The sequence below is a fragment of the Oncorhynchus masou genome, chromosome 9 (assembly GCF_036934945.1).
Source record: "Oncorhynchus masou masou isolate Uvic2021 chromosome 9, UVic_Omas_1.1, whole genome shotgun sequence".
NCBI lineage: Eukaryota > Metazoa > Chordata > Actinopteri > Salmoniformes > Salmonidae > Oncorhynchus > Oncorhynchus masou.
In genome coordinates, this window is record NC_088220.1 from 5,257,184 (window position 1) to 5,401,362 (window position 144,179).

Below are 144,179 nucleotides of genomic sequence, written 5' to 3' on the forward strand. Positions count from 1 at the left end.
TGTGAGTATACACAGGGGTTAAAGGTCACATAAATAAACATGTCCCCCTAGAGTTCTCCCGGCTTTGTGTAGTTGTCTCTGAGGGGCCATCATAACCCGCCCCTGTCCTTGGGAGAATCATCTGATTTGTATAATTTCTCCTGGAGTTTCTCTCTGTCTGTTTGCTTTGTTGCCACAGAGGAATAGCAGTGATCCCCACTACATATGTACAGCTGCTATCCCATACAGCTGTTCAGCCCAAAGCTGTTCAATCCCCTTCAATCACCACTGTTTCATTTATAACTTCCTGGTGTCCTTGAGAGTCGTGTCTGGAACGTTGTCTCTCTTCCCGCTATGAACCTTGAAACTAAAACATTAGTGTCTGGAAGAGTCAACTGCAAGGCAGACTTCTGGGGATTCAAATAGTTGTGAGACAAAACATTAAGCTAGAGATATTAGTCTAGATGGAAAACGGAAGGACGAGGTCTCAATGGTTGGTTGGCTTGTCTTGTTGGGCAGATTGTGGGATTTCATGAGAACCGTGGCATCTTGGGATAATGATTGTCATGTGAACGACCGGGCTGACCGGTGTCATTTGTCAACCATGATTCTAGAACCCTGAGGGAGAATGTGTTCTAATGACAGCATGATCAGATCTGCTCTGTTTCCTCTGCTGTTCTGCCATTTTGCCAAGCAACTGGAATTGTTTTGATGCAATGTCAACTGTATCAGAAGCCTGTCCACACTGATGATGATAAATTAATCCTAGACGGAGTGGAACGTAAGAAACAATAGCCAAAAGATTCTAATCTCCACTGGGCTATTTTGCAGGAACAAGGGAACCCTCCCCCGTCCAACCCCTCCCCTGTCCATCCCCTCCCCTGTCTATACCCTCCCCTGTCCATCCCCTTCCCGGTCTATACTCTCCCCCTGTCTACCACCTCCCCTGTTTATACTCTTCCCTGTCTACCCCCTCCCCTGTCCATCCCATTCCCTGTCTATACTCTCCCTGTCTATACCCCCCATGTCTATACCCTCCCTGTCCATCCCTTCTCTGTCTATACTCTCCCCTGTCTATACTCTCCCCTGTCTATAATCTCCCTGTCTATAATCTCCCTGTCTATACTCTCCCCTGTCTATACCCCCCATGTCTATACCCTCCCTGTCTACCCCCTCCCCTGTCTATACTCTACCTTGTCCATACACTCCACTGTCTACCCCCTCCCCTGTCTATACTCTACCCTGTCCATACCCTCCCCTGTCTACCCCCTCCCCTGTCTATACTCTCCCCTGTCCATACACTCCCCTGTCAAGACTCTCCCCTGTCCATACACTCCCCTGTCAAGACTCTCCCCTGTCCATACACTCCCCTGTCAAGACTCTCCCCTGTCCATCCCCTCCCCTGTCCATCCTTCCCTGTCTATACTCTCTCCTGTCCATCCTTCCCCTGTCTATACCCTCCCCTGTCTATACCCCCCATGTCTATACCCTCCCCTGTCCATCCCCTTCTCTGTCTATACTCTCCCCTGTCTATACTCTCCCCTGTCTATAATCTCCCCTGTCTATAATCTCCCCTGTCTATACTCTCCCCTGTCTATACCCCCCCATGTCTATACCCTCCCTGTCTACCCCCTCCCCTGTCTATACTCTACCTTGTCCTACACCTCCACTGTTTACCCCTCTCCCTGTCTACCTCTCCCCTGTCCATCCCTGTCTCTCCCTGTCTATACTCTCCCCTGTCCATACACTCCCCCTGTCAAGACTCTCCCCTGTCCATACACTCCCCTGTCAAGACTCTCCCCTGTCCATACACTCCCCTGTCAAGACTCTCCCCTGTCCATCCCCCCCTGTCTTTACCCCCTCCCCTGTCTATACTCTCCCCTGTCAATCCTTCCCCTGTCTTTACCCTCCCCTGTCTATCCCTCCCTGTCTATACCCTTCCCTGTCTATCCCCTACTGTGTCTATACCCTCCCTGTCTGAACAATCCCCTGTCGATCCTTCTCCTGTCTATACCCTCCACCGTCTATACCCTCCCCCTGTCCATCCTTCCCCTGTCTACACCCTCCCCTGTCTATACCCTCCCCAGTCTATACCCTCCCCTGTCTTTACCCTCCCCTGTCCTTACCCTCCCCATGTCTATACCATCCCCTGTCTATACCCACCCCTGTCTATACCCTCCCCTGTCTATACCCTCCCATGTCTATACCCTCCACTGCCTATACCCTCCCCTGTCTATACCCTCCCCTGTCTATACCCTCCTCTGTCTATACCCTCCCTGTTTTTACCCTCCCCTGTCTTTCCCTCCCCTGTCTATACAAGCCCTTTCTATACCCTCCCCTGTCTATACCCTCCCCTGTCTTTACCCTCCCTTGTCTTTAACCTCCCCTGTCTATACCCTCCCCTGTATATACCCTCCCCTGTCTTTACCCTCCCCTGTCTATACCCTCCCCTGTCTTTACCCTGCCCTGTCTATACCCTCCCCTGTCTATACCCCCCATGTCTATACCCTCCCCTGTCCATACCCCTCCCCTTTCGAGACTCTCCCATGTCCATACCCTCCCCTGTCTAGACTCTCCGATTTCCATACCCTCCCCTGTCTACCCCTACCCTGTATATACTCTAAACTGTCTAACCCCTCCCCTGTCCATCCCCTCCCCTGTCTATCCCTCCCCTGTCTATTCCCTCCCCTGTACATCCTTCCCCTTTCTATACACACCCCTGTCTATCCCCTCCCCTGTCTATACCCTCCTGTCGATCCACTCCCCTGTCTATACCGTCCCCCTGTCTCTACCCTCCCCTGTCCATCCCCTCCCGTCTATCCCCTCCCCTGTCTATTCCCTCCCCTGTCCATCCTTCCCCTGTCTATACCCTCCCCTGTCTATACCCTCCCCTGTCTATACCCTCCCCTGTAAAAACTCTCTCCTGTCCATCCTTCCCCTGTCTATACCCTCCCATGTCCATCCCCTCCCCTGTCTATACCCTCCCCTGTCGTTACTCTCCCTGTCCATCCATCCCCTGTCTATACCCTCCCCTGCCTATACTCTCCCCTGTCTATACCCTCCCCTGTATTTACTCTCCCCTGTCCATCCCCTCCCCTGTCTACCCCCCTCCACTGTCGACCCCCCTCCCCTGTCTATACTCTCCCCTGTCTACCACCTCCCCTGTTTATACTCTCCCCCTGTCTACCCCCTCCCCTGTACATCCCATTCCCTGTCTATACTCTCCCCTGTCTATCCCCCCATGTCTATACCCTCCCCTGTCCATCCCCTTCCCGGTCTATACCTCCCCTGTCTATACCTCCCCTGTCTATACCCCCCCCATGTCTATACCCTCCCCTGTCTATACCCTCCCCTGTCTATACCCTCCCCTGTCTTTACCCTCCCCTGTCTTTACCCTCCCCCTGTCTATACCCTCCCCTGTCTTTACCATCCCATGTATTTACCCTCCCCTGTCTATACTCTCCCCTGTCGACCCCCTCCCCTGTCCATCCCCTTCCCTGTCTATACGCTCCCCTGTCTATACTCTCCACTGTCTATACCCCCCATGTCTATACCCTCCCCTGTCCATCCCCTCCAATGTCTACACCCTCCCCTGTCTAGACTCTCCCCTGTCCATACACTCCCCTGTCTAGACTCTCCCCTGTCCATCCTTCACCTGTCTATACCCTCCCCTGTCTATACCCTCCCCTGTCTATACCCTCCCTTGTAAATACTTTCTCCTTTCCATCCTTCCCCTGTCTATACCCTCACATCTCCATCCCCTCCCCTGTCTATACCCTCCCCTGTCTATACCCTCCCCTGTCGTTACTCTCCCCTGTCCATCCTTCCCCTGTCTATACAAGCCACTGCCTATACCCTCCCCTGTCTATACCCTCCCCTGTCTATACCCTCCCCTGTAAATACTCTCTCCTGTCCATCCTTCCCCTGTCTATAACCTCGCATCTCCATCCCCTCCCCTGTCTATACCCTCCCCTGTCGTTACTCTCCCCTGTCCATCCATCCCCTGTCTATACCCTCCCCTGCCTATACTCTCCCCTGTCGACCCCCCTCCCCTGTCTATACTCTCCCCTGTCTACCACCTCCCCTGTTTATACTCTCCCCTCTCTACCCCCTCCCCTGTCCATCCCATTCCCTGTCTATACTCTCCCCTGTCTATACCCCCCATGTCTATACCCTCCCCTGTCCATCCCCTTCCCGGTCTATACTCTCCCCTGTCTATACTCTCCCCTGTCTATACCCCCCATGTCTATACCCTCCCCTGTCTATACCCTCCCCTGTCTATACCCTCCCCTGTCTATACCCTCCCCTGTCTTTACCCTCCCCTGTCTTTACCCTCCCCTGTCTATACCCTCCCCTGTCTTTACCATCCCATGTATTTACCCTCCCCTGTCTATACTCTCCCCTGTCGACCCCCTCCCCTGTCCATCCCCTTCCCTGTCTATACGCTCCCCTGTCTATACTCTCCACTGTCTATACCCCCCATGTCTATACCCTCCCCTGTCCATCCCCTCCAATGTCTATACCCTCCCCTGTCTAGACTCTCCCCTGTCCATACACTCCCCTGTCTAGACTCTCCCCTGTCCATCCTTCCCCTGTCTATACCCTCCTCTGTCTATACCCTCCCCTGTCTATACCCTCCCTTGTAAATACTCTCTCCTTTCCATCCTTCCCCTGTCTATACCCTCACATCTCCATCCCCCCCTGTCTATACCCTCCCTGTCTATACCCTCCCCTGTCGTTACTCTCCCCTGTCCATGCTTCCCCTGTCTATACAAGCCACTGTCTATACTCTCCCCTGTCTATACCCTCCCCTGTATATACTCTCCCCTGTCTATCCTCTCCCCTGTCTATACCCTCCCCCTGTCTATCCCCTCCCCTGTCTATCCCCTCCCCTGTCTATACCCTCCCTGTCGATCCACTCCCCTGTCTATACCCTCCCCAGTCTCTACCCTCCCCTGTCCATCCTTCCCCTGTCTTTACCCTCCCTGTCTATACCCTCCCCTGTCTATACCCTCCCCTGTAAATACTCTCTCCTGTCCATCCTTCCCCTGTCTATACCCTCCCATCTCCATCCCCCCCTGTCTATACACTCCCCTGTCATTACTCTCCCCTGTCCATCCTTCCCCTGTCTATACAAGCCCCTGCCTATACTCTCCCCTGTCTATACCCTCCCCTGTATTTAATCTCCCCTGTCTATCCTCTCCCCTGTCTATACCCTCCCCTGTCTATCCCCTCCCCTGTCTATCCCCTCCCCTGTCTATCCCCTCCTCTGTCTATACCCTCCCCTGTCGTTCCACTCCCATGTCTATCCCCTACCCTGTCTATACCCTCCCCTGTCTGTACAATCCCCTGTCCATCCTTCCCCTGTCTATACCCTCCCCTATCTATACCCTTCCCTGACTATACCCTCCCATGTCCATCCTTCCCCTGTCTATAACCTCCCCTGTCTATACCCTCCCCTGTCTATACCCTCCCCTGTCTTTACCCTCCCCTGTCTTTACCCTCCCCTGTCTATACCCTCCCATGTCTTTACCCTCCCATGTATTTACCCTCCCCTGTCTATACTCTCCCCTGTCGACCCCCTCCCCTGTCCATCCCCTTCCCTGTCCATACGCTCCCCTGTCTATACTCTCCACTGTCCATACACTCCCCTGTCTAGACTCTCCCCTGTCCATCCTTCCCCTGTCTATACACTCCCCTGTCTATACCCTCCCCTGTCTATACCCTCCCTTGTAAATACTCTCTCCTGTCCATCCTTCCCCTGTCTATACCCCCCATGTCTATACCCTCCCCTGTCCATCCCCTTCAATGTCTATACCCTCCCCTGTCTAGACTCTCCACTGTCCATACACTCCCCTGTCTAGACTCTCCCCTGTCCATCCTTCCCCTGTCTATACACTCCCCTGTCTATACCCTCCCCTGTCTATACCCTCCCTTGTAAATACTCTCTCCTGTCCATCCTTCCCCTGTCTATACCCCCCATGTCCATCCCCTCCCCTGTCTATACCCTCCCCTGCCTATACCCTCCCCTGTCGTTACTCTCCCCTGTCCATCCTTCCCCTGTCTATACAAGCCACTGTCTATACTCTCCCCTGTCTATACCCTCCCCTGTATATACTCTCCCCTGTCTATCCTCTCCCCTGTCTAAACCCTCCCCTGTCTATCCCCTCCCTTGTCTATCCCCTCCCCTGTCTATACCCTCCCCTGTCGATCCACTCCCCTGTCTATACCCTCCCCAGTCTCTACCCTCCCCTGTCCATCCTTCCCCTGTCTTTACCCTCCCCTGTCTATACCCTCCCCTGTCTATACCCTCCCCTGTAAATACTCTATCCTGTCCATCCTTCCCCTGTCTATACCCTCCCATCTCCATCCCCTCCCCTGTCTATACCCTCCCCTGTCTATACCCTCCCATGTATTTACCCCCCCCCAGTCTATACTATCCCCTGTCTACACCCTCCCCTGTCCATCCCCTCCCATGTCTATACCCTCCCCTGTCTAGACTCTCCCCTGTCCATACACTCCCCTGTCTACACTCTCCCCTCTCCATACCCTCCCCTGTCTACCCCGTCCCCTGTCCTTACCCTCCCCTGTCTATACACTCGCCTGTATATAACCTACCCTGTCTATACCATCCCCTGTCTATACCCTCCCATCTCCATCCACTCCACTGTCAATACCCTCCCCTGTCTATACCCTCCCCTGTCCATGCTTCCCCTGTCTATACCCTCCCCTGTCTATCCCCTCCCCTGTCTATACCCTCCCCTGTCGATCCACTCCCCTATCTCTACCCTCCCCTGTCCATCCATCCCCTCTCTATACCCTCCCCTGTCTATAACCTCCCCTATCTATACCCTCCCCTGTCGATCCACTCCCCTGTCTATACCCTCCCCTGTCTCTACCCTCCCCTGTCTATACCCTCCCCTGTCTATACCCTCCCCTGTCTATACCCTCCCCTGGAAATACTCTCTCATGTCCATCCTTCCCCTGTCTATACCCTCCCATCTCCATCCCTTCCCCTGTCTATACACACCCCTGTCTTTACTCTCCCCTGTCCATCCTTCCCCTGTCTATACAAGCCACTGTCTATACTCTCCCCTGTCTATACCCTTCCCTGTATACACTCTCCCCTGTCCATCCTTCCCCTGTCTATACAAGCCACGGTCTATACTCTCCCCTGTCTATACCCTCCCCTGTATATACTCTCCCCTGTCTATCCTCTCCCCTGTCTATACCCTCCCCTGTCTATCCCCTCCCCTGTCTATTCCCTCCCCTGTCTATACCCTCCCCTGTCGATCCACTCCCCTGTCTATACCCTCCCCTGTCTCTACCCTCCCCTGTCCATCCTTCCCCTGTCTTTACCCCCCACTGTCTATACCCTCCCCTGTCTATACCCTCCCCTGTAGTTACTCTCCCCTGTCCATCCTTCCCCTGTCTATATCCTCCCCTGTCTATATTCTCCCCTGTCTATACCATCCCCTGTCTATACTCTCCCCTGTCTATCCTCTCCCCTGTCTATACCCTCCCCTGTCTATCCCCCCCTTGTCTATACCCTCCCCTGTCTGTACAATCCCCTGTCCATCCTTCCCCTGTCTATACCCTCCCATCTCCATCCCCTCCCCTGTCTATACCCTCCCCTGTCTATACCCTCCCCTGTCGTTACTCTCCCCTGTCCATCCTTCCCCTGTCTATACAAGCCCCCTGTCTATACTCTCCCCTGTCTATCCTCTCCCTTGTCTATACTCTCCCGTGTCTATCCCCTCCCCTGTCTATCCCCTCCACTGTCTATACCCTCCACTGTCCATCCTTCCCCTGTCTTTACCCTCCCATGTCTATACCCTCCCCTGTCTATACCCTCCCCTGTAAATACTCTCTCCTGTCCATTCTTCCCCTGTCCCTACCCTCCCATCTCCATCCCCTCCTTTGTCTATACCCTCCCCTGTCTATACCCTCCCCTGTCGTTACTCTCCACTGTCCATCCTTCCCCTGTCTATATCCTCCCCTGTCTATACCCTCCCCTGTCTATACTCTCCCCTGTCTATCCTCTCCCCTTTCTATACCCTCCCCTGTCTATACCCTCCCCTGTCGATCCACAACCCTGTCTATACCCTCCCTGTCTCTACCCTCCCTGTCCATCCTTCCCCTGTCTATACCCACCCCTGTCTATACCCTCCCCTGTCTATACCCTCCCCTGTCGATCCACAACCCTGTCTATACCCTCCCCTGTCTCTACCCTCCCTGTCCATCCTTCCCCTGTCTATACCCACCCCTGTCTATACCCTCCCCTGTCTATACCCTCCCTGTCTATTCCCTCCCCTGGAAATACTCTATCCTGTCCATCCTTCCCCTGTCTATACCCTCCCCTGTCTATACTCTCCCCTGTCTATCCTCTCCCCTGTCTATACCCTCCCTGTCTATCCCCTCCCTGTCTATCCCCTCCCTGTCTATACCCTCCCTGTCGATCCACTCCCCTGTCTATACCCTCCCCTGTCTCTACCCTCCCCTGTCCATCCTTCCCCTGTCTTTACCCTCCACTGTCTATACCCTCCCCTGTCTATACCCTCCCCTGTAAATACTCTCTCCTGTCCATCCTTCCCCTGTCTATACCCTCCCATCTACATCCCCTCCCCTGTCTATACCCTCCCCTGTGTATACCCTCCCCTGTAGTTACTCTCCTCTGTCCATCCTTCCCCTGTCTATATCCTCCCCTGTCTATATTCTCCCCTGTCTATACCTTCCCCTGTCTATACTCTCCCCTGTCTATCCTCTCCCCTGTCTATACCCTCCCCTGTCTATCCCCCCCTTGTCTATACCCTCCCCTGTCTGTACAATCCCCTGTCCATCCTTCCCCTGTCTATACCCACCCATCTCCATCCCCTCCCCTGTCTATACCCTCCCCTGTCTATACCCTCCCCTGTCGTTACTCTCCCCTGTCCATCCTTCCCCTGTCTATACAAGCCCCTGTCTATACTCTCCCCTGTCTATCCTCTCCCTTGTCTATACTCTCCCGTGTCTATCCCCTCCCCTGTCTATCCCCTCCACTGTCTATACCCTCCACTGTCCATCCTTCCCCTGTCTTTACCCTCCCATGTCTATACCCTCCCCTGTATATACCCTCCCCTGTAAATACTCTCTCCTGTCCATTCTTCCCCTGTCCCTACCCTCCCATCTCCATCCCCTCCTTTGTCTATACCCTCCCCTGTCTATACCCTCCCCTGTCGTTACTCTCCACTGTCCATCCTTCCCCTGTCTATATCCTCCCCTGTCTATACTCTCCCCTGTCTATACCCTCCCCTGTCTATACTCTCCCCTTTCTATCCTCTCCCCTTTCTATACCCTCCCCTGTCTCTACCCTCCCCTGTCCATCCTTCCCCTGTCTATACCCTCCCCTGTCTATACCCTCCCCTGTCTATACCCTCCCCTGTCTATTCCCTCCCCTGGAAATACTCTATCCTGTCCATCCTTCCCTGTCTATATCCTCCCCTGTCTATACCCTCCCCTGTCTATACCCTCCCCTGTCTATACCCTCCCTTGTAAATACTCTCTCCTTTCCATCCTTCCCCTGTCTATACCCTCACATCTCCATCCCCTCCCCTGTCTATACCCTCCCCTGTCTATACCCTCCCCTGTCGTTACTCTCCCCTGTCCATCCTTCCCCTGTCTATACAAGCCACTGTCTATACTCTCCCCTCTCTATACCCTCCCCTGTATATACTCTCCCCTGTCTATCCTCTCCCCTGTCTATACCCTCCCTGTCTATCCCCTCCCCTGTCTATCCCCTCCCCTGTCTATACCCTCCCCTGTCGATCCACTCCCCTGTCTATACCCTCCCCAGTCTCTACCCTCCCCTGTCCATCCTTCCACTGTCTTTACCCTCCCCTGTCTATACCCTCCCCTGTCTATACCCTCCCCTGTAAATACTCTCTCCTGTCCATCCTTCCCCTGTCTATACCCTCCCATCTCCATCCCCTCCTTTGTCTATACCCTCCCCTGTCTATACCCTCCCCTGTCGTTACTCTCCACTGTCCATCCTTCCCCTGTCTATACTCTCCCCTGTCTATACCCTCCCCTGTCTATACTCTCCCCTATCTATCCTCTCCCCTGTCTATACCCTCCCCTGTCTATACCCTCCCCTGTCTATACCCTCCCCTGTCTATACCCTCCCTTGTAAATACTCTCTCCTTTCCATCCTTCCCCTGTCTATACCCTCACATCTCCATCCCCTCCCCTGTCTATACCCTCCCCTGTCTATACCCTCCCCTGTTGTTACTCTCCCCTGTCCATCCTTCCCCTGTCTATACAAGCCACTGTCTATACTCTCCCCTCTCTATACCCTCCCCTGTATATACTCTCCCCTGTCTCTCCTCTCCACTGTCTATACCCTCCCCTGTCTATCCCTCCCCTGTCTATCCCCTCCCCTGTCTATACCCTCCCCTGTCGATCCACTCCCTGTCTATACCCTCCCCAGTCTCTACCCTCCCCTGTCCATCCTTCCACTGTCTTTACCCTCCCCTGTCTATACCCTCCCTGTCTATACCCTCCCCTGTAAATACTCTCTCCTGTCCATCCTTCCCCTGTCTATACCCTCCCATCTCCATCCCCTCCCCTGTCTATACCCTCCCATGTCATTACTCTCCCCTGTCCATCCTTCCCCTGTCTATACAAGCCCCTGCCTATACTCACCCCTGTCTATACCCTCCCCTGTATATACCCTCCCCTGTAAATACTCTCTCCTGTCCATTCTTCCCCTGTCCCTACCCTCCCATCTCCATCCCCTCCTTTGTCTATACCCTCCCCTGTCTATACCCTCCCCTGTCGTTACTCTCCACTGTCCATACTTCCCCTGTCTATATCCTCCCCTGTCTATACTCTCCCCTGTCTATACCCTCCCCTGTCTATACTCTCCCCTTTCTATCCTCTCCCCTTTCTATACCCTCCCCTGTCTCTACCCTCCCCTGTCCATCCTTCCCCTGTCTATACCCTCCCCTGTCTATACCCTCCCCTGTCTATACCCTCCCCTGTCTATTCCCTCCCCTGGAAATACTCTATCCTGTCCATCCTTCCCCTGTCTATATCCTCCCCTGTCTATACCCTCCCCTGTCTATACCCTCCCTTGTAAATACTCTCTCCTTTCCATCCTTCCCCTGTCTATACCCTCACATCTCCATCCCCTCCCCTGTCTATACCCTCCCCTGTCTATACCCTCCCCTGTCGTTACTCTCCCCTGTCCATCCTTCCCCTGTCTATACAAGCCACTGTCTATACTCTCCCCTCTCTATACCCTCCCCTGCATATACTCTCCCCTGTTTTTCCTCTCCCCTGTCTATACCCTCCCCTGTCTATCCCCTCCCCTGTCTATCCCCTCCCCTGTCTATACCCTCCCCTGTCGATCCACTCCCCTGTCTATACCCTCCCCAGTCTCTACCCTCCCCTGTCCATCCTTCCACTGTCTTTACCCTCCCCTGTCTATACCCTCCCCTGTCTATACCCTCCCCTGTAAATACTCTCTCCTGTCCATCCTTCCCCTGTCTATACCCTCCCATCTCCATCCCCTCCTTTGTCTATACCCTCCCTGTCTGTCGTTACTCTCCACTTTCCATCCTTCCCCTGTCTATACTCTCCCCTGTCTATACCCTCCCCTGTCTATACTCTCCCCTATCTATCCTCTCCCCTGTCTATACCCTCCCCTGTCTATACCCTCCCCTGTCTATACCCTCCCTTGTAAATACTCTCTCCTTTCCATCCTTCCCCTGTCTATACCCTCACATCTCCATACCCTCCCCTGTCTATACCCTCCCTGTCTATACCCTCCCCTGTTGTTACTCTCCCCTGTCCATCCTTCCCCTGTCTATACAAGCCACTGTCTATACTCTCCCCTCTCTATACCCTCCCCTGTATATACTCTCCCCTGTCTCTCCTCTCCACTGTCTATACCCTCCCCTGTCTATCCCCTCCCCTGTCTATCCCCTCCCCTGTCTATACCCTCCCCTGTCGATCCACTCCCCTGTCTATACCCTCCCCAGTCTCTACCCTCCCCTGTCCATCCTTCCACTGTCTTTACCCTCCCCTGTCTATACCCTCCCCTGTCTATACCCTCCCCTGTAAATACTCTCTCCTGTCCATCCTTCCCCTGTCTATACCCTCCCATCTCCATCCCCTCCCCTGTCTATACCCTCCCATGTCATTACTCTCCCCTGTCCATCCTTCCCCTGTCTATACAAGCCCCTGCCTATACTCTCCCCTGTCTATACCCTCCCCTGTATTTACTCTCCCCTGTCTATCCTCTCCCCTGTCTATACCCTCCCCTGTCTATCCCCTCCCTTGTCTATCCCCTCCTCTGTCTATACCCTCCCCTGTCGTTCCACTCCCATGTCTATCCCCTACCCTGTCTATACCCTCCCCTGTCTGTACAATCCCCTGTCCATCCTTCCCCTGTCTATACCCTCCCCTATCTATACCCTTCCCTGACTATACCCTCCCATGTCCATCCTTCCCCTGTCTATACCCTCCCCTGTCTATACCCTCCCCTGTCTATACCCTCCCCTGTCTATACCCTCCCCTGTCTTTACCCTCCCCTGTCTTTACCCTCCCCTGTCTATACCCTCCCCTGTCTTTACCCTCCCATGTATTTACCCTCCCCTGTCTATACTCTCCCCTGTCGACCCCCTCCCCTGTCCATCCCCTTCCCTGTCTATACGCTCCCCTGTCTATACTCTCCACTGTCTATACCCCCCCCATGTCTATACCCTCCCTGTCCATCCCCTCCAATGTCTATACCCTCCCCTGTCTAGACTCTCCCCTGTCCATACACTCCCTGTCTAGACTCTCCCCTGTCCATCCTTCCCTGTCTATACCCTCCCTTGTAAATACTCTCTCCTGTCCATCCTTCCCCTGTCTATACCCTCACATCTCCATCCCCTCCCCTGTCTATACCCTCCCCTGTCTATACCCTAGCCTGTCATTACTCTCCCCTGTCCATCCTTCCCCTGTCTATACAAGCCACTGTCTATACTCTCCCCTGTCTATACCCTCCCCTGTCTATCTCCTCCCCTGTCGATCCACTCCCCTGTCTATACCCTCCCCAGTCTCTACCCTCCCCTGTCCATCCTTCCCCTGTCTTTACCCTCCCCTGTCTATACCCTCCCCTGTCTATACCCTCCCCTGTAAATACTCTATCCTGTCCATCCTTCCCCTGTCTATACCCTCCCATCTCCATCCCCTCCCCTGTCTATACCCTCCCATGTATTTACCCTCCCCTGTCTATACTCTCCCCTGTCTACAACCTCCCCTGTCCATCCCCTCCCATGTCTATACCCTCCCCTGTCTAGACTCTCCCCTGTCCATACACTCCCCTGTCTACACTCTCCCCCGTCCATACCCTCCCCTGTCTACCCCCTCCCCTGTCTATACCCTCCCCTGTCTATCCCCTCCCTTGTCTATACCCTCCCCTGTCGATCCACTCCCCTATCTCTACCCTCCCCTGTCCATCCATCCCCTGTCTATACCCTCCCCTGTCTATACCCTCCCCTGTCTATACCCTCCCCTGTCTCTACCCTCCCCTGTCTTGCTAAGTAAGCTTAACTTTCTGAACATTCGAGACGTGTAGTCCACTTGTCATTCCAATCTCCTTTGCATTAGCGTAGCCTCTTCTGTAGCCTGTCAACTATGTGTCTATCTATCCCTGTTCTCTCCTCTCTGCACAGACCAACGCTCCACACCGCGTGGCCGCGGCCACCCTAATCTGGTGGTCCCAGCGCGCACGACCCACGTGGAGTTCCAGGTCTCCGGTAGCCTCTGGAACTGCCGATCTGCGGCCAACAAGGCAGAGTTCATCTCAGCCTATGCCTCCTCCAGTCCCTCGACTTCTTGGCACTGACGGAAACATGGATCACCACAGATAACACTGCTACTCCTACTGCTCTCTCTTCGTCCGCCCACGTGTTCTCGCACACCCGAGAGCTTCTGGTCAGCGGGGTGGTGGCACCCGGGATCCTCATCTCTCCCAAGTGGTCATTCTCTCTTTCTCCCCTTACCCATCTGTCTATCGCCTCCTTTGAATTCCATGCTGTCACAGTTACCAGCCCTTTCAAGCTTAACATCCTTATCATTAATCGCCCTCCAGGTTCCCTCGGAGAGTTCATCAATGAGCTTGATGCCTTGATAAGCTCCTTTCCTGAGGATGGCTCACCTCTCACAGTCCTGGGCGACTTTAACCTCCCCACGTCTACCTTTGACTCATTCCTCTCTGCCTCCTTCTTTCCACTCCTCTCCTCTTTTGACCTCACCCTCTCACCTTCCCCCCCTACTCACAAGGCAGGCAATACGCTCGACCTCATCTTTACTAGATGCTGTTCTTCCACTAACCTCATTGCAACTCCCCTCCAAGTCTCCGACCACTACCTTGTATCCTTTTCCCTCTCGCTCTCATCCAACACTTCCCACACTGCCCCTACTCGGATGGTATCGCGCCGTCCCAACCTTCGCTCTCTCTCCCCCGCTACTCTCTCCTCTTCCATCCTATCATCTCTTCCCTCTGCTCATACCTTCTCCAACCTATCTCCTGATTCTGCCTCCTCAACCCTCCTCTCTTCCCTTTCTGCATCCTTTGACTCTCTATGTCCCCTATCCTCCAGGCCGGCTCGGTCCTCCCCTCCCGCTCCGTGGCTCGACGACTCATTGCGAGCTCACAGAACAGAGCTCCGGGCAGCCGAGCGGAAATGGAGGAAAACTCGCCTCCTGCGGACCTGGCATCCTTTCACTCCCTCCTCTCTACATTTTCCTCCTCTGTCTCTGCTGCTAAAGCCACTTTCTACCACTCTAAATTCCAAGCATCTGCCTCTAACCCTAGGAAGCTCTTTGCCACCTTCTCCTCCCTCCTGAATCCTCCTCCCCCCTCCTCCCTCTCTGCAGATGACTTCGTCAACCATTTTGAAAAGAAGGTCGACGACATCCGATCCTCGTTTGCTAAGTCAAACGACACTGCTGGTTCTGCTCACACTGCCCTACCCTGTGCTCTGACCTCTTTCTCCCCTCTCTCTCCAGATTAAATCTCGCTTCTTGTGACGGCCGGCCGCCCAACAACCTGCCCGCTTGACCCTATCCCCTCTTCTCTTCTCCAGACCATTTCCGGAGACCTTCTCCCTTACCTCACCTCGCTCATCAACTCATCCCTGACCGCTGGCTACGTCCCTTCCGTCTTCAAGAGAGCGAGAGTTGCACCCCTTCTGAAAAAACCTACACTCGATCCCTCCGATGTCAACAACTACAGACCAGTATCCCTTCTTTCTTTTCTCTCCAAAACTCTTGAACGTGCCGTCCTTGGCCAGCTCTCCCGCTATCTCTCTCAGAATGACCTTCTTGATCCAAATCAGTCAGGTTTCAAGACTAGTCATTCAACTGAGACTGCTCTTCTCTGTATCACGGAGGCGCTCCGCACTGCTAAAGCTAACTCTCTCTCCTCTGCTCTCATCCTTCTAGACCTATCGGCTGCCTTCGATACTGTGAACCATCAGATCCTCCTCTCCACCCTCTCCGAGTTGGGCATCTCCGGTGCGGCCCACGCTTGGATTGCGTCCTACCTGACAGGTCGCTCCTACCAGGTGGCGTGGCAAGAATCTGTCTCCTCGCCACGCGCTCTCACCACTGGTGTCCCCAGGGCTCTGTTCTAGGCCCTCTCCTATTCTCGCTATACACCAAGTCACTTGGCTCTGTCATAACCTCACATGGTCTCTCCTATCATTGCTATGCAGACGACACACAATTAATCTTCTCCTTTCCCCCTTCTGATGACCAGGTGGCGAATCGCATCTCTGCATGTCTGGCAGACATATCAGTGTGGATGACGGATCACCACCTCAAGCTGAACCTCGGCAAGACGGAGCTGCTCTTCCTCCCGGGGAAGGACTGCCCGTTCCATGATCTCGCCATCACTCCTCCCAGAGCGCTAAGAACCTTGGCGTGATCCTGGACAACACCCTGTCGTTCTCAACCAACATCATGGCGGTGGCCCGTTCCTGTAGGTTCATGCTCTACAACATCCGCAGAGTACGACCCTGCCTCACACAGGAAGCGGCGCAGGTCCTAATCCAGGCACTTGTCATCTCCCGTCTGGATTACTGCAACTCGCTGTTGGCTGGGCTCCCTGCCTGTGCCATTAAACCACTACAACTCATCCAGAACGCCGCAGCCCGTCTGGTGTTCAACCTTCCCAAGTTCTCTCACGTCACCCCGCTCCTCCGCTCTCTCCACTGGCTCCCAGTTGAAGCTTGCATCCGCTACAAGACCATGGTGCTTGCCTACGGAGCTGTGAGGGGAACGGCACCGCAGTACCTCCAGGCTCTGATCAGGCCCTACACCCAAACAAGGGCACTGCGTTCATCCACCTCTGGCCTGCTCGCCTCCCTACCACTGAGGAAGTACAGTTCCCGCTCAGCCCAGTCAAAACTGTTCACTGCTCTGGCCCCCCAATGGTGGAACAAACTCCCTCACGACGCCAGGACAGCGGAGTCAATCACCACCTTCCGGAGACACCTGAAACCCCACCTCTTCAAGGAATACCTAGGATAGGATAAGTAATCCTTCTCACATCCCCCCCCTTTAATGATTTAGATGCACTATTGTAAAGTGGCTGTTCCACTGGATGTCAGAAGGTGAATTCACCAATTTGTAAGTCGCTCTGGATAAGAGCGTCTGCTAAATGACTTAAATGTAATGTAAATGTCAATCCTTCCCCTGTCTTTACCCTCCCATGTCTTTACCCTCCCCTGTCTATACCATCCCCTGTCTTTACCCTCCCATGTATTTACCCACCCCTGTCTATACTCTCCCCTGTCGACCCCCTCCCCTGTCCATCCCCTTCCCTGTCTATACGCTCCCCTGTCTATACTCTCCACTGTCTATACCCCCCATGTCTATACCCTCCCCTGTCCATCCCCTCCAATGTCTATACCCTCCCCTGTCTAGACTCTCCCCTGTCCATACACTACCCTGTCTAGACTCTCCCCTGTCCATCCTTCCCCTGTCTATACCCTCCCCTGTCTATACCCTCCCCTGTCTATACCCTCCCTTGTAAATACTCTCTCCTGTCCATCCTTCCCCTGTCTATACCCTCCCATGTCCATCCCCTCCCCTGTCTATACCCTCCCCTACCTATACCCTCCCCTGTCGTTACTCTCCCCTGTCCATCCTTCCCCTGTCTATACAAGCCACTGTCTATACTCTCCCCTGTCTACACCCTCCCCTGTATATACTCTCCCCTGTCTATCCTCTCCCCTGTCTAAAACCTCCCCTGTCTATCCCCTCCCCTGCCTATCCCCTCCCCTGTCTATACCCTCCCCTGTCGATCCACTCCCCTGTCTATACCCTCCCCAGTCTCTACCCTCCCCTGTCCATCCTTCCCCTGTCTTTACCCTCCCCTGTCTATACCCTCCCCTGTCTATATCCTCCCCTGTAAATACTCTATCCTGTCCATCCTTCCCCTGTCTATACCCTCCCATCTCCATCCCCTCCCCTGTCTATACCCTCCCCTGTCTATACCCTCCCATGTATTTACCCTCCCCAGTCTATACTCTCCCCTGTCTACACCCTAACCTGTCCATCCCCTCCCATGTCTATACCCTCCCCTGTCTAGACTCTCCCCTGTCCATACATTCCCCTGTCTACACTCTCCCCTGTCCATACCCTCCCCTGTCTACCCCCTCCCCTGTCTATACCCTCCCCTGTCTATACACTCGCCTGTATATACCCTACCCTGTCTATACCATCCCCTGTCTATACCCTCCCCTGTCTATACCCTCCCCTGTCTATACCCTCCCCTGTCGTTACTCTCCACTGTCCATCCTTCCCCTGTCTATATCCTCCCCTGTCTATACTCTCCCCAGTCTATACCCTCCCCTGTCTATACTCTCCCCTGTCTATCCTCTCCCCTGTCTATACCCTCCCCTGTCTATCCCCCACTTGTCTTTACCCTCGCCTGTCTGTACAATCCCCTGTCCATCCTTCCCCTGTCTATACCCTCCCATCTCCATCCCCTCCCCTGTCTATACCTTCCCTGTCTATACCCTCCCCTGTCGTTACTCTCCCCTGTCCATCCTTCCCCTGTCTATACCCTCCCATGTCCATCCCCTCCCCTGTCTATACCCTCCCCTGCCTATACCCTCCCCTGTCGTTACTCTCCCCTGTCCATCATTCCCCTGTCTATACAAGCCACTGTCTATACTCTCCCCTGTCTACACCCTCCCCTGTATATACTCTCCCCTGTCTATCCTCTCCCCTGTCTAAAACCTCCCCTGTCTATCCCCTCCCCTGCCTATCCCCTCCCCTGTTTATACCCTCCCCTGTCGATCCACTCCCCTGTCTATACCCTCCCCAGTCTCTACCCTCCCCTGTCCATCCTTCCCCTGTCTTTACCCTCCCCTGTCTATACCCTCCCCTGTCTATATCCTCCCCTGTAAATACTCTATCCTGTCCATCCTTCCCCTGTCTATACCCTCCCATCTCCATCCCCTCCACTGTCTATACCCTCCCCTGTCTATACCCTCCCATGTATTTACCCTCCCCAGTCTATACTCTCCCCTGTCTACACCCTAACCTGTCCATCCCCTCCCATGTCTATACCCTCCCCTGTCTAGACTCTCCCCTGTCCATACACTCCCCTGTCTACACTCTCCCCTGTCCATACCCTCCCCTGTGTACCCCCTCCCCTGTCTATACCCTCCCCTGTCTATACACTCGCCTGTATATACCCTACCCTGTCTATACCATCCCCTGTCTATACCCTCCCATCTCCATCCCCTCCACTGTCAATACCCTCCCCTGTCTATACCCTCCCCTGTCCATCCTTCCCCTGTCTATACCCTCCCCTGTCTCTCCCCTCCCCTGTCTATACCCTCCCCTGTCCATCCATCCCCTGTCTATACCCTCCCCTGTCTATAACCTCCCCTGTCTATACCCTCCCCTGACTCTACCCTCCCCTGTCAATCCTTCCCGTGTCTATACCCTCCCCTGTCTATACCCTCCCCTGTCTATACCCTCCCCTGGAAATACTCTCTCATGTCCATCCTTCCCCTGTCTATACCCTCCCCTGTCTATCCCCCCCTTGTCTTTACCCTCGCCTGTCTTTACAATCCCCTGTCCATCCTTCCCCTGTCTATACCCTCCCATCTCCATCCCCTCCCCTGTCTATACCTTCCCTGTCTATACCCTCCCCTGTCGTTACTCTCCCCTGTCCATCCTTCCCCTGTCTATACAAGCCCCTGTCTATACTCTCCCCTGTCTATCCTCTCCCCTGTCTATACTCTCCCGTGTCTATCCCCTCCCATGTCTATCCCCTCCCCTGTCTATACCCACCCCTGTCGATCCACTCCCCTGTCTATACCCTCCCTGTCTCTACCCTCCACTGTCCATCCTTCCCCTGTCTTTACCCTCCCATGTCTATACCCTCCCCTGTCTATACCCTCCCCTGTAAATACTCTCTCCTGTCCATTCTTCCCCTGTCTATACCCTCCCATCTCCATCCCCTCCTTTGTCAATACCCTCCCCTGTCTATACCCTCCCCTGTCGTTACTCTCCACTGTCCATCCTTCCCCTGTCTACATCCTCCCCTGTCTATACTCTCCCCTGTCTATACCCTCCCCTGTCTATACTCTCCCCTGTCTATCCTCTCCCCTGTCTATACCCTCCCCTGTCTATACCCTCCCCTGTCGATCCACTCCCCTGTCTATTCCCTCCCCTGGAAATACTCTCTCCTGTCCATCCTTCCCCTGTCTATAACCTCCCATCTCCATCTCCTACCCTGTCTATATCCTCCCCTGTCTATACTCTCCGTTGTCTATACTCTCCCCTGTCTATCCTATCCCTTTTCTATACCCTCCCATGTGTATCCCCTCCCCTGTCTATACCCTCCCCTGTCTGTACAATCCCCTGTCCATCCTTCCCCTGTCTATATCCTCCTCTATCTATACCCTTCCCTGACTATACCCTCCCCTGTCCATCCTCTCCCTGTCTATACCCTCCCCTGTCTATACACTCCCCTGTCTATACCCTCCCCTGTCTATACCCTCCCCTGTCTTTACCCTCCCCTGTCTTTACCCTCCCCTGTCTTTACCCTCCCCTGTCTATACCCTCCCCTGTCTATACCCTCCCATGTATTTACCCTCCCCTGTCTATACTCTCCCCTGTCTACCCCCTCCCCTGTCCATCCCCTTCCCTGTCTATACGCTCCCCTGTCTATACTCTCCCCTGTCTATACCCCCCATGTCTATACCCTCCCCTGTCCATCCACACCCATGTCTTTACCCTCCCCTGTCTAGACTCTCCCCTGTCCATACTCTCCCCCGTCTACCCCCTCCCCTGTCTATACCCTCCCCTGTCTATACTCTCGCCTGTATATACCCTCCCCTGTCTATACCATCCCTGTCTATACCCTCCCATCTCCATCCCATCCACTCTCTATACCCTCCCCTGTCTTTACTCTCCCCTGTACATCCTTCCCCTGTCTATACCCTCCCCTGTCTATACCCTCCCCTGTCGATCAACTCCCCTGTCTATACCCTCCCCTGTCTCTACCCTCCCCTGTCCATCCTTTCCCTGTCTATACCCTCCCATCTCCATCCCCTCCCGTGTCTATACCCTCCCCTGTCTATACCCTCCCCTGTCGTTAGTCTCCCCTGTCCATCCTTCCCCTGTCTATACAAGCCCCTGTCTATACTCTCCCCTGTCTATACCCTCCCCTGTCTATACCCTCCCCTGTCGATCCACTCCCCTGTCTATACCCTCCCCTGTCGATCCACTCCCCTGTCTATACCCTCCCCTGTCTCTACCCTCCCCTGTCCATCCTTCCCCTGTCTATCCCCTCGCCTGTCTATACCCTCCCCTGTCTATATCCTCCCTGTAAATACTCTCTCCTGTCCATCCTTCCTCTGTCTATACCCTCCCATCTACATTCCCTCCCCTGTCTATACCCTTCCCTGTCTATACCCTCCCCTGTCGTTACACTCCATTGTCCATCCTTCCCCTTTCTATTACCTCCCCTGTCTATACTCTCCCCTGTCTATACCCTCCCCTGTCTATACTCTCCACTGTCTATCCTCTCCCCTGTCTATACCCTCCCATCTCCATCCCCTCCCCTGTCCATCCCCTTCCCTGTCTATACTTTCCCCTGTCTATACTCTCCCCTGTCTAGACTCTCCCCTGTCCATACACACCCCTGTCTAGACTCTCCCCTGTCCATACCCTCCCCTGTCTACCCCCTCCCCTGTATATACTCTCCTTGTCCATGCACTCCCCTGTCTAGACTCTCCCCTGTACATACCCACCCCTGTCTACCCCCTCCCCTGTCTATACTCTCTCCTGTCCATCCTTCCCCTGTCCATACCCTCCCCTGTCTATCCCCTCCCCTGTCTATACCCTCCCCTGTCTATCCCCTACCGTGTCTATACCCTCCCCTGTCTGTACAAACCCCTGTCCATCCATATCCTGTCTATACCCTCCCCTGTCTATACCCTCCCCTGTCCATCCTTCCCCTGTCTACACCCTCCCCTGTCTATACCCTCCCATATCTATACCCTCCCCTGCCTATACCCTCCCCTGTCTATACCCTCCCCTGTCTATACCCTCCCTTGTCTATACCCTCCCCTGTCTATTCCCTCCCCTGTCTATACCCTCCCCTGTCTATACCCTCCCCTGCCTATACCCTCCCCTGTCTATACCCACCCGTGTCTATACGCTCCCCTGTCTATACTCTCCCCTGTCTATATCCCCCATGTCTATACCCTCCCCTGTCTATACCCCCCATGTCTATACCCTCCCCTGTCTATACCCCCCATGTCGATACCCTCCCCTGTCCATCCCCTCCCATGTCTATACCCTCACCTGTCTAGACTCTCCCCTGTCCATCCCCTCCCCTGTCTATACTCTCCCCTGTCTACCCCCTCCCGTGTCCATCCCCTTCCCTGTCTATACGCTCCCCTGTCTATACTCTCCCCTGTCTATACCCCCATGTCTATACCCTCCCCTGTCCATCCCCTCCCATGTCTATACCCTCACCTGTCTGGACTCTCCCCTGTCCATACACTCCCCTGTCTAGACTCTCCCCTGTCCATACCCTCCCCTGTCTACCCCCTCCCCTGTCTACACTCTCCCCTGTCCATACACTCCCCTGTCTAGACTCTCCCCTGTACATTCCCACCCCTGTCTACCCCCTCCCCTGTCTATACTCTCTCCTGTCCATCCTTCCCCTGTCTATACCCTCCCCTGTCTACCCCCTCCCCTGTCTATACCCTCCCCTGTCTATCCCCTCCCCTGTCTATACACTCGCCTGTCTGTACAATCGCCTGTCCATCCAAACCCTGTCTATACCCTCCCCTGTCCATCCTTCCCCTGTCTACACCCTCCCCTGTCTACACCCTCCCCACTCTATACCCTCCCCTGTCTTTACCCTCCCCTGTCCTTACCCTCCCCATGTCTATATCATCCCCTGTCTATACCCTCCCCTGTCTATACCCTCCCTTGTCTACACCCTCCCTGTCTATACCCTTCCGTGTCTATACCCTCCCCTGTCTATACCCTCCCTTGTCTATACCCTCCCCTGTCTATACCCTCCCCTGTCTATACTCTCCCTGTCTATACCCCCCATGTCTATAACCTCCCTGTCCATCCCCTCCCATGTCTATACCCTACCCTGTCTAGACTCTCCCCTGTCCATACACTCCCCTGTCTAGACTCTCCCCTGTCCATACCCTCCCTGTCTACCCCCCCCTGTCTATACTCTCCCCTGTCCATACACTCCCCTGTCTAGACTCTCCCCTGTCCATACATTCCCCTGTCAAGACTCTCCCCTGTCCATACCCTCCCCTGTCTACCCCCTCCCCTGTCTATACTCTCTCCTGTCCATCCTTCCCCTGTCCATACCCTCCCCTGTCTATCCCCTCCCCTGTCTATACCCTCCCATGTCCATCCCCTCCCGTGTCTATACCCTCCCCTGTCTATACCCTCCCCTGTCCATCCTTCCCCTGTATACACCCTTCCCTGTCTATACCCTCCCCAGTCTATACCCTCCCCTGTGTTTACCCTCCCCTGTCCTTACCCTCTCCATGTCTATACCATCCCCTGTCTATACCCTCCCCTCTCTATACCGTCCCTTGTCTACACCCTCCCCTGTCTATACCCTCCCATGTCTATACCCTCCCCTGCCTATACCCTCCCCTGTCTATACCCTCCCCTCTCTATACCCTCCCTTGTCTATACCCCCCATGTCTATACCCTCCCCTGTCCATCCCCTCCCCTTTCTAGACTCTCCCATGTCCATACCCTCCCCTGTCTATACCCTCCCCTGTCTTTACCCTCCCCTGTCTATACCCTCCCCTGTCTTTACCCTCAACTGTCTTTACCCTCCCCTGTCTATACCCTCCCCTGTCTATACCCTCCCCTGTCTACCCCCTCCCCTGTCTATACTCTTCACTGTCTATACCCTCCCCTGTCTTTACCCTACCCTGTCTATACCCTCCCCTGTCTATACCCCCCATGTCTATACCCTCCCCTGTCCATCCCCTCCCCTTTCTAGACTCTCCCATGTCCATACCCTCCCCTGTCTATACCCTCCCCTGTCTATACCCTCCCCTGTCTATCCTTCCCCTGTCTACACCCTCCCCTGTCTATACCCTCCCCTGTCATTACCCTCCCCTGTCCTTACCCTCCCCATGTCTCACCATCCCCTGTCTATACCCTCCCCTCTCTATACCCTCCCTTGTCTACACCCTCCCCTGTCTATACCCTCCCATGTCTATACCCTCCCCTGCCTATACCCTCCCCTGTCTATACCCTCCCCTGTCTATACCCTCCCTTGTCTATACCCTTCCCTGTCTATACCCTCCCCTGTCTATACCCTCCCCTGCCTATACCCTCCCCTGCCTATACCCTCCCCTGTCTATACCCACCTGTGTCTATACGCTCCCCTGTCTATACTCTCCCCTGTCTATACCCCCCATGTCTATACCCTCCCCTGTCTATACCCCCCATGTCTATACCCCCCATGTCTATACCCTCCCTGTCTATACCCCCCATGTCTATAACCTCCCCTGTCCATCCCCTCCCATGTCTATACCCTCACCTGTCTAGACTCTCCCCTGTCCATCCCCTCCCCTGTCTATACTCTCCCCTGTCTACCCCCTCCCATGTCCATCCCCTTCCCTGTCTATACGCTCCCCTGTCTATACTCTCCCCTGTCTATACCCCCCATGTCTATACCCTCCCCTGTCCATCCCCTCCCATGTCTATACCCTCACCTGTCTAGACTCTCCCCTGTCCATACACTCCCCTGTCTAGACTCTCACCTGTCCATACCCTCCCCTGTCTATCCCCTCCCTGTCTATACCCTCCCCTGTCTATCCCCTCCCCTGTCTATACACTCCTCTGTCTGTACAATCGCCTGTCCATCCATACCCTGTCTATACCCTCCCCTGTCCATCCTTCCCCTGTCTACACCCTCCCCTGTCTACACCCTCACCACTCTATACCCTCCCCTGTCTTTACCCTCCCCTGTCCTTACCCTCCCCATGTCTATATCATCCTCTGTCTATACCCTCCCCTGTCTATACCCTCCCTTGTCTACACCCTCCCCTGTCTATACCCTCCCCTGTCTATACCCTCCCTTGTCTATACCCTCCCCTGTCTATACCCTTCCCTGTCTATACACTCCCCTGTCTAGACTCTCCCCTGTCCATACCCTCCCCTGTCTACCCCCTCCCCTGTCCATACCCTCCCCTGTCTACCCCCTCCCCTGTCTATACTCTCCCCTGTCCATACACTCCCCTGTCTAGACTCTCCCCTGTACACACCCCCCCTGTCTACCCCCTCCCCTGTGTATACCCTCCCCTGTCTATCCCCTACCGTGTATATACCCTCCCCTGTCTGTACAATCCCCTGTCCATCCATACCCTGTCTATACCCTCCCCTGTCTATACCCTCCCCTGTAAATACTCTCTCCTGTCCATCCTTCCCCTTTCTATACCCTCCCATCTATATTCCCTCCCCTGTCTATACCCTCCCCTGTCTATACCCTCCCCTGTCGTTACTCTCCATTGTCCATCCTTCCCCTGTCTATACTCTCCCCTGTCTATCCTCTCCCCTGTCTATACCCTCCCATCTCCATTCTCTCCCCTGTCCATCCCCTTCCCTGTCTATACGTTCCCCTGTCTAAACTCTCCCCTGTCTATACCCCCCATGTCTATACCATCCCCTGTCCATCCCCTCCCATGTCTATACCCTCCCCTTTCTACACTCTCCCCTGTCCATACACACCCCTGTCTAGACTATCCCCTGTCCATACCCTCCCCTGTCTACCCCCTCCCCTGTCTATACTCTCCCTGTCCATGCACTCCCCTGTCTAGACTCTCCCCTGTACATACCCACCCCTGTCTACCCCCTCCCCTGTCTATACTCTCTCCTGTCCATCCTTCCCCTGTCCATACCCTCCCCTGTCTATCCCCTACCGTGTCTATACCCTCCCCTATCTGTACAATCCCCTGTCCATAAATACCCTTTCTATACCCTCCCTGTCTATACCCTCCCCTGTCCATCCTTCCCCTGTCTACACCCTCCCCTGTCTATACCCTCCCCTGTCATTACCCTCCCCTGTCCTTACCCTCCCCATGTCTATACCATCCCCTGTCTATACCCTCCCGGCTCTATACCCTCCCTTGTCTACACCCTCCCCTGTCTATACCCTCCCATGTCTATACCCTCCCCTGCCTATACCCTCCCCTGTCTATACCCTCCCCTGTCTATACCCTCCCTTATCTATACCCTCCCCTGTCTATACCCTCCCCTGTCTATACCCTCCCCTGCCTATACCCTCCCCTGTCTATACCCACCCGTGTCTATACGCTCCCCTGTCTATACTCTCCCCTGTCTATACCCCCATGTCTATACCCTCCCTGTCTATACCCCCATGTCTATACCCTCCCCTGTCTATATCCCCCATGTCGATACCCTCACCTGTCTAGACTCTCCCCTGTCCATCCCCTCCCCTGTCTATACTCTCCCCTGTCTACCCCCTCCCGTGTCCATCCCCTTCCCTGTCTATACGCTCCCCTGTCTATACTCTCCCCTGTCTATACCCCCATGTCTATACCCTCCCTGTCCATCCCCTCCCATGTCTATACCCTCACCTGTCTGGACTCTCCCCCTGTCCATACACTCCCCTGTCTAGACTCTCCCCTGTCCATACCCTCCCTGTCTACCCCCTCCCCTGTCTACACTCTCCCTGTCCATACACTCCCCTGTCTAGACTCTCCCCTGTACATACCCACCCCTGTCTACCCCCTCCCCTGTCTATACTCTCTCCTGTCCATCCTTCCCCTGTCTACACCCTACCCTGTCTACCCCCTCCCATGTCTATAACCTCCCCTGTCTATCCCCTCCCCTGTCTATACACTCGCCTGTCTGTACAATCGCCTGTCCATCCATACCCTGTCTATACCCTCCCCTGTCCATCCTTCCCCTGTCTACACCCTCCCCTGTCTACACCCTCCCCACTCTATACCCTCCCCTGTCTTTACCCTCCCCTGTCCTTACCCTCCCCATGTCTATATCATCCCCTGTCTATACCCTCCCCTGTCTATACCCTCCATTGTCTACACCCTCCCCTGTCTATACCCTTCCGTGTCTATACCCTCCCCTGTCTATACCCTCCCTTGTCTATACCCTCCCCTGTCTATACCCTTCCCTGTCTATACTCTCCCCTGTCTATACCCCCCATGTCTATAACCTCCCCTGTCCATCCCCTCCCATGTCTATACCCTACCCTGTCTAGACTCTCCCCTGTCCATACACTCCCCTGTCTAGACTCTCCCCTGTCCATACCCTCCCCTGTCTACCCCCTCCCCTGTCTATACTCTCCCCTGTCCATACACTCCCCTGTCTAGACTCTCCCCTGTCCATACACTCCCCTGTCAAGACTCTCCCCTGTCCATACCCTCCCCTGTCTACCCCCTCCCCTGTCTATACTCTCTCCTGTCCATCCTTCCCCTGTCCATACCCTCCCCTGTCTATCCCCTCCCCTGTATATACCCTCCCCTGTCTATCCCCTCCCGTGTCTATACCCTCCCCTGTCTGTACAATCCCCTGTCCATCCTTCCCCTGTCTATACCCTCCCCTGTCTATACCCTTCCCTGTCCATCCTTCCCCTGTATACACCCTTCCCTGTCTATACCCTCCCCAGTCTATACCCTCCCCTGTCTTTACCCTCCCCTGTCCTTACCCTCTCCATGTCTATACCATCCCCTGTCTATACCCTCCCCTGTCTATACGCTCCCCTGTTTATACTCTCCCCTGTCTATACCCCCCATGTCTATACCCTCCCCTGTCCATCCCCTCCCCTGTCTAACCCCCTCCCCTGTCTATACTCTCCCTGTCCATACACTCCCCTGTCTAGACTCTCCCTGTCTATACCCCCATGTCTATACCCTCCCCTGTCCATCCCCTCCCCTGTCTATACTGTCCCCTGTCTACCCCCTCCCCTGTCCATCCCCTTCCCTGTCTATACTCTCCCCTGTCTATACCCCCCATGTCTATACCCTCCCCTGTCCATCCCCTCCCATGTCTATACCCTCACCTGTCTAGACTCTCCCCTGTCCATACACTCCCCTGTCTAGACTCTCCCCTGTCCATACCCTCCCCTGTCTACCCCCTCCCCTGTCAATACCCTCCCCTGTCTACCCCCTCCCCTGTCTATACTCTCCCCTGTCCATACACTCCCCTGTCTAGACTCTCCCCTGTACATACCCACCCCTGTCTACCACCTCCCCTGTATATACTCTCTCCTGTCCATCCTTCCCCTGTCTATACCCTCCCCTGTCTACCCCTCCCCTGTCTATCCCCTACCGTGTATATACCCTCCCCTGTCTGTACAATCCCCTGTCCATCCATACCCTGTCTATACCCTCCCCTGTCCATCCTTCCCCTGTCTACACCCTCCCCTGTCTATACACTCCCCACTCTATACCCTCCCCATGTCTATACCATCCCCTGTCTATACCCTCCCACTCTATACCCTCCCTTGTCTACACCCTCCCCTGTCTATACCCTTCCGTGTCTATACCCTCCCCTGTCTATACCCTTCCGTGTCTATACCCTCCCTGTCTATACCCTCCCTTGTCTATACCCTCCCCTGTCTATACCCTCCCCTGTCTATACTCTCCCTGTCTATACCCCCATGTCTATAACCTCCCTGTCCATCCCCTCCCATGTCTATACCCTACCCTGTCTAGACTCTCCCCTGTCCATACACTCCCCTGTCTAGACTCTCCCCTGTCCATACCCTCCCCTGTCTACCCCCTCCCCTGTCTATACTCTCCCCTGTCCATACACTCCCCTGTCTAGACTCTCCCCTGTCCATACACTCCCCTGTCAAGACTCTCCCCTGTCCATACCCTCCCCTGTCTACCCCCTCCCCTGTCTATACTCTCTCCTGTCCATCCTTCCCCTGTCCATACCCTCCCCTGTCTATCCCCTCCCCTGTATATACCCTCCCCTGTCTATCCCCTCCCGTGTCTATACCCTCCCCTGTCTGTACAATCCCCTGTCCATCCTTCCCCTGTCTATACCCTCCCCTGTCTATACCCTTCCCTGTCCATCCTTCCCCTGTATACACCCTTCCCTGTCTATACCCTCCCCAGTCTATACCCTCCCCTGTCTTTACCCTCCCCTGTCCTTACCCTCTCCATGTCTATACCATCCCCTGTCTATACCCTCCCCTGTCTATACGCTCCCCTGTTTATACTCTCCCCTGTCTATACCCCCCATGTCTATACCCTCCCCTGTCCATCCCCTCCCCTGTCTAACCCCCTCCCCTGTCTATACTCTCCCCTGTCCATACACTCCCCTGTCTAGACTCTCCCCTGTCTATACCCCCATGTCTATACCCTCCCCTGTCCATCCCCTCCCCTGTCTATACTGTCCCCTGTCTACCCCCTCCCCTGTCCATCCCCTTCCCTGTCTATACTCTCCCCTGTCTATACCCCCCATGTCTATACCCTCCCCTGTCCATCCCCTCCCATGTCTATACCCTCACCTGTCTAGACTCTCCCCTGTCCATACACTCCCCTGTCTAGACTCTCCCCTGTCCATACCCTCCCCTGTCTACCCCCTCCCCTGTCCATACCCTCCCCTGTCTACCCCCTCCCCTGTCTATACTCTCCCCTGTCCATACACTCCCCTGTCTAGACTCTCCCCTGTACATACCCACCCCTGTCTACCACCTCCCCTGTATATACTCTCTCCTGTCCATCCTTCCCCTGTCTATACCCTCCCCTGTCTACCCCTCCCTGTCTATCCCCTACCGTGTATATACCCTCCCCTGTCTGTACAATCCCCTGTCCATCCATACCCTGTCTATACCCTCCCCTGTCCATCCTTCCCCTGTCTACACCCTCCCCTGTCTATACACTCCCCACTCTATACCCTCCCCATGTCTATACCATCCCCTGTCTATACCCTCCCCACTCTATACCCTCCCTTGTCTACACCCTCCCCTGTCTATACCCTTCCGTGTCTATACCCTCCCCTGTCTATACCCTCCCCTGCCTATACCCTCCCCTGTCTATACCCTCCCCTGTCTATACCCTCCCTTGTCTATACCCTCCCCTGTCTATACCCTCCCCTGTCTATACTCTCCCCTGTCTATACCCCCCATGTCTATACCCTCTCCTGTCCATCCCCTTCCTGTCTATACTCTCCCCTGTCTCTACTCTCCCCTGTCAATAACCCCCATGTCTATAACCTCCCCTGTCCATCCCCTCCCATGTCTATACCCTACCCTGTCTAGACTCTCCCCTGTCCATACACTCCCCTGTCAAGACTCTCCCCTGTCCATACCCTCCCCTGTCTACCCCCTCCCCTGTCTATACTCTCTCCTGTCCATCCTTCCCCTGTCCATCCTTCTCCTGTATACACCCTTCCCTGTCTATACCCTCCCCAGTCTATACCCTCCCCTGTCTTTACACTCCCCTGTCCGTACCCTCTCCATGTCTATACCCTCCCCTGTCTATACCCCCCCTTGTCTATACCTTCCCCTGTCTATACCCTCCCGTGTCTATACCCTCCCCTGTCTATACCCTCCCATGTCTATACCCTCCCCTGCCTATACCCTCCCCTGTCTATACCCTCCCCTGTCCATACCCTCCTCTGTCTATACCCTCCTCTGTCTGTACCCTCCCCTGTTTTTACCCTCCCCTGTCTTTACCCTCCCCTGTCTTTACCCTCCCCTGTCTATACCCTCCCCTGTCTTTACCCTCCCCTGTCTATACCCTCCCCTGTCTTTACCCTCAACTGTCTTTACCCTACCCTGTCTATACCCTCCCCTGTCTATACCCTCCACTGTCTACCCCCTCCCCTGTCTATACTCTCCCCTGTCTATTCCCTCCCCTGTCTATACCCCCCATGTTTATACCCTCCCCTGTCCATCCCCTCCCCTTTCTAGACTCTCCCATGTCCATACCCTCCCCTGTCTATACCCTCCCCTGTCTATACCCTCCCCTGTCTATCCTTCCCCTGTCTATACCCTCCCCTGTCTTTACCCTCCCCTGTCTATACCCTCCCCTGTCTTTACCCTCAACTTTCTTTACCCTCCCCTGTCTATACCCTCCCCTGTCTATACCCTCCCCTGTCTACCCCCTCCCCTGTCTTAACTCTCCACTGTCTATACCCTCCCCTGTCTTTACCCTACCCTGTCTATACCCTCCCCTGTCCATCCCCTCCCCTTTCTAGACTCTCCCATGTCCATACCCTCCCCTGTCTATACCCTCCCCTGTCTATACACTCCCCTGTCTATACCCTCCTCTGTCTATACCCTCCTCTGTCTGTACCCTCCCCTGTTTTTACCCTCCCCTGTCTTTACCCTCCCCTGTCTATACCCTCCTCTGTCTATACCCTCCTCTGTCTGTACCCTCCCCTGTTTTTACCCTCCCCTGTCTATACTCTCTCCTGTCCATCCTTCCCCTGTCCATCCTTCTCCTGTATACACCCTTCCCTGTCTAAACCCTCCCCAGTCTATACCCTCCCCTGTCTTTACACTCCCCTGTCCGTACCCTCTCCATGTCTATACCATCCCCTGTCTATACCCTCCCCTGTCTATACCCCCCCTTGTATATACCTTCCACTGTCTATACCCTCCCGTGTCTATACCCTCCCCTGTCTATACCCTCCCATGTCTATACCCTCCCCTGACTATACCCTCCCCTGTCTATACCCTCCCCTGTCTATACCCTCCTCTGTCTATACCCTCCTCTGTCTGTACCCTCCCCTGTTTTTACCCTCCCCTGTCTTTACCCTCCCCTGTCTTTACCCTCCCCTGTCTATACCCTCCCCTGTCTTTACCCTCCCCTGTCTATACCCTCCCCTGTCTTTACCCTCAACTGTCTTTACCCTCCCCTGTCTATACCCTCCCCTGTCTATACCCTCCACTGTCTACCCCCTCCCCTGTCTATACTCTCCCTGTCTATACCCTCCCCTGTCTATACCCCCATGTCTATACCCTCCCTGTCCATCCCCTCTAAGGGATTTCACCCCCGTAGTGGACAAAAATGAATGGCAAGTTATTGGCATTGACCGAACCATGCACACATTGGCCAATACCACCCAAAGCGGCGTTGATTCATGCAAAGTTTACTGCTATTGCCATATGGGTATTGCCAGTTGTAACACTTCAAAAATCCAACAGGTGGCGATTGCACTCCACCATGGTTTTTCATATTGGTATTGGACTCCAAGTCAACATCCAAAAGCCAAATTTTGAAAAAACGAATTTTTTGAAAAAAACGTATCACCCCTTAAAAAAGTGCTTTCTGGACCGTTTTTCGAAATTCTTTCGCTTTTTTGACAATTACACATGTATAAGAACTGTATGAAAATACTTTTGTCCAATTTTATTAACATAATTTTTTTAATTTTTTTACTTGCGCATATTGCATATGTTTTGTCCATTTGCAATATGATTTCATAGGAAGTCAGAAGTCAAAAGTCAAAAATTCTTAAATTTCATAAAAAACTTCACACACCCCTAAAAAAGTGCTTTCTGGACCGTTTTTCGAAATTTTTTCGCATTTTGTGTCAGTTACACACGTATAAGAACTGTATCAACATACTTTAGTCATATTTTATTATCATAATTTTTTTTTTTTTTTTACTTGCGCATATTGCATGTGTTTTGTCCATCTGCAATATGATTTCATAGGAAGTCAGAAGTCAAAAGTCAAAAATTATTAAATTTCATAAAAAACTTCACACACCCCTAAAAAAGTGCTTTCTGGACCGTTTTTCGAAATTTTTTCGCATTTTGTGTCAGTTACACACGTATAAGAACTGTATCAACATACTTTAGTCATATTTTATTATTATAATGTTTTTGTTTTTTTTTGCTTGTGCATAAGGCATATGTTTTGTGGGGGCCAAATGTCATAAGAAATTTGACATGCTCAAAAATCCTTCAGAAATGCAAAATTGACTGGCCTGATGAACTCGGGATGGCCGGGCAGTGATTGTTGTTCCTTTCAATCACTCGTGGTGTTGATTTCATCATGTCCATTTGTTTATGTTTTCTCACTTTTGCAAAGTCACTGTGCATTTGCCATATGGTTAACTGGGCATTCACCATCACCAATTTGTCATGCCATAAAAATCATGCAGGAATGCCAAATTGACTGGCCCGATGAACTCGGGATGGCTGGGCAGTGATTCTGGTACCTCTCCATCGCTCGTTTGGGTTGATTTCAGAATGTCGCTTTTGGTGATGGTACCTCACTGTTAAAACATATTGCAAATGTTCCTTACTTTTTCAAAGTCACTGAAAATTTTTGCAGGAATGCCAAATTGACTGGCCCGATGACCTCGGGATGGCTTGGCAGTGATTCTGGTACCTCTCCATCACTCGTTATGGTCGATTCCAGAATGTCCATTTGGTGATTTTTCTCACTCTTTCAAAGTCACTGTGCATTTGCCATATGGTTAACTGGGCAGTCACCATCACCAATTTGTCATGCTATAAAAATCATGCAGGAATGCCAATTGACTGGCCCGATGACCTCGGGATGGCTGGGCAGTGATACTGGTACCTCTTCATGGCTCGTTTGGGCTGATTTCAGAATGTCGCTTTTGGTGATGGTACCTCACCGTTAAACATATTGCAAATGTTCCTTACTTTTGCAAAGTCACAAAAATTCTTGCAGGAATGCCAAATTGACTGGCCCGATGACCTCGGGATGGCTGGGCAGTGATACTGGTACCTCTCCATCGCTCGTTTGGGCTGATTTCAGAATGTCCATTTGGTGATTTTTCTCACTCTTTCAAAGTCACTGTGCATTTGCCATATGGTTAACTGGGCAGTCACCATCACCAATTTGTCATGCTATAAAAATCATGCAGGAATGCCAAATTGACTGGCCCGATGACATAGGGATGTCTGGGCAGTGATACTGGTACCTCTCCATGGCTCGTTTGGGTTGATTTCAGAATGTCGCTTTTGGTGATGGTACCTCACTGTTAAAACATATTGCAAATGTTCCTTACTTTTGCAAAGTCACTGAAAATTTTTGCAGGAATGCCAAATTGACTGGCCCGATGACCTCGGGATGGCTTGGCAGTGATTCTGGTACCTCTCCATGGCTCGTTTGGGTTGATTTCAGAATGTCGCTTTTGGTGATGGTACCTCACTGTTAAAACATATTGCAAATGTTCCTTACTTTTGCAAAGTCACTGAAAATTTTTGCAGGAATGCCAAATTGACTGGCCCGATGACCTCGGGATGGCTGGGCAGTGATCTGGTACCTCTCCATCACTCGTTTGGGTTGATTTCAGAATGTCCATTTGGTCATGTTTTCTCACTTTTGCAAAGTCACTGTGCATTTGCCATATGGTTAACTGGGCAGTCACCATCACCAATTTGTCATGCCATAAAAATCATGCAGGAATGCCAAATTGACTGGCCCGATGACATAGGGATGTCTGGGCAGTGATACTGGTACCTCTCCATGGCTCGTTTGGGTTGATTTCAGAATGTCGCTTTTGGTGATGGTACCTCACTGTTAAAACATATTGCAAATGTTCCTTACTTTTGCAAAGTCACTGAAAATTTTTGCAGGAATGCCAAATTGACTGGCCCGATGACCTCGGGATGGCTGGGCAGTGATACTGGTACCTCTCCATGGCTCGTTTGGGTTGATTTCAGAATGTCCATTTGGTCATGTTTTCTCACTTTTGCAAAGTCACATGCATTTGCCATATGGTTAACTGGGCTTCACTTTTCACCAATTTGTCATGCCATAAAAATCATGCAGGAATGCCAAATTGACTGGCCCGATGACATAGGGATGTCTGGGCAGTGATACTGGTACCTCTCCATGGCTCGTTTGGGTTGATTTCAGAATGTCGCTTTTGGTGATGGTACCTCACTGTTAAAACATATTGCAAATGTTCCTTACTTTTGCAAAGTCACTGAAAATTTTTGCAGGAATGCCAAATTGACTGGCCCGATGAACTCGGGATGGCTTGGCAGTGATTCTGGTACCTCTCCATCACCGTTTGGGTTGATTTCAGAATGTCCATTTGGTGATTTTTCTCACTTTTGCAAAGTCACTGTGCATTTGCCATATGGTTAACTGGGCAGTCACCATCACCAATTTGTCATGCCATAAAAATCATCAGGAATGCCAAATTGACTGGCCCGATGACATAGGGATGTCTGGGCAGTGATACTGGTACCTCTCCATGGCTCGTTTGGGTTGATTTCAGAATGTCGCTTTTGGTGATGGTACCTCACTGTTAAAACATATTGCAAATGTTCCTTACTTTTTCAAAGTCACTGAAAATTTTTGCAGGAATGCCAAATTGACTGGCCCGATGACCTCGGGATGGCTGGGCAGTGATACTGGTACCTCTCCATGGCTCGTTTGGGTTGATTTCAGAATGTCGCTTTTGGTGATGGTACCTCACTGTTAAAACATATTGCAAATGTTCCTTACTTTTGCAAAGTCACTGAAAATTTTTGCAGGAATGCCAAATTGACTGGCCCGATGAACCTCGATGGGATGGCTGGGCAGTGATACTGGTACCTCTCCATGGCTCGTTTGGGTTGATTTCAGAATGTCGCTTTTGGTGATGGTACCTCACTGTTAAAACATATTGCAAATGTTCCTTACTTTTGTCACCATCACATCAAAGTCACTGAAAATTTTTGCAGATTTCAGAATGTCCATTTGGTCATGTTTTCTCACTTTTGCAAATTGCCATATGGTTAACTGGGCAGTCACCATCACCAATTGCCATAAAAATCTGCAGGCCCGATGACCTCGGGATGGCTGGGCAGTGATACTGGTACCTCTCCATGGCTCGTTTGGGTTGATTTCAGAATGTCGCTTTTGGTGATGGTACCTCACTGTTAAAACATATTGCAAATGTTCCTTACTTTTTCAAAGTCACTGAAAATTTTTGCAGGAATGCCAAATTGACTGGCCCGATGAACTCGGGATGGCTGGGCAGTGATTCTGGTACCTCTCCATCACTCGTTTGGGTTGATTTCAGAATGTCCATTTGGTGATGTTTCTCACTCTTTCAAAGTCACTGTGCATTTGCCATATGGTTAACTGGGCAGTCACCATCACCAATTTGTCATGCCATAAAAATCATGCAGGAATGCCAAATTGACTGGCCCGATGACATAGGGATGTCTGGGCAGTGATACTGGTACCTCTCCATCGCTCGTTTGGGTTGATTTCAGAATGTCGCTTTTGGTGATGGTCCTCACCACTTAAACATATTGCTAATGGACAAGAGTCACCTGCAAGTCACCGTCCATCAGTCAATTTGATATCATTCTGACACCAAACTGATACAAACTGACACCAAACCCACTTTTCCCAACTCATTTAGGAGCCAAGTATAACATACTTCAGAGCTGGCCCAAAATTCACAAGGCCTTCGGTACAAAACATTAAAAAACCATAAAACACATAGTTACTTTCTAGCTGCGGGGCCAGTTCGGACATTATGTGTAGTCCTATGTGAGGCGACCCCGAATCCCGAGTTTCGGCCCGATAGGTCATTTGGTGTCCGAGTAAAAGCCTAATTGGTGCTGAAAATCCACTTTTTTCAATGCCTTGCTACGGGGTCCTTGAATGAGCTATCGGACCGAGATGTTGGGTTCTGTCTCTATGGGCCGAGACGGTCACAATGCACCTAGTCTTGTGTCTCTGGGACATTTCTAAATGTCGCCATTTTCGTAATGGTCAAAATGAATTGAAGTCATTGCAAATGTTCGACGCTGTTTCTCGGTCCGAGAACCTCCTAGAGCGCCGTAACTCACCACGCACTATCTACCTGAGGTCTAGAACAGGATTCTAAAGTTTCGGAACTCTAGGTCTGACGGTTCTTTTTAGCTCGAACAAAGCTAACTATTGGAGGCACTGTCAGTCTCTACACACCCCAATACGTCCCTCCATCCAAGTTGTGTATCTGTGTGATTTATTTTTCCTTTGAATTTTTATGGGAAAAATGACTGATTTACAGTTCATGGGGGTTGTCTAATCACACATATGAAGTTTTGGACAGATCTGATTTTTTTAACCCTTCCAAACAGCCCCTGAGTCACCAATTATGGCACTTCCGGTTGGCACAGGAAGCTATAAATACACACATGTCTTGACTGACATAGAAACCTAGGGAATCCTGAGTTTTAAGTCTTTAAGTTGAGAATTGACTGATCTACACAGGGTTGAATAATGCAGAGGCCTCGGCACCTTTCGAGGTGATGTACATCCAAATACCTTTTGGGTCAATCTAACCACTTCCGGTTGCTCCAGGAAGCTTAGAATCGACACAGGTAGACCTCATAGTGGTCTGATGGAATGTCATAGAAGACAGGTTCATACAGCATTCATAACCCATAAAGACCCCAGGTTGTATTTAGGGGAGCAGGCAATGTATTCCTATGGGGAGAGAAGTCAATGCACACTGTTTTTTTGTAAACACCTTCTTTTAACTGTGAAAGGTTAATGCCACACAGTCAAGGTTAGGCTTGCACAGATCGGGAGGACCTTAGGAACAGTCCTGTGTTTGAATTGTCCTTCTAAACCTAACGGTTCCGCCGCTGTCACCCAAAATCCAATGACATTGTGGTGCAGGCATCATTGTGGGCCTATTTTTCTCATGGTCGCTGCGCTCAGACCGAGCGAGCTACGGTCAAGAGGGGCACCTCGTTGGACTCGGCACGGCCTTGGGATTATGTTTATGCCATTGCCTGCTCTCTGTGTCTTTAAACACCACGCTTTGTCACTCCATCCTTGCTGTGTGTGTGTGTGAGAGCTTTTCTTTGACATCTGTTGGGAAAAATGACTGATTTACAGTTCATGGGGGTTGTCTAATCACACATATGAAGTTTTGGACAGATCTGATTTTTTTAACCCTTCCAAACAGCCCCTGAGTCACCAATTATGGCACTTCCGGTTGGCACAGGAAGCTATAAATACACACATGTCTTGACTGACATAGAAACCTAGGGAATCCTGAGTTTTAAGTCTTTAAGTTGAGAATTGACTGATCTACACAGGGTTGAATAATGCAGAGGCCTCGGCACCTTTCGAGGTGATGTACATCCAAATACCTTTTGGGTCAATCTAACCACTTCCGGTTGCTCCAGGAAGCTTAGAATCGACACAGGTAGACCTCATAGTGGTCTGATGGAATGTCATAGAAGACAGGTTCATACAGCATTCATAACCCATAAAGACCCCAGGTTGTATTTAGGGGAGCAGGCAATGTATTCCTATGGGGAGAGAAGTCAATGCACACTGTTTTTTTGTAAACACCTTCTTTTAACTGTGAAAGGTTAATGCCACACAGTCAAGGTTAGGCTTGCACAGATCGGGAGGACCTTAGGAACAGTCCTGTGTTTGAATTGTCCTTCTAAACCTAACGGTTCCGCCGCTGTCACCCAAAATCCAATGACATTGTGGTGCAGGCATCATTGTGGGCCTATTTTTCTCATGGTCGCTGCGCTCAGACCGAGCGAGCTACGGTCAAGAGGGGCACCTCGTTGGACTCGGCACGGCCTTGGGATTATGTTTATGCCATTGCCTGCTCTCTGTGTCTTTAAACACCACGCTTTGTCACTCCATCCTTGCTGTGTGTGTGTGTGAGAGCTTTTCTTTGACATCTGTTGGGAAAAATGACTGATTTACAGTTCATGGGGGTTGTCTAATCACACATATGAAGTTTTGGACAGATCTGATTTTTTTAACCCTTCCAAACAGCCCCTGAGTCACCAATTATGGCACTTCCGGTTGGCACAGGAAGCTATAAATACACACATGTCTTGACTGACATAGAAACCTAGGGAATCCTGAGTTTTAAGTCTTTAAGTTGAGAATTGACTGATCTACACAGGGTTGAATAATGCAGAGGCCTCGGCACCTTTCGAGGTGATGTACATCCAAATACCTTTTGGGTCAATCTAACCACTTCCGGTTGCTCCAGGAAGCTTAGAATCGACACAGGTAGACCTCATAGTGGTCTGATGGAATGTCATAGAAGACAGGTTCATACAGCATTCATAACCCATAAAGACCCCAGGTTGTATTTAGGGGAGCAGGCAATGTATTCCTATGGGGAGAGAAGTCAATGCACACTGTTTTTTTGTAAACACCTTCTTTTAACTGTGAAAGGTTAATGCCACACAGTCAAGGTTAGGCTTGCACAGATCGGGAGGACCTTAGGAACAGTCCTGTGTTTGAATTGTCCTTCTAAACCTAACGGTTCCGCCGCTGTCACCCAAAATCCAATGACATTGTGGTGCAGGCATCATTGTGGGCCTATTTTTCTCATGGTCGCTGCGCTCAGACCGAGCGAGCTACGGTCAAGAGGGGCACCTCGTTGGACTCGGCACGGCCTTGGGATTATGTTTATGCCATTGCCTGCTCTCTGTGTCTTTAAACACCACGCTTTGTCACTCCATCCTTGCTGTGTGTGTGTGTGAGAGCTTTTCTTTGACATCTGTTGGGAAAAATGACTGATTTACAGTTCATGGGGGTTGTCTAATCACACATATGAAGTTTTGGACAGATCTGATTTTTTTAACCCTTCCAAACAGCCCCTGAGTCACCAATTATGGCACTTCCGGTTGGCACAGGAAGCTGTAACTCAACATACATCCTCATTGGGCTATTCCATTAGAGAATCCTGAGTTTTAAGTCTTTACCATGAAAACTGACTGATTTACACAGGGTTCAATGCAATATGTCCATCAAATTGCAGGCAGTGTATGGGTATACACTTTTAGGGCGATTTGAACCACTTCCGGTTGGTCCAGGAAGCTTAGAATCGACACAGGTAGACCTTATAGTGGTCTGATGGACTGGTACCAAAGACAGGTTCATACAACATTCATAACCCATATAGACTCCAGGTTGTATTTAGTGGAGCAGCCAATATATTCCTATGGGGAGAGAAGTCAATGAACACTGTTTTTATGTAAACACCTTCTTTTGACTGTGAAGGGTTAATGTCACACGGTCAAGGATAGGCTTGGACAGATCAGGAGGACCTTAGGAACAGTCCTGTGGTTGAATTGTCTTTCTAAACCTAACGGTTCCGCCGCTGTCACCCAAAATCAAATGACGTACTGGTGAAGGCTTAATATTGGGCCTATTTTTCTCATGGTCGCCGCGCTCAGACCGAGCGAGCTACGGTCAAGCGGGGCGCCTCGTTGGACTCGGCACAGTCTGGACTCTATGGTGATGCCATTGTTTGTGTTGATTTCAGAATGTCCATTTGGTCATGTTTTCTCACTTTTGCAAAGTCACTGTGCATTTGCCATATGGTTAACTGGGCAGTCACCATCACCAATTTGTCATGCCATAAAAATCATGCAGGAATGCCAAAATGACTGGCCCGATGACATAGGGATGGCTGGGCAGTGATTTTGGTACCTCTCCATCGCTCGTTTGGGTTGATTTCAGAATGTCGCTTTTGGTGATGGTACCTCACTGCTTAAACATATTGCAAATGTTCCTTACTTTTGCAAAGTCACAAAAAATTCTTGCAGGAATGCCAAATTGACTGGCCCGATGACCTCGGGATGGCTGGGCAGTGATACTGGTACCTCTCCATCGCTCGTTTGGGCTGATTTCAGAATGTCCATTTGGTGATTTTTCTCACTCTTTCAAAGTCACTGTGCATTTGCCATATGGTTAACTGGGCAGTCACCATCACCAATTTGTCATGCTATAAAAATCATGCAGGAATGCCAAATTGACTGGCCCGATGACCTCAGGATGGCTGGGCAGTGATACTGGTACCTCTCCATCGCTCGTTTGGGTTGATTTCAGAATGTCGCTTTTGGTGATGGTACCTCACTGTTAAAACATATTGCAAATGTTCCTTACTTTTGCAAAGTCACTGAAAATTTTTGCAGGAATGCCAAATTGACTGGCCCGATGACCTCAGGATGGCTGGGCAGTGATACTGGTACCTCTCCATGGCTCGTTTGGGTTGATTTCAGAATGTCGCTTTTGGTGATGGTAAAACCTCACTGTTAAAACATATTGCAAATGTTCCTTACTTTTGCAAAGTCACTGAAAAGTTTTTGCAGGAATGCCAAATTGACTGGCCAGATGACCTCAGGATGGCTGGGCAGTGATACTGGTACCTCTCCATGGCTCGTTTGGGTTGATTTCAGAATGTCGCTTTTGGTGATGGTACCTCACTGTTAAAACATATTGCAAATGTTCCTTACTTTTGCAAAGTCACTGAAAATTTTTGCAGGAATGCCAAATTGACTGGCCCGATGACCTCGGGATGGCTGGGCAGTGATACTGGTACCTCTCCATGGCTCGTTTGGGTTGATTTCAGAATGTCGCTTTTGGTGATGGTACCTCACTGTTAAAACATATTGCAAATGTTCCTTACTTTTGCAAAGTCACTGAAAATTTGTGCAGGAATGCCAAATTGACTGGCCCGATGAACTCGGGATGGCTTGGCAGTGATTCTGGTACCTCTCCATCACTCGTTAGGGTTGATTTCAGAATGTCCATTTGGTCATGTTTTCTCACTTTTGCAAAGTCACTGTGCATTTGCCATATGGTTAACTGGGCAGTCACCATCACCAATTTGTCATGCCATAAAAATCATGCAGGAATGCCAAATTGACTGGCCCGATGACATAGGGATGTCTGGGCAGTGATACTGGTACCTCTCCATCGCTCGTTTGGGTTGATTTCAAAATGTCGCTTTTGGTGATGGTACCTCACCACTTAAACATATTGCTAATGGACAAGAGTCACCTGCAAGTCACCGTCCATCAGTCAATTTGATATCATTCTGACACCAAACTGATACAAACTGACACCAAACCCACTTTTCCCAACTCATTTAGGAGCCAAGTATAACATACTTCAGAGCTGGCCCAAAATTCACAAGGCCTTCGGTACAAAACATTAAAAAACCATAAAACACATAGTTACTTTCTAGCTGCGGGGCCAGTTCGGACATTATGTGTAGTCCTATGTGAGGCGACCCCGAATCCCGAGTTTCGGCTCGATAGGTCATTTGGTGTCCGAGTAAAAGCCTAATTGGTGCTGAAAATCCACTTTTTCCATGCCTTGCTACGGGGTCCTTGAATGAGCTATCGGACCGAGATGTTGGGTTCTGTCTCTATGGGCCGAGACGGTCACAATGCACCTAGTCTTGTGTCTCTGGGACATTTCTAAATGTCGCCATTTTCGTAATGGTCAAAATGAATTGAAGTCATTGCAAATGTTCGACGCTGTTTCTCGGTCCGAGAACCTCCTAGAGCGCCGTAACTCACCACGCACTATCTACCTGAGGTCTAGAACAGGATTCTAAAGTTTCGGAACTCTAGGTCTGACGGTTCTTTTTTAGCTCGAACAAAGCTAACTATTGGAGGCACTGTCAGTCTCTACACACCCCAATACGTCCCTCCATCCAAGTTGTGTATCTGTGTGATTTATTTTTCCTTTGAATTTTTATGGGAAAAATGACTGATTTACAGTTCATGGGGGTTGTCTAATCACACATATGAAGTTTTGGACAGATCTGATTTTTTTAACCCTTCCAAACAGCCCCTGAGACACCAATTATGGCACTTCCGGTTGGCACAGGAAGCTATAAATACACACATGTCTTGACTGACATAGAAACCTAGGGAATCCTGAGTTTTAAGTCTTTAAGTTGAGAATTGACTGATCTACACAGGGTTGAAAAATGCAGAGGCCTCGGCACCTTTCGAGGTGATGTACATCCAAATACCTTTTGGGTCAATCTAACCACTTCCGGTTGCTCCAGGAAGCTTAGAATCGACACAGGTAGACCTCATAGTGGTCTGATGGAATGTCATAGAAGACAGGTTCATACAGCATTCATAACCCATAAAGACCCCAGGTTGTATTTAGGGGAGCAGGCAATGTATTCCTATGGGGAGAGAAGTCAATGCACACTGTTTTTTTGTAAACACCTTCTTTTAACTGTGAAAGGTTAATGCCACACAGTCAAGGTTAGGCTTGCACAGATCGGGAGGACCTTAGGAACAGTCCTGTGTTTGAATTGTCCTTCTAAACCTAACGGTTCCGCCGCTGTCACCCAAAATCCAATGACATTGTGGTGCAGGCATCATTGTGGGCCTATTTTTCTCATGGTCGCTGCGCTCAGACCGAGCGAGCTACGGTCAAGAGGGGCACCTCGTTGGACTCGGCACGGCCTTGGGATTATGTTTATGCCATTGCCTGCTCTCTGTGTCTTTAAACACCACGCTTTGTCACTCCATCCTTGCTGTGTGTGTGTGTGAGAGCTTTTCTTTGACATCTGTTGGGAAAAATGACTGATTTACAGTTCATGGGGGTTGTCTAATCACACATATGAAGTTTTGGACAGATCTGATTTTTTTAACCCTTCCAAACAGCCCCTGAGTCACCAATTATGGCACTTCCGGTTGGCACAGGAAGCTATAAATACACACATGTCTTGACTGACATAGAAACCTAGGGAATCCTGAGTTTTAAGTCTTTAAGTTGAGAATTGACTGATCTACACAGGGTTGAATAATGCAGAGGCCTCGGCACCTTTCGAGGTGATGTACATCCAAATACCTTTTGGGTCAATTTAACCACTTCCGGTTGCTCCAGGAAGCTTAGAATCGACACAGGTAGACCTCATAGTGGTCTGATGGAATGTCATAGAAGACAGGTTCATACAGCATTCATAACCCATAAAGACCCCAGGTTGTATTTAGGGGAGCAGGCAATGTATTCCTATGGGGAGAGAAGTCAATGCACACTGTTTTTTTGTAAACACCTTCTTTTAACTGTGAAAGGTTAATGCCACACAGTCAAGGTTAGGCTTGCACAGATCGGGAGGACCTTAGGAACAGTCCTGTGTTTGAATTGTCCTTCTAAACCTAACGGTTCCGCCGCTGTCACCCAAAATCAAATGACATTGTGGTGCAGGCTTCATTGTGGGCCTATTTTTCTCATGGTCGCTGCGCTCAGACCGAGTGAGCTACGGTCAAGCGGGGCACCTCGTTGGACTCGGCCCTGCCTTGGGATTATGTTTATGCCATTGCCTGCTCTCTGTGTCTTTAAACACCACGCTTTGTCACTCCATCCTTGCTGTGTGTGTGTGTGTGAGAGCTTTTCTTTGACATCTGTTGGGAAAAATGACTGATTTACAGTTCATGGGGGTTGTCTAATCACACATATGAAGTTTTGGACAGATCTGATTTTTTTAACCCTTCCAAACAGCCCCTGAGACACCAATTATGGCACTTCCGGTTGGCACAGGAAGCTATAAATAAACTCATATCCTCATTGGGGTATGCCTTTACAGAATCCTGAGTTTTAAGTCTTTACGTTAAGAACTGAGTTATTTACGGAGGGTTTAGTGAGTGTGTGTTATTTCAGAAAATCATAGAAAATCACAGAAATGTCGCAGAGCTCCGCAGCACATTTTAAAAATACTCGTATGAACACCCTGCAACTGGATCTGTAACCGTTGAAAAAAAAAAAAAACACCTATATCTGAACATCACGATCTGGTCAACGTACGATTTCTCGTAAATGACGATAGATAAATGGCCGATTTTTTTTATTGACACCGGAGGCTCCTTGACTTTGACGTGAAGTGAAAAAATCTTTTCTCTATTTTCATTTTGGACCTTTAATCCCAGAAATATGGCCATAACTCAAAAACCGTTGAGGCCTAGACGCCATCTTGTTCGGGGCCATCTTCCCATAATGCCAAACCTACGCTCACCAAGTTTCGGCTTCGAAATATTTTCGGTTTCCGAGATATGGCACGTCGTGATTCGTGATGTTTTGTCCAATAGCAATATGATTGCTTATGCCCTCTTGTGGGATATTTCGGCATTGCGCAAAAATGGGCTAAAATTTGTTTATTTTATTAAACGAAAACCGAATGTCCGACAAAGTTCATTTGATGACTTCCCGGTAGGTCTGGCCCTACCGCTCGGCCCGACGCCGTCCCCGAATTTCTAAAATGTTTTCGGACGTCTAGTAAGGGACCGTACAGTTCCAATAGGGACTTTCTCACTAACTATACGGTGATTGTCGAAATGTTCCCTTAATGTATGTAAACACCTTCTTTTAACTGTGAAGGGTTAATGTCACACGGTCAATGTTCCTTCTGCGTGCCTCCTGCGTACTCCAATGAAAATGATTTGATAATGTTTCATGTAAGGGAATACCCCCCTGAAATGGAGAAAAATGAATGGGAGAATATTGGCATAGGACAAACCATATACACGGTGTCCAATACCACCCAATTCGGCGTTGATTCATGCAAAATGTATTGCAAATGCCATATGGCAAATGCCATTTTTTGTCGTAACACTTCAAAATCCAACAGGTGGCGTGTCCGCTAAACATGTTTTTCAATTGGAAATGTCAACCCAAGTCAACATCCAAAAGCAAAATTTGAAAAAAAAATGATTTTTTTGTCAAAAACTTATCACCCCTTAAAAAAGTGCTTTCTGGACCAGAGCAGGCCCAAATTCTTTCGCTTTTTTGTCAAAACATAATAAGAACTGTATCAATATACTTTTGTCCAATTTTATTATCATTTTTTTTAATTCCTTGCGCATAAGGCATAGGTTTTGTCCATTTGCAATATGATTTCATGGAAGTCAAAAGTCAAAAATGGCAAAATTTCATTTTTTCCACACCTCTTGCTTTCTGGACCGTTTTTCAAAATTCTATCGATTTTTGTGTCAAGCCGGTTTCAATAGTCTTGTGTCTCACATGTATAAGAACTGTATCAACATACTTTAGTCATATTTTATTATCATATATATATATTTATATATTTTTTTTACTTGTGCATAAGGCATCTGTTTTGTGGGGGCCAAATGTCATAAGAAATTTGACATGCACAAAAATCCTGCAGAAATGCAAAACTGACTGGCCTGATGAACTCGGGATGGCCGGGCAGTGATTGTTGTTCCTTTCCATCATTCGTTGTGTTGATTTTATCATGTCCATTTGGTGATGTTTTTTCACTATAGAATCATATTGCAAATGCACGTGCATTTGCAATGTTTCAATGGGCATTTACCATCACACATTTGAAGTTTTGGAAAAATCCTGCAGAAATGCTAAATTGACTGGCCTGATGAACACAGGATGGCCGGGCAGAGATAGTTGTTCCTTTCCATCACTCGTGATTTTATTTCATCATGTCCATTTGGTGATGTTTTTTCACTATATAATCATATTGCAAATGCACGTGCATTGTTGTGCAACTGGTGATTGAAAATAGGCACCTGGTAAACCAAAAATTAAAATATGGTTGTAAATGCATTTACCGGTCATTCTGATCATTAATGACAGGTTATGGGAACACAGGATGGCCGGGCAGTGATAGTTGTTCCTTTCCATCACTCGTTGTGTTGATTTCATCATGTCCATTTGGTGATGTTTTTTTCACTATTGAATCATATTGCAAATGCACGTGCATTTGCAATATGTTTCAATGTGCATTTACCATCACAAATTTGTCATGCTATAAAAATTGTGGTGCAGGAATGCCTAAATTGACTGGCCCGATGAACTCGGGATGGCTGGGCAGTGATTCTGGTACCTCTCCATGGTGATCATTTTATGGTTGATTTTAGAATGTCACTTTGGTGATGGTACCTCACTGTTTAAACATATTGCAAATGGACAAGAGTCACCAGCAAGTCACCGTCCATCAGTCAATTAGATATCATTCTGACAACAAACTGATACAAACTGACACCAAACCCACTTTTCCCAACTCGTTTAGTAGCCAACTATCACATACTTCAGAGCTGGCCCAAAATTCACAATGCCTTCGGTTCAAACCATAAAAAAACATAAAACACGTAGTTACGTTAGAGCTGCGGGTCCATTTCTTATGTTATGTGTAGGCCTAGCTGAGGCGACCCCGAATCCCAAGTTTTGGCTAGATAGGTCATTTGGTGTCCGAGCAAAACACTAATTGGTGCTGAAAATCAACTTTTTTCTATGACTTGCTACAGGGTCCTTGAATGAGCTATCGGACAGAAACGTTGTGTTCTGTCTCTATGGGCCGAGACGGTCACAATGCACCTAGTCTTGTGACTCTGGGACATTTCTAAATGTCGACATTTTCGTGATGCAAAAATGAATTGAAGTCATTGCAAATGTACGAGGCTGTTTCTCGGTCCGAGAACCTTCTAGAGCCACGTAACTCACCACGCACTATCGACCTGAGGTCTAGAACAGGATTCTACAGTTTTGGAACTCTAGGTCCGACGGTTCTTTAAAAGTTCCAACAAGGTTAATTAATGCAGGCAGTGTATGTCTCTACGCACCCCAATGGGTCCCTCCATCCAAGCTGTGTGTGTGATTTAGTTTTAATTTGAAATTGTATGGACAAATGACTGATTTACAGTTCATGGGGGTTGTCTAATCACATAGATGAAGTTTTGGAAAGATCTGATTTTTTTAACCCCTCGAAACAGCCCCTGAGACACCAATTATGGCACTTCCGGTTGACACAGGAAGCTATAAGTCAACACATATCCTCATTGGGGTATGCCTTTACAGAATCCTGAGTTTTAAGTCTTTACGTTAAGAACTGACTGATTTACACAGGGTTGAATGCACTATGTCTATCAAACTGCAGGCAGGATATGGATATACACTTTTAGGGTGATTTTAACCACTTCCGGTTGGTCCAGGAAGCTTAGAATCGACACAGGTAGACCTCATAGTGTCCTGATGGACTGTAATCAAAGACAGGTTCATAAGGCATTCATAACCCACATAGGCCTCAGGTTGAATTTAGAGGAGCAGGCAATGTATTCCTATGGGGAGAGATGTCATTGTATTCTGTGAGATCAAAAAACCCTGTTTTACTGTTAAGGTATCATGCTACACGGTCAAGGTTAGGCTTGCACAGATCGGGAGGACCTTAGAAACGTACCTGAGGTCGAATTGTGTTTCTCACCCTAACGGTTCTCTCACTGTCACCCAAAAGCAAATGACATTGTGGGGCAGGCTTCATTTTGGGCCTACTTTTCTAATGGTCGCTGCGCTTAGACCGAGCGAGCTACGGTCAAGCGGGATATCTCGTTGAACTCGGCATGGCCTAGGGATTATGGTAATGCCATTGCCTGCACTCTGTGTCTTTAAGCACCGCACTTTGTCACTCCATCCTTGCTGTGTGTGTGTGAGAACTTTTCTTTGACATCTGTTGGGAGAAATGACTGGTTTACAGTTCAGGAGGGTTACCTAGCCACACATGAAGTTTTGGAAAGATGTGACTTTTTTAACCCTTCAAAACAGACAGTGTGACCCAATTAAAGGCACTTCCGGTTGGCACAGGAAGCTATAAATAAACTCATATCCTGATTGGGGTATGCCTTTACAGAATCCTAAGTTTTAAGTCTTTACGTTAATAACTGAGTTATTTACGGAGGGTTTAGTGAGTGTGTGTTATTTCAGAAAATCATAGAAAAATCACAGAAATCTCCCAGAGCTCCGCAGCACACTTTAAAAAGATTCGTATGAACACCCTGCAACTGGATCTGTAACTGTTGAAAAAAACACCTATCTTTGAACATCACCAATCTGTCATTGTACGATTTCTCTTAAATGATGATAGATAAATGGCTGTTTTTTTTATTGACACCGGAGGCTCCTTGACTTTGACGTGAAGTGGAAAATAATTTCTCTATTTTCATTTTGGACCTTTAATCCCAGAGAACTGGCCATAACTCAAAAACCGTTGAGGCCTAGACGCCATCTTGTTCGGGGCCAACTGCCCATTATGCCAAACCTACGCTCACCAATTTTCGGCTTCGAAATATTTTCCGTTTTCGAGATAAGGCCCCATCATGATTCGTGATGTTTTGTCCAATTGCAATATGATTGCTTATGCTCTCTTGTGGGATTTTCCGGTACAGAGGAAATGTGACCAAAATTTGACTATTTCATCAAACGGAAACCGAATGTCCAACAAAGTTAATTTGATGACTTCCCGGTAGGTCCGGCCCCTGCCGCTCGGCCCGACGCCGTCCGCGAATTTTACAAATGTTTTCGGACGTCTAGTAAGGGACCGTACATTTGCAATATGGACTTTCTCACTAACCATAAAGCAGATGTCAAAATGTTCCCTTAAGGTATGTTATGACCAGGCAAAGGTTGCGGATTACTTTAAAAATTATTTTTAACCACTATAGCCTCATCTCTGGCTAAGAAGTAACTCACCTGCTCTGGACACTATGGCCAGTCTTTATTATCAACTTTTACCATAGCAAAGGATCACTAGTGATTTGTTTGAGATGTGCATGGTAACAGAGGACAACATTTCCAATCTACTATGCTTAATGAGCACCAACAAAGCAACTGGGCTGGATAACCTTCCTGACAGATTCATAAAGGATAATGGTGGTGTCACTGCTAAAATTATAACTCATATTGTAAACCTTTCTATTACTAGTGGTACGTTTCCCAAGTATCTCAAAACAGCCCGGATGGTTCCACTCCACAAGAAGAGCAGTAAAACAAATGTAGGAAACTACAGGCCCGTGTCAATCCTCAGAACCTCATCCAAAGTTGTTGAGAGATGAATTTTTAATCAACTTGAAGGATACCTTCTGGAGAACAATCTTCTTTATGAACTTTATGAACAGTGTGTGTGTGTGTGTGTGTGAGTCCAACAGCTCAACTAAACAGTGCTGTAAAATAATATTTGATTCCATAATTCAACAGAAAGTATTTTTAAAGCATTTTATGAAGTGGCATAATAATCACACTTATATAATTTGGTGTTTGTTAGGTCTGAGATACACACACAAACACACACACACACACACACACACACACACACACACACACACACACACACACACACACACACACACACACACACACACACACACACACACACACACACACACACACACACACACACACACACACACACACACACACACACACACACACACACACACACATTTATACACAGCTCAGAGGGAACCTGGATGCTTGCTTGTAGAAAACAACATTTGGACTGCAGCTGAAAAAATCAGTCAGAGGTAAAGTAGAAGGGTCAGGGTTAGAGTTAGGGTCAGTGTTAAGGTTAGGGTGAGGTTGGGGTTAGGGTCAGGGTCAGTGTTAGGGTCAGGGTCAGGGTAGAAAAAGGGAGAAAATATAAAAACAGTAGATAATTGTGGTTTGATACAGCTCTAGTATATGATGATGGTCTGATAAAGCTCTAGTAGATGATGATGGTCTGATACAGCTTTAGTAGATGATGGTGGTCTGATACAGCTCTAGTAGATGATGGTGGTCTGATACAGCTCTAGTAGATGATGGTGGTCTGATACAGCTCTAGTAGATCTGTTCTGCCTTATTATTATTCGACCATGCTGGTCATTTATGAACATTTGAACATCTTGGCCATGTTCTGTTATAATCTCCACCCGGCACAGCCGGAAGAGGACTGGCCACCCCACATATGCTCTCTCTAATTCTCTTTCTTTCTCTCTCTCGGAGGACCTGAGCCCTAGGACCATGCCCCAGGACTACCTGACATGATGACTCCTTGCTGTCCGCAGTCCACCTGGCCGTGCTGCTGCTCCAGTTTCAACAGTTCTGCCTTATTATTATTCGACCATGCTGGTCATTTATGAACATTTGAACATCTTGGCCATGTTCTGTTATAATCTCTACCCAACACAGCCAGAGGAGGGCTGGCCACCCCACATAGCCTGGTTCCTCTCTAGGTTTCTTCCTAGGTTTTGGCCTTTCTAGAGAGTTTTTCCTAAACACCGTGCTTCTACACATGCATTGCTTGCTGTTTGGGGTTTTCGGCTGGGTTTCTGTACAGCACTTTGAGATATCAGCTGATGTACGAAGGGCTATATATATAAATTTGATTTGATTTGATTTAGATGATGGTCTGATACAGCTCTAGTAGATGATGCTCTGATACAGCTCTAGTAGATGATGGTGGTCTGATACAGCTCTAGTAGATGGTGGTCAGATACAGCTCTAGTAGATGGTGGTCTGATACAGCTCTAGTAGATGGTGGTCTGATACAGCTCTAGTAGATGGTGGTCTGATACAGCTCTAGTAGATGGTGATGGTCTGATACAGCTCGAGTAGATGATGGTCAGATACAGCTCTAGTAGATGGTGGTCAGATACAGCTCTAATAGATGGTGGTCAGATACAGCTCTAGTAGATGATGGTCTGATACAGCTCTAGTAGATGATGATGGTCTGATACACCTCTAGTAGATGGTGGTCTGATACAGCTCTAGTAGATGATGGTCAGATACAGCTTTAGTAGATGATGATGGTCTGATACACCTCTAGTAGATGGTGGTGGTCAGATACAGCTCTAGTAGATGGTGGTCTGATACAGATATAGTAGATGATGGTGGTCTGATACAGCTCTAGTAGATGATGGTGGTCAGATACAGCTCTAGTAGATGGTGGTCTGATACAGATCTAGTAGTTGATGGTGGTCTGATACAGCTCTAGTAGATGATGGTCTGATACAGTTCTAGTAGATGATGGTGGTCTGATACAGCTCTAGTAGATGATGGTGGTCTGACACAGTTTTAGTAGATGGTGGTCAGATACAGCTCTAGTAGATGATGGTCTGATACAGCTCTAGTAGATGATGGTCTGATACAGCTCTAGTAGATGATGGTCTGATACAGCTCTAGTAGATGATGGTGGTCAGATAAAGCTCTAGTAGATGATGGTGGTCAGATACAGCTCTAGTAGATGGTGGTCTGATACACCTCTAGTAGATGATGGTGGTCTGATACAGCTCTAGTAGACAATGGTCAGATACAGATCTAGTAGATGATGGTGGTCTGATACAGCTCTAGTAGATGGTGGTCTGATACAGATCAAGTAGATGATGGTGGTCTGATACAGCTCTAGTAGATGGTGGTCTGATACAGCTCTAGTAGATGGTGGTCTGATACAGATCTAGTAGATGATGGTGGTCTGAACCAGCTCTAGTAGATGATGGTGGTCTGATACAGCTCTAGTATATGATGGTGGTCTGACACAGCTTTAGTAGATGATGGTCTGATACAGCTCTAGTAGATGATGGTCTGATACAGCTCTCGTAGATGTTGGTCTGATACATCTCTAGTAGATGATGGTGGTCTGATACAGCTCTAGTAGATGATGGTGGTCTGATACAGCTCTAGTAGATGATGGTCTGATACAGCTCCATTAGATGATGGTCTGATACAGCTCTAGTAGATGATGGTCTGATACAGCTCTAGTAGATGATTGTGATCTGACACAACTTTAGTAGATGATGGTGGTCTGATACAGCTCTAGTAGACAATGGTCAGATACAGATCTAGTAGATGATGGTGGTCTGATACAGCTCTAGTAGACAATGGTCAGATACAGATCTAGTAGATGATGATGGTCTGATACAGCTCTAGTAGATGATTGTGATCTGACACAACTTTAGTAGATGATGGTGGTCTGATACAGCTCTTGTAGACAATGGTCAGATACAGATCTAGTAGATGGTGGTGGTCAGATACAGCTCTAGTAGAAGGTGGTCTGATACAGCTCTAGTAGATGATGGTCAGATACAGTTCTAGTAGTTGATGGTGGTCTGTTACAGCTCTAGTAGATGATGGTCTGATACAGTTCTAGTAGATGATGGTGGTCTGATACAGCTCTAGTAGATGATGGTCAGATACAGCTCTAGTAGATGATGGTGGTCTGACACAGCTTTAGTAGATGATGGTCTGATACAGCTTTAGTAGATGATGGTCTGATACAGCTCTAGTAGATGATGGTCAGATACAGCTCTAGTAGATGGTGGTCTGATACAGCTCTCGTAGATGATGGTGGTCTGATACAGCTCTAGTAGATGATGGTGGTCTGATACACCTCTAGTAGATGATGATGGTCTGATACAGCTTTTGTGGATGATGATGGTCTGATACACCTCTAGTAGATGATGGTCTGATACAGCTCTAGTAGATTATGGTGGTCTGATACAGCTCTAGTAGATGATGATGGTCTGATACAGCTCTAGTAGATGATGGTGGTCTGATACACCTCTAGTAGATGATGATGGTCTGATACAGCTCTTGTGGATGATGATGGTCTGATACACCTCTAGTAGATGATGGTCTGATACAGCTCTAGTAGATTATGGTGGTCTGATACAGCTCTAGTAGATGATGATGGTCTGATACAGCTCTAGTAGATGATGGTGGTCTGATACACCTCTAGTAGATGATGATGGTCTGATACAGCTCTTGTGGATGATGATGGTCTGCTACACCTCTAGTAGATGATGGTCTGATACAGCTCTAGTAGATGATGGTGGTCTGATACAGCTCTAGTAGATGGTGGTCAGATACAGCTCTAGTAGATGGTGGTCTGATACAGATCTAGTAGATGATGGTGGTCTGATACAGCTCTAGTAGATGATGGTCTGATACAGCTCTAGTAGATGATGGTGGTCTGATAAAGCTCTAGTAGATGATGGTTGTCTGACACAGCTCTAGTAGATGATGGTCTGATAGAGCTCTAGTATATGATGGCGGTCTGACACAGCTTTAGTAGATGATGGTCTGATACAGCTCTAGTAGATGATGGTCTGATACAGCTCAAGTAGATGTTGGTCTGACACAGCTTTAGTAGATGATGGTCTGATACAGCTCTAGTAGATGATGGTCTGATACATCTCTAGTAGATGATGGTGGTCTGATACAACTCTAGTAGATGATGGTGGTCTGATACAGCTCTAGTAGATGATGATGGTCTGATACAGCTCTAGTAGATTATGGTGGTCTGATACAGCTCTAGTAGATGATGATGGTCTGATACAGCTCTAGTAGATTATGGTGGTCTGATACAGCTCTAGTAGATTATGGTGGTCTGATACAGCTCTAGTAGATGATGATGGTCTGATACAGCTCTTGTAGATGATGGTGGTCCGATACACCTCTAGTAGATGATGGTCTGATACAGCTCAAGTAGATTATGGTGGTCTGATACAGCTCTAGTAGATGATGATGGTCTGATACAGCTCTAGTAGATGATGGTCTGATACAGCTCTAGTAGATGGTGGTCTGATACAGCTCTAGTAGATGGTGGTCTGATACAGCTCTAGTAGATGATGATGGTCTGATACAGCTCTAGTAGATGATGGTGGTCTGATACACCTCTAGTAGATGATGATGGTCTGATACAGCTCTAGTAGATGATGATGGTCTGATACACCTCTAGTAGATGATGATCTGATACAGCTCTAGTAGATGATGGTCTGATTCAGCTCTAGTAGATGATGGTGATCTGACACAACTTTAGTAGATGATGGTGGTCTGATACAGCTCTAGTAGACAATGGTCAGATACAGATCTAGTAGATGATGGTGGTCTGATACAACTTTAGTAGATGGTGGTCTGATACAGCTCTAGTAGATGGTGGTCTGATACAGCTCTAGTAGATGGTGGTCAGATACAGCTCTAGTAGATGATGGTGGTCTGAACCAGCTCTAGTAGATGATGGTCTGATACAGCTCTAGTATATGATGGTGGTCTGACACAGCTTTAGTAGATAATGGTCTGATACAGCTCTAGTAGATGATGGTCTGATACATCTCTAGTAGATGATGGTGGTCTGATACAGCTCTAGTAGATGATGGTGGTCTGATACAGCTCTAGTAGATGATGGTCTGATACAGCTCTAGTAGATGATGGTCTGATACAGCTCTAGTAGATGATGGTCTGATACAGCTCTAGTAGATGATTGTGATCTGACACAACTTTAGTAGATGATGGTGGTCTGATACAGCTCTAGTAGACAATGGTCAGATACAGATCTAGTAGATGGTGGTGGTCAGATACAGCTCTAGTAGATGATGGTGGTCAGATACAGCTCTAGTAGAAGGTGGTCTGATTCAGCTCTAGTAGATGATTGTGATCTGACACAACTTTAGTAGATGATGGTGGTCTGATACAGCTCTAGTAGACAATGGTCTGATACAGCTCTAGTAGATGGTGGTCAGATACAGCTCTAGTAGATGATGGTCTGATACAGCTCCAGTATATGATGGTGGTCTGACACAGCTTTATTAGATGATGGTCTGATACAGCTCTAGTAGATGATGGTCTGATACAGCTCTCGTAGATGTTGGTCTGATACATCTCTAGTAGATGATGGTGGTCTGATACAGCTCTAGTAGATGATGGTCTGATACAGCTCTAGTAGATGGTGGTCAGATACAGCTCTAGTAGATGATGGTCTGATACAGCTCCAGTATATGATGGTGGTCTGACACAGCTTTATTAGATGATGGTCTGATACAGCTCTAGTAGATGATGGTCTGATACAACTCTCGTAGATGTTGGTCTGATACATCTCTAGTAGATGATGGTGGTCTGATACAGCTCTAGTAGATGATGGTGGTCTGATACAGCTCTAGTAGATGATGGTCTGATACAGCTCCATTAGATCATGGTCTGATACAGCTCTAGTAGATGATGGTCTGATACATCTACCTCGGCGCTATGGTTTCCAGGATAAGGGCTACTTGTTATTGCTAGGTTAGGGTAAGGGTAAGGAAGGGTCAGGGGTTAGAGGTCAGAGGCAGTGGTTGATGGTGGTGTTCCAGGGTGTCTGGCGTAGCAGACAGTCTGTGGTGCTGTCAGCCAGTTTGGCATGGCATGAGAAAGCAGTGAAGTGAGCGTTTCTGGGTAGACTGGAGTGGTACAGACAGTACGGGGGGGCTGGTTCTGCGTGGGAGCGGAGAGGGTAGTGAGGGCCGGGTCCCCGCGGGGAGCTGTGAGAGGGAGGGGCCTGTAGGGGGTGTGGCTGCAGGCTGGGAGGATGTCCGGGAATGCCCCCCTGAAGACACAGAGCACTGAAGCCTGGAGCCTTCTTCCCTGGCAGGGCCGAGAGGAGGGGTGGCAGGGGGGAGTAGCGTCGGGGGGAAGGGGAGGGTCTGGCCGGCAGGGGGGAAATGGGGGAGAAGGGGGAGGTCTTGCAGCAGAGGGGAAGACAAAAGGAGTGCAGGCTGGTGTCGGGGCAGGAGAAGGAGGAGAGGGTGAAGGGGTGAGAGGTCAGAGGACAGGAGAGAGGGACAAGGCTCTTCAGAGGAGAAGTGCAGTTGCTTGGAGACCCACAGCTACCTCCTGATGAGACAGGACAACAGAAGACAACAGAAGGGGTTTAAAAAAAGATGAATAACCGTAACTATTGTTAGATTAATAACCAAAACATACCTAGATTAACAACCATAATAAGAGTTATATTAATAACCATAACTATAGATAGATTAACAACCATAACTATAGATAGATTAACAATCATAATAAGAGTTTTACTAACAACCATAACTATAGATATATTAACAACCATAGCTATAGGTAGATTAACAACAATATCTAGAGGTAGATTAACAACCATACCTAGAGTTAGATTAACGACCATAACTAGAGGTAGATTAACAACTATACCTAGAGTTAGATTAACAACCATACCTAGAGTTAGATTAACAACAATATCTAGAGGTAGATGAACAACCATACCTAGAGTTATATTAACGACCATAACTAGAGGTAGATTAACAACTATACCTAGAGTTAGATTAACAATCATACCTAGAGTTAGATTAACGACAATATCTAGAAGTAGATTAACAACTATACCTAGAGTTAGATTAACGACCATAACTAGAGTTAGATTAACAACAATATCTAGAGGTAGATTAACAACTATACCTAGAGTTAGATTAACAACAATACCTAGAGTTAGATTAACGACCATAACTAGAGGTAGATTAACAACTATACCTAGATTTAGATTAACAACCATACCTAGAGTTAGATTAACAACAATATCTAGAGGTAGATTAACAACCATACCTAGAGTTATATTAACGACCATAACTAGAGGTAGATTAACGACCATACCTAGAGTTAGATTAACGACCATAACTAGAGTTAGATTAACGACCATACCTAGAGTTAGATTAACGACCATAACTAGAGTTAGATTAACAACAATATCTAGAGGTAGATTAACAACTATATCTAGAGTTAGATTAACAACAATATCTAGAGGTAGATTAACAACTATATCTAGAGTTAGATTAACAACAATACCTAGAGTTAGATTAACGACCATAACTAGAGGTAGATTAACAACTATACCTAGAGTTAGATTAACAACCATACCTAGAGTTAGATTAACGACCATAACTAGAGTTAGATTAACGACCATACCTAGAGTTAGATTAACGACCATAACTAGAGTTAGATTAACAACAATATCTAGAGGTAGATTAACAACTATATCTAGAGTTAGATTAACAACAATACCTAGAGTTAGATTAACGACCATAACTAGAGGTAGATTAACAACTATACCTAGAGTTAGATTAACAACCATACCTAGAGTTAGATTAATGACCATAACTAGAGTTAGATTAACGACCATACCTAGAGTTAGATTAACGACCATAACTAGAGGTAGATTAACAACTATACCTAGAGTTAGATTAACAACCATACCTAGAGTTAGATTAACAACAATATCCAGAGGTAGATTAATAACCATACCTAGAGTTAGATTAACGACCATAACTAGAGGTAGATTAACAACTATACCTAGAGTTAGATTAACAATCATACCGAGAGTTAGATTAATGACCATAACTAGAGTTAGATTAACGACCATACCTAGAGTTAGATTAACGACCATAACTATAGTTAGATTAACGACCATACCTAGAGTTAGATTAACGACCATACCTAGAGTTAGATTAACGACCATAACTAGAGTTAGATTAACGACCATAACTAGAGTTAGATTAACGACCATAACTAGAGTTAGATTAACAACTATACCTAGAGTTAGATTCACAACAATATCTAGAGGTAGATTAACAACCATACCTAGAGTTAGATTAATGACCATAACTAGAGGTAGATTAACAACTATACCTAGAGTTAGATTAACAATCATACCGAGAGTTAGATTAATGACCATAACTAGAGTTAGATGAACAACAAGATAATGTAAATGTCTGTGATTGAGACTTCGAAGACGAATTGTACTTTTATAAGTGAGTGTCGGAATAGGTCTGTGTTTGTCTTTCAGTAGCCATTCACCTTGTAGCTGTAGAGTAAATGGTTTGAATTCCAGACTCCAGGGATAGGACTCCATGAGGCCGTCCAACACGCCCCTACACAGAGGGAGCATTCACAAGTGTTAAAATAGTGAACTACATGGAGAATATGGTGTGATGTAGACACTTTATAGCTGTGTTTGTTTACCTGTTCCGTCCTGGGTCTCTGAAGCCCTTAGCGAATGGGTTCCTGTCAATCTTCAATTTGGTGATCTGACAGCACAAACAACAAATCAGGACAGACAGAGGGTTAGGAATATAACCTACATGGTTTAGTAGGAGCTATGGTTTCCAAAGTCACAGCTTTGTGAACTCTGCCTACAAGGCCAGCATCCCGGAGTCGCCTCTTCACTGTTTAAGTTGAGACTGGTGTCTTGCGGGTACTATTTAATGAAGCTGCCAGTTGAGGACTTGTGAGGCGCCTGCTTCTCAAACTAGACACTCTAATGTACTTCTCCTCTTGCTCAGTTGTACACCGGGGCCTCCCACTCCTATTTCTATTTTGGTTAGGGCCAGTTTGCACTGTTCTGTGAAGGGAGTAGTACACAGTAGCCTTCATTTCTCAGAACAAGAATAGACTGACGAGTTTCAGAAGAAAGTGTTTTTTTTCTGGCCATTTTGAGCCTGTAATCAAACTCACAAATGCTGAAGCTCCAAATACTCAACTAGTCTAAAGGTCAGATCAGTTTCATTGATTCTTTAATCAGAACAACAGTTTTCAGCTGTGCTAACATAATTGCAAAAGTTTTTTTCTAATGATCAATTTGCCATTTAAAGTGTTAGACTTGGATTAGGTAACACAATGTGCCATTGGAACACAGGAGTGATGGTTGCTGATAATGGGCCTCTGTATATCTATGTAGATATTCCATTAAAAATCAGCTGTTTCCAGCTGCAATAGTCATTTACAACATTAACAATGTCTACACTGATCAATTTGATGTTATTTTAATGGACAATTTTTTTTAGCTTTTGTTCAATAACAAGTACATTTCTAAGTGACCCCAAACTTTTGAACGGTAGTGTAAGTCAACCCCAAATCAATGTAGTCCTCATAATTTTTGCGCTTCTTCGATGGTCCAACGTCCCTGTCTGTTGTTCGGTGCTTTCCCGGGTAAGGGGACAGTAGCTTGGTGCTTTCCTGGGTAAAGGGGCAGTAGCTCTTCAGCTGCATCAGATTCACAACTGTCAGTGTCCATGCTAGCTGGGCTAACAACATGTAGAATTACTGAGGCTAGCATTGGATGTGCTTGTGGAAGCAGAACAGCTTGTGTTGTTGACAGGTGCAGGTGTAGTACTGCTGGTGGTAGCAGTACTACCAGTAGAGCTGGTAAGTGTCTCTATGGATGCGGGCTTTACTTTTTGTAACCATTTATACATTTTCGAGTAAAGGGAATGAGTAGCAGCTACGTTTGGCTACATATGGACCGTTAGTGGAATTCCCGCGAGAGAGTAACGATTAATGTGATTGGATGTTAATTATTTGACTAGGCACACAGAGTGTTGAGAAATCTGTGAATGTATTGTAATGTTTTAAAATGGTATAAACTGCCTTAATTTTGCTCAACCCCAGGAAGAGTAGCTGATGCTTTGGCAGCAGCTAACGGGGATCCATAATAAATACAAATACAAATTATTTGGCATACCCCCGACGGCATCGTACCTGGACCCCAGTTTGGGAAAAGCCGGTTTAGTAGGAGCTATGGTTTCCCAAGTCACAGCTTGTCATAGTGACCCCTGTAGCAGGGCCAGGAACAATATGACCTACAGTACCAGTCAAACGTTTGGACACACCTACTCATTCAAGGGTTTTTCTTTATTTTTACTATTTTCTACATTCTGTAATAATTGTGAAGACATCAGAACTATGAAGTAATACATTTGGAACCATGTAGTAACCAAAAAAGGATTAAACAAATCCAAATGTATTTTATATTTGAGATACTTCAAAGTAGCCACCCTTTGCCTTGATGACAGCTTTGCACACTCTTGGCATTCTCTCAACCAGGTTCATGAGGTTGTCACCTGGAATGCATTTCAATTAACAGGTGAATTTTGTAAAAGTACATTTGTGGAATTTCTTTCCTTCTTAATTAATGCGTTTGAGCCAATCAGTTGTGTTGTGACAAGGCAGGGGTGATATGCAGAAGATATCCCTATTTGGTTTAACAGTCAGTAACCGCTGCTCTATTATCCAAAAATTCTTCCCGGCTTGGCTTAATGTAATAATAAAAAAACGTTCTGGGCTAATAATGTGAGAATAAAATACTGCAAAGTTGCTCAGGAGACAGAAACAGAGTGGCCATGGCTATCGGCGTCATCTTCAGCTTGATGATAGATGACAGTAGTAATGTAGTTGTAATAGTGCAATTATATTGTTAATGTAGCTACAGTGATGTGATGATAGTAGTCATGTCACTATAGTGATGTGATGATAATAGTAATGTAGCACCAGTGATGTGATGATAGTAGTAATGTAGCTACAGTGATGTGATGATAGTAGTAATGTAGTTACAGTGACATTGGCCTGTTGGTGAGGTTTATGACCCCCATAAATACCTTCCTCCCTTTCCTCTCTCTACTCTATAGAGTTGACTCTTTGGAAAGCCCTTTGTTAAGTATGCTAACATCAAAAGGGTGGGTAAAGGAACCATATTTCGGTAATCCAACCAGCTGAAAATATGCGTTGGTACTTAAAGAATATTATCTCAGATCAGTTGTTGTCGAGACATTACAACTAATGACAAGATGACATAAACTGTATCTTGGAAAGTCTACACATTCTAGTTCAGATTCACACGGAATTGTTGTGCAATTTATTAAATGTTTAAATATAAAACTATTTGTGAAAATATTAAATGTATTTTAGCTTCTAAATGAGAGAATGGTTTTCATAAAGTAAAACTCCGCTCACTCAGTGGCCCCACCCAAATGAACAGACATTTGTTGCGAACTATGAAACACGCCCTTTTCTCCCACCACTACAAAAGCCTGTTGATGTAAAATTCGACGTGAGGACTGCTGTCCAGACGTTAAAAGGGCTAATATCAACTATAGAACTAAGCCAACCTCAGTGTGAGCTCAAAGTATGGCAACTTGGTATGAACTTTGAACTCTTATTCACTAAGGAAGTGATACCTCCTAGCCATTGAGTTAGCAGCAGCAGCTGTAAACGACGGAAAAAGTATCTCTTCTACCACACGATGACGGTAATACAAAGTATCCACTCTACCACCAGACATTCTTCAGAGGACATACGGCCTTTCATACATGAAGGGCACTTTTTGGCATTTGCTGTATGATCGATGAGAAACTCCATTTAGACATCTGCAAATGTTTTTAAAATTCGCAGATGGCCTCTGGCCGTGCACCAGGGCCAGATCTTCAGAGATGTCAGCGAATTAAGTCTCTCGGACATTCGATTTCCGTATTATAACATTTTCAAATTTTAGTCATTTTTCTGCTGTCCCGGTAAATTTCACCAGATGGCGAATGGCTTATTATTGCAAATGTACAAAACATCACCAATCATGACATGGCCATTTCTCCTAAATGGAAAAGACTTCGAAGACAAAACTCGGGGAGCATAGGTTTGGTCTAATGGGCTGTTAGCCCAGAAACAAGATTGCGTCGAGGCCTCAACGCTTTTTGAGTTAAAGCTATTTTTCTGGGATTAAAGGTAAAAAATGAAAATAGAGAGATAATTTGACCACTTCACATCAAAGTACATGAACCTACAGGGTTCGGAAAAAAATAACCAGCCATTACCTATCGTAATTTACGAGAAATCGTACAATGTAGAATTGGTGATGTTCAAAGAAATGATTTTTTTTAAAGTTACAGATCCAGTTGCAGCTTGTTCAGAAGAATCCGTTAAGATGGGTTTCGGAGCTCTGCAAGATTTCTGTGATTTTCTGTAATAACACACACTCATTCAACCTTATGTAAATAATTCAATTCTTTACGTAAAGACTTAAAACTCAATATTCTGTAGGGGTTGTTTCAAAGGGTTAAAAAGGTCACATCTTTCCAAAACTTCATATGTGTGATTAGGCAAGCCTCATGAACTGTAAATCAGTCATTTCTCCCATCAGATTTCCAAGAAAAACTCACACACACACACAGCAAGTACGGAATGACACAGTGTGGGGCTAAGAGACACACAGAGCCTGCAATAGTTACCTTCATTCGAACTATCAAAGAACCATCAGACCTAGAGCTCTGAAACTTTAGAAACCTGTTCTAGTGCTCGATAGTTTGTGGTGAGTTATGTGGCTCTAGAAGGTTCTCAGACTGAGAAACAGCCTCGTACATTTGCAATAACTTCAATTCATTTTGACCATCACGAAAATGACGACATTTAGAAAAGTCCCAGAGTTGCAAGACTAGGTGCATTGAAACGGCCTCAGCCCATGGAGACAGACCGTAACGTTTCTGTCCGATAGCTCATCCAAGGATCCCATAGCAACGCCCGGAAAAAGTGGATTTTCAGCACCAATTAACCTGTTGGTACTAGGGGGCAGAATTTTCATTTTTGGAAAAACAACATTCCCAAATTAAACGGGATATTTTGTCAGGACAAGATGCTAGAATTTGCATATAATTGACAGCTTAGGATAGAAAACACTCTGAATTTTCCAAAACTGTAAAAATATTGTCTGTGAGTATAACAGAACTGATGTTACAGGCGAAAGCCTGAGACAAATCCAATCCGGAAGTGACTCATCTTTTGAAAGCCGTGCGTTCCGATACGTCCCTATTGTGCTGTGAATGTGCTATCCACCAGATTACGCTTTCTACGTATTCCCCAAGGTGTCTACAGCATTGTGACGTAGTTTTACGCATTTATGTTGAAGAATACCCGTAGGCGGCTTCATTGCGTAAGTGGTCACCTGATGCTCCCAGATAAATTTTCGTGTAAAATACAGAGGTAGCCATTATTCCAATCGCTTCTACTGAGAAACCGATTGTCCCAGTTGATATATTACACCTTGAGGATTGATTATAAACAACGTTTGCCATGTTTCTGTCGATATTATGGGGCTAATTTGGAATATTATGAACTTTGGCTATCTACCTGGGAGTCTCGTGAGTGAAAACATCCGAAGTTAATTTAATTTGATTTAATTTGATTGCTTTTCTGATTTTCATGACAAGGTTGCCTGCTGCTAGCAAGGCATAATGCTATGCTAGGCTATCAATAAACTTACACAAATGCTTGTCTAGCTTTGGCTGTAAAGCATATTTTGAAGATCTGAGATGACAGGGTGATTAACATAAGGCTGTGTTCCAATATATTTCACTTGTGATTTTCATGAATAGGAAGATTTTCTAGGAAGATTTATGTCCGTTGCGTTATGCTAATTAGTGTCAGATGATGACAACGGTCCCGTTCACGGTCCCGTGAATGATGATGATGACAACGGTCCCGTTCACACCCCATCCCGTTCACGGGATGGGGTGTCACTAGAGGTTAAGGTCACTGCTCAGGCACCGAATAACCTATTGAGCCGAAACTAAAACGTAACTACTTTAAATTCTTATTATGGTTTAATCTCTCTTGGGTAGGGGGCAGTATTTTCATGAAAAGCGTGCCCAAAGTAAACTGCCTGTTACTCAGGCCCAGAAGCTAGGATATGCATATTAGATTTGGATAGAAAACCCTCTACAGTTTCTACAACTGTTACAATAATGTCTGTGAGTATAACAGAACTGATATGGCAGGCAAAACCCTGAGGACAAACCATCCCCCCCAAAAAAAAATTCAGCTTACCACTATTTTCAATGGCTGTCACTTTTATTATAAGGCGAAGTCCTTCCAGATTGCAGTTCCCGGGCTTCCACTAGATGTCAACAGTCTTTAGAAAGAGTTTCAGGCTGGTTTTTGGAAAAATGAGCCAGAAATTGTAGTTTTTCTAGGTGGCTCCCATTTTTGCTGTAGGTATTCCAAGCGCGTGAATGAGAATGTGTTCTTTGGTATTTTTCTCCGGTAAAGACAATTACGATTCTCCGTCTCCGTCTTTCACCGGATGTTGCCCAGGTGGGACGCTACCGTTCCACCTGCCCATAAGAAGTTAAAAAAATATACATATTTTTTTCCATTACTTTACCAGGTAAGTTGACTGAGAACACGTTCTCATTTTCAGCAACGACCTGGGGAATAGTTACAGGGGAGAGGAGGGGGTTGAATGAGCCAATTGTAAACTGGGGATTATTAAACCATGATGATTTGAGGGCCAGATTGGGAATTTAGCCAGGACACCAGGGTGCCATGGGATCTTTATTGACCTCAGACAATCAGGAAACCCGTTTTAACGTCCCATCTGAAAGACGGCACCCTACACAGGGCAGTGTCCCCAAATTTTTAGACCAGAGGAAAGAGTGCCTCCTTCCGGCCCTCCAAAACCACTTCCAGCAGAAGCAAGTTAAACAGAAGGCGCTATTAATTTTGGGCCTGCTCTGAAATATGTGATAGTTGGCTTCTAAACGAGATGGAAAAAGTGGGTTTGGTGTCGGTCTGTATCAGTTTGGTGTCAGAATGATATTTAATTGAATGATGGACGCTGACTTGCTGGCTGACATTTGTCCATTTGCAATATGTTTAAACAGTGAAAAAATATCACCAAATGGACATGATAAAATCAACACAATGAGCGACGGAGAGGAACCACTATCAATGCCCGGCCAGTTCATCGGGCCAGTCAATTTCGCATTTCTGCAGTATTTTTGAGCATGTCAAATTCGTGATGGTAAATGCCCAACGAAACATATTGCAAATAGACAGCCGTGCGCCTGGTGATTGGAACGGGTTACCAGGAAAACATTTTTGAAATGGTTTTGAATGCCTTTAGGAGGGTGCAAGGGGTCCACGGCTGGGTGCATCCAATCCCCTGGTCATTTAGGACATTTTTCACTTCTCTCTCATCATAACATGAAAAATAGACATGCTGGTATGTGTGTTTCTGTCCTGAACAGATGGTGTGTGTGTTTTTGTCCTGAACAGATGGTGTGTGTGTTTCTGTCCTGAACAGATGGTGTGTGTATTTCTGTCCTGAACAGATGGTGTGTGTTTCTTGTCCTGAACAGATGGTGTGTGTGTTTCTGTCCTGAACAGATGGTGTGTGTGTTTCTGTCCTGAACAGATGGTGTGTGTGCGTGTGCCTTTATATATTATTATGCATCCAGCAGAAGTGAAGTGGACCCTGATGAAGAGAGCTGCTGCCAATCCACGAGAGTCTTCTGTTACTGCAGGGACCACAGGCAACACCACGGTCACATGGGCACACACACACACACACACACAGACACACACACACACGAAGCCAGTCCTCCATATTAATTCTACTGAGTATCTAGTTTAGACCACATTGAAGCCAATCCTCATTAATAATTATACGGAGTTTCTAGTTTAGACCACAGTGAAGCCAGTCCTCCATATTAATTCTACCGAGTATGTAGTTTACACCACAGTGAAGCCATAGTCCCTGTTCCATTATACTGTGTTAGCATTACTACAAAAATCATATTGTCAATAACTGAGTTAACTACCTTTTGGTTCTGATAGACTGTTCTGATTCGCTGTTCTGATTGGCTGACGCAGTAAGTGCTTGTTAGTTCTGATTGGTAAGGCAGTACCTATTGGTTCTGACTGGCTAAGAGAAAGTACCTGTTGGTTCTGATAGGCTGTCACGGTGGTGAACTCTGTCTCTGGGAAGGAGAAGCTGGCCATACCCTCAGTGGGCAGCGAGGGGATTTTTGATAGGTCCAGCCGGGGGTTGTGGCGGATCACATGGACGCGAGGCTTGTACTTATGCATTGACTGTAGAATGATCTGAACCAAGGGAGTAATTTAGAGAACGAGGTCAATGTGATGTCCATCAGCACAACATAGATATTAAATGCATTTTGGACACGTATGTTGTGTTTTGGAGGTTAGGGTAAGGTGATGTGACTTACCGGACACCATCACCATGCAGTAGCCATTTTAACTTTCATCATGACTCTAGCCTTTTTTCTAACAAAACATTTCTCATCTCAGATAGTTTGAAGCCTCTTTCAGTAAACTGTTTATTCTTGAACCATAAAATACAGTGATGGAATAGAATTAAGCAATAAGGAGGTGTGGTATATGGCCGATATACCACGGCAAAGGGCTGTTCTTATGTACAACGCAATGCGGAGTACAGCCTGCACACAGCCCATAGCCCTGGTATATTGTCCATGTACCACCAACCGAAGAGGAACATTATTGTAATTATAAATTGGTTACTGTCATTATTAAACTTGTTTACTGTTCTAATGATGTTGGTAACCAGTTTATAATGTTGGTAACCAGTTTATAATTTTGGTAACCAGTTTATAATGTTGGTAACCAGTTTATAATGTTGGTAACCAGATTATAATGTTGGTAACCAGTTTATAATAGAATGACTTGTTTACTGTTCTAATAATGTTGGAAACCAGTTTATAATGTTGGTAACCAGTTTATAATGTTGGTAACCAGTTTATAATTTTGGTAACCAGTTTATAATGTTGGTAACCAGTTTATAATGTTGGTAACCAGATTATAATGTTGGTAACCAGTTTATAATAGAATGACTTGTTTACTGTTCTAATAATGTTGGAAACCAGTTTATAATGTTGGTAACCAGTTTATAATGTTGGTAACCAGTTTATAATGTTGATGACCAGTTTATAATGTTGGTAACCAGTTTATAATGTTGGTAACTAGTTTATAATGTTGGTAGCCAGTTTATAATGTTGGTAACCAGTTTATAATGTTGGTTACCAGTTAATAATGTTGGTATCCAGTTTATAATGTTGGTAACCATTTCATAATGTTGGTATCCAGTTTATAATGTTGGTAACCGGTTTATAATATAATGACTTGTTTGCTGTTCTGATAATGTTGATAACCAGTTTATAATGTTGTTAACCAGTTTATAATGTTGGTAACTAGTTTATAATGTTGGTAGCCAGTTTATAATGTTGTTAACCAGTTTAAAATGTTGGTAACCAGTTTATAATAGAATGACTTGTTTACTGTTCTAATAATGTTGGTAACCAGTTTATAATGTTGGTAACCAGTTTATAATGTTGTTATCCAGTTTATAATGTTGGTAACCAGTTTATAATGTTGGTAACCAGTTTATAATGTTGGTAACCAGTTGATAATGTTGGTAACCAGTTTATAGTGTTGCTAACCAGTTTATAATATAATGACTTGTTTACAGTTCTGATAATGTTGGTAACCAGTTCTAATAACCAGTTTATAATGTTGGTAACCAGTTTATAATGTTGTTAACCAGTTTATAATGTTTATAGTTTATAATGTTGGTAACCAGTTAATAATGTTGGTAACCAGTTTATAATGTTGGTAACCAGTTAATAATGTTGGTATCCAGTTTATAATGTTGGTAACCAGTTTATAATATATTGACTTGTTTACTGGTCTGATAATGTTGATAACCAGTTTATAATGTTGTTAACCAGTTTATAATGTAGGTAACCAGTTTATAATGTTGTTAACCAGTTTATAATGTTGGTAACCAGTTTATAATGTTGGTAACCAGTTTATAATGTTGGTAACCAGCTTAAGATAAAATGACTTGTTTACTGTACTAATAATGTTGGTAGCAGTTTATAATGTTGGTAACCAGTTTATAATGTTGGTAACCAGTTTATAATGTTGGTAACCAGTTTATAATAGAATGACTTGTTGACTGTTCTAATAATGTTGGAAACCAGTTTATAATGTTGGTCACCAGTTTATAATAGAATGACTTGTTTACTGTTCTGATAATGTTGGAAACCAGTTTATAATGTTGATAACCAGTTTATAATGTTGATAAACAGTTTATAATGTTGATGACCTGTTTATAATGTTGGTAACCAGTTTATAATGCTGGTAACCAGTTTATAATGTTGTTAACTAGTTTATAATGTTGGTAACCAGTTTATAATGTTGTTAACCAGTTTAAAATGTTGGTAACCAGTTTATAATAGAATGACTTGTTTACTGTTCTAATAATGTTGGTAACTCGTTTATAATGTTGGTAACCAGTTTATAATGTTGGTAACCAGTTTATAATGTTGTTATCCAGTTTATAATGTTGGTAACCAGTTAATAATGTTGGTAACTAGTTTATAATGTTGGTAACCAGTTTATAATGTTGGTAACCAGTTTATAATGTTGGTAACCAGTTTATAATGTTGTCAACCAGTTTATAATGTTGTCAACCAGTTTAAAATGTTGGTAACCAGTTTATAATAGAATGACTTGTTTACTGTTCTAATAATGTTGGTAACTAGTTTATAATGTTGGTAACCAGTTTATAATGTTCGTAAAAAGTTTAAAGTGTTGGTATCCAGTTTATAATAAAATGACTTGTTTACTGTTCTGAAAATGTTGGTCACCAGTTTATAATGTTGGTAACCAATTTATAAAGTTGGTAACCAGTTAATAATGTTGGTATCCAGTTTATAATGTTGGTAACCAGTTTCTAATATAATGACTTGTTTACTGTTCTGATAATGTTGATAACCAGTTTATAATGTTGTTAACCAGTTTATAATGTTGGTAACCAGTTTATAATGCTGGTAACCAGTTTATGATGTTGGTAACCAGTTTATAATGTTGGTAACCAGTTTATAATAAAATGACTTGTTTACTGTTCTGATAATGTTGGAAACCAGTTTATAATGTTGGTAACTAGTTTATAATGTTGGTAACCAGTTAATAATGTTGTTAACCAGTTTATAATGTTGGTAACCAGTTTATAATAGAATGACCTTTTACTGTTCTAAAATTTTGGTAACTAGTTTATAATGTTGGTAACCAGTTTATAATGTTGGAAACCAGTTTATAATGTTGGTAACCAGTTTATAATGTTGTTAATCAGTTTATAATGTTGGTAACCAGTTTATAATGTTGGTAACCAAGTTTATAATGTTGTTAACCAGTTTATAATAGAATGACTTGTTTACTGTTCTGATAATGTTGGAAACCAGTTTATAATGTTGGTAACAGGTTAATAATGTTGGTAACCAGTTTATAATGTTGATAACCAGATAATAATGTTGGTATCCAGTTTATAATGTTGTTAACCAGTTTATAATATAATGACTTGTTTACTGTTCTGATAATGTTGGAAACCAGTTTATAATGTTGGTAACTAGTTTATAATGTTGGTAACCAGTTTATAATGTTGTTAACCAGTTTATAATGTTGGTAACCAGTTTATAATAAAATGACTTGTTTACTGTTCTGATAATGTTGGTAACCAGTTTATAATGTTTGTAACCAGTTAATAATGTTGGTAACCAGTTCATAATGTTGGTATCCAGTTTATAATGTTGGTAACCAGTTTATAATGTTGGTAACCAGTTTATAATGTTGGTAACCAGTTGATAATGTTGGTAACCAGTTTATAATGTTGATAACCAGTTTATAATGTTGTTAACCAGTTTATAATGTTGGTAACCAGTTTATAATGTTGTTATCCAGTTTATAATGTTGGTAACCAGTTTATAATGTTGGTAACCAGTTTATAGTGTTGCTAACCAGTTTATAATATAATGACTTGTTTACAGTTCTGATAATGTTGGTAACCAGTTTATAATATAATGACTTGTTTACTGTTCTGATAATGTTGGTAACCGGTTTATAATGCTGGTAACCAGTTTATAATGTTGGTAACCAGTTAATAATGTTGGTAACCAGTTTATAATGTTGGTAACCAGTTTATAATGTTGATAACCAGTTTATAATGTTGATAACCAGTTTATAATGTTGATAACCAGTTGATAATGTTGGTAACCAGTTTATAATGTTGGTAACCAGTTGATAATGTTGGTAACCAGTTTATAATGTTGATAACCAGTTTATAATGTTGGTAACCAGTTTATAATGCTGGTAACCCGTTTATAATGTTGGTAACTAGTTTATAATGTTGGTACCCAGTTTATAATGTTGTTAACCAGTTTATAATGTTGGTAACCAGTTTATAATATAATGACTTGTTTACTGTTCTGATAATGTTGGAAACCAGTTTATAATGTTGGTAACTAGTTTATAATGTTGGTAACCAGTTTATAATGTTGTTAACCAGTTTATAATGTTGGTAACCAGTTTATAATAAAATGACTTGTTTACTGTTCTGATAATGTTGGTAACCAGTTTATAATGTTGGTAACCAGTTAATAATGTTGGTATCCAGTTTATAATGTTGGTAACCAGTTTATAATGTTGGTAACCAGTTGATAATGTTGGTAACCAGTTTATAATGTTGATAACCAGATAATAATGTTGGTATCCAGTTTATAATGTTGTTAACCAGTTTATAATGTTGGTAACCAGTTTATAATGTTGTTAATCAGTTTATAATGTTGGTAACCAGTTTATAATGTTGGTAACCAAGTTTATATAATGTTGTTAACCAGTTTATAATAGAATGACTTGGTTACTGTTCTGATAATGTTGGAAACCAGTTTATAATGTTGGTAACAAGTTAATAATGTTGGTAACCAGTTTATAATGTTGTTAACCAGTTTATAATGTTGGTAACCAGATTATAATTTTGATAACCTGTTTATAATGTTGATAACCAGTTTATAATGTTGATAACCAGTTTATAATATAATGACTTGTTTACTGTTCTGATAATGTTGGTATCCAGTTTATAATGTTGGTATCCAGTTTATAATGTTGGTAACCGGTTTATAATATAATGACTTGTTTGCTGTTCTGATAATGTTGATAACCAGTTTATAATGTTGATAACCAGTTTATATGGTTGGCAACCAGTTAATAATGTTGGTATCCAGTTTATAATGTTGGTAACCAGTTAATAATGTTGTTAACCAGTTTATAATGTGGGTAACCAGTTTATAATAGAATTACTTTTTACTGTTCTAATAATTTTGGTAACTAGTTTATAATGTTGGTAACCAGTTTATAATGTTGGTAACTAGTTTATAATGTTGTTAACCAGTTTATAATGTTGGTAACCAGTTTATAATGTTGGTAACCAGTTGATAATGTTGGTAACCAGTTTATAATGTTGATAACCTAGATAATAATGTTGGTATCCAGTTTATAATGTTGTTAACCAGTTTATAATGTTGTTAATCAGTTTATAAGGTTGCTAACCAGTTTATAATGTTGTTAACCAGTTTATAATGTTGGTATCCAGTTTATAATTTTGGTAACCAGTTTATAATGTTGGTAACCAGTTGATAATGTTGATAACCAGTTTATAATGTTGATAACCAGATAATAATGTTGTTATCCAGTTTATAATGTTGTTAACCAGTTTATAATGTTGGTAACCAGTTGATAATGTTGGTAACCAGTTCATAATGTTGGTATCCAGTTTATAATGTTGGTAACCAGTTTATAATGTTGGTAACCAGTTTATAATGTTGGTAACCAGTTGATAATGTTGGTAACCAGTTTATAATGTTGATAACAGTTTATAATGTTGTTAACCAGTTTATAATGTTGGTAACCAGTTTATAATGTTGTTATCCAGTTTATAATATTGGTAACCAGTTTATAATGTTGGTAACCAGTTTATAATGTTGGTAACCAGTTTATAGTGTTGCTAACCAGTTTATAATATAATGACTTGTTTACAGTTCTGATAATGTTGGTAACCAGTTGATAATATAATGACTTGTTTACTGTTCTGATAATGTTGGTAACCAGTTTATAATGCTGGTAACCAGTTTATAATGTTGGTAACCAGTTAATAATGTTGGTAACCAGTTTATAATGTTGGAAACCAGTTTATAATGTTGGTAACCAGTTTATAATGTTGATAACCAGTTTATAATGTTGATAACCAGTTTATAATGTTGATAACCAGTTGATAATGTTGGTAACCAGTTTATGATGTTGGTAACCAGTTGATAATGTTGGTAACCAGTTTATGATGTTGATAACCAGTTTATAATGTTGGGAACCAGTTTATAATGCTGGTAACCCGTTTATAATGTTGATAACTAGTTTATAATGTTGGTACCCAGTTTATAATGTTGTTAACCAGTTTATAATGTTGGTAACCAGTTTATAATATAATGACTTGTTTACTGTTCTGATAATGTTGGAAACCAGTTTATAATGTTGGTAACTAGTTTATAATGTTGGTAACCCGTTTATAATGTTGTTAACCAGTTTATAATGTTGGTAACCAGTTTATAATAAAATGACTTGTTTACTGTTCTGATAATGTTGGTAACCAGTTTATAATGTTGGTAACCAGTTAATAATGTTGGTATCCAGTTTATAATGTTGGTAACCAGTTTATAATATAATTACTTGTTTACTGTTCTGAGAATGTTGGTATTCAGTTTATAATAAAATGACTTGTTTACTGTTCTGATAATGTTGGTAACCAGTTTATAATGTTTGTAACCAGTTTATAATGTTGGTAACCAGTTAGTCATGTTGGTGTCCAGTTTATAATGTTGGTAACCAGTTTATAATATAATGACTTGTTTACTGTTCTGATAATGTTGATAACCAGTTTATAATGTTGGTAACCAGTTGATAATGTTGGTAACCAGTTCATAATGTTGGTAATCAGTTTATAATATAATGACTTGTTTACTGTTCTGATAATGTTGGTGATCAGTTTATAATGTTTGTAACCAGTTTATAATGTTGGTAACCAGTTAATAATGTTGGTATCCAGTTTAAAATGTTGGTAACCAGTTTATAATATAATTACTCTTTTAATGTTCTGATAATATTGATAACCAGTTTATAATGTTGGTAACCAGTTTATAATGTTGTTAACCAGTTTATAATGTTGGTAACCAGTTTATAATGTTGGTAACCAGTTGATATTGTTGGTAACCAGTTTATAATTTTGGTAACCAGTTTATAATGTTGATAACCAGTTTATCATGTTGATAACCGTTTTATAATATTTATAACCAGTTTATAATGTTGTTAATCAGTTTATAATGTTGGTAACTAGTTTATAATATTGGAAACCAGTTTATAATGTTGGTAAGTCGCTCTGGATAAGAGCGTTTGCCAAATGACTTAAATGTAAATGTAACAAGTCTATAATGTTGGTAACCAGTTAATAATGTTGTTAACCAGTTTATAATGTGGGTAACCAGTTTATAATAGAATGACTTTTTACTGTTCTAATAATTTTGGTAACCAGTTTATAATGTTGGTAACCAGTTGATAATGTTGGTAACCAGTTTATAATGTTGATAACCAGATAATAATGTTGTTATCCAGTTTATAATGTTGTTAACCAGTTTATAATGTTGGTAACCAGTTTATAATGTTGGTAACCAGTTTATAATGTTGTTAATCAGTTTGTAATGTTGGTAACCAGTTTATAATGTTGTTAACCAGTTTATAATGTTGGTAACCATTTGATAATGTTGGTAACCAGTTTATAATGTTGGTAACCAGTTGATAATGTTGATAACCAGTTTATATGTTGATAACCAGATAATAATGTTGATATCCAGTTTATAATGTTGTTAACCAGTTTATAATGTTGGTAACCAGTTGATAATGTTGGTAACCAGTTCATAATGTTGGTAACCAGTTTATAATATAATGACTTGTTTACTGTTCTGATAATGTTGGTAACCAGTTTATAATGTTGGTAACCAGTTTATAATGTTGTTATCCAGTTTATAATGTTGGTAACCAGTTTATAGTGTTGCTAACCAGTTTATAATATAATGACTTGTTTACAGTTCTGATAATGTTGGTAACCAGTTGATAATATAATGACTTGTTTACTGTTCTGATAATGTTGGTAACCAGTTTATAATGCTGGTAACCAGTTTATAATGTTGGTAACCAGTTAATAATGTTGGTAACCAGTTTATAATGTTGGAAACCAGTTTATAATGTTGGTAACCAGTTTATAATGTTGATAACCAGTTTATAATGTTGATAACCAGTTTATAATGTTGATAACCAGTTGATAATGTTGGTAACCAGTTTATGATGTTGGTAACCAGTTGATAATGTTGGTAACCAGTTTATAATGTTGATAACCAGTTTATAATGCTGGTAACCCGTTTATAATGTTGATAACTAGTTTATAATGTTGGTACCCAGTTTATAATGTTGTTAACCAGTTTATAATGTTGGTAACCAGTTTATAATATAATGACTTGTTTACTGTTCTGATAATGTTGGTAACCAGTTTATAATGTTGGTAACCAGTTAATAATGTTGGTATCCAGTTTATAATGTTGGTAACCAGTTTATAATATAATTACTTGTTTACTGTTCTGAGAATGTTGGTATTCAGTTTATAATAAAATGACTTGTTTACTGTTCTGATAATGTTGGTAACCAGTTTATAATGTTTGTAACCAGTTTATAATGTTGGTAACCAGTTAGTCATGTTGGTGTCCAGTTTATAATGTTGGTAACCAGTTTATAATATAATGACTTGTTTACTGTTCTGATAATGTTGATAACCAGTTTATAATGTTGGTAACCAGTTTATAATGTTGTTAACCAGTTTATAATGTTGGTAACCAGTTTATAATGTTGGTAACCAGTTGATATTGTTGGTAACCAGTTTATAATTTTGGTAACCAGTTTATAATGTTGATAACCAGTTTATCATGTTGATAACCGTTTTATAATATTTATAAACAGTTTATAATGTTGTTAATCAGTTTATAATGTTGGTAACTAGTTTATAATATTGGAAACCAGTTTATAATGTTGGTAAGTCGCTCTGGATAAGAGCGTTTGCCAAATGACTTAAATGTAAATGTAACAAGTCTATAATGTTGGTAACCAGTTAATAATGTTGTTAACCAGTTTATAATGTGGGTAACCAGTTTATAATAGAATGACTTTTTACTGTTCTAATAATTTTGGTAACCAGTTTATAATGTTGGTAACCAGTTGATAATGTTGGTAACCAGTTTATAATGTTGATAACCAGATAATAATGTTGGTATCCAGTTTATAATGTTGTTAACCAGTTTATAATGTTGGTAACCAGTTTATAATGTTGGTAACCAGTTTATAATGTTGTTAATCAGTTTGTAATGTTGGTAACCAGTTTATAATGTTGTTAACCAGTTTATAATGTTGGTAACCATTTGATAATGTTGGTAACCAGTTTATAATGTTGGTAACCAGTTGATAATGTTGATAACCAGTTTATATGTTGATAACCAGATAATAATGTTGATATCCAGTTTATAATGTTGTTAACCAGTTTATAATGTTGGTAACCAGTTGATAATGTTGGTAACCAGTTCATAATGTTGGTAACCAGTTTATAATATAATGACTTGTTTACTGTTCTGATAATGTTGGTAACCAGTTTATAATGTTGGTAACCAGTTTATAATGTTGTTATCCAGTTTATAATGTTGGTAACCAGTTTATAATGTTGGTAACCAGTTTATAATGTTGGTAACCAGTTGATAATGTTGGTAACCAGTTTATAGTGTTGCTAACCAGTTTATAATATAATGACTTGTTTACAGTTCTGATAATGTTGGTAACCAGTTTATAATATAATGACTTGTTTACTGTTCTGATAATGTTGGTAACCAGTTTATAATGCTGGTAACCAGTTTATAATGTTGGTAACCAGTTAATAATGTTGGTATCCAGTTTATAATGTTGGAATCCAGTTTATAATGTTGGTAACCAGTTTATAATATAATGACTTGTTTACTGTTCTGATAATGTTGATAGCCAGTTAATAATGTTGGTATCCAGTTTATAATGTTGGTAACCAGTTTATAATATAATGACTTGTTTACTGTTCTGATAATGTTGATAACCAGTTTATAATGTTGGTAACCAGTTTATAATGTTGGTAACCAGTTTATAATGCTGGTAACCAGTTTATAATGTTGTTAACTAGTTTATAATGTTGGTAACCAGTTTATAATGTTGTTAACCAGTTTAAAATGTTGGTAACCAGTTTATAATAGAATGACTTGTTTACTGTTCTAATAATGTTGGTAACTCGTTTATAATGTTGGTAACCAGTTTATAATGTTGGTAACCAGTTTATAATGTTGTTATCCAGTTTATAATGTTGGTAACCAGTTAATAATGTTGGTAACTAGTTTATAATGTTGGTAACCAGTTTATAATGTTGTCAACCAGTTTAAAATGTTGGTAACCAGTTTATAATAGAATGACTTGTTTACTGTTCTAATAATGTTGGTAACTAGTTTATAATGTTGGTAACCAGTTTATAATGTTCGTAAAAAGTTTAAAGTGTTGGTATCCAGTTTATAATAAAATGACTTGTTTACTGTTCTGAAAATGTTGGTCACCAGTTTATAATGTTGGTAACCAATTTATAAAGTTGGTAACCAGTTAATAATGTTGGTATCCAGTTTATAATGTTGGTAACCAGTTTCTAATATAATGACTTGTTTACTGTTCTGATAATGTTGATAACCAGTTTATAATGTTGTTAACCAGTTTATAATGTTGGTAACCAGTTTATAATGCTGGTAACCAGTTTATGATGTTGGTAACCAGTTTATAATGTTGGTAACCAGTTTATAATAAAATGACTTGTTTACTGTTCTGATAATGTTGGAAACCAGTTTATAATGTTGGTAACTAGTTTATAATGTTGGTAACCAGTTAATAATGTTGTTAACCAGTTTATAATGTTGGTAACCAGTTTATAATAGAATGACCTTTTACTGTTCTAAAATTTTGGTAACTAGTTTATAATGTTGGTAACCAGTTTATAATGTTGGAAACCAGTTTATAATGTTGGTAACCAGTTTATAATGTTGTTAATCAGTTTATAATGTTGGTAACCAGTTTATAATGTTGGTAACCAAGTTTATAATGTTGTTAACCAGTTTATAATAGAATGACTTGTTTACTGTTCTGATAATGTTGGAAACCAGTTTATAATGTTGGTAACAGGTTAATAATGTTGGTAACCAGTTTATAATGTTGTTAACCAGTTAATAATGTTGGTAAACAGATTATAATTTTGATAACCTGTTTATAATGTTGATAACCAGATAATAATGTTGGTATCCAGTTTATAATGTTGGTATCCAGTTTATAATGTTGGTAACCGGTTTATAATATAATGACTTGTTTGCTGTTCTGATAATGTTGATAACCAGTTTATAATGTTGGTAACCAGTTTATAATGTTGTTAATCAGTTTATAATGTTGGTAACCAGTTTATAATGTTGGTAACCAAGTTTATATAATGTTGTTAACCAGTAGTTTATAATAGAATGACTTGGTTACTGTTCTGATAATGTTGGAAACCAGTTTATAATGTTGGTAACAAGTTAATAATGTTGGTAACCAGTTTATAATGTTGTTAACCAGTTTATAATGTTGGTAACCAGATTATAATTTTGATAACCTGTTTATAATGTTGATAACCAGTTTATAATGTTGATAACCAGTTTATAATATAATGACTTGTTTACTGTTCTGATAATGTTGGTATCCAGTTTATAATGTTGGTATCCAGTTTATAATGTTGGTAACCGGTTTATAATATAATGACTTGTTTGCTGTTCTGATAATGTTGATAACCAGTTTATAATGTTGTTAACCAGTTTATATGGTTGGTAACCAGTTAATAATGTTGGTATCCAGTTTATAATGTTGGTAACCAGTTAATAATGTTGTTAACCAGTTTATAATGTGGGTAACCAGTTTATAATATAATTACTTTTTACTGTTCTAATAATTTTGGTAACTAGTTTATAATGTTGGTAACCAGTTTATAATGTTGGTAACCAGTTTATAATGTTGTTAACCAGTTTATAATGTTGGTAACCAGTTTATAATGTTGGTAACCAGTTGATAATGTTGGTAACCAGTTTATAATGTTGATAACCAGTTTATAATGTTGATAACCTAGATAATAATGTTGGTATCCAGTTTATAATGTTGTTAACCAGTTTATAATGTTGTTAATCAGTTTATAAGGTTGCTAACCAGTTTATAATGTTGTTAACCAGTTTATAATGTTGGTATCCAGTTTATAATTTTGGTAACCAGTTTATAATGTTGGTAACCAGTTGATAATGTTGATAACCAGTTTATAATGTTGATAACCAGATAATAATGTTGTTATCCAGTTTATAATGTTGTTAACCAGTTTATAATGTTGGTAACCAGTTGATAATGTTGGTAACCAGTTCATAATGTTGGTATCCAGTTTATAATGTTGGTAACCAGTTTATAATGTTGGTAACCAGTTTATAATGTTGGTAACCAGTTGATAATGTTGGTAACCAGTTTATAATGTTGATAACAGTTTATAATGTTGTTAACCAGTTTATAATGTTGGTAACCAGTTTATAATGTTGTTATCCAGTTTATAATATTGGTAACCAGTTTATAATGTTGGTAACCAGTTTATAATGTTGGTAACCAGTTTATAGTGTTGCTAACCAGTTTATAATATAATGACTTGTTTACAGTTCTGATAATGTTGGTAACCAGTTGATAATATAATGACTTGTTTACAGTTCTGATAATGTTGCTAACCAGTTTATAATATAATGACTTGTTTACTGTTCTGATAATGTTGGTAACCAGTTTATAATGCTGGTAACCAGTTTATAATGTTGGTAACCAGTTAATAATGTTGGTAACCAGTTTATAATGTTGGAAACCAGTTTATAATGTTGGTAACCAGTTTATAATGTTGATAACCAGTTTATAATGTTGATAACCAGTTTATAATGTTGATAACCAGTTGATAATGTTGGTAACCAGTTTATGATGTTGGTAACCAGTTGATAATGTTGGTAACCAGTTTATAATGTTGATAACCAGTTTATAATGTTGGGAACCAGTTTATAATGCTGGTAACCCGTTTATAATGTTGATAACTAGTTTATAATGTTGGTACCCAGTTTATAATGTTGTTAACCAGTTTATAATGTTGGTAACCAGTTTATAATATAATGACTTGTTTACTGTTCTGATAATGTTGGAAACCAGTTTATAATGTTGGTAACTAGTTTATAATGTTGGTAACCAGTTTATAATGTTGTTAACCAGTTTATAATGTTGGTAACCAGTTTATAATAAAATGACTTGTTTACTGTTCTGATAATGTTGGTAACCAGTTTATAATGTTGGTAACCAGTTAATAATGTTGGTATCCAGTTTATAATGTTGGTAACCAGTTTATAATATAATTACTTGTTTACTGTTCTGAGAATGTTGGTATTCAGTTTATAATAAAATGACTTGTTTACTGTTCTGATAATGTTGGTAACCAGTTTATAATGTTTGTAACCAGTTTATAATGTTGGTAACCAGTTAGTCATGTTGGTGTCCAGTTTATAATGTTGGTAACCAGTTTATAATATAATGACTTGTTTACTGTTCTGATAATGTTGATAACCAGTTTATAATGTTGGTAACCAGTTGATAATGTTGGTAACCAGTTCATAATGTTGGTAATCAGTTTATAATATAATGACTTGTTTACTGTTCTGATAATGTTGGTGATCAGTTTATAATGTTTGTAACCTGTTTATAATGTTGGTAACCAGTTAATAATGTTGGTATCCAGTTTAAAATGTTGGTAACCAGTTTATAATATAATTACTCTTTTAATGTTCTGATAATATTGATAACCAGTTTATAATGTTGATAACCAGTTTATAATGTTGTTAACCAGTTTATAATGTTGGTAACCAGTTTATAATGTTGGTAACCAGTTGATATTGTTGGTAACCAGTTTATAATTTTGGTAACCAGTTTATAATGTTGATAACCAGTTTATCATGTTGATAACCGTTTTATAATATTTATAACCAGTTTATAATGTTGTTAATCAGTTTATAATGTTGGTAACTAGTTTATAATATTGGAAACCAGATAATAATGTTGGTAACCAGTTAATAATGTTGGTAACCAGTTTATAATGTTGGAAACCAGTTTATAATGTTGGTAACCAGTTTATAATGTTGATAACCAGTTTATAATGTTGATAACCAGTTTATAATGTTGATAACCAGTTGATAATGTTGGTAACCAGTTTATGATGTTGGTAACCAGTTGATAATGTTGGTAACCAGTTTATAATGTTGATAACCAGTTTATAATGTTGGTAACCAGTTTATAATGCTGGTAACCCGTTTATAATGTTGATAACTAGTTTATAATGTTGGTACCCAGTTTATAATGTTGTTAACCAGTTTATAATGTTGGTAACCAGTTTATAATATAATGACTTGTTTACTGTTCTGATAATGTTGGTAACCAGTTTATAATGTTGGTAACCAGTTAATAATGTTGGTATCCAGTTTATAATGTTGGTAACCAGTTTATAATATAATTACTTGTTTACTGTTCTGAGAATGTTGGTATTCAGTTTATAATAAAATGACTTGTTTACTGTTCTGATAATGTTGGTAACCAGTTTATAATGTTTGTAACCAGTTTATAATGTTGGTAACCAGTTAGTCATGTTGGTGTCCAGTTTATAATGTTGGTAACCAGTTTATAATATAATGACTTGTTTACTGTTCTGATAATGTTGATAACCAGTTTATAATGTTGGTAACCAGTTTATAATGTTGTTAACCAGTTTATAATGTTGGTAACCAGTTTATAATGTTGGTAACCAGTTGATATTGTTGGTAACCAGTTTATAATTTTGGTAACCAGTTTATAATGTTGATAACCAGTTTATCATGTTGATAACCGTTTTATAATATTTATAAACAGTTTATAATGTTGTTAATCAGTTTATAATGTTGGTAACTAGTTTATAATATTGGAAACCAGTTTATAATGTTGGTAAGTCGCTCTGGATAAGAGCGTTTGCCAAATGACTTAAATGTAAATGTAACAAGTCTATAATGTTGGTAACCAGTTAATAATGTTGTTAACCAGTTTATAATGTGGGTAACCAGTTTATAATAGAATGACTTTTTACTGTTCTAATAATTTTGGTAACCAGTTTATAATGTTGGTAACCAGTTGATAATGTTGGTAACCAGTTTATAATGTTGATAACCAGATAATAATGTTGGTATCCAGTTTATAATGTTGTTAACCAGTTTATAATGTTGGTAACCAGTTTATAATGTTGGTAACCAGTTTATAATGTTGTTAATCAGTTTGTAATGTTGGTAACCAGTTTATAATGTTGTTAACCAGTTTATAATGTTGGTAACCATTTGATAATGTTGGTAACCAGTTTATAATGTTGGTAACCAGTTGATAATGTTGATAACCAGTTTATATGTTGATAACCAGATAATAATGTTGATATCCAGTTTATAATGTTGTTAACCAGTTTATAATGTTGGTAACCAGTTGATAATGTTGGTAACCAGTTCATAATGTTGGTAACCAGTTTATAATATAATGACTTGTTTACTGTTCTGATAATGTTGGTAACCAGTTTATAATGTTGGTAACCAGTTTATAATGTTGTTATCCAGTTTATAATGTTGGTAACCAGTTTATAATGTTGGTAACCAGTTTATAATGTTGGTAACCAGTTGATAATGTTGGTAACCAGTTTATAGTGTTGCTAACCAGTTTATAATATAATGACTTGTTTACAGTTCTGATAATGTTGGTAACCAGTTTATAATATAATGACTTGTTTACTGTTCTGATAATGTTGGTAACCAGTTTATAATGCTGGTAACCAGTTTATAATGTTGGTAACCAGTTAATAATGTTGGTATCCAGTTTATAATGTTGGAATCCAGTTTATAATGTTGGTAACCAGTTTATAATATAATGACTTGTTTACTGTTCTGATAATGTTGATAACCAGTTTATAATGTTGGTAACCAGTTTATAATGTTGGTAACCAGTTTATAATATAATGACTTTTTTACTGTTCTAATAATGTTGGTAACCAGTTTATAATGTTGGTAACCAGTGTATAATGTTGTTAACCAGTTTAAAATGTTGGTAACCAGTTTATAATAGAATGACTTGTTTACTGTTCTAATAATGTTGGTAACTAGTTTATAATGTTGGTAACCAGTTTATAATGTTGGTAACCAGTTTATAATGTTGTTATCCAGTTTATAATGTTGATAACCAGTTAATAATGTTGGTAGCCAGTTAATAATGTTGGTATCCAGTTTATAATGTTGGTAACCAGTTTATAATATAATGACTTGTTTACTGTTCTGATAATGTTGATAACCAGTTTATAATGTTGGTAACCAGTTTATAATGTTGGTAACCAGTTTATAATATAATGACTTGTTTACTGTTCTAATAATGTTGGTAACCAGTTTATAATGTTGTTATCCAGTTTATAATGTTGATAACCAGTTAATAATGTTGGTAGCCAGTTAATAATGTTGGTATCCAGTTTATAATGTTGGTAACCAGTTTATAATATAATGACTTGTTTACTGTTCTAATAATGTTGGTAACCAGTTTATAATGTTGGTAACCAGTTTATAATGTTGTTAACCAGTTTAAAATGTTGGTAACCAGTTTATAATAGAATGACTTGTTTACTGTTCTAATAATGTTGGTAACTAGTTTATAGTGTTGGTAACCAGTTTATAATGTTGGTCACCACTTTATAATGTTGTTATCCAGTTTATAATGTTGGTAACCAGTTAATAATGTTGGTAACCAGTTTATAATGTTGGTAACCAGTTAATAATGTTGGTATCCAGTTTATAATGTTGGTAACCAGTTTATAATATATTGACTTGTTTACTGGTCTGATAATGTTGATAACCAGTTTATAATGTTGTTAACCAGTTTATAATGTAGGTAACCAGTTTATAATGTTGTTAACCAGTTTATAATGTTGGTAACCAGTTTATAATGTTGGTAACCAGTTTATAATGTTGGTAACCAGTTTAAGATACAATGACTTGTTTACTGTACTAATAATGTTGGTAGCAGTTTATAATGTTGGTAACCAGTTTATAATGTTGGTAACCAGTTTATAATGTTGGTAACCAGTTTATAATAGAACTAATTGTTTACCGTTCTAGTTTATATTGTTGGTAACCAGTTTATAATGTTGGTAACCAGTTTATAATGTTGGTAAACAGTTAATAATGTTGGTATCCAGTTTATAATGTTGGTAACCAGTTTGTAATATAATGACTTGTTTACTGTTCTGATAATGTTGATAACCCGTTTATAATGTTGTTAACCAGTTTATAATGTTGGTAACCAGTTTATAATGTTGGTAAACAGTTAATAATGTTGGTATCCAGTTTATAATGTTGGTAACCAGTTTGTAATATAATGACTTGTTTACTGTTCTAATAATGTTGGTAACTCGTTTATAATATTGGTAACCAGTTTATAAAGTTGGTAACCAGTTTATAATGTTGTTATCCAGTTTATAATGTTGGTAACCAGTTAATAATGTTGGTAACTAGTTTATAATGTTGGTAACCAGTTTATAATGTTGTCAACCAGTTTAAAATGTTGGTAACCAGTTTATAATAGAATTACTTGTTTACTGTTCTAATAATGTTGGTAACTAGTTTATAATGTTGGTAACCAGTTTATAATGTTGGTAAAAAGTTTATAGTGTTGGTATCCAGTTTATAATAAAATGACTTGTTTACTGTTCTGATAATGTTGGTCACCAGTTTATAATGTTGGTAACCAATTTATAAAGTTGGTAACCAGTTAATAATGTTGGTATCCAGTTTATAATGTTGGTAACCAGTTTCTAATATAATGACTTGTTTACTGTTCTGATAATGTTGATAACCAGTTTATAATGTTGTTAACCAGTTTATAATGTTGGTAACCAGTTTATAATGCTGGTAACCAGTTTATGATGTTGGTAACCAGTTTATAATGTTGGTAACCAGTTTATAATAAAATGACTTGTTTACTGTTCTGATAATGTTGGAAACCAGTTTATAATGTTGGTAACTAGTTTATAATGTTGGTAACCAGTTAATAATGTTGTTAACCAGTTTATAATGTTGGTAACCAGTTTATAATAGAATGACCTTTTACTGTTCTAAAATTCTGGTAACTAGATTATAATGTTGGTAACCAGTTTATAATGTTGGAAACCAGTTTATAATGTTGGTAACCAGTTTATAATGTTGTTAATCAGTTTATAATGTTGGTAACCAGTTTATAATGTTGGTAACCAAGTTTATAATGTTGTTAACCAGTTTATAATAGAATGACTTGTTTACTGATCTGATAATGTTGGAAACCAGTTTATAATTTTGATAACCTGTTTTTTAATGTTGATAACCTGTTTATAATGTTGATAACCAGTTTATAATATAATGACTTGTTTACTGTTCTGATAATGTTGGTAACCAGTTTATAATGCTGGTAACCAGTTTATAATGTTGGTTACCAGTTAATAATGTTGGTATCCAGTTTATAATGTTGGTAACCATTTCATAATGTTGGTAACCAGTTTATAATGTTGGTAACCAGTTTATAATGTTGGAAACCAGTTTATAATGTTGTTAACCAGTTTATAATGTTGGTAACCAGTTTATAATGTTGGTAACCAGTTTATAATGTTGGTAACCAGTTGATAATGTTGGTAACCAGTTTATAATGTTGATAACCAGATAATAATGTTGGTATCCAGTTTATAATGTTGGTAACCAGTTTATAATGTTGTTAATCAGTTTATAATGTTGGTAACCAGTTTATAATGTTGGTAACCAAGTTTATATAATGTTGTTAACCAGTTTATAATAGAATGACTTGTTTACTGTTCTGATAATGTTGGAAACCAGTTTATAATGTTGGTAACAAGTTAATAATGTTGGTAACCAGTTTATAATGTTGTTAACCAGTTTATAATGTTGGTAACCAGATTATAATTTTGATAACCTGTTTATAATGTTGTTAACCAGTTTATATGGTTGGTAACCAGTTAATAATGTTGGTATCCAGTTTATAATGTTGGTAACCAGTTAATAATGTTGTTAACCAGTTTATAATGTGGGTAACCAGTTTATAATAGAATGACTTTTTACTGTTCTAATAATTTTGGTAACTAGTTTATAATGTTGGTAACCAGTTTATAATGTTGGTAACCAGTTTATAATGTTGTTAACCAGTTTATAATGTTGGTAACCAGTTGATAATGTTGGTAACCAGTTTATAATGTTGATAACCAGATAATAATGTTGGTATCCAGTTTATAATGTTGTTAACCAGTTTATAATGTTGGTAACCAGTTTATAATGTTGGTAACCAGTTGATAATGTTGGTAAACAGTTTATAATGTTGATAACCAGATAATAATGTTGATATCCAGTTTATAATGTTGTTAATCAGTTTATAATGTTGGTAACCAGTTGATAATGTTGGTAACCAGTTCATAATGTTGGTAACCAGTTTATAATATAATGACTTGTTTACTGTTCTGATAATGTTGGTGACCAGTTTATAATGTTTGTAACCAGTTTATAATGTTGGTAACCAGTTAATAATGTTGGTATCCAGTTTAAAATGTTGGTAACCAGTTTATAATATAATTACTTGTTTACTGTTCTGATAATATTGATAACCAGTTTATAATGTTGATAACCATTTTATAATGTTGGTAACCAGTTTATAATGTTGGTAACCAGTTGATAATGTTGGTAACCAGTTTATAATGTTGATAACCAGATAATAATGTTGATATCCAGTTTATAATGTTGTTAACCAGTTTATAATGTTGGTAACCAGTTGATAATGTTGGTAACCAGTTCATAATGTTGTTAACCAGTTTATAATATAATGACTTGTTTACTGTTCTGATAATGTTGGTGACCAGTTTATAATGTTTGTAACCAGTTTATAATGTTGGTAACCAGTTAATAATGTTGGTATCCAGTTTAAAATGTTGGTAACCAGTTTATAATATAATTACTTGTTTACTGTTCTGATAATATTGATAACCAGTTTATAATGTTGTTAACCAGTTTATAATGTTGGTAACCAGTTTATAATGTTGATAACCAGTTTATAATGTTGGTAACCAGTTGATAATGTTGGTAACCAGTTCATAATGTTGGTAACCAGTTTATAATATAATGACTTGTTTACTGTTCTGATAATGTTGGTAACCAGTTTATAATGTTGGTAACCAGTTTATAATGTTGATAACCAGTTTATAATGCTGGTAACCAGTTGTTAATGTCGGTAACTAGTTTATAATGTTGGTAACCAGTTTATAATATAATGACTTGTTTACTGTTCTAATAATGTTGGTAACCAGTTTATAATGTTGGTAACCAGTTTATAATGTTGTTAACCAGTTTAAAATGTTGGTAACCAGTTTATAATAGAATGACTTGTTTACTGTTCTAATAATGTTGGTAACTAGTTTATAGTGTTGGTAACCAGTTTATAATGTTGGTCACCACTTTATAATGTTGTTATCCAGTTTATAATGTTGGTAACCAGTTAATAATGTTGGTAACCAGTTTATAATGTTGGTAACCAGTTAATAATGTTGGTATCCAGTTTATAATGTTGGTAACCAGTTTATAATATATTGACTTGTTTACTGGTCTGATAATGTTGATAACCAGTTTATAATGTTGTTAACCAGTTTATAATGTAGGTAACCAGTTTATAATGTTGTTAACCAGTTTATAATGTTGGTAACCAGTTTATAATGTTGGTAACCAGTTTATAATGTTGGTAACCAGTTTAAGATACAATGACTTGTTTACTGTACTAATAATGTTGGTAGCAGTTTATAATGTTGGTAACCAGTTTATAATGTTGGTAACCAGTTTATAATGTTGGTAACCAGTTTATAATAGAACTAATTGTTTACCGTTCTAGTTTATATTGTTGGTAACCAGTTTATAATGTTGGTAACCAGTTTATAATGTTGGTAAACAGTTAATAATGTTGGTATCCAGTTTATAATGTTGGTAACCAGTTTGTAATATAATGACTTGTTTACTGTTCTGATAATGTTGATAACCCGTTTATAATGTTGTTAACCAGTTTATAATGTTGGTAACCAGTTTATAATGTTGGTAAACAGTTAATAATGTTGGTATCCAGTTTATAATGTTGGTAACCAGTTTGTAATATAATGACTTGTTTACTGTTCTAATAATGTTGGTAACTCGTTTATAATATTGGTAACCAGTTTATAAAGTTGGTAACCAGTTTATAATGTTGTTATCCAGTTTATAATGTTGGTAACCAGTTAATAATGTTGGTAACTAGTTTATAATGTTGGTAACCAGTTTATAATGTTGTCAACCAGTTTAAAATGTTGGTAACCAGTTTATAATAGAATTACTTGTTTACTGTTCTAATAATGTTGGTAACTAGTTTATAATGTTGGTAACCAGTTTATAATGTTGGTAAAAAGTTTATAGTGTTGGTATCCAGTTTATAATAAAATGACTTGTTTACTGTTCTGATAATGTTGGTCACCAGTTTATAATGTTGGTAACCAATTTATAAAGTTGGTAACCAGTTAATAATGTTGGTATCCAGTTTATAATGTTGGTAACCAGTTTCTAATATAATGACTTGTTTACTGTTCTGATAATGTTGATAACCAGTTTATAATGTTGTTAACCAGTTTATAATGTTGGTAACCAGTTTATAATGCTGGTAACCAGTTTATGATGTTGGTAACCAGTTTATAATGTTGGTAACCAGTTTATAATAAAATGACTTGTTTACTGTTCTGATAATGTTGGAAACCAGTTTATAATGTTGGTAACTAGTTTATAATGTTGGTAACCAGTTAATAATGTTGTTAACCAGTTTATAATGTTGGTAACCAGTTTATAATAGAATGACCTTTTACTGTTCTAAAATTCTGGTAACTAGATTATAATGTTGGTAACCAGTTTATAATGTTGGAAACCAGTTTATAATGTTGGTAACCAGTTTATAATGTTGTTAATCAGTTTATAATGTTGGTAACCAGTTTATAATGTTGGTAACCAAGTTTATAATGTTGTTAACCAGTTTATAATAGAATGACTTGTTTACTGATCTGATAATGTTGGAAACCAGTTTATAATTTTGATAACCTGTTTATAATGTTGATAACCTGTTTATAATGTTGATAACCAGTTTATAATATAATGACTTGTTTACTGTTCTGATAATGTTGGTAACCAGTTTATAATGTTGGTAACCAGTTTATAATGTTGATAACCAGTTTATAATGCTGGTAACCAGTTTTTAATGTCGGTAACTAGTTTATAATGTTGGTAACCAGTTTATAATGTTGTTAACCAGTTTTTAATGTTGGTAACCAGGTTATAATATAATGACTTGTTTACTGTTCTGATAATTTTGGTAACTAGTTTATAATGTTGGTAACCAGTTTATAATGTTGGTAACCAGTTTATAATGTTGTTAACCAGTTTATAATGTTGGTAACCAGTTGATAATGTTGGTAACCAGTTTATAATGTTGATAACCAGATAATAATGTTGGTATCCAGTTTATAATGTTGTTAACCAGTTTATAATGTTGGTAACCAGTTTATAATGTTGGTAACCAGTTGATAATGTTGGTAAACAGTTTATAATGTTGATAACCAGATAATAATGTTGATATCCAGTTTATAATGTTGTTAACCAGTTTATAATGTTGGTAACCAGTTGATAATGTTGGTAACCAGTTCATAATGTTGGTAACCAGTTTATAATATAATGACTTGTTTACTGTTCTGATAATGTTGGTGACCAGTTTATAATGTTTGTAACCAGTTTATAATGTTGGTAACCAGTTAATAATGTTGGTATCCAGTTTAAAATGTTGGTAACCAGTTTATAATATAATTACTTGTTTACTGTTCTGATAATATTGATAACCAGTTTATAATGTTGATAACCAGTTTATAATGTTGGTAACCAGTTGATAATGTTGGTAAGCAGTTTATAATGTTGATAACCAGATAATAATGTTGATATCCAGTTTATAATGTTGTTAACCAGTTTATAATGTTGGTAACCAGTTGATAATGTTGGTAACCAGTTCATAATGTTGTTAACCAGTTTATAATATAATGACTTGTTTACTGTTCTGATAATGTTGGTGACCAGTTTATAATGTTTGTAACCAGTTTATAATGTTGGTAACCAGTTAATAATGTTGGTATCCAGTTTAAAATGTTGGTAACCAGTTTATAATATAATTACTTGTTTACTGTTCTGATAATATTGATAACCAGTTTATAATGTTGTTAACCAGTTTATAATGTTGGTAACCAGTTTATAATGTTGATAACCAGTTTATAATGTTGGTAACCAGTTGATAATGTTGGTAACCAGTTCATAATGTTGGTAACCAGTTTATAATATAATGACTTGTTTACTGTTCTGATAATGTTGGTAACCAGTTTATAATGTTGGTAACCAGTTTATAATGTTGATAACCAGTTTATAATGCTGGTAACCAGTTGTTAATGTCAGTAACTAGTTTATAATGTTGGTAACCAGTTTATAATGTTGTTAACCAGTTTTTAATGTTGGTAACCAGGTTATAATATAATGACTTGTTTACTGTTCTGATAATGTTGATAACCAGTTTATAATGTTGGGAACCAGTTTATAATGTTGGTAACCAGTTTATAATGTTGATAACCAGTTTATAATGTTGATAACCAGTTTATAATGTTGATAACCAGTTTATAATGTTGTTAACCAGTTTATAATGTTGGTAACTAGTTTATAATATTGGAAACCAGTTTATAATGTTGGTAAGTCGCTCTGGATAAGAGCGTCTGCCAAATGACTTAAATGTAAATGTAAATGTAACAAGTTTATAATGTTGGTAACCAGTTAATAATGTTGTTAACCAGTTTATAATGTGGGTAACCAGTTTATAATAGAATGACTTTTTACTGTTCTAATAATTTTGGTAACTAGTTTATAATGTTGGTAACCAGTTTATAATGTTGTTAACCAGTTTATAATGTTGGTAACCAGTTTATAATGTTGGTAACCAGTTGATAATGTTGGTAACCAGTTTATAATTTTGATAACCAGATAATAATGTTGGTATCCAGTTTATAATGTTGTTAACCAGTTTATAATGTTGATAACCAGTTTATAATGTTGGGAACCAGTTTATAATGTTGGTAACCAGTTTATAATGTTGGTAACCAGTTTATAATGTTGATAACCAGTTTATAATGTTGGTAACTACTTTATAATGTTGGTAACCAGTTTATAATGTTGTTAACCAGTTTATAATGTTGGTAACCAGTTTATAATAGAATGACTTGTTTACTGTTCTGATCATGTTGGAAACCAGTTTATAATATAATGACTTGTTTACTGTTATGATAATGTTGGTTACCAGTTTATAATGTTGGTAACCAGTATATAATGTTGGTAACCAGTTTATAGTGTTGGTAACCAGTTAATAATGTTGGTATCCAGTTTATAATGTTGGTAACCAGTTTATAATGTTGGTAACCAGTTGATAATGTTGGTAACCAGTTAATAATGTTGGTAACCAGTTTATAATATAATGACTTGTTTACTGTTCTGATAATGTTGGTAACCAGTTTATAATGTTGGTAACCAGTTTATAATGTTGGTAACCAGTTTATAATGTTGGTAACCAGTTTTTAATGTTGGTAATCAGTTTGTAATGTTGGTAACCAGTTTATAATGTTGTTAACCAGTTTATAATGTTGGTAACCATTTTATAATGTTGGTAACCAGTTTATAATGTTGGTAACCAGTTGATAATGTTGGTAAACAGTTTATAATGTTGATAACCAGATAATAATGTTGATATCCAGTTTATAATGTTGTTAACCAGTTTATAATGTTGGTAACCAGTTGATAATGTTGGTAACCAGTTCATAATGTTGTTAACCAGTTTATAATATAATGACTTGTTTACTGTTCTGATAATGTTGGTGACCAGTTTATAATGTTTGTAACCAGTTTATAATGTTGGTAACCAGTTAATAATGTTGGTATCCAGTTTAAAATGTTGGTAACCAGTTTATAATATAATTACTTGTTTACTGTTCTGATAATATTGATAACCAGTTTATAATGTTGATAACCATTTTATAATGTTGGTAACCAGTTTATAATGTTGGTAACCAGTTGATAATGTTGGTAAACAGTTTATAATGTTGATAACCAGATAATAATGTTGATATCCAGTTTATAATGTTGGTAACCAGTTCATAATGTTGTTAACCAGTTTATAATATAATGACTTGTTTACTGTTCTGATAATGTTGGTGACCAGTTTATAATGTTTGTAACCAGTTTATAATGTTGGTAACCAGTTAATAATGTTGGTATCCAGTTTAAAATGTTGGTAACCAGTTTATAATATAATTACTTGTTTACTGTTCTGATAATATTGATAACCAGTTTATAATGTTGATAACCAGTTTATAATGTTGGTAACCAGTTGATAATGTTGGTAACCAGTTCATAATGTTGGTAACCAGTTTATAATATAATGACTTGTTTACTGTTCTGATAATGTTGGTAACCAGTTTATAATGTTGGTAACCAGTTTATAATGTTGATAACCAGTTTATAATGCTGGTAACCAGTTTTTAATGTCGGTAACTAGTTTATAATGTTGGTAACCAGTTTATAATGTTGTTAACCAGTTTTTAATGTTGGTAACCAGGTTATAATATAATGACTTGTTTACTGTTCTGATAATGTTGATAACCAGTTTATAATGTTGGGAACCAGTTTATAATGTTGGTAACCAGTTTATAATGTTGATAACCAGTTTATAATGTTGTTAACCAGTTTATAATGTTGGTAACTAGTTTATAATATTGGAAACCAGTTTATAATGTTGGTAAGTCGCTCTGGATAAGAGCGTCTGCCAAATGACTTAAATGTAAATGTAAATGTAACAAGTTTATAATGTTGGTAACCAGTTAATAATGTTGTTAACCAGTTTATAATGTGGGTAACCAGTTTATAATAGAATGACTTTTTACTGTTCTAATAATTTTGGTAACTAGTTTATAATGTTGGTAACCAGTTTATAATGTTGTTAACCAGTTTATAATGTTGGTAACCAGTTTATAATGTTGGTAACCAGTTGATAATGTTGGTAACCAGTTTATAATGTTGATAACCAGATAATAATGTTGGTATCCAGTTTATAATGTTGTTAACCAGTTTATAATGTTGATAACCAGTTTATAATGCTGGGAACCAGTTTATAATGTTGGTAACCAGTTTATAATGTTGGTAACCAGTTTATAATGTTGATAACCAGTTTATAATGTTGGTAACTACTTTATAATGTTGGTAACCAGTTTATAATGTTGTTAACCAGTTTATAATGTTGGTAACCAGTTTATAATAGAATGACTTGTTTACTGTTCTGATCATGTTGGAAACCAGTTTATAATATAATGACTTGTTTACTGTTATGATAATGTTGGTTACCAGTTTATAATGTTTGTAACCAGTATATAATGTTGGTAACCAGTTTATAGTGTTGGTAACCAGTTAATAATGTTGGTATCCAGTTTATAATGTTGGTAACCAGTTTATAATGTTGGTAACCAGTTGATAATGTTGGTAACCAGTTAATAATGTTGGTAACCAGTTTATAATATAATGACTTGTTTACTGTTCTGATAATGTTGGTAACCAGTTTATAATGTTGGTAACCAGTTTATAATGTTGATAACCAGTTTATAATGCTGGTAACCAGTTTTTAATGTTGGTAACTAGTTTATAATGTTGGTAACCAGTTTATAATGTTGTTAACCAGTTTTTAATGTTGGTAACCAGGTTATAATATAATGACTTGTTTACTGTTCTGATAATGTTGATAACCAGTTTATAATGTTGGGAACCAGTTTATAATGTTGGTAACCAGTTTATAATGTTGATAACCAGTTTATAATGTTGATAACCAGTTTATAATGTTGTTAACCAGTTTATAATGCTGGTAACCAGTTTATAATGTTGATAACCAGTTTATCATGTTGATAACCAGTTTATAATGTTAGGTAACTAGTTTATAATATTGGAAACCAGTTTATAATGTTGGTAAGTCGCTCTGGATAAGAGCGTCTGCCAAATGACTTAAATGTAAATGTAAATGTAACAAGTTTATAATGTTGGTAACCAGTTAATAATGTTGTTAACCAGTTTATAATGTGGGTAACCAGTTTATAATAGAATGACTTTTTACTGTTCTAATAATTTTGGTAACTAGTTTATAATGTTGGTAACCAGTTTATAATGTTGTTAACCAGTTTATAATGTTGGTAACCAGTTTATATTGTTGGTAACCAGTTGATAATGTTGGTAACCAGTTTATAATGTTGATAACCAGATAATAATGTTGGTATCCAGTTTATAATGTTTTAACAAGTTTATAATGTTGGTAACCAGTTTATAATGTTGGTAACCAGTTTATAATGTTGTTAATCAGTTTGTAATGTTGGTAACCAGTTTATAATGTTGTTAACCAGTTTATAATGTTGGTAACCATTTTATAATGTTGGTAACCAGTTTATAATGTTGGTAACCAGTTGATAATGTTGGTAACCAGTTTATAATGTTGATAACCAGATAATAATGTTGATATCCAGTTTATAATGTTGTTAACCAGTTTATAATGTTGGTAACCAGTTGATAATGTTGGTAACCAGTTCATAATGTTGGTAACCAGTTTATAATATAATGACTTGTTTACTGTTCTGATAATGTTGGTGACCAGTTTATAATGTTTGTAACCAGTTAATAATGTTGGTATCCAGTTTAAAATGTTGGTAACCAGTTTATAATATAATTACTTGTTTACTGTTCTGATAATATTGATAACCAGTTTATAATGTTGTTAACCAGTTTATAATGTTGGTAACCAGTTTATAATGTTGATAACCAGTTTATAATGTTGGGAACCAGTTTATAATGTTGGTAACCAGTTTATAATGTTGGTAACTAGTTTATAATGTTGGTAACCAGTTTATAATGTTGTTAACCAGTTTATAATGTTGGTAACCAGTTTATAATAGAATGACTTGTTTACTGTTCTGATCATGTTGGAAACCAGTTTATAATATAATGACTTGTTTACTGTTATGATAATGTTGGTTACCAGTTTATAATGTTGGTAACCAGTTTATAATGTTGGTAACCAGTTAATAATGTTGGTATCCAGTTTATAATGTTGGTAACCAGTTAATAATGTTGTTAACCAGTTTATAATGTGGGTAACCAGTTTATAATAGAATGACTTTTTACTGTTCTAGTAATTTTGGTAACTAGTTTATAATATAATGACTTGTTTACTGTTATGATAATGTTGGTTACCAGTTTATAATGTTGGTAACCAGTTTATAATAGAATGACTTGTTTGATATACCATGTCTTCCATCCAATCAGCATCCAGTACCTACACTACCCGGATTATAAAAGTAGTTTTAAACCTGGTAGTTTGCATCCTGGATGATGATTGGCTAAAACAGCATTCCAGCCATGTTTAATAAAGTCCTATAGATTAGCAGTCAGATAGTAATAGAACACAGTAGATTAAATGATTGTAGATCACAAAGAGAGATATGACGTACGTGTCCCTTGTCCTCCATCTCGTTATTGGTCAGTTTGACCCGATCGAAGCTGATCACCTGACGCATCCACGTCTCGCCCACGCACGGGGAGTCCGGGTGCATGTACAAGCGCGGCGCGATGCAGGAGTGGTCCGTATTTCCTGCCACCATCCACTGAGAGCTGTGGTACACATACCTAAATATAACAGAACATCACAACAAAACATCACATACCTAAAAACAACATCAGAACAGAATATCAGATCACATACCTAAATACAACAGAACATCAGAATATCACATTCCTAAATATAACAGAACATCAAAAAAGAACATCAGAATATCACATACCTAAAAACAACAGAATATCACAAAAGAACATTACATACCTAAATACAACAGAACATCAGAACAGAACATCAGAATATCACATACCAAAATACAACAGAACACCACAACATCACATACCTAAATACAACAAAACATCACAACAGAACATCAGAACATCACATATCTAAATACAACAGAATATCACAACAGAACTTCACACACCTAAATACAACAGAACATCAGAATATCACATATCTAAATACAACAGAATATCAGAACATCACATACCTAAATACAACAGAATATCAGAACATCACATACCTAAATACAACAGAATATCAGAACATCACATACCTAAATACAACAGAATATCAGAACATCACATACCTAAATACAACAGAATATCAGAACATCACATACCTAAATACAACAGAATATCAGAACATCACATACCTAAATACAACAGAATATCAGAACATCACATACCTAAATACAACAGAATATCAGAACATCACATACCTAAATACAACAGAATATCAGAACATCACATACCTAAATACATCAGAATATCAGAACAGAATATCAGAATATCACATATCTAAATACATCAGAATATCAGAACAGAACATCAGAATATCACATACCTGAACACAACAGAATATCACATACCTAAATACATCAGAATATCGGAATTATCTGAACAGAACATCAGAACATCACATACCTAAATACATCAGAATATCAGAACAGAACATCAGAACATCACATACCTAAATACAACAGAACATCAGAACAGAATATCAGAACATCACATACCTAAATACAACAGAACATCAGAACAGAATATCAGAACATCACATACCTAAATAAAACAGAACATCACAACAGAACATCACAACATCACATACCTAAATACATCAAATCAAATCAAATCAAATCAAATTTATTTATATAGCCCTTCGTACATCAGCTGATATCTCAAAGTGCTGTACAGAAACCCAGCCTAAAACCCCAAACAGCAAGCAATGCAGGTGTAGAAGCACGGTGGCTAGGAAAAACTCCCTAGAAAAGCCAAAACCTAGGAAGAAACCTAGAGAGGAACCAGGCTATGTGGGGTGGCCAGTCCTCTTCTGGCTGTGCCGGGTAGAGATTATAACAGAACATGGCCAAGATGTTCAAATGTTCATAAATGACCAGCATGGTCGAATAATAATAAGGCAGAACAGTTGAAACTGGAGCAGCAGCACGGCCAGGTGGACTGGGGACAGCAAGGAGTCATCATGTCAAGTAGTCCTGGGGCATGGTCCTAGGGCTCAGGTCAGTTGAAACTGGAGCAGCAGCACGGCCAGGTGGACTGGGGACAGCAAGGAGTCATCATGTCAGGTAGTCCTGGGGCATGGTCCTAGGGCTCAGGTCCTCCGAGAGAGAGAAGGAGAGAATTAGAGAACGCACACTTAGATTCACACAGGACACCGAATTGGACAGGAGAAGTACTCCAGATATAACAAACTGACCCCAGCCCCCGACACATAAACTACTGCAGCATAAATACTGGAGGCTGAGACAGGAGGGGTCAGGAGACACTGTGGCCCCACCCGAGGACACCCCGGACAGGGCCAAACAGGAAGGATATAACCCCACCCACTTTGCCAAAGCACAGCCCCCACACCACTGGAGGGATATCTCCAACCACCAACTTACCATCCTGAGACAAAGCTGAGTATAGCCCGCAAAGATCTCCGCCACGGCACAACCCAAGGGGCGGGGCGCCAACCCAGACAGGATGACCACATCAGTGTATCAACCCACTCAGGTGACGCACCCCCTCCAGGGACGGCATGAGAGAGCCCCAGCAAGCCAGTGACTCAGCCCCTGTAATAGGGTTAGAGGCAGAGAATCCCAGTGGAAAGAGGGGAACCGGCCAGGCAGAGACAGCAAGGGTGGTTCGTTGCTCCAGAGCCTTTCCGTTCACCTTCCCACTCCTGGGCCAGACTACACTCAATCATATGACCCACTGAAGAGATGAGTCTTCAGTAAAGACTTAAAGGTTGAGACCGAGTTTGCGTCTCTGACATGGGTAGGCAGACCGTTCCATAAAAATGGAGCTCTATAGGAGAAAGCCCTGCCTCCAGCTGTTTGCTTAGAAATTCTAGGGACAATTAGGAGGCCTGCGTCTTGTGACCGTAGCGTACGTGTAGGTATGTACGGCAGGACCAAATCAGAGAGATAGGTAGGAGCAAGCCCATGCAATGCTTTGTAGGTTAGCAGTAAAACCTTGAAATCAGCCCTTGCTTTGACAGGAAGCCAGTGTAAGGAGGCTAGCACTGGAGTAATATGATCAAATTTTTTGGTTCTAGTCAGGATTCTAGCAGCCGTATTTAGCACTAACTGAAGTTTATTTAGTGCTTTATCCGGGTAGCCGGAAAGTAGAGCATTGCAGTAGTCTAACCTAGAAGTGACAAAAGCATGGATTAATTTTTCTGCATCATTTTTGGACAGAAAGTTTCTGATTTTTGCAATGTTACGTAGATGGAAAAAAGCTGTCCTTGAAATGGTCTTGATATGTTCTTCAAAAGAGAGATCAGGGTCCAGAGTAACGCCGAGGTCCTTCACAGTTTTATTTGCGAAGACTGTACAACCATTAAGATTAATTTTCAGATTCAACAGAAGATCTCTTTGTTTCTTGGGACCTAGAACAAGCATCTCTGTTTTATCCGAGTTTAAAAGTAGAAAGTTTGCTGCCATCCACTTCCTTATGTCTGAAACACATGCTTCTAGCGAGGGCAATTTTGGGGCTTCACCATGTTTCATTGAAATGTACAGCTGTGGACACCCCCGGACAGGGCCAAACAGGAAGGATCAGAATATCAGAACAGAACATCAGAACATCACATACCTAAATACAACAGAACATCAGAACAGAATATCAGAACATCACATACTTAAATACAACAGAATATCACATACCTAAATACATCAGAATATCAGAATTATCAGAGCAGAACATCAGAACATCGCATACCTAAATACAACAGAACATCAGAACAGAATATCAGAACATCACATACCTAAATACATTAGAATATCACATACTTAAATACAACAGAACATCAGAATATCAGAATATCACATACCTAAAAATAACAGAACATCAGAACAGAATATCAGAGTATCACATAACTAAATACAACAGAACATCAGAATATCAGAACAAAAAATCTGAATATCACATAGGTAAATAGGTAGGTAAACATAGTTTTTTACATAGGTAAAAACAGAATAGCACAACAGAATATCAGAATATCAGAACAGAACATCAAAACCTCACATACCTCAATACAACAGAATATCAAAACAGAATATCAGAATATCATAATAGAATATCAGAAGAGAATATCAGAACAAAATATCAGAACATCACATACCTAAATACAACAGAATATCAGAATATCAGAAAAGAACATCAGAAAAGGACATCACAACTGTCACGCCTTGGTCTTAGTATTTTTGTGTTTTAGTTTATTTGTTGGTCAGGCCAGGGTGTGACATGGGTTTATGTTGTATTTCGTATTGGGTTTTTTGTTGGTATTGGGATTTGCGGCTGAGTAGGGGTGTTGCATAGGTTTGGCTGCCTGAGGCGGTTCTCAATCAGTCAGGTGATTCTCGTTGTCTCTGATTGGGAACCGTATTTAGGTAGCCTGGGTTTCACTTTGTATTTTGTGGGTGATTGTTCCTGTCTCTGTGTAGTTTCACCAGATAGGCTGTAATTAGATTTCACGTTCCGTTTGTTGTTTTGTATTTTGTAATAGTTATTTTATGTATCGCGATCCTTCATTAAAGATCATGAGTAACCACCACGCTGCATTTCGGTCCGACTCTCTTTTGACAAACGAAGAACGCCGTTACAACAACAGAACATCAGAATATCACAACAGAATATCACAACAGAACATCAGAATATCAGAACAGAACATCAGAACAGAATATCAGAACATCAGAACAGAAAATCAGAACATCAGAACAGAATATCAGAACAGAACATTAGAACAGAATATCAGAAAATATCAAAACAGAACATCAGAATAAAAGATCAGAACAGAATATCAGAACAGAATATCAGAACATCAGAACACAATATCAGAACAGAATATCAGAACAAAACATCAGAACACAATATCAGAATAGAATATCCTTCAACTCTATTGTCCACCTAGAGTTGACAAGTTGGCTTCACTAACAACAGATGAAAAGACGAATAATGAATTGTGACAAAATAGTTATCCTCTTACAAAGCTATGCCATAGAAGGCTAATGTTAACTAGTTGGCTAATCGTTGCCCATGAAAGGAAGTTAGGCAAGCTAGCAAGCATTTTCGTCGGGTAGGTTAGGACAACAAAAACTAAAAGGGTGTACTGTATGACAGAGTGATAGACCGTTTGTTAACATGAAAGACAGGAAGATGGCATTGGCGTTTCTCTACAAGTAGGGTGAGTCAATATGTTTTTTCAACTTAAACACACACACAGCAAGCAGCACCATGGACAGGCACATCGCATTGAGCTTACATTGATTTCTAAATTGTTTTTGAAATATTTTAGTTGGCCCTGTATTACACGATGCAGAGGTGATTAGATGATGTTGATGTGGTTCTGCAATAGAGGCAGCTCCTGTTTTATTTTCCACTTGTGGTAACTCTCCTGTGTTCTCAATCAATAGTTGTTTAGTAGTTGAAGAATGTTAGAAATATTAACTTGCTTGACCATGCTATGGTCATGTAACTGTTACATGCTATATGCTTTGTGGACTTCACCCAACAGATTTTGCTCTGCAGTTTGGTAATAAAACAAAGGTTTGGTGGAATTTATGCTTACTTACTTACTTACTTACTTACTTTATTGTGTATTTCATATTTCTAATTCTTAATTATCTTTATTTTTGTATTTAAAAAAAATGTTATTCTTTATTGCATTGATGGGTTTTGAGTTTGCAAGATTTGCATTTCACTGTACTCGTGCACGTGACATTAAAACTTGAAATGTATTGTCTCAGGTTATAGAGCGAACTAACAGGTTAGAGAGCAAACAACGCATTTATCACAACACATTGGTTGTATATGGCTTTTTTCCCCGAGCTTGACTTCCCCGGTGATTTTACCCAAGCACCGCTACTGTCACCCTGTGCTCGTTAAATGTGTGTATATTGGGTGAAATTTTTGATTTATAGTATAAAAATATAGTATAATTGCAGCTTCATTCAGAGAAATGTTAAAACAAAGGAAATACCTATTGATGCAATAATGCGCTGGTTTTAAAGTACGTTTCTAAAATAGGAGACAATTTCCTTTCGTGCAATTTACAATTGTAGGCTACATATACGTTTAGGGTCTACCTGTATCGTTTGGAGTCGACGGGCAAAACGTCCATGGCGATGTAGTACTGCTGGCACGGGTCCAAGTTACGCACCTTTACTCGCAAGGACGGGAACATCCTCCTGTAGAAAATAAACGCAAAGAGTTTAAAGTAGGACAAATGAGCTAAAATGGTCATCATATAATAAGCGTATTTAATTCAATCCATAATGTTATTAAATATCAGCTAGTGTGGAGAACTAATAAAACGAACAGATATCAGTGTTTTGATGCGTCAGTTAAATTCGTTGGAAATGTAACACCAGTGAAAGACAGAATGCGGGCCTCAGTCAAGGTGAATCTCTGAGGCCACGAGGGCATTACTCATCTCATAAAAAGGACTATCAAATGTTTAAAAAGAACTTTGCAGCAACAGAGATAAAATAATTTACAACAAGTCATGAAATGTTTAGGCTATGTAGAATAACATGTGCTTTTATGAAACTGTTATGAAAATGTGAAAGAATATGCAAAGAAATGAAATGACAAAATTACCCCAAAATGTAATTACAAAATAACAGAGCTCTATTTCCTGAGGAATAGCGTGTACATAGTTAATTATATGATAAGAGTCAAAGAATATAAAGTTATAGAAATACTATGAAAAAATACAACCCTAAAATACTATGAAAAAATACAACCCTAAAATACTATGAAAAAATACAACCCTAAAATACTTGAAAAAATTCCAATGGCCTTTATAAAATGATAAAAAAAGCATGCCCATGTAGTTTTTACGGGGTAGTACTGACCCTGTAAAGTAAATACTCGACCACCCTTTAGCATTTTCCCCACCTACACAAACTGCTGTTGTTGTTTTAAATGTGTAAAAACGTTTTTTCTATTGGTGAAATTAAATAAACATTCAATAGTTCAAAGGCTGCAGCAAACTGTACATTTAATTTGGCGGTCATCTTATACAACGAAAATACAATTAGCTAACTGTAGATACAGCCTACATAAAGATTTCGTACACATCAATCGAGTAATAGGCTATAAATCTGTATAATAGGATATAGGCCTGTATAATAGAATATAGGCCTGTATAGAAAAATATGTTTTTGCAAGTGCAACATCAGTGACTTGTTGTAACACACCTATACGCCTATACGATTGTGTGGCCCTCTTTCCTGACCAATGTGTATTATCCTCATCCTCATGTAAATCAGATGAATTAACAGTTTGATTAGTGTTTAGTCCATAGTGTAGTGCATTGGCTACTGTGTGTTAGTGTGTAAAGGTCTGAGTTTTACCAAGTTTAGCTAGCTTGTGTAAAGGTCTGTAATTTGACAGTTTGGTAGGCGTGTGAAGGGGTCAGTTTTACCTGCCGGCTTTGGTAATAATCATCTCTGTCCCGATCTCATGGAACCTGGTCCACAGATCCGATCCCTGGAGCTCCACCCGGACCTCTCTCTCCTCTCTACCCGGGTTAGAGTCACTATCTCCCGTCCTTGTCCTTTCTTCTCTCCCCGGCTCAGAGTCGCACTCTCCCAGCCTTCTTGGCGTGTTACCAGCCTTCCTCCTCTGGTCGTTTGGGTAATCTTTTTGTGTAAAGGAAGAGTTTAAGACATTCTATGTTGTTGATAAATTAGAACTGTTGCATCCTGAACATGCGGAATGCTGCTGGCTTGATTCCATTTAAGTGTAAAGCTTTCAGCTGTTTCCTTTAATTAAAACACATCAATTTGACAAACCATTGAAGTGAAAAACGCTAGGAATGTGTAGTCCTACAAACTCAACACAAAGCCACAAAACCTGTTGTTGTTTTCTATTTTACTACTTGGACAGTGCTTTTCAGAAGAAGCAAAGACATCACTCCAATACACTGTACTGTTTTTATTTTTACATTATTATATACATTTTCTGTCTTATAAAAAAAAGACTTTTTAATTCAAGTTCGTCGCAGAATAGTGCGTGTGTAAAACAGAGAGATGCGCGCGGGTTAAAGTTGACCGACCGTGCTCGTATGTCTCATGTCGAACAGAGCTTGTCTCCGTCTCTGTGTCTCCCGGTGAGCTCGAGTCCTTCCCGTTCTCCTTCTTCATCCTCTTTATCGTTTTACCGACCAACGCTTCCACCGAGAAAGCGTGGGCTCGTGAGCTCAGACCCTGCATCCTGGCGCGAGGCGGTTAGTCTCCTTTCTCTGGGGTCCTGAAAACTGCACTCTTGTCGTGCGCTGTTCCGTTTTTCCGCTTCACCCAGGGCCTCTGCGAGCCCCCGGTCCGTCTATCTGTCTTCTGTTCATGTGGCTATGCGACGCAGCTAATTGACCCGGCGAGTTCCCATGGCTCCGTGGCGCGCGCACTATGCATCTAAATCCTTGTTAACGGCCCCGCGATTTCCGCTTGCCTTTCTCCTCCCTTTCCTCCTTTTCACGCTCCTCTGTTTCTCTCCTCGCTCCCCCCCCCCCCCCCCCATCTCTCCCTCTCTCTCTCTCTCTCTCTCTCTCTCCCTCTCTCTCTCTCTCTCTCTCTCTCTCTCTCTCTCTCTCTCCCACTCTCTCTCTCTCTCTCTAATCAATTCAAAGGGTTTTATTGGCATGGGGAACATGTGTTTACATTGCCAAGGCAAATAGAATAGAACATAAACAAAACGGGAAATAAACAACGTAAATAAACACTAAACATTACACTCACGTCGACAGACGGCAATTATCAGTTCTCATTATGTATTTCTTAGGTAATTACATTTTTATAATAGCGTCATCATTCTATTTTATTAATGCATCTGATACTCCTGCATTCTCCTTTTGTCTGGGTTTTTGGACAGCTTTTAGACTCATCTCTTGACTGAAACAAACATTTAGACAGCCATATTAGGTGCACTGTTAAAACACCATTGAGTACGATATTGCTCATCCCCGTCACAAACCGTAGCTTTTTTTGTACATTTCAGATTGTAACAAAACAATCTGGAGTTATGAAAATAATTATTTTAATGGTGAAAAAACAGTGAATAATAAATTTTTATTGCTCCATTTGTTTGGTGTGTTGGTTTAATTACATCTTTTCCACGTCCAGTTTTTACATTTGTATTTTGTCAATTATTCAAAATAGTGAAATACATTCAACATCTATTTGTTGAATAACTCGTTCCTAAAAGGCACCCAACCATACGATTGATTTAAGCTAAACGAAGGATGTTTTTAGTACACTACTATTTTGTTTTAACGTGAACAACAGTATTTACAGTTTTCCCGTTATAGAAAGCCATGCTCTGTTTTAACTATGATCATACATAATAAAACAGCCTATTAGAGAATATTTACACGTGTGATATTTAATCTAAAATAACAGGTTTATAAAAAAAGATTCTGAAATTCAATGTTAGTTTGTCAATCAAATAAATGCCATTTTAGCTTGTCAATAAAATAAACGAGACGTAAAGTTTGTCAATAAAATAAATTAGATATTAGTTTGTCAATAAAATAAACGAGATAGTTCCCTATATTTTTTTAAGCGAACCCATTGTAGTCTTTCATATTCCATATTTATTTTCTATTTTTCAGCCTGCGTGGCAACATAATGTTGAGAGTGGTAATAGAATGTTATTTAAAGGACAGGGGGAAATCCTGGGACAAATATTTGACTCGAGACAAACTCGGAACATCTGGAGAGCCTATTTAATATATATCCCTGAAACTCTCTCTCCTTCTCGGTTGAAGCTGACATTTCCGTTATTAATTTGGAGGCTTTCTGTAAGTAAAACGGTTTTGTGTCTCGCGCTGCACCGGTGTGGGAGAGGGTCTGCGGTGCTATGTGAGAGCTGCCTGGTTCTCATAACAGGGATCAGATGGAGTTTGGCGTGCGGGAAAACGGGGCCATAATGACAGCTGGAGATTATTACATTACCTTCTGACATGAAATAGACCCATTCAACACAAACACAGAATGTTTTTTAATCACAGAAAATAATTGGTCAGAAGGCAAAACAAATTATGCTGTGTTTATGATGGTCCGGTAAATGCGTCGTTTGGTGCCTGATGGAGGCCCAAGGACTTTGGTGTGGTGAATGGTTGGTTTGGTGCCTGACTGAGGCCCCGGGGCTCTGATGTGGTGAATGGTTGGTTTGGTGCCTGATGGAGGCCCTGGGACTCTGATGTGGTGAATGGTTGGTTTGGTTCCTGATGGAGGCCCCGGGGCTCTGATGTGGTGAATGGTTGGTTTGGTGACTGATGGAGGCCACAGGGCTCTGATGTAGTGAATGGTTGGTTTGGTGACTGATGGAGGCCCCGGGGCTCTGATGTGGTGAATGGTTGGTTTGGTACATGATGGAGGCCCCGGGACTCTGATGTGGTGAATGGTTGGTTTGGTGACTGATGGAGGCCCCGGGGCTCTGATGTGGTGAATGGTTGGTTTGGTTCTGATGGAGGCCCCGGGACTTTGGTGTGACAACAGGAGGGAACCAGAGAACTAGCGATGATGACCCAAACTCAGATGGGGCTCTGACGGTACAGCTAGGCTCCAGCTTGTTTTGGAGACTTGCTCTTTTATTAATTTTCATATTCTTATTTAACTTTATTTGAATCCATAAATTACTGTGACAAAATGCATCACAAACGTGGTGGCATTCTATCTGCTCCTCTGTAGGCCTGGAAGCTAGGAGTAAATTGTGGGCTTCAACCAGGGTCTACACTCTGTCACAGATAATGTCCATTATTGATAAAAATCCATTTAGTACACAATAGACTCCTAGTTTAATTTCTTAGCTTCCAGCCAACAACTGGTGAATTGTCCTGTAATGTGTGCAGTTGTGTGTATGTGTGTGTGTATGTCAGTCCTCGGGGCAGAAAGCTGTGTCGCTGTTCAGATCGTAACTCTCCTGATCACATTATGTGGCTGTCAACAGACTGACGACCATACAGGATAGGGCCCAGAGTGTGTGTGTTCACAGGAAGCGGCGCTAGTTGTTTTATGGTTCTAAATCTAACACAAGTCATGGTTTGTCTGATTCGGGATGTTTGGCACACGTGTTTCCTTTTATTAAGCTCGACGTGCACGCTCTTAGCTCAATGTGCACACTCTTGGCGGAAACTAGAAACTCCAATCCAATTTAGACATGCTTCAAGTTTCCATCGACCCAGGAGCTTGGCTGATCAGCTGTAATTGGTCTTTCCCATCATGTCCGGCCTGCAGGGGCACATGGCAGGTTGACTAGTTCTGACGGGATCTACTAGGCAACTTCATAATTCAGGCCAACTCTATTTCAATAACCTGTTGACACTAGAGTAATGCCTACCGGCCTACAACCTCTCAAGAAGGTCCTTGCCCTCTGAGAAGATGTGTGTGTGTGTGTGTGTGTGTGTGTGCGTGTGTGTGTGTGTGTGTGTGTGTGTTGTGTGTGTGTGTGTGTGTGTGTGTGTGTGTGTGTGTGTGTGTGTGTGTGTGTGTGTGTGTGTGTGTGTGTGTGTGTGTGAGAGTGTGTGTATGTGAGAGTGAGTGAGAGTAAGAGTGATAGAGAAAGAAAGAGAGAGAGAGAAAGAGAGTGAGAGAGATAAAGAAAGAAAGAGAGAGATAAAGAAAGAGAGCAAGAGAGAGTAGTAGAGTATATTAGAGCAGAGTAGAGCAGAGTAGAAAAGAACACAGTACATAAGATCAGAGTAGAGCAGAGCAGAGCAGGGTAGAGTAGAACAGAACACAGTACATTAGAGCAGAGTAGAGCAGAGCAGAGCATGGTAGAGTAGAGCAGAGTAGAACAGAGCAGAGTAGAGTAGAGCAGAGCATGGTAGAGTAGAGTAGAGCAGAGCATGGTAGAGTAGAGTAGAGTAGGGCAGAGCAGAGCATGGTAGAGTAGAGTAGAGCAGAATTGTGCAGAGTAGAGTAGAGCAGAGTAGAGCAGAACACAGTATATTAGAGCAGAGTAGAACAGAGCAGAGTAGAACAGAGCAGAGTAGAGTAGAACAGAACACAGTATATTAGAGCAGAGTAGAACAGAGTAGAGTAGAGCAGAGCATGGAAGAGTAGAGTAGAGCAGAGCATGGTAGAGTAGAGTAGAGCAGAATTGTGCAGAGTAGAGTAGAGCAGAGCAGAGTAAAGCAGAGCAGAGTAGAGCAGAGCAGAGCAGAGTAGAACAAAACACAGTATATTAGAGCAGAGTAGAACAGAGTAGAGTAGAGCAGAGCATGGAAGAGTAGAGTAGAGCAGAGCATGGTAGAGTATAGTAGAGCAGAGTTGAGCAGAGTAGAGTAGAGTAGAGAAGAGTAGAGCAGAACACAGTATATTAGAGCATAGTAGAACAGAGCAGAGTAGAACAGAGCAGACTATAGTAGAACAGGACACAGTATATTAGAGCAGTGTAAAGCAGAGCAAAGTAGAGCAGAGCAGAGCAGAGCAGAGTAGAGCAGAGCAGAGTAGAGAAGAACAGAACACCATATATTAGAGCAGAGTATTTTAGAGCAGAGTAGAGCAGAGCAGAGTAGAGTAGAGCAGAGCAGAGTAGAGTAGAGTAGAGCAGAGCAGAACACAGTATATTAGAGCAGAGTAGAGCAGAGTAGAGTAGAGCAGAGCAGAGTAGAGTAGAACAGAACACAGTACATTAGAGCAGAGCAGAGTAGAGCAGAGAAGAGTAGAGCAGCGCATGGTAAGGTAGAGTAGAGCAGAACACAGTATATTAGCGCAGAGTAGAACAGAGCAGAGTAGAGCTGAGCAGAGCAGAGTAGAGCAGAGCAGAGCAGATTAGAGTAGAGTAGAGTAGAACACAGAAATTAAAGCAGAGCAGAGCAGGGTAGAGTAGAGTAGAACAGAAAAAAAGTATATTAGATCCGAGTAGAACAGAACAGAGTAGAGTAGAACAGAACATAGTATATTAGAGCAGAGTAGAACAGAGCAGAGCAGAGTAGAGCAGAGTAGAGTAGAACAGAACACAGAATATTAGAGCATATTAGCGCAGAGCAGAGTAGAACAGAACACAGAATATTTGAGCAGAGTAGAGCAGAGCAGAGTAGAGCAGAGTAGAGTAGAACAGAACACAGAATATTAGAGCAGAGTAAAGCAGAGCAGAGTAGAACAAAGCAGAGTAGAGTAGAACAGAACACAGAATATTAGAGCAGATTAGAGCAGAGCAGAGTAGAGTAGAACAGAACACATAATATTATAGCAGAGCAGAGTAGAACAGAGCAGAGTAGAGTAGAACAGAACACAGAATATTAAAGCAGAGTAGAACAGAACAGAGTAGAGTAGAACAGAACACAGAATATTAGAGCAGAGTAGACCAGAGCAGAGTAGAACAGAGCAGAGTAGAGTAGAACAGAACACAGAATATTCGAGCAGAGTAGAGCAGAGCAGAGTAGAACAGAGCAGAGTAGAGTAGAACAGAGAATATTAGAGCAGAGTAGAACAGAGCAGAGTAGAGTAGAACAGAACACAGAATATTAGAGCAGAGCAGAGTAGTGTAGAACAGAACACAGTATATTAGAACAGAGTAGAGCAGAGTATAGTAAAACAGTGCAGAGTAGAGTAGAACAGAACACTGAATATTAGAGCAGAGCAGAGCAGAGTAGAATAGAGCAGAGTAGAGTAGAACAGAGAATATTAGAGCAGAGTAGAGCAGAGCAGAGTAGAACAGAGCAGAGTAGAGTAGAACGGAACACATAATATTAGAGCAGAGCAGAGCAGAGTAGTGTAGAACAGAACACAGTATATTAGATCAGAGTAGAGCGGAGTAGAGTAAAGCAGAGCAGAGTAGAGTAGAACAGAACACAGAATATTAGAGCAGAGTAGAACAGAACAGAGTAGAGCAGAGCAGATTAAACAGAACACAGTATATTAGTGCAGAATAGAACTCAGGCTCCCTGAGTAAACTGCCTGCTCCTCAGGCCCAGAGGCTAGAATATGCATATAATTAGTAGATTTGGATAGAAAACACTCTAAAGTCTCCAAAACTGTTCAAATAATGTCTGTGAGTATAACAGAACTGATATGGCAGGCAAAAACCCAAGACAAATCCAACCAGGAAGTGGGAAATCTGAGGTTTGTAGTTTTTGAAAAGTGATTGCCAATCCAATATACAGTGTAAATGGGGTCAGATTGTACTTCCTAAGGCTTCCACTAGACTGTTGACAAGTCTTTAAAATGTTGTTACATGCTTCTACTATGAAGGGGGAGCGAATAAGAGCTGTTTGAACCAGGGGTCTGGCTGAAAGCCTTTAGCTAAGTCTCGCGCGCAGCCGTGAGGGCGAGCTCCGTTCCCTTTCATGCCTAAAGACAAAGTAATTGTCCAGTTGAAACATTATTGAAGATTTATGACAAAAACATCCTAAAGATTGATTACATACATCCTTTGACATGTTTCTATGAACTGTAATGGAACTTTTTTGACTTTCCGTCTGGATTTAGTGCCTGCACATTGTGCATTTGGATTACTGGATTAAATGCGTTTGGACATAAAGATAAATTTAAGTGATTCATTTTAATGCTATTTCTGACTTTTGTGACACCTCTCCTTGGTTGGAAAATGGCTGTATGGTTTTCTGTGGCTAGGTGCTAACCTAACATAATCGCAAAGTGTGCTTTCGCCGTAAAGCCTTTTTGAAATGAGACACTGTGGCTGGATGTTTGAGGAACTTTATTATGAGATTTCTGTTGTTTGAATTTGGCGCCCTGCAATTTCACTGGCTGTTGGCGAAGTGGGACGCTACCGTCCCACATATCCCAGAGAGATTTTACGGAAATTAATCCCTTTAACTTAACAGGCACAACTGTTAATTGAAATGACTTCCAGGTGACTACCTCATGAAGTCAGTTGTAAGAATGCCCAAGAGTGTGCAAAGTTGTCATCAAGGCAAATGGTGGCTATTTGAAGAATCTCAAATATAAAATATATTTTGATAGGTTTAACACTTTTTTGGTTACTATATGATTCCATATGTGTTATTTCATAGTTTTGATGTCTTCACTATTATTCTGCAAATATAGAAATTGGTAAAAATAAAGAAAAACCCCAGAATGAGTTTGTTTAACTGGTAGTGTAAGTATTCAGACCCTTTACTTTGTTGAAGCACCAGTGATTATAGCCTTGAGGAATTTTGGGTATGACTCTACAAGCATGTCACGCCTGTATTTGGGAAGTTTCTCCCATTATTCTCTGCAGATTCTGTAAAGCTCTGTCAGGTTGGATGTGGAGCGTCGCTGCACAGCAATTTTCAGGTTTCTCCAAAGATGTTTGTTCAGGTTCAAGTCCGGTCTCTGGCTGGTCCCTGCATCGCACTGCATCGCAGTGCTTGAGGCATCACTACAGCCCCGGGTTCGATCCCAGGCTGTGTCACAGCCGGCCTTGACCTGGAGTCTAATGAGGTGGCGCACAATTGGCCCAGCATTGTCTGGGTTAGGGGACGGTTTGACCAGAAGTGATTTCCTTGTCCCATCTCGCTCTAGCGACTCGTGGTGGGCTCGGCACCTGCAAGCTGAATTCCATCGCCAGTTGGAAGGTGTTTCCTCCGACACGGCTGGCTTCCGTGTGTCAAGATCAAATCAAATCAAATTGTATTGGTCACACACATGGTTAGCAGATGTTAATGCGAGTGTAGCAAAATGCTTGTGCTTATAGTTCCGACCTTAATAATAGTAATATCTAACATGTAATCTAACAATTTCACATCAACTTCCTTATACACACAAGTGTAAAGAAAGTAATAAGAATATGTACATATAAATATACAGTGGGGCAAAAAAGTATTTAGTCAGCCACCAATTGTGCAAGTTCTTCCACTTAAAAAGATGAGAGAGGCCTGTAATCTTCATCATAGGTACACTTCAACTATGACTGACAAAATGAGGAAAAAAATATCCGTAAAATCACATTGTAGGACCTTTAATTATTTTTTTTGCAAATTATGGTGGAAAATAAGTATTTGGTCAATAACAAAAGTTTATCTCAATACTTTGTTATATACCCTTTGTTGGCAATGACAGAGGTCAAACATTTTCTGTAAGTCTTCACAAGGTTTACACACACTGTTGCTGGTATTTTGGCCCATTCCTCCATAAAGACCTCCTCTAGAGCAGTGATGTTTTGGGGCTGTTGCTGGGCAACACGGAATTTCAACTCCCTCCAAAGATTTTCTATGGGGTTGAGATCTGGAGACTGGCTAGGCCACTCTAGGACCTTGAAATGCTTCTTACGAAGCCACTCCTTCGTTGCCCGGGCGGTGTGTTTGGGATCATTGTCATGCTGAAAGACCCAGCCATGTTTCATTTTCAATGCCCTTGCTGTTGGAAGGAGGTTTTCACTCAAAATCTCATGATACATGGCCCCATTCATTCTTTCCTTTACACGGATCAGTCGTCCTTGTCCCTTTGCAGAAAAACAGCCCCAAAGCATGATGTTTTCACCCCCATGCTTCACAGTCGGTATGGTGTTATTTGGATGCAACTCAGCATTCTTTGTCTTCCAAACACGACAAGTTGAGTTTTTACCAAAAAGTTATATTTTGGTTTCATCTGACCATATGACATTCTCCCAATCTTCTTCTGGATCATCCAAATGCTCTCTAGCACAATTCAGACGGGCCTGGTTATGTACTGGCTTAAGCAGGGGGACACGTCTGGCACTGCAGGTTTTGAGTCCCTGGCGGCGTAGTGTGTTACTGATGGTAGGCTTTGTTACTTTGATCCCAGCTCTCTGCAGGTCATTCACTAGGTCCCCCCGTGTGGTTCTGGGATTTTTGCTCACCGCTCTTGTGATCATCGGGTGAGATCGTGCGTGGTGCCCCCAGATCGAGGGAGATTATCAGTGGTCTTGTATGTCTTCCATTTCCTCATAATTGCTCCCACAGTTGATTTCTTCAAACCAAGCTGCTTACCTATTGCAGATTCAGTCTTCCCAGCCTGGTGCAGGTCTACAATTTTTTTTCTGGTGTCCTTTGACAGCTCTTTGGTCTTGGCCATAGTGGAGTTTGGAGTGTGACTGTTTGAGGTTGTGGACAGGTGTCTTTTATACTGATAACAAGTTCAAACAGGTGCCATTAATACAGGTAACAAGTGGAGGACAGAGGAGCCTCTTAAAGAAGAAGTTACAGGTCTGTGAGAGCCAGAAATCTTGCTTGTTTGTAGGTGACCAAATACTTATTTTCCACCATAATTTTCAAATAAATTCAATAAAAATCCTACAATGTGATTTTCTGGATTTTTTTCTCATTTTGCCTTTCATAGTTGAAGTGTATCTATGATGCAAATTCCAGGCCTCTCTCATCTTTTTAAGTGGGAGAACTTGCACAATTGGTGGCTGACTAAATACTTTTTTGCCCCACTGTATGGATGAGTGATGGCCGTGTGGCATAGGCAAGATGTAGTAGATGGCATAGAGTACAGTATATACATATGAGATGAGTAATGTAGGGTATGTAAACATTATACAATGTGGCATTGTTTAAAGTGATACATTAATTGCATCCAATGTTTTATTATTAAAATGGCTAGAGATTTGAGTCAGTATGATGGCAGCAGTCACTCAATGTTACTGATGACTGTTTATCAGTCTGATGGCCTTGAGATCCCAGCGTTGATCAAATCAAATGTATTTGTCACATACACATGGTTAGCAGATGTTAATGCGAGTGTAGCGAAATGCTTGTGCTTCTAGTTCCGACAATGCAGTAATAACCAACAAGTAATCTAACTAACAATTCCTAAACTACTGTCTTATACACAGTGTAAGGGGATAAAGAATATGTACATAAGGATATATGAATGAGTGATGGTACAGAGCAGCATAGGCAAGATACAGTAGATGGTATCGAGTACAGTATATACATATGAGATGAGTATGTAAACAAAGTGGCATAGTTAAAGTGGCTAGTGATACATGTATTACATAAGGATGCAGTCGATGATATAGAGTACAGTATATACGTATGCATATGAGATGAATAATGTAGGGTAAGTAACATTATATAAGGTAGCATTGTTTAAAGTGGCTAGTGATATATTTACATCATTTCCCATTCAATTCCCATTATTAAAGTGGCTGGAGTTGAGTCAGTGTCAGTGTGTTGGCAGCAGCCACTCAATGTTAGTGGTGGCTGTTTAACAGTCTGATGGCCTTGAGATAGAAGCTGTTTTCCAGTCTCTCGGTCCCTGCTTTGATGCACCTGTACTGACCTCGCCTTCTGGATGGTAGCGGGGTGAACAGGCAGAAGCTCAGTTGGTTGTTGTCCTTAATTATCTTATTGGCCTTCCTGTGACATCGGGTGGTGTAGGTGTCCTGGAGGGCAGGGAGTTTGCCCCCGGTGATGTGTTGTGCAGACCTCACTACCCTCTGGAGAGCCTTACAGTTGTGGGTGGAGCAGTTGCCGTACCAGGCAGTGAAACAGCCCGACAGGATGCCCTCGATTGTGCATCTGTAAAAGTACAAAACAATTGAATAAAATGGATGATCAATGGAAACAGGATGCACCTGAGCTCAATGTCACATCTCATAGGGTCTGAATACTTATGTAAATAAAGCGTTTCTGTTTTTTATATTTATATAAATTTGCCAATTTTCTTTTTAAAGGTGGGCTCTGTCATTATGGGGTATTGTGTGTAGATTGATGAGGAGAAAAAAGTCACCACAATAGCAGCACTGAAGAAACTATTACACTCGACGGAACGACTTGATTAGTGTAGTGTCAACATCGCAGCCACTACCAGCTAGCCTACAAAGTCAACAACGCAGCCACTGCCAGCTAGCCTACTCCAGCAGTACTGTATCATTTCAATCATTTTAGTCAATAAGATTCTTGCTACGTAAGCTTAACTTTCTGAACATTCGAGACGTGTAGTCCACTTGTCATTCCAATCCCCTTTGCATTAGCGTAGCCTCTTCTGTAGCCTGTCAACTATGTGTCTATCTATCCCTGTTCTCTCCTCTCTGCACAGACCATACAAACGCTCCACACCGCGTGGCCGCGGCCACCCTAATCTGGTGGTCCCAGCGCGCACGACCCACGTGGAGTTCCAGGTCTCCGGTAGCCTCTGGAACTGCCGATCTGCGGCCAACAAGGCAGAGTTCATCTCAGCCTATGCCTCCCTCCAGTCCCTCGACTTCTTGGCACTGACGGAAACATGGATCACCACAGATAACACTGCTACTCCTACTGCTCTCTCTTCGTCCGCCCACGTGTTCTCGCACACCCCGAGAGCTTCTGGTCAGCGGGGTGGTGGCACCGGGATCCTCATCTCTCCCAAGTGGTCATTCTCTCTTTCTCCCCTTACCCATCTGTCTATCGCCTCCTTTGAATTCCATGCTGTCACAGTTACCAGCCCTTTCAAGCTTAACATCCTTATCATTTATCGCCCTCCAGGTTCCCTCGGAGAGTTCATCAATGAGCTTGATGCCTTGATAAGCTCCTTTCCTGAGGACGGCTCACCTCTCACAGTCCTGGGCGACTTTAACCTCCCCACGTCTACCTTTGACTCATTCCTCTCTGCCTCCTTCTTTCCACTCCTCTCCTCTTTTGACCTCACCCTCTCACCTTCCCCCCTACTCACAAGGCAGGCAATACGCTCGACCTCATCTTTACTAGATGCTGTTCTTCCACTAACCTCATTGCAACTCCCCTCCAAGTCTCCGACCACTACCTTGTATCCTTTTCCCTCTCGCTCTCATCCAACACTTCCCACACTGCCCCTACTCGGATGGTATCGCGCCGTCCCAACCTTCGCTCTCTCTCCCCCGCTACTCTCTCCTCTTCCATCCTATCATCTCTTCCCTCTGCTCATACCTTCTCCAACCTATCTCCTGATTCTGCCTCCTCAACCCTCCTCTCTTCCCTTTCTGCATCCTTTGACTCTCTATGTCCCCTATCCTCCAGGCCGGCTCGGTCCTCCCCTCCCGCTCCGTGGCTCGACGACTCATTGCGAGCTCACAGAACAGAGCTCCGGGCAGCCGAGCGGAAATGGAGGAAAACTCGCCTCCCTGCGGACCTGGCATCCTTTCACTCCCTCCTCTCTACATTTTCCTCCTCTGTCTCTGCTGCTAAAGCCACTTTCTACCACTCTAAATTCCAAGCATCTGCCTCTAACCCTAGGAAGCTCTTTGCCACCTTCTCCTCCCTCCTGAATCCTCCTCCCCCTCCCCCCTCCTCCCTCTCTGCAGATGACTTCGTCAACCATTTTGAAAAGAAGGTCGACGACATCCGATCCTCGTTTGCTAAGTCAAACGAGACCGCTGGTTCTGCTCACACTGCCCTACCCTGTGCTCTGACCTCTTTCTCCCTCTCTCTCCAGATGAAATCTTGCTTCTTGTGATGGCCGGCCGCCCAACAACCTGCCCGCTTGACCCTATCCCCTCCTCTCTTCTCCAGACCATTTCTGGAGACCTTCTCCCTTACCTCACCTCGCTCATCAACTCATCCCTGACCGCTGGCTACGTCCCTTCCGTCTTCAAGAGAGCGAGAGTTGCACCCCTTCTGAAAAAACCTACACTCGATCCCTCCGATGTCAACAACTACAGACCAGTATCCCTTCTTTCTTTTCTCTCCAAAACTCTTGAACGTGCCGTCCTTGGCCAGCTCTCCCGCTATCTCTCTCAGAATGACCTTCTTGATCCAAATCAGTCAGGTTTCAAGACTAGTCATTCAACTGAGACTGCTCTTCTCTGTATCACGGAGGCGCTCCGCACTGCTAAAGCTAACTCTCTCCTCTGCTCTCATCCTTCTAGACCTATCGGCTGCCTTCGATACTGTGAACCATCAGATCCTCCTCTCCACCCTCTCCGAGTTGGGCATCTCCGGCGCGGCCCACGCTTGGATTGCGTCCTACCTGACAGGTCGCTCCTACCAGGTGGCGTGGCGAGAATCTGTCTCCTCGCCACACGCTCTCACCACTGGTGTCCCCCAGGGCTCTGTTCTAGGCCCTCTCCTATTCTCGCTATACACCAAGTCACTTGGCTCTGTCATAACCTCACATGGTCTCTCCTATCATTGCTATGCAGACGACACACAATTAATCTTCTCCTTTCCCTCTTCTGATGACCAGGTGGCGAATCGCATCTCTGCATGTCTGGCAGACATATCAGTGTGGATGACGGATCACCACCTCAAGCTGAACCTCGGCAAGACGGAGCTGCTCTTCCTCCCGGGGAAGGACTGCCCGTTCCATGATCTCGCCATCACGGTTGACAACTCCATTGTGTCCTCCTCCCAGAGCGCTAAGAACCTTGGCGTGATCCTGGACAACACCCTGTCGTTCTCAACCAACATCATGGCGGTGGCCCGTTCCTGTAGGTTCATGCTCTACAACATCCGCAGAGTACGACCCTGCCTCACACAGGAAGCGGCGCATGTCCTAATCCAGGCACTTGTCATCTCCCGTCTGGATTACTGCAACTCGCTGTTGGCTGGGCTCCCTGCCTGTGCCATTAAACCCCTACAACTCATCCAGAACGCCGCAGCCCGTCTGGTGTTCAACCTTCCCAAGTTCTCTCACGTCACCCCGCTCCTCCGCTCTCTCCACTGGCTTCCAGTTGAAGCTCGCATCCGCTACAAGACCATGGTGCTTGCCTACGGAGCTGTGAGGGGAACGGCACCGCAGTACCTCCAGGCTCTGATCAGGCCCTACACCCAAACAAGGGCACTGCGTTCATCCACCTCTGGCCTGCTCGCCTCCCTACCACTGAGGAAGTACAGTTCCCGCTCAGCCCAGTCAAAACTGTTTGCTGCTCTGGCCCCCCAATGGTGGAACAAACTCCCTCACGACGCCAGGACAGCGGAGTCAATCACCACCTTCCGGAGACACCTGAAACCCCACCTCTTCAAGGAATACCTAGGATAGGATAAGTAATCCTTCTCACCCCCCCCCTTAAATGATTTAGATGCACTATTGTAAAGTGGCTGTTCCACTGGATGTCAGAAGGTGAATTCACCAATTTGTAAGTCGCTCTGGATAAGAGCGTCTGCTAAATGACTTAAATGTAAATGTAAATGAAGTGGTGACTCTGGGATGCTGGCCTTCTAGGCAGAGTTGCAAAGAGAAAGCCATATCTCAGACTGGCCAATAAAAATAAAAGATTAAGATGGGCAAAAGAACACAGACACTGGACAGCATCCTGGAGTCGCCTCTTCACTTTTGACGTTGAGACGGGTGTTTTGCGGGTACTATTTAATGAAGCTGCCAGTTGAGGACTTGTGAGGCTTCTGTTTCTCAACCTAGACACTCTAGTGTACTTGTCCTCTTGCTCAATTGTGCAACAGGGCCTCCCACTCCTCTTTCTATTCTGGTTAGGGCCAGTTTGCTCTGTTCTGTGAAGGGAGTAGTACACAGCGCTGTATGAGATCTTCAGTTTCTTGGCAATTTCTCAGATGGAATAGCCTTCATTTCTCAGAACAAGAATAGACTGATGAGTTTCAGAAGACAGTTCTTTGTTTCTGGCCATTTTGAGCCTGTAATCGAACCCACAAATGCTTATGCTCCAGATACTCAACTAGTGTTAAGAAGCCCAGTTTTGTTGATTCTTTAATTAGCACAACAGTTTTCAGCTGTGGTAGCATAATTGAAAAAATTATTTCTAATGATCAATTAGCCATTTCAAATGATACACTTGGATAAGCTAACACAACGTGCCATTGGAACACAGGAGTGATGGTTGCTGATAATGGGCCTCTGTACGCCTATGTAGATATTCCATAAAAAATCTGCCATTTCCAGCTACAATAGTCATTTACAACATTAACAATGTCTACACAGAATTTCTGATCAATTTGATGTTATTTTAATGGACAAAAAATGTGCTTTTCTTTAAAAAATAAGAAAATGTCTAATTGACCACAAACTTTTGAACGGCAGTTCAAGTTTTATATTAAGTCTGCAAGCTAGATCCCTGCAATGTCTCACTTTTCTGGACTCTCTGGACTAAAATATAATTATGATAAGTGTACAATATTACGTATTGGATCTTTAACAAATACAACTTTTACATTACCCTGCAGTTTACATATAAAATGAGCTGACGGTGAAGTAGACATACTTGGTATTTATATCACAAAATATATAAATCCAAGATTACAACCAATTGATTTCAGCATTACCCCAAAATGGAGAAGGCAGGTGGCAGCGGGAGGAGGTGTCTGTCTGCCCAATATAAAGGATCAAAACTGGCGGAGGAATAAAAACAGCATAAATAGGAAAGTATACCTCCGCATTTGAGGAGCAGGATGTTGAGAAATGTATTTGGTATTTTATTAGGATCCCCATTAGCTGTTGTAAAAGCAGCAGCTGCTCTTCCTGGGGTCAGAACACAGAACCCAGAACCCAGAACACAAAACATTAAACATAATTACATAATACAGGACATCATTAGATAAGAACAGCGTCGTCCGGGTTAGGGAGGGTTTGGCCGCTAGGGATATCCTCTTCTCATCAGACTCCTGTGGCGGGCACAGTGCACGCTGACCAGGTCACTACACACATTGGTGCAGCTGGCTTCCGGGTTGGATGCACGCTGTGTTAGAAGCAGTGCGGCTTGGTTGAGTTGTGGCTTTCAATCTACGTCTCTCACGAGCCAGTATTGTAACTACTAACAATTGGATACCACGAATTTAGGGGGTAAAATATATATATTTTTCAATAGCCTACATATCAATACATACACACAAACTATCTAGGTCAAATAGGGGAGAGGCGTTGTGCCGTGAGGTGTTACTTTATCTGTTTTTTTGAAACCAGGTTTGCTGTTTATTTGAGCAATATGGGATGGAAGGAAGTTCCATGCAATAAAGGGTTTTATATAATACTGTATACTTGGTTGGATCTGCTCTGGATTTGGGAACTATGAAAAGACCCCTGGTGACATGTCTGGTGGGGTAAGTGTGTGTGTGTCAGAGCTGTGTGTAAGTTGACTATGAAAAGAAGTTGGGATTTTAAGCACATTGAAGTTTCTTATGAAGAGAAGAGGTGATGCAGTCAGTCTCTCCTCAACTCTGAGCCAAGAGAGACTGGCAGCATAGTATTTATATCAGCCCTCTGATTACAATGAAGAGCAGAACGTTCCGGTCTGTTCTGGGCCAGCTGCAGCTTTACTAGGTCTTTCCTTCAGAACTGGACCACACGACTGGACAATAATCAAGATGAGACAAAACTAGAGCCTGCAGGACTTGCTTGTGGAGTATGGTGTCAAAAAAGCAGAGCATCTCTTTATTACGGATAGACGTCTACCCATCTTTACTGTGACATATATATTGTACTCCACTCTGTATCTACTGACCCAGCTTCCTCCAGGCTCTCTTCTCATACCCTCTGTATCTACTGACCCAGCTTCCTCCAGGTCAGTAAATACATAGCTCTCTTCTCATACCCTCTGTATCTACTGACCCAGCTTCCTCCAGGCTCTCTTCTCATACCCTCTGTATCTACTGACCCAGCTTCCTCCAGGTCAGTAAATACATAGCTGTCTTCTCATACCCTCTGTATCTACTGATCCAGCTTCTTCCATGTCAGTAAATACATAGCTCTCTTCTCATACCCTCTGTATCTACTGACCCAGCTTCCTCCAGGTCAGTAAATACATAGCTCTCTTCTCATACCCTCTGTATCTACTGACCCAGCTTCCTCCAGGCTCTCTTCTCATACCCTCTGTATCTACTGACCCAGCTTCCTCCAGGTCAGTAAATACATAGCTCTCTTCTCATACCCCCTGTATCTACTGACCCAGCTTCCTCCATGTCAGTAAATACATAGCTCTCTTCTCATAACCTCTGTATCTCCTGACCCAGCTAACTCCAGGCTCTCCTCTCATACCCTCTGTATCTACTGATCCAGCTTCCTCCAGGTCAGTAAATACATAGCTCTCTTCTCATACCCTCTGTATCTACTGACCCAGCTTCCTCCATGTCAGTAAATACATAGCTCTCTTCTCATACCCTCTGTATCTACTGACCCAGCTTCCTTCAGACACCCTTCTCATACCCTCTGTATCTACTGACCCAGCTTCCTCCAGGCTCTCTTCTCATACCCTCTGTATCTACTGACCAAGGTTCCTCCAGGCTCTCTTCTCATACTCTCTGTATCTACTCACCCAGCTTCCTCCAGGTCAGTAAATACATAGCTCTCTTCTCATACCCTTTGTATCTACTGACCCAGCTTCCTCCAGGTCAGTAAATACATAGCTCTCTTCCAATACCCTCTGTATCTACTGACCCAGCTTCCTCCAGGTCAGTAAATACATAGCTCTCCTCTCATACCCTCTGTATCTACTGATCCAGCTTCTAAAATATCAGTAAATACATAGCTCTCTTCTCATACCCTTTGTATCTACTGACCCAGCTTCCTCCAGGTCAGTAAATACATAGCTCTCTTCTCATACCCTTTGTATCTACTGACCCAGCTTCCTCCAGGTCAGTAAATACATAGCTCTCTTCTCATACCCTTTGTATCTACTGACCCAGCTTCCTCCAGGTCAGTAAATACATAGCTCTCTTCTCATACCCTCTGTATCTCCTGACCCAGCTTCCTCCATGCTCTCTTCTCATACCCTCTGTATCTCCTGACCCAGCTTCCTCCATGCTCTCTTCTCATACCCTCTGTATCTCCTGACCCAGCTTCCTCCATGCTCTCTTCTCATACCCTCTGTATCTCCTGACCCATCTTCCTCCATGCTCTCTTCTCATACCCTCTGTATCTCCTGACCCAGCTTCCTCCAGGTCAGTAAATACATCGCTCACTTCTCATACCTTCTGTATCTCCTGACCCAGCTTCCTCCATGCTCTGTTCTCATACCCTCTGTATCTCCTGACCCAGCTTCCTCCAGGTCAGTAAATACATAGCTCTCTTCTCATACCCTCTGTATCTACTGACCCAGCTTCCTCCAAGTCAGTAAATACATAGCTCTCTTCTCATACCCTCTGTATCTCCTGACCCAGCTTCCTCCAGGCTCTCTTCTCATACCCTCTGTATCTCCTGACCCAGCTTCTTCCAGGCTCCCTTCTCATACCCTCTGTATGTACTGACCCAGCTTCCTCTAGGTCATTAAATACATAGATCTCTTCTCATACCCTCTGTATCTACTGACCCAGCTTCCTCCAGGCTCTCTTCTCATACCCTCTGTATCTACTCACCCAGCTTCCTCCAGGTCAGTAAATATATAGCTCTCTTCTCATACCTTCTGTATCTACTGACCCAGCTTCCTCCAGGTCAGTAAATACATAGCTCTCTTCTCATACCTTCTGTATCTACTGACCCAGCTTCCTCCAGGTCAGTAAATACATAGCTCACTTCTCATACCTTCTGTATCTACTGACCCAGCTTCCTCCAGGTCAGTAAATACATAGCTCTCTTCTCATACCTTCTGTATCTCCTGACCCAGCTTCCTCCATGCTCTCTTCTCATACCCTCTGTATCTCCTGACCCAGCTTCCTCCAGGTCAGTAAATACATAGCTCACTTCTCATACCTTCTGTATCTCCTGACCCAGCTTCCTCCATGCTCTCTTCTCATACCCTCTGTATCTCCTGACCCAGCTTCCTCCAGGTCAGTAAATACATAGCTCTCTTCTCATACCCTCTGTATCTACTGACCCAGCTTCCTCCAGGTCAGTAAATACATAGCTCTCTTCTCATACCTTCTGTATCTCCTGACCCAGCTTCCTCCATGCTCTCTTCTCATACCCTCTGTATCTACTCACCCAGCTTCCTCCAGTTCAGTAAATATATTGCTCTCCTCTCATACCCTCTGTATCTACTGATCCAGCTTCCTCCATGCTCTCTTCTCATACCCTCTGTATCTACTGATCCAGCTTCTTCCATGTCAGTAAATACATAGCTCTCTTCTCATACCCTCTGTATCTACTGACCCAGCTTCCTCCAGGTCAGTAAATACATAGCTCTCTTCTCATACCTTCTGTATCTCCTGACCCAGCTTCCTCCATGCTCTCTTCTCATACCCTCTGTATCTACTCACCCAGCTTCCTCCAGGTCCGTAAATATATTGCTCTCCTCTCATACCCTCTGTATCTACTGATCCAGCTTCCTCCATGCTCTCTTCTCATACCGTCTGTATCTACTGATCCAGCTTCTACCATGTCAGTAAATACATAGCTCTCTTCTCATTCCCTCTGTATCTCCTGACCCAGCTTCCTCCAGGTCAGTAAATACTTAGCTCTCTTCTCATACCTTCTGTATCTCCTGACCCAGTTTCCTCCATGCTCTCTTCTCATTCCCTCTGTATCTCCTGACCCAGCTTCCTCCAGGTCAGTAAATACTTAGCTCTCTTCTCATACCTTCTGTATCTCCTGACCCAGCTTCCTCCATGCTCTCTTCTCATACCCTCTGTATCTCCTGACCCAGCTTCCTCCAGGTCAGTAAATACATAGCTGACTTCTCATACCTTCTGTATCTCCTGACCCAGCTTCCTCCATGCTCTCTTCTCATACCCTCTGTATCTCCTGACCCAGCTTCCTCCAGGTCAGTAAATACATAGCTCTCTTCTCATACCCTCTGTATCTCCTGACCCAGCTTCCTCCAGGTCAGTAAATACATAGCTCTCTTCTCATACCCTCTGTATCTCCTGACCCAGCTTCCTCCATGCTCTCTTCTCATACCCTCTGTATCTCCTGACCCAGCTTCCTCCAGGTCAGTGAATACATAGCTCACTTCTCATACCTTCTGTATCTCCTGACCCAGCTTCCTCCATGCTCTGTTCTCATACCCTCTGTATCTCCTGACCCAGCTTCCTCCAGGTCAGTAAATACATAGCTCTCTTCTCATACCCTCTGTATCTACTGACCCAGCTTCCTCCAGGTCAGTAAATACATAGCTCTCTTCTCATACCCTCTGTATCTACTGACCCAGCTTCCTCCAGGTCAGTAAATACATAGCTCACTTCTCATACCTTCTGTATCTCATGACCCAGCTTCCTCCATGCTCTGTTCTCATACCCTCTGTATCTCCTGACCCAGCTTCCTCCAGGTCAGTAAATACATAGCTCTCTTCTCATACCCTCTGTATCTACTGACCCAGCTTCCTCCAGGTCAGTAAATACATAGCTCTCTTCTCATACCCTCTGTATCTACTGACCCAGCTTTCTCCAGGTCAGTAAATACATAGCTCTCTTCTCATACCCTCTGTATCTACTGACCCAGCTTCCTCCAGGTCAGTAAATACATAGCTCTCTTCTCATACCCTCTGTATCTACTGACCCAGCTTCCTCTAGGTCATTAAATACATAGATCTCTTCTCATACCCTCTGTATCTACTGACCCAGCTTCCTCCAGGCTCTCTTCTCATACCCTCTGTATCTACTCACCCAGCTTCCTCCAGGTCAGTAAATACATAGCTCTCTTCTCATACCTTCTGTATCTACTGACCCAGCTTCCTCCAGGTCAGTAAATACATAGCTCACTTCTCATACCTTCTGTATCTCCTGACCCAGCTTCCTCCATGCTCTCTTCTCATACCCTCTGTATCTCCTGTCCCAGCTTCCTCCATGCTCTCTTCTCATACCCTCTGTATCTCCTGACCCAGCTTCCTCCAGGTCAGTAAATACATAGCTCACTTCTCATACCTTCTGTATCTCCTGACCCAGCTTCCTCCATGCTCTCTTCTCATACCCTCTGTATCTCCTGACCCAGCTTCCTCCAGGTCAGTAAATACATAGCTCTCTTCTCATACCCTCTGTATCTACTGACCCAGCTTCCTCCAGGTCAGTAAATACATAGCTCTCTTCTCATACCCTCTGTATCTACTGACCCAGCTTCCTCCAGGTCAGTAAATACATAGCTCTCTTCTCATACCTTCTGTATCTCCTGACCCAGCTTCCTCCATGCTCTCTTCTCATACCCTCTGTATCTACTCACCCAGCTTCCTCCAGTTCAGTAAATATATTGCTCTCCTCTCATACCCTCTGTATCTACTGATCCAGCTTCCTCCATGCTCTCTTCTCATACCCTCTGTATCTACTGATCCAGCTTCTTCCATGTCAGTAAATACATAGCTCTCTTCTCATACCTTCTGTATCTCCTGACCCAGCTTCCTCCATGCTCTCTTCTCATACCCTCTGTATCTACTCACCCAGCTTCCTCCAGGTCCGTAAATATATTGCTCTCCTCTCATACCCTCTGTATCTACTGATCCAGCTTCCTCCAGGTCAGTAAATACATAGCTCTCTTCTCATTCCCTCTGTATCTCCTGACCCAGCTTCCCCCAGGTCAGTAAATACTTAGCTCTCTTCTCATACCTTCTGTATCTCCTGACCCAGTTTCCTCCATGCTCTCTTCTCATTCCCTCTGTATCTCCTGACCCAGCTTCCTCCAGGTCAGTAAATACTTAGCTCTCTTCTCATACCTTCTGTATCTACTGACCCAGCTTCCTCCAGGTCAGTAAATACATAGCTCACTTCTCATACCTTCTGTATCTCCTGACCCAGCTTCCTCCATGGTCTCTTCTCATACCCTCTGTATCTCCTGACCCAGCTTCCTCCAGGTCAGTAAATACATAGCTCTCTTCTCATACCTTCTGTATCTCCTGACCCAGCTTCCTCCATGCTCTCTTCTCATACCCTCTGTATCTCCTGACCCAGCTTCCTCCATGCTCTCTTCTCATACCCTCTGTATCTCCTGACCCAGCTTCCTCCAGGTCAGTAAATACATAGCTCTCTTCTCATACCTTCTGTATCTCCTGACCCAGCTTCCTCCATGCTCTCTTCTCATACCCTCTGTATCTCCTGACCCAGCTTCCTCCAGGTCAGTAAATACATAGCTCTCTTCTCATACCCTCTGTATCTACTGACCCAGCTTCCTCCAGGTCAGTAAATACATAGCTCTCTTCTCATACCCTCTGTATCTACTGACCCAGCTTCCTCCAGGTCAGTAAATACAAAGCTCTCTTCTCATACCTTCTGTATCTCCTGACCCAGCTTCCTCCATGCTCTCTTCTCATACCCTCTGTATCTACTCACCCAGCTTCCTCCAGTTCAGTAAATATATTGCTCTCCTCTCATACCCTCTGTATCTACTGATCCAGCTTCCTCCATGCTCTCTTCTCATACCCTCTGTATCTACTGATCCAGCTTCTTCCATGTCAGTAAATACATAGCTCTCTTCTCATACCTTCTGTATCTACTGACCCAGCTTCCTCCAGGCTCTCTTCTCATACCCTCTGTATCTACTAACCCAGCCTCCTCCAGGCTCTATTCTCATACCCTCTGTATCTGCTGACCCAGCTTCCTCCAGGCTCTCTTCTCATACCCTCTTTATCTTACTAACCCAGCTTCCTCCAGGTCAGTAAATACATAGCTCTCTTCTCATACCTTCTGTATCTACTGACCCAGCTTCCTCCAGGCTCTCTTCTCATACCCTCTGTATCTACTAACCCAGCCTCCTCCAGGCTCTATTCTCATAACATCTGTATCTACTGACCCAGCTTCCTCCAGGTCAGTAAATACATAGATCTCTTCTCATACCCTCTCTATCTACTGACCCAGCTTCCTCCAGGCTCTCTTCTCATACCCTCTGTATCGACTCACCCAGCTTCCTCCAGGTCAGTAAATACATAGCTCTCTTCTCATTCCCTCTGTATCTACTGACCCAGCTTCCTCCAGGTCAGTAAATACTTAGCTCTCTTCTCATACCTTCTGTATCTCCTGACCCAGCTTCCTCCATGCTCTCTTCTCATACCCTCTGTATCTCCTGACCCAGCTTCCTCCATGCTCTCTTCTCATACCCTCTGTATCTCCTGACCCAGCTTCCTCCAGGTCAGTAAATACTTAGCTCTCTTCTCATACCTTCTGTATCTCCTGACCCAGTTTCCTCAAATGCTCTCTTCTCATTCCCTCTGTATCTCCTGACCCAGCTTCCTCCAGGTCAGTAAATACTTAGCTCTCTTCTCATACCTTCTGTATCTACTGACCCAGCTTCCTCCAGGTCAGTAAATACATAGCTCACTTCTCATACCTTCTGTATCTCCTGACCCAGCTTCCTCCATGGTCTCTTCTCATACCCTCTGTATCTCCTGACCCAGCTTCCTCCAGGTCAGTAAATACATAGCTCACTTCTCATACCTTCTGTATCTCCTGACCCAGCTTCCTCCATGCTCTCTTCTCATACCCTCTGTATCTCCTGACCCAGCTTCCTCCAGGTCAGTAAATACATAGCTCTCTTCTCATACCTTCTGTATCTCCTGACCCAGCTTCCTCCATGCTCTCTTCTCATACCCTCTGTATCTCCTGACCCAGCTTCCTCCATGCTCTCTTCTCATACCCTCTGTATCTCCTGACCCAGCTTCCTCCAGGTCAGTAAATACATAGCTCACTTCTCATACCTTCTGTATCTCCTGACCCAGCTTCCTCCATGCTCTCTTCTCATACCCTCTGTATCTCCTGACCCAGCTTCCTCCAGGTCAGTAAATACATAGCTCTCTTCTCATACCCTCTGTATCTACTGACCCAGCTTCCTCCAGGTCAGTAAATACATAGCTCTCTTCTCATACCCTCTGTATCTACTGACCCAGCTTCCTCCAGGTCAGTAAATACATAGCTCTCTTCTCATACCTTCTGTATCTCCTGACCCAGCTTCCTCCATGCTCTCTTCTCATACCCTCTGTATCTACTCACCCAGCTTCCTCCAGTTCAGTAAATATATTGCTCTCCTCTCATACCCTCTGTATCTACTGATCCAGCTTCCTCCATGCTCTCTTCTCATACCCTCTGTATCTACTGATCCAGCTTCTTCCATGTCAGTAAATACATAGCTCTCTTCTCATACCTTCTGTATCTACTGACCCAGCTTCCTCCAGGCTCTCTTCTCATACCCTCTGTATCTACTAACCCAGCCTCCTCCAGGCTCTATTCTCATACCCTCTGTATCTGCTGACCCAGCTTCCTCCAGGCTCTCTTCTCATACCCTCTTTATCTTACTAACCCAGCTTCCTCCAGGTCAGTAAATACATAGCTCTCTTCTCATACCTTCTGTATCTACTGACCCAGCTTCCTCCAGGCTCTCTTCTCATACCCTCTGTATCTACTAACCCAGCCTCCTCCAGGCTCTATTCTCATAACATCTGTATCTACTGACCCAGCTTCCTCCAGGTCAGTAAATACATAGATCTCTTCTCATACCCTCTCTATCTACTGACCCAGCTTCCTCCAGGCTCTCTTCTCATACCCTCTGTATCGACTCACCCAGCTTCCTCCAGGTCAGTAAATACATAGCTCTCTTCTCATACCCTCTGTATCTACTGACCCAGCTTCCTCCAGGCTCTCTTCTCATACCCTCTGTATCGACTCACCCAGCTTCCTCCAGGTCAGTAAATACATAGCTCTCTTCTCATACCCCCTGTATCTACTGACCCAGCTTCCTCCATGCTCTCTTCTCATACCCTCTGTATCTACTCACCCAGCTTCCTCCAGGTCAGTAAATACATAGATCTCTTCTCATACCCTCTGTATCTACTGACCCAGCTTCTTCCATGTCAGTAAATACATAGCTCTCTTCTCATACCCTCTGTATCTCCTGACCCAGCTTCCTCCAGGTCAGTAAATACATAGCTCTCTTCTCATACCCTATGTATCTACTGACCCAGCTTCCTCCAGGCTCTCTTCTCATACCCTATGTATCTACTGACCCAGCTTCCTCCAGGCTCTCTTCTCATACCCCCTGTATCTACTGACCCAGCTTCCTCCATGCTCTCTTCTCATACCCTCTGTATCTACTCACCCAGCTTCCTCCAGGTCAGTAAATACATAGATCTCTTCTCATACCCTCTGTATCTACTGACCCAGCTTCTTCCATGTCAGTAAATACATAGCTCTATTCTCATACCCTCTCTATCTACTGACCCAGCTTCCTCCAGGTCAGTAAATACATAGATCTCTTCTCATACCCTCTGTATCTACTGACCCAGCTTCCTCCAGGCTCTCTTCTCATACCCTCTGTATCTACTCACCCAGCTTCCTCCAGGTCAGTAAATACATAGCTCTCTTCTTATACCCTCTGTATCTACTGACCCAGCTTCCTCCAGGTCAGTAAATACATAGCTCTCTTCTCATACCTTCTGTATCTCCTGACCCAGTTTCCTCCATGCTCTCTTCTCATTCCCTCTGTATCTACTGACCCATCTTCCTCCAGGCTCTCTTCTCATACCCTCTGTATCTCCTGACCCAGCTTCCTCCAGGTCAGTAAATACTTAGCTCTCTTCTCATACCTTCTGTATCTCCTGACCCAGCTTCCTCCAGGCTCTCTTCTCATACCCTCTGTATCTACTAACCCAGCCTCCTCCAGGCTCTATTCTCATACCCTCTGTATCTACTGACCCAGCTTCCCCCAGGTCAGTAAATACATAACTCTCTTCTCATACCTTCTGTATCTCCTGACCCAGCTTCCTCCAGGCTCTCTTCTCATACCCTCTGTATCTACTAACCCAGCCTCCTCCAGGCTCTATTCTCATACCCTCTGTATCTCCTGACCCAGCTTCCTCCAGGTCAGTAAATACTTAGCTCTCTTCTCATACCTTCTGTATCTCCTGACCCAGCTTCCTCCAGGCTCTCTTTTCATACCCTCTGTATCTACTGACCCAGCTTCCTCCAGGCTCTCTTCTCATACCCTCTGTATCTACTGACCCAGCTTCCTCCAGGTCAGTAAATACATAGCTCTCTTCTCATTCCCTCTGTATCTCCTGACCCAGCTTCCTCCAGGTCAGTAAATACTTAGCTCTCTTCTCATACCTTCTGTATCTACTGACCCAGCTTCCTCCATGCTCTCTTCTCATACCCTCTGTATCTACTGACCCAGCTTCTTCCAGGTCAGTAAATACATAGCTCTCTTCTCATACCTTCTGTATCTACTGACCCAGCTTCCTCCAGGTCAGTAAATACATAGCTCGCTTCTCATACCCTCTGTATCTACTGACCCAGCTTCCCCCAGGTCAGTAAATACATAGCTCTCTTCTCATACCCTCTGTATCTACTGACCCAGCTTCCTCCAGGCTCTCTTCTCATACCCTCTGTATCTACTGACCCAGCTTCCTCCAGGCTCTCTTCTCATACCCTCTGTATCTCCTGACCCAGCTTCCTCCAGGTCAGTAAATACTTAGCTCTCTTCTCATACCTTCTGTATCTCCTGACCCAGCTTCCTCCATGCTCTCTTCTCATACCCTCTGTATCTACTGACCCAGCTTCTTCCAGGTCAGTAAATACATAGCTCTCTTCTCATACCTTCTGTATCTACTGACCCAGCTTCCTCCAGGCTCTCTTCTCATACCCTCTGTATCTACTAACCCAGCCTCCTCCAGGCTCTATTCTCATACCCTCTGTATCTACTGACCCAGCTTCCCCCAGGACAGTAAATACATAGCTCTCTTCTCATACCCTCTGTATCTACTGACCCAGCTTCCTCCAGGCTCTCTTTTCATACCCTCTGTATCTACTGACCCAGCTTCCTCCAGGCCCTCTTCTCATACCCTCTGTATCTACTGACCCAGCTTCCTCCAGGTCAGTAAATACATAGCTCTCTTCTCATACCCTCTGTATCTACTGACCCAGCTTCCTCCAGGCTCTCTTTTCATACCCTCTGTATCTACTGACCCAGCTTCCTCCAGGCTCTCTTCTCATACCCTCTGTATCTACTGACCCAGCTTCCTCCAGGTCAGTAAATACATAGCTCTCTTCTCATACCCTCTGTATCTACTGACCCAGCTTCCTCCAGGCTCTCTTTTCATACCCTCTGTATCTACTGACCCAGCTTCCTCCAGGCTCTCTTCTCATACCCTCTGTATCTACTGACCCAGCTTCCTCCAGGCTCTCTTTTCATACCCTCTGTATCTACTGACCCAGCTTCCTCCAGGTCAGTAAATACATAGCTCTCTTCTCATACCACTCTGTATCTATTATTATTATGAGAATAATGTAATTACTGAACTGATGTATTCATTCTAAACAAAGTGTTTTAATACTTTTAAGTGTAACAGTTCCATGTTGAATAAACCATCATTCACACAATACCGTGAAGAAATTAAATCTAGCTCCCAGTATGCAATTCCTATAGCTTCCACAGGGTGTCAATAGTCTTTGATCAAGGTTTCAGGTGTGTTTCTTCCAAAACGAGGAAGAATTATGAGTTTTAGTACAGGGACACAGACTTGGAAATCAGTGTATGCGCGCACGACAAATAGCACGTGCACCTGCTAATATTGTTTTCCAATTGAACATACTTCTTTCCGTAAGAAATATTATAGTTTAATTACATTTTATGGTGTCTGAGGATTGGATAGAAACATAGTTTGAATTGTTTTAACAATGTTTAGCGGTAGCTTTTTGGATTACTTTTTCTGCATGTTGAACGTGTGGATTACTCAAATCAATGGCGCCAACTAAACAGACTTTTGGGATATAAAGCGACACTACATGTTATAGCTGGGACCCTTTGGATGACAAGTCAGAGGAAGATTTTCAAAAAGTAAATTAATATTTAATCACTATTTGTGAATTTATGAAACCTGTGCTGGTGGAAAAATATTTTGATGTGGGGTGCCTTCCTCAAACAATCACTTGGCATGCTTTCGCTGTAAAGCCTATTAAAAATCGGACAGTACAGTTAAGATTAACAACAATTTAAGCTTTTAACCGATATAAGACACTTGTATGTTCCTAAATGTTTAATATCCATCATGTTTTTATTATTTTTTTGAATTACGCCCCCTCCAGATTCACCAGAAGTTGTCCCTCTAGCGGAATGCCTTGCCTTGAGAAGTTTCTAATATGACAATGTGTGAATATTACACTTGTCTTTCATCTTCTATTGTCATTCACAGCCGATACATATACTCTACCTATCAACATGTTGTCTGGTGGTACATTGATACAGATACTCTACCTATCAACATGTTGTCTGGTGGTACATCGATACAGATACTCTACCTATCAACATGTTGTCTGGTGGTACATCGATACAGATACTCTACCTATCAACATGTTGTCTGGTGGTACATCGATACAGATACTGTACCTATCAACATGTTGTCTGGTGGTACATCGATACAGATACTCTACCTATCAACATGTTGTCTGGTGGTACATCGACACAGATACTCTACCTACCAACATGTTGTCTGGTGGTACATCGATACAGATACTCTACCTATCAACATGTTGTCTGGTGGTACATCGATACAGATACTCTACCTACCAACATGTTGTCTGGTGGTACATCGATACAGATACTCTACCTACCAACATGTTGTCTGGTGGTACATCGATACAGATACTGCACCTATCAACATGTTGTCTGGTGGTACATCGATACAGATACTCTACCTATCAACATGTTGTCTGGTGGTACATCGATACAGATACTCTACCTATCAACATGTTGTCTGGTGGTACATCGATACAGATACTCTACCTACCAACATGTTGTCTGGTGGTACATCGGCACAGATACTCTACCTATCAACATGTTGTCTGGTGGTACATCGATACAGATACTCTACCTATCAACATGTTGTCTGGTGGTACATCGATACAGATACTCTACCAATCAACATGTTGTCTGGTGGTACATCGATACAGATACTGTACCTATCAACATGTTGTCTGGTGGTACATCGATACAGATACTCTACCTATCAACATGTTGTCTGGTGGTACATCGATACAGATACTCTACCTATCAACATGTTGTCTGGTGGTACATCGATACAGATACTCTACCTATCAACATGTTGTCTGGTGGTACATCGATACAGATACTCTACCTATCAACATGTTGTCTGGTGGTACATCGACACAGATACTCTACCTATCAACATGTTGTCTGGTGGTACATCGATACAGATACTCTACCTATCAACATGTTGTCTGGTGGTACATCGATACAGATACTGCACCTATCAACATGTTGTCTGGTGGTACATCGATACAGATACTCTACCTATCAACATGTTGTCTGGTGGTACATCGATACAGATACTCTACTTATCAACATGTTGTCTGGTGGTACATCGATACAGATACTCTACCTATCAACATGTTGTCTGGTGGTACATCGATACAGATACTCTACCTATCAACATGTTGTCTGGTGGTACATCGATACAGATACTGTACCTATCAACATGTTGTCTGGTGGTACATCGATACAGATACTCTACCTACCAACATGTTGTCTGGTGGTAGATGTTAGTCATCATCCCTTCATATGGTGTCCCATATAAGACATACATATTTGAAGAATACACAGCTCCCACAAAGAACACACAGCCCCCCATAAAGAATACACAGGGTCCCTCCCATAAAGAATACACAGGGTCCCCCAATAAAGAATACACAGGGTCCCTCCCATAAAGAATACACAGGGTCCCCCCCATAAAGAATACACAGGGTCCCTCCCATAAAGAATACACAGGGTCCCCCCATAAAGAATACACAGGGTCCCCCCATAAAGAATACACAGGGTCCCTCCCATAAAGAATACACAGGGTCCCCCCCATAAAGAACACACAGGGTCCCTCCCATAAAGAATACACAGGGTCCCCCCCATAAAGAATACACAGGGTCCCTCCCATAAAGAATACACAGGGTCCCTCCCATAAAGAATACACAGGGTCCCCCCATAAAGAATACACAGGGTCCCCCCCATAAAGAATACACAGGCCCCCCATAAAGAACACACAGGGTCCCCCCATAAAGAATACACAGGGTCCCCCCCATAAAGAATACACAGGGTCCCTCCCATAAAGAATACACAGGGTCCCCCCCATAAAGAACCCACAGGGTCCCCCCATAAAGAACACACAGGGTCCCCCATAAAGAATACACAGGGTCCCCCCCATAAAGAACACACAGGGTCCCCCATAAAGAATACACAGGGTCCCCCCATAAAGAATGCACAGGGTCCCCCCATAAAGAATACACAGGCCCCCCATAAAGAATACACAGGGTCCCCCCATAAAGAACACACAGGGTCCCCCCATAAAGAATATACAGGGTCCCCCATAAAGAATACACAGGGTCCCCCCCATAAAGAATACACAGGGTCCCCCCATAAAGAATGCACAGGGTCCCCCCATAAAGAATACACAGGCCCCCCATAAAGAATACACAGGGTCCCCCATAAAGAATACACAGGTCCCCCATAAAGAATACACAGGGTCCCCCCATAAAGAATACACCGGGCCCCCATAAAGAATACACCGGGCCCCCATAAAGACTACACAGGGTCCCCCATTACTCACATTTGAAGGAAAGGTTTTTATATATATATTTAGAATGTATTTTATCCTTTTCGATCTAGCAAGTGTTCTTACTAATGTTCCATGTTTTAGAGTGGTCAATAATCTGTATCAACTTGTCTTCTTGACAAGCGGCTCCATAACAAAACATCTTCGCCTACCTCCTCATGCCTTTTGCACACATTGTATATAGACTCCCCTTTTTTTTCTACTGTGTTATTGACTTGTTAATTGTTTACTCCATGTGTAACTCTGTGTTGTCTGTTCACACTGCTATGCTTTATCTTGGCCAGGTCGCAGTTGTAAATGAGAACTTGTTCTCAACTAGCCTACCTGGTTAAATAAAGGTGAAATAAAATAAAAATAAAATAAATCTGTAGAAAAACACGGTGGAGTTGATACACACAGCACTGATGACATAATAATGGTTGTTAGGTGAATTCCAGGACAGACTAGTGATAGTATTTTGACCTACGACCAGATAGGACTGGCGCCTGGCCACATACTGCCTCAGCATTCTGCTCCTGATATGGTAGGAGGTTCCCACGACACTGCTGAACAAGATATATGCCAGGGTTTCTAAGTATCCTGTGAATAAAATAGAATACTGTGACTTCAAAAAGTATTCACTACCCTTGACTTTTTCCACATTTTGTTGTGTTACGGCCTGAATTTAAAATGGGTTAAATTTAGATTTTGTGTCACTGGCCTACTGTCAGGTTGTGCGCTATTGGTATAGAAGTCAGGTGCAGGAGAGCAGAGAGTTGTGATCTATTGGTATAGAAGTCAGATGCAGGAGAGCAGAGAGTTGTGATCTACTGGTATAGAAGTCAGGTGCAGGAGAGCAGAGAGTTGTGATCTATTGGTATAGAAGTCAGGTGCACGAGGGCAGAGAGTTGTGATCTACTGGAATAGAAGTCAGGTGCAGTAGAGCAGAGAGTTGTGATCTACTGGTATAGGAGTCAGGTGCAGGAGAGCAGAGAGTTGTGATCTACTGGTATAGAAGTCAGGTGCAGGAGAGCAGAGAGTTGTGATCTATTGGTATAGAAGTCAGGTGCAGGAGAGCAGAGAGTTGTGATCTACTGGTATAGAAGTCAGGTGCACGAGGGCAGAGAGTTGTGATCTATTGGTATAGAAGTCAGGTGCACGAGGGCAGAGAGTTGTGATCTACTGGTATAGAAGTCAGGTGCAGGAGAGCAGAGAGTTGTGATCTATTGGTATAGAAGTCAGGTACAGGAGAGCAGAGAGTTGTGATCTACTGGTATAGAAGTCAGGTGCAGTAGAGCAGAGAGTTGTGATCTGTTGGTATAGAAGTCAGGTGCAGGAGAGCAGAGAGTTGTGATCTACTGGTATAGAAGTCAGGTGCAGGAGAGCAGAGAGTTGTGATCTATTGGTATAGAAGTCAGATGCAGGAGAGCAGAGAGTTGTGATCTACTGGTATAGAAGTCAGGTGCAGGAGAGCAGAGAGTTGTGATCTATTGGTATAGAAGTCAGATGCAGGAGAGCAGAGAGTTGTGATCTACTGGTATAGAAGTCAGGTGCAGGAGAGCAGAGAGTTGTGATCTATTGGTATAGAAGTCAGGTGCAGGAGAGCAGAGAGTTGTGATCTACTGGTATAGAAGTCAGGTGCACGAGGGCAGAGAGTTGTGATCTATTGGTATAGAAGTCAGGTGCACGAGGGCAGAGAGTTGTGATCTACTGGAATAGAAGTCAGGTGCAGTAGAGCAGAGAGTTGTGATCTACTGGTATAGGAGTCAGGTGCAGGAGAGCAGAGAGTTGTGATCTACTGGTATAGAAGTCAGGTGCAGTAGAGCAGAGAGTTGTGATCTACTGGTATAGGAGTCAGGTGCAGGAGAGCAGAGAGTTGTGATCTACTGGTATAGAAGTCAGGTGCAGGAGAGCAGAGAGTTGTGATCTATTGGTATAGAAGTCAGGTGCACGAGGGCAGACAGTTGTGATCTATTGGTATAGAAGTCAGGTGCACGAGGGCAGAGAGTTGTGATCTACTGGTATAGAAGTCAGGTGCAGGAGAGCAGAGAGTTGTGATCTACTGGTATAGAAGTCAGGTGCAGGAGAGCAGAGAGTTGTGATCTACTGGTATAGAAGTCAGGTGCAGTAGAGCAGAGAGTTGTGATCTACTGGTATAGAAGTCAGGTGCAGTAGAGCAGAGAGTTGTGATCTACTGGTATAGAAGTCAGGTGCAGGAGAGCAGAGAGTTGTGATCTACTGGTATAGAAGTCAGGTGCAGGAGAGCAGAGAGTTGTGATCTACTGGTATAGAAGTCAGGTGCAGGAGAGCAGAGAGTTGTGATCTACTGGTATAGAAGTCAGGTGCAGTAGAGCAGAGAGTTGTGATCTATTGGTATAGAAGTCAGGTGCACGAGGGCAGAGAGTTGTGATCTACTGGTATAGAAGTCAGGTGCAGGAGAGCAGAGAGTTGTGATCTACTGGTATAGAAGTCAGGTGCAGGAGAGCAGAGAGTTGTGATCTACTGGTATAGGAGTCAGGTGCAGGAGAGCAGAGAGTTGTGATCTACTGGTATAGAAGTCAGGTGCAGGAGAGCAGAGAGTTGTGATCTACTGGTATAGAAGTCAGGTGCAGTAGAGCAGAGAGTTGTGATCTATTGGTATAGAAGTCAGGTGCACGAGGGCAGAGAGTTGTGATCTACTGGTATAGAAGTCAGGTGCAGGAGAGCAGAGAGTTGTGATCTATTGGTATAGAAGTCAGGTGCAGGAGAGCAGAGAGTTGTGATCTACTGGTATAGAAGTCAGGTGCAGTAGAGCAGAGAGTTGTGATCTACTGGTATAGAAGTCAGGTGCAGTAGAGCAGAGAGTTGTGATATATTGGTATAGAAGTCAGGTGCAGGAGAGCAGAGAGTTGTAATCAGGCGCACACTTTAATGAGGCAGGAGAAACCAACAGACTGACACAACTGCATCAAAAACCTCCAGCCAATGGCAAAAGTGAAAAGCGCGACAACAGTCACAATGATGCAGATGTTTAACAATTAAACATACTTCTGGTTAAACATGGTACCCGGGGAAAAGCCAGCCTGGCCCGTAACACTAAACACGTAACAAAACAATTCCACACAAAGACATGGGGGGAACAGAGGGAATATATTTATTAGTATTTTTACTTTACCTTTATGTAACTAGTCAGTTAAGAACAAATTCTTATTTTCAATGACGGCCTAGGAACAGTGGGGTAACTGCCTGTTCAGGGGTAGAACGACAGCGATGGCCGCCTCGCTTCGCGTTCCTAGTAAACTAGGCAGTTTTTTTACCTGTTATTTCTTACATTGGTACCCCAGGTAATCTTAGGTTTCATTACATACAGTCGGGAAGAACTACTGAATATAAGAGCAACGTCAACTCACCATCAGTACGACCAGGAATATGACTTTCCCGGAGGGGATCCTGTGTTCTGCCTTCCACCCAGGACAACGGAATGGATCCCAGCCTGCGACCCAAAACAAAGACGTCGTAAAAAAGGGAAACGTAGCGGTCTTCTGGTCAGGCCCCGGAGACGGGCACATCGCGCACCACTCCCTAGCATACTACTCGCCAATGTCCAGTCTCTTGACAACAAGGTTGATGAAATCCGAGCAAGGGTAGCATTCCAGAGAGACATCAGAGACTGTAACGTTCTTTGCTTCACGGAAACATGGCTCACTCGAGAGACGCTATCGGAGTCGGTAGAGCCAGCTGGTTTCTTCACGCATCGCGCCGACAGAAACAAACATCTTTCTGGTAAGAAGAGGGGCGGGGGCATATGCCTTATGATTAACGAGACGTGGTGTGATCACAACAACATACAGGAACTCAAGTCCTTCTTTTCACCTGACTTAGAATTCCTCACAATCAAATGTCGTCCGCATTATCTACCAAGAGAATTCTCTTCGATTATAATCACAGCCGTATATATTCCCCCTCAAGCAGACATTTACATTTACATTTAAGTCATTTAGCAGACGCTCTTATCCAGAGCGACTTACAAATTGGTGAATTCACCTTCTGACATCCAGTGGAACAGCCACTTTACAATAGTGCATCTAAATCATTAAGGGGGGGGGTGAGAAGGATTACTTATCCTATCCTAGGTATTCCTTGAAGAGGTGGGGTTTCAGGTGTCTCCGGAAGGTGGTGATTGACTCCGCTGTCCTGGCGTCGTGAGGGAGTTTGTTCCACCATTGGGGGGCCAGAGCAGCGAACAGTTTTGACTGGGCTGAGCGGGAACTGTACTTCCTCAATGGTAGGGAGGCGAGCAGGCCAGAGGTGGATGAATGCAGTGCCCTTGCTTGGGTGTAGGGCCTGATCAGAGCCTGGAGGTACTGCGGTGCCGTTCCCCTCACAGCTCCGTAGGCAAGCACCATGGTCTTGTAGCGGATGCGAGCTTCAACTGGAAGCCAGTGGAGAGAGCGGAGGAGCGGGGTGACGTGAGAGAACTTGGGAAGGTTGAACACCAGACGGGCTGCGGCGTTCTGGATTAGTTGTAGGGGTTTAATGGCACAGGCAGGGAGCCCAGCCAACAGCGAGTTGCAGTAATCCAGACGGGAGATGACAAGTGCCTGGATTAGGACCTGCACCGCTTCCTGTGTGAGGCAGGGTCGTACTCTGCGGATGTTGTAGAGCATGAACCTACAGGAACGGGCCACCGCCATGATGTTGGTTGAGAACGACAGGGTGTTGTCCAGGATCACGCCAAGGTTCTTAGCGCTCTGGGAGGAGGACACAATGGAGTTGTCAACCGTGATGGCGAGATCATGGAACGGGCAGTCCTTCCCCGGGAGGAAGAGCAGCTCCGTCTTGCCGAGGTTCAGCTTGAGGTGGTGATCCGTCATCCACACTGATATGTCTGCCAGACATGCAGAGATGCGATTCGCCACCTGGTCATCAGAAGGGGGAAAGGAGAAGATTAATTGTGTGTCGTCTGCATAGCAATGATAGGAGAGACCATGTGAGGTTATGACAGAGCCAAGTGACTTGGTGTATAGCGAGAATAGGAGAGGGCCTAGAACAGAGCCCTGGGGGACACCAGTGGTGAGAGCGCGTGGCGAGGAGACAGATTCTCGCCACGCCACCTGGTAGGAGCGACCTGTCAGGTAGGACGCAATCCAAGCGTGGGCCGCGCCGGAGATGCCCAACTCGGAGAGGGTGGAGAGGAGGATCTGATGGTTCACAGTATCGAAGGCAGCCGATAGGTCTAGAAGGATGAGAGCAGAGGAGAGAGAGTTAGCTTTAGCAGTGCGGAGCGCCTCCGTGATACAGAGAAGAGCAGTCTCAGTTGAATGACTAGTCTTGAAACCTGACTGATTTGGATCAAGAAGGTCATTCTGAGAGAGATAGCGGGAGAGCTGGCCAAGGACGGCACGTTCAAGAGTTTTGGAGAGAAAAGAAAGAAGGGATACTGGTCTGTAGTTGTTGACATCGGAGGGATCGAGTGTAGGTTTTTTCAGAAGGGGTGCAACTCTCGCTCTCTTGAAGACGGAAGGGACGTAGCCAGCGGTCAGGGATGAGTTGATGAGCGAGGTGAGGTAAGGGAGAAGGTCTCCGGAAATGGTCTGGAGAAGAGAGGAGGGGATATGATCAAGCGGGCAGGTTGTTGGGCGGCCGGCCGTCACAAGAAGCGAGATTTCATCTGGAGAGAGAGGGGAGAAAGAGGTCAGAGCACAGGGTAGGGCAGTGTGAGCAGAACCAGCGGTGTCGTTTGACTTAGCAAACGAGGATCGGATGTCGTCGACCTTCTTTTCAAAATGGTTGACGAAGTCATCTGCAGAGAGGGAGGAAGGGGGGGGAGGATTCAGGAGGGAGGAGAAGGTGGCAAAGAGCTTCCTAGGGTTAGAGGCAGATGCTTGGAATTTAGAGTGGTAGAAAGTGGCTTTAGCAGCAGAGACAGAGGAGGAAAATGTAGAGAGGAGGGAGTGAAAGGATGCCAGGTCCGCAGGGAGGCGAGTTTTCCTCCATTTCCGCTCGGCTGCCCGGAGCTCTGTTCTGTGAGCTCGCAATGAGTCATCGAGCCACGGAGCGGGAGGGGAGGACCGAGCCGGCCTGGAGGATAGGGGACATAGAGAGTCAAAGGATGCAGAAAGGGAAGAGAGGAGGGTTGAGGAGGCAGAATCAGGAGATAGGTTGGAGAAGGTATGAGCAGAGGGAAGAGATGATAGGATGGAAGAGGAGAGAGTAGCGGGGGAGAGAGAGCGAAGGTTGGGACGGCGCGATACCATCCGAGTAGGGGCAGTGTGGGAAGTGTTGGATGAGAGCGAGAGGGAAAAGGATACAAGGTAGTGGTCGGAGACTTGGAGGGGAGTTGCAATGAGGTTAGTGGAAGAACAGCATCTAGTAAAGATGAGGTCGAGCGTATTGCCTGCCTTGTGAGTAGGGGGGGAAGGTGAGAGGGTGAGGTCAAAAGAGGAGAGGAGTGGAAAGAAGGAGTCAGAGAGGAATGAGTCAAAGGTAGACGTGGGGAGGTTAAAGTCGCCCAGGACTGTGAGTGGTGAGCCGTCCTCAGGAAAGGAGCTTATCAAGGCATCAAGCTCACTGATGAACTCTCCGAGGGAACCTGGAGGGCGATAAATGATAAGGATGTTAAGCTTGAAAGGGCTGGTAACTGTGACAGCATGGAATTCAAAGGAGGCGATAGACAGATGGGTAAGGGGAGAGAGAGAGAATGACCACTTGGGAGAGATGAGGATCCCGGTGCCACCACCCCGCTGACCAGAAGCTCTCGTGGTGTGCGAGAACACGTGGGCGGACGAAGAGAGAGCAGTAGGAGTAGCAGTGTTATCTGTGGTGATCCATGTTTCCGTCAGTGCCAAGAAGTCGAGGGACTGGAGGGAGGCATAGGCTGAGATGAACTCTGCCTTGTTGGCCGCAGATCGGCAGTTCCAGAGGCTACCGGAGACCTGGAACTCCACGTAGACATATAGATGGCCCTGAACAAACTTTATTTGACTTTATGCAAACTGAAAACCACATATCCTGAGGCTGCATTCATTGTAGCTGGGGATTTTAACAAGGCTAATCTGAAAACAAGACTCCATAAATTGTATCAGCATATCGATTGCGCAACCATGGCTGGTAAAACCTTGGATCATTGCTATTCTAACTTCCGGGACGCATATAAGGCCCTCCGCCCTCCTTTCGGAAAAGCTGACCACGACTCCATTTTCTTGCTCCCTGCCTACTGACAGAAACTAAAACAAGAAGCTCCCGCTCTCAGGTCTGTTCAACGCTGGTCCGACCAATCTGATTCCACGCTTCAAGACTGCTTCCACCACGTGGACTGGGACATGTTTCGTATTGCGTCAGGCAACAACATTGACGAATACGCTGATTCGGTGAGAGAGTTCATTAGAAGTGCATTGATGATGTCATTCCCATAGCAACGATTAAAACATTCCCAAACCAGAAACCGTGGATTGATGGCAGCATTCGTGTGAAACTGAAAGCCCGAACGAACCACTGATTTTAACCAGGGAAAGGTTATCGGAAACATGACCGAATACAAACAGTGTAGCTATTCCCTCTGCAAGGCAATCAAACAAGCTAAGCATCAGTATAGAGACAAAGTAGAGTCACAATTCAACGGCTCAGACACAAGAGGTATGTGGCAGGGTCTACAGTCAATCACGGATTACAAAAAGAAAACCAGCCCCGTCACGGACCAGGATGTTTTGCTCCCAGGCAGACTAAATAACTTTTTTGCCCACTTTGAGGACAATACAGTGCCACTGACACGGCCTGCAACCAAAACATGCGGACTCTCCTTCACTGCAGCCGAGGTGAGTAAAACATTTAAACGTGTTAACCCTCGCAAGGCTGCAGGCCCAGACGGCATCCTCAGCCGCGTCCTCAGAGCATGTGCAGACCAGCTGGCTGGTGTGTTTACATATTCAATCAATCCTTATCCAAGTCTGCTGTTCACACATGCACCCTAGACCCACTCCAATTTGCTTACCGCCCAAATAGGTCCACAGACGATGCAATCTCAACCACACTGCACACTGCCCTAACCCATCTGGACAAGAGGAATACCTATGTGAGAATGCTGTTCATCGACTACAGCTCAGCATTTAACACCATAGTACCCTCCAAACTCGTCATCAAGCTCGAGACCCTGGGTCTCGACCCCGCCCTGTGCAACTGGGTACTGGACTTCCTGACGGGCCGCCCCCAGGTGGTGAGGGTAGGTAACAACATCTCCACCCCGCTGATCCTCAACACTGGGGCCCCACAAGGGTGCGTTCTGAGCCCTTTCCTGTACTCCCTGTTCACCCACGACTGCGTGGCCATGCACGCCTCCAACTCAATCATCAAGTTTGCTGACGACACTACAGTGGTAGGCTTGATTACCAACATCGACGAGACGGCCTACAGGGAGGAAGTGAGGGCCCTCGGAGTGTGGTGTCAGGAAAACAACCTCACACTCAATGTCAACAAAACAAAGGAGATGATTGTGGTCTTCAGGAGACAGCAGAGGGAGCACCCCCCAATCCACATCGACAGTAGTGGAGAGGGTAATAAGTTTTAAGTTCCTCGGCGTACACATCATGGACAAACTGAATTGGTCCACCCACACAGACAGCGTCGTGAAGAAGGCTGAAGAAATTCGGCTTGTCACCAAAAGCACTCACAAACTTCTACAGATGCACAATCGAGAGCATCATGACGGGCTGTATCACCGCCTGGTACGGCAACTGCTCCACCCACAACCGCAAGGCTCTCTCCAGAGGGTAGTGAGGTCTGCGCAACGCATCAGACCTATACCACCCGATGTCACAGGAAGGCCATAAAGATCATCAAGGACAACAACCACCCGAGCCACTGCCCTATCATCCAGAAGGCAAGGTCAGTACAGGTGCATCAAAGCGGTGACCGGGAGACTGAAAAACAGCTTCTATCTCAAGGCCATCAGACTGTTAAACAGCCACCACTAACATTGAGTGGCTGCTGCCAACACACTGACTCAACTCCAGCCACTTTAAAAATGGGAATTTATGGAAATTGATGTAAAATATATCACTAGCCACCTTAAACTATGCCACTTTGTTTACATACCCTACATTACTCATCTCATAAGTATATACTGTACTCGATACCATCTACTGCACCTTGCCTATGCTGTTCTGTACCATCACCCATTCATATATCTTTATGTACATATTCTTTATCCCTTTACACTTGTGTGTATAAGGTAGTAGTTTTGGAATTGTTAGGTTAGATTACTTGTTGGTTATTACTGCATTGTCGGAACTAGAAGCACAATCATTTCGCTACACTCGCATTAACAGCTGCTAACCATGTGTATGTGACAAATATATTTGATTTAATTTATCAGCTCGGTGGTTTGAACTTGCAATCTTCCGGTTACTTGACCAACGCTCTAACCACTAGGCTACCCTGCCGCCCCAGATATGTAGTGTGATTAGGGAATGTAAACCAGGTGTGAAGGGGAAACAAGACAAAACAAATGGAACAATGAAAAGTGGAGAGGCGATGGCTAGAAGACCGGTGACGTCGACCGCCGTACGCCGCCCGAACAAGGAGAAGAGCCGGCTTCGGCGGAAGTCATGACACCTACCCACTGTACCCGATAACGTCAAAGAGGAATTACAATTTTTGAAAATTGTCAAATGATTAAAAAATGAAAAGTTGAAATGTCTTGAGTCAATATCTATTCAACCTCTTTGCAAGTCCCAAATAAGTTCAGGATTAACATTTACTTATCAAGTCACATAATAACTTGCACATCATGTTAATTTGCTAAATTGTAATTACTTCGATACTATTGGCCTATTTTTTGCCTTACCTCCTTACTACATTTGCACACACTTTATATAGACTTTATTTTCTATTGCGTTATTGACTATATATTTGTTCATCCAATGTGTAACTCTGTGTTGTTGTTTTTGTCAGACTGCTTTGCTTTATCTTGGCCAGGTCACAGTTGTAAATGAGAACAAGATTCTCCAAAGCCTCGAAAAGAAGGGCACCTATTGGTAACAATAAAAAAGCAGACATTGAATTTCCCTTTGAGCAGGTAGAGGTAAAGTTAATAATTACACTCTGGATGATGTATCAATACACCCAGTCACTACAGGGACTCCGTTGCCAGAGAGGAACGAAATCAACGGTGTCTTTAAAACAGTTACAGAGTTGAATGGCTGTGATGGGAGAAAACTGAGGATGGATCAACAACATTGAAGATACTCCACAATACAAACCTAAATGGCAGAGTGAAATGAAGGAAGCCTGTACAGAATACAAATATTCCAAAACATGCATCCGGTTTGCAACAAGGCACTAAAGTAATACTGCAAAAAATGTGGCAGAGGAAATAACTTTTTTGTCCTGAATATGTTTGGGGCACATCCAATAAAACACATTACTGAGTACCACTTTCCATATGTTCAAGCATAGTGGTGGCTGCTTCATGTTATGGGTATGGCTGTCATCATCAAATATTAGGGACTATTTTAAGATTTAAAGAAAATAATAGAGCTAAGCACAGGTTAAATCCAGAGGAAAACCTGGTTCAGTCTGCTTTCCACCAGACACTGGGAGGTGAATTCACCTTGCAGCAGGACAATAAACTACACTGGAGTTGTTTACCAAGATGACATTGAATGTTCCTGAGTGGCCTAGTTACAGTTTCGACTTACGTCGGCTTGAAAAGGTTGTCTAGCAATGATCAACAACCAACGTGACAGAGCTTGAAGAAATTAAGAGAATAATGTGTAAATATTGCACAATCCAGGAGTGGAAAGCTCTTAGAGATTTACCCAGAAAGACTTGCTGCCAATTGCTGCCAAAGGCTATTCTAACATGTATTGACTCAGGGGTGTGAATACTTAAGTAAATGAGATATTGTGTGTAGATTGGTGATTAAAAACAATATTGAATCCATTTTGAATTCAGGCTGTAACACAACAAAATGTGGAATATATCAAGGGGTATGGATACTTTGTGAAGGCACAGTATCATCACTCAATAAAAATATAGTAAGAAAAATTACTAGTAATGCTCTATTATGCTAATAGAGTGACAACAACAAGGTTTCTGTTAGCCGACAATTGCCGAATATTGGCCGATAAAAAAATTCAAAGCCAATAAATAAATCTGTTGATGTGAGTACATTTGGCCGCCATGTTTATCGGTGTGTAGGTTAATTTGCATACTATAGTGGAGTTAAATTGCTGTGTGTATATTGATGTTCGTCATCACGTAGCCCATCTTACTTCTCCAACACAACTACGACACACGTACAGCCTACCCTGGCGATTTACTATGGGTGGTCCTGGGAATCAAACACACTACCCTGGCGATTTACTATGGGTGGTCCTGGGAATCAAACACACTACCCTGGCGATTTACTATGGGTGGTCCTGGGAATCAAACACACTACCCTGGCGATTTACTATGGGTGGTCCTGGGAATCAAACACACTACCCTGGCGATTTACTATGGGTGGTCCTGGGAATCAAACACACTACCCTGGCGATTTACTATGGGTGGTCCTGGGAATCAAACACACTACCCTGGCGATTTACTATGGGTGGTCCTGGGAATCAAACACACTACCCTGGCGATTTACTATGGGTGGTCCTGGGAATCAAACACACTACCCTGGCGATTTACTGTGGGTGGTCCTGGGAATCAAACACACTACCCTGGCGATTTACTATGGGTGGTCCTGGGAATCAAACACACTACCCTGGCGATTTACTATGGGTGGTCCTGGGAATCAAACACACTACCCTGGCGATTTAATATGGGTGGTCCTGGGAATCAAACACACTACCCTGGCGATTTACTATGGGTGGTCCTGGGAATCAAACACACTACCCTGGCAATTTACTGTGGGTGGTCCTGGGAATCAAACACACTACCCTGGTGATTTACTATGAGTGGTCCTGGGAATCAAAACGAATTTATTTATATAGCCCTTCGTACATCAGCTGATATCTCAAAGTGCTGTACAGAAACCCAGCCGAAAACCCCAAACAGCAAGCAATGCAGGTGTAGAAGCACGGTGGCTAGGAAAAACTCCCTAGAAAGGCCAAAACCTAGGAAGAAACCTAGAGAGGAACCAGGCTATGTGGGGTGGCCAGTCCTCTTCTGGCTGTGCCGGGTGGAGATTATAACA

The 144,179-nt window shown here is 43.1% G+C and overlaps 1 protein-coding gene across 1 annotated transcript; it reads right to left on the bottom strand.

Moving 5' to 3' along the window:
• Positions 1 to 49,334: 49,334 nt before the first annotated feature.
• LOC135545449 (T-box transcription factor TBX22-like) lies at positions 49,335 to 102,163 on the bottom strand. Its single transcript, XM_064973069.1, has 8 exons — positions 101,868 to 102,163; positions 101,235 to 101,451; positions 99,892 to 99,993; positions 94,195 to 94,369; positions 65,352 to 65,516; positions 57,834 to 57,898; positions 57,669 to 57,742; positions 49,335 to 55,688 (listed from the first exon to the last, which is right to left on the bottom strand). The coding sequence occupies exons 1-8, from the start codon at positions 102,022 to 102,024 to the stop codon at positions 55,138 to 55,140; spliced, it is 1,506 nt and encodes a 501-aa protein (XP_064829141.1). The 5' UTR covers positions 102,025 to 102,163; the 3' UTR covers positions 49,335 to 55,137.
• Between the last annotated feature and the right edge of the window lie 42,016 nt (positions 102,164 to 144,179).

What these genes read in the sequence shown, in the direction of transcription:
- LOC135545449 (XM_064973069.1), bottom strand. Translation starts at nt 102,024, where the DNA reads ATGCAGGGTCTGAGCTCACGAGCCCACGCTTTCTCGGTGGAAGCGTTG. An exon ending in CAGCCTATCAGAACCAACAG is followed by an intron (nt 57,899 to 65,351) that starts GTACTTTCTCTT and finishes TTGTGCTGTCAG; the next exon opens with ATCACCAAATTGAAGATTGA. An exon ending in ATTTACTCTACAGCTACAAG is followed by an intron (nt 55,689 to 57,668) that starts GTGAATGGCTAC and finishes CTGTCTCATCAG; the next exon opens with GAGGTAGCTGTGGGTCTCCA.